This window comes from Mesoplodon densirostris, chromosome 4, assembly GCF_025265405.1.
Source record: "Mesoplodon densirostris isolate mMesDen1 chromosome 4, mMesDen1 primary haplotype, whole genome shotgun sequence".
Classification (NCBI taxonomy): Eukaryota; Metazoa; Chordata; class Mammalia; order Artiodactyla; family Ziphiidae; genus Mesoplodon; species Mesoplodon densirostris.
In genome coordinates this window covers 159349708-159493886 of record NC_082664.1, presented here as the reverse complement: position 1 = coordinate 159493886, position 144179 = coordinate 159349708, and the positions used below count along the sequence as shown (strand labels likewise).

Sequence of the window (144179 nt, the reverse complement as noted above, 5' to 3'; positions counted from 1 at the left end):
CTGCACACCTATCCATGCAGCCCATCAGCCGGCCAGCTGTTCTCACGGTGCTTCTTTTCTTCTTGTTTTTTATTTTCCAATCTGTTATTTATTTGAATGCAGCTGCAGGACCATGCAGGGGGCAGCTGGATAAGCAAGCACTGCCTGATGTTTTAGTCTGTCCTCTTATGTCAAAAGGGGTGAGGGAGCTCTCTGGGGTCTCTTTTATAAGAGCACTAATCCCATTTATTAGGGCTTCACCCTTATGCCCTCATCACCTCCCAAAAGCCCCACCTCCTAACACCATCACACTGGGAATTAGGATTCAACATATGCATTTTGGGAAGGACAAAGACATTCAGTCTCTAACACCTGGTATTTTGCACAGTATGTGAGAAGGAGCAAATCCTGTAGAAATCATTTGATAAAGACCTAGTGCTCAAAGGGAAACAGAGGATGGGAGTGATCTGCTGCTCAGGGCCTGGACATAAGGAAGTGAATCTTTCCACTCCACATCCTACAAGACGGGCACCAAGTGAGGATCCACCTCACCCAAGAGAAGCAGATTTCTACTGGGAAACAGACTATTCTCTTAGCCGCTCTGGTTAGGCAACACTACCAATCTCTTGACAAGCACTAAACGGGTGATTCAGAACCCTGGTCATGTAGGGCTTACAATTTGCTTATATTACTGGCATTTGACTTACAGTACCTCACCTTAATCCTCATGTAATACGGTGGAGACAAACATTCATCAGAAATTCCCCATAGAAGTTGTTTGAGAAAAAAAAGCAGTGAGACTGTCTCAGTCAGCCCAGGCTGCTATAACAAAATATCACAGACTGTGAGGCTTAAACAACGCACACTGATGTTCTCCCGGTTCTTGAGGCTGGAAGTCTAAGAGCGAAGTGCTGGTGGATTTGGTTCTTGGTGAGGGCAGCTTCCTGGCCTGTAGGCGGCCACCATCTCACCGTGCACTCACACGGTGGAGAGCGACAGCTCTGGTCTCTGTCTTCGTATAAGGACACTAACCCCATCTTGGGGACCCCATCCTCACAACCTCATCTGAACCTAATCACCTCCCAAAGACACCACCTTCCAATGCCATCACACTGGGGGTGACGGCTCCAACAGGTGAGTTCTCAGGGGACACAAACATGCACCCCATGAGAGAGAGAAAAGAGCCACATTTCTCAGGGGCTCTGGATGCTTCTGGATGCTTCCTTTTGAGGGGACTGAGCGGGGAGGAGGAAGCATGGGCTGCCTGGGCCCTTCTCTCTGTCCAAAGTCAGGTGGGGCCAGGATGTGGGCTCTGAGAGGCTTCCAGAAAGGGGACAGGGCCCAGCGCAGCACGGCAGTGACAGAAGAAAATATTTTAGCCTTTTCGCTTTCTGGAAACACTGAGGGAGGGGAGAGACGTCCATACTGGAGCCTGAGGAAACTTTCCATGTGAAAGAGTGTAAAATGCTGCACTGTGTCCTGAAAAGGAAGGTATGCTAATGACCTACTTTTTCTTTTTTTGGTCAAAGTTTCCAGAGTAGGGTCCTTTGGCCCTGTTACCTCACACAGAGACCGGGCAGGGGAGGAGGAGCCTTTATTTGGGTCACACTGAACAATTCTGCATGGTTGCAGTATTATCATCATTTTACAGATGACGCCTCGTGAGGTGAAATGACTTTCTCACGGGCGCAGCCAGGAGGTGAACACACACCTGAGCACCAAGGAGTACTCTGTCTCAGCTGAGGCCAGATAGGAAGGCGGCTCGGACTGAGCGTTCAGGCTGACTTAGGGGAAAAGGAGCGAGGAAGTCATTCTTGCAATAGGATGTGTCCCTCGAACATTTAAGAGATGAAATGAATTTGCCGAGTGCCTCCTCTCCACCAAGCTCTGCAGGAGAAAGGGCCCGGAGGGAGGACAGAAGGTGTCCAGCCTGGTTGTCCCCACTCCGTGATGGAGGCACACGGGGTGTGCAAAGTCCCCACTTCTGAGGCCCAGACCCTTCGGGGGGGACTCTCCAGGTGGAATCAATTGTCCCCTGAGGCCTCCCTCACCGTCTGGACATCTCCAATTTGAAAGCTGTTTACTACTCTCTCCACCTCCCTTTTCAGTTGGAGTTTTGTGCATTTCCAAATCACTGTCACACATTTTTTTAAATAAATTTATTTATTTTATTTATTTATCATTGGCTGTGTTGGGTCTTCGTTGCTGCACGCAGGCTTTCTCTAGTTGTGGCGAGCGGGGGCTACTTTTCGTTGCAGTGGGCGGGCTTCTCGCTGCGGTGGCTTCTCTTGTTGCAGAGTGCGCGTGGGCTCTAGGCACACAGGCTTCAGTAGTTGTGGCACGCAGGCTCAGAAGTTGTGGCTCGCAGGATCTAGAGCGCAGGCTCCATAGTTGTGGCGCACAGGCTTAGTTGCTCCGCGGCATGTGGGATCTTCCTGGACCAGGGCTCGAACGCATGTGCCCTGCATTGGCAGGCAGATTCTTAACCATTGTGCCACCAAGGAAGTCCAAGTCACACATTTATAGACAGCTTTTTGGTTTACAGACTGTAGATGCAGTCACCTCTGTTGGGAATTTTCTAGCTTAATCCTCAGGAGGAAATCTTTTTTTCTCCTCATCTCTGAGTTTATTAGAAACGTCATTCTTGAATCTACTTCCTGTCAGTTGTAACCAGTATTCCATTTATTTTACAAACTGAAAATCTGGGGCTTAATGAGATGGAGGTATATAACCCAGGCTTTGCAATTAGCAGGCAGGATAAGCCAGTTGTGGAGATTGGGGCCAGACAAGAGGCACGAGGGGGTGGGGGCCAGGGGTGAGGGAGGGCCGGTCCAGCAAGGAGAGAAAACTTACCTAGTGACACCTAGCGAAACAAGTTGTGGGATTTTTCTCCAGCAGTGCTCAGCAGCATGGAGGGAGGAGAGCAGAAATTAGATGGCAGAATTAATAAAGAAACTAGAAATTAGCAGGGCAGATGTTCTAGAAAGAGAGGAGGCTCGGGAGGTAGCATTTGGGATGTCAGAGCCTGGAGGGGGCCTGGAGGAGTGAAATAAAGGGACGGATGCACACAGAGGAAACGTTAGTTAAGGTGATAGTTGGACCAAAATTATAATTTGATCAAAAATTAATTCCCAGGGACCCCGTGTGTAGTGATACTTTTGATATTCCATGGAGGATGATTTTTTTTTAATGTATCTCTAAGCAGGTTTGTCCGTTTTTCAGAAAAAAAAATTTGGCTTTTTTCCCTTCAGGTTTTTCCTTTCTAAGTCATTCTCTACAGTTATCCTTGCCCTGTAATGTTGATAATAGAAAACGTTTAGAAACAAACTAAATAGTCAAATAATAAAGACTTAGGGAAACTCAGTTATGTGGAGTCACAATTTATATGGAAGGATCCCAGTTTTGTCTTAAAAATACGGAAATATATATGGAGACGGTATTTAATGGATATTTACCAATATGGTTTTCTCCAGATAAATGGGATTATAGCCGCTCTTTATTTATTTATTTTGTTTGTATTTTTTCCCAGTAAAAAAAAATGTTTTTAAGTGTGTTGAATTTTAAAAAAAAATTTTAATTCATTTTCTACCAATTGATGTCTGTTCTGCTTGTTTGACAAGGTTTTCCATAACTTTTAAATTGCTTTGGTTGAAAACTAATCCTTCCAATAAGAAATTTACCTTTTTAAAACCATGATTTTTGTGCATGTTTTATGATTTTAATGTGGATATTTTTTAGAAGTTGAGTTTACACATGCACACACCTAAATCGGCCAATGAGTTATAAAATGTCTTTATCTCTTTCCAGCAGTGAGGTTCCCACTCTTTGAGCAGTGAGACCAAGAGCTTGAGCTGTGAGCCATGACTCGTGGGGGTCTTATCTTTTCCATCGTGTCATTGGGTGCCATCCCCAGAGCGCGTGGGCAGAAGCAAGCCTTGCTCCAGAACTTTGATCTTGAGTACAGCTTTGAGTGGCAACCTTCATGTGGTCCTCACTGTGTGATCGGGTCATCAAAGCCAGATCGGTGGCTTACGTGGCAGGATCGGGAAATGAGTTTATCTGTGATCAGAGGGTTTCGAGGGATTAGTAACCCTTTCAAGTTATACTCTCTGCCTCTCTGGAGCAAAAGCATTGCAGAGAGTAGTGATGACAATTCAGTACAGAGGTTAAAACATTCATAGACGAGTAGAGGAGAACCAGTGCTGACCGTGTACTGGGAATTTTAACGTAAATCATCTCATTTATCCCTAAAAACCCAGTGAGACAGGTGTTATTATGAACAGGGACTGAGGCTCAGAGAGACCGAGTAATTTGCTGAAGTTACACAGTTAGTAAGTGGCTGAACCACGATGAGAACCCAGATCTGTTTGACTCTGTCTGAGGCTAGTGTGCTACTATAACAAAATACCAGAGACTGGGAGGGTCATAAACAACAGAAACTACTTCTCACAGTTCTGGAGGCTGGTAAGTCCAAGATCAAGCTGGTGGCTAATTCAGTGGCAGGCGAGGACCCTCCTCCTGGTTCGTGGACAGCCGTCTTCTCGCTGTGTCCTCACTTGGTGGAAGGGGCGAGTTTGCTCTCCGGGGTCTCTTATAAGGGGACAAATCCCATCAAGGGAGCTCCACTCTCATGACCTCATATCTCCCAAACGCTCCATCTCCTGACAACACCATGATTTTGGGGGTTAGGATTCTAACATACGAATGGGTGAGCACAAACATAGCAGATACACTGTAGCAGATGGCTATCACTAGGTTCCATGTTTTTTTGGGGGGGGGTTTTGCGGTACACAGGCCTCTCACTGTTGTGGCCTCTCCCGTTGTGGAGCAAAGGCTCCGGACGTGCAGGCTCAGCGGCCATGGCTCACAGGCCCAGCCACTCCGCGGCATGTGGGATCTTCCCAGACCAGGGCACGAACCCATGTACCCTGCATCGGCAGACGGACTCTCAACCACTGTGCCACCAGGGAAGCCCCGGTTCCATGTTTTGATGTCTTACAAAAAGGAAATGAAAAGCTGTGGGCGTTTAGCAAGCAACTGAAAGCCAAGTTTGAAAGCCAGAGGAATTCCCTAGATGCTTATAAAGGGCCTCTCATATCCTGAGTAAGCGGGAGGGTGGAGAACACTGAAAACCATGCCCAGTCAGCATCCCTCTTGTTTTAAGAAAATGCGAAGACCTCTTTTCCACAAGACAGAACCATCTCCCTACTTCCTCCTAGGCCACTAGACTCTAGCTAGCATTGAGAACCAGCATAACCCGGCCAGGGTTTTTGCCCCGAGGAATGCATATTCCAACATGCGTCTCCATAACTCTGCAGGTTGCCTGGCTGCCACTCCAACAACCCTGCTGTTCATTGTGGTCTTTGCATCCACCTCATTCCACTCCCTACCCTGTCTTCTGGTGATTAAGAGCTGGCACCTGGCCACTATTATAGGGATATCACCTCCATTCTTATCAGTGAGCCTAGCTGGGCAGCTAACCCGGGTACTACTCAGTTTGTACCCTCAGAAATGAAGGATGGTTGACCAGGAGGCTGAGAGAAGTCATCCCAATGAAAAGTCATGATCTCTTGCCCAGTTTCCTGATCTGAGCCAGTTATCAGACCCAGAATCCATTGACCAAAGAGGAGGCTGGTTCTTCCTGCAACACCGCTGCAAGTATACATACTAATAATTCCCCCAGGCCTTCCACTAGGGGACCTGAGGTCCTTTACTTGGGCAACCGTACTGGGGAGAGAGAAATAACAAAAAATTTTGAGGATTACTGTTTACACTGATACCTGGAGACCTGATGGTCAACCATGGCCCCCTTGTCCAAGCTGGGGTACAAGAGGACAGATAATAACTCAAGTCCTGGCCAAGGTCCACCTTACATGCACCTACCCAGTGGTGCATTTTCCCAGTTTCTCAATGTGTAATTGAGATGGACATACTTGGTTCCTTGGCCTATGGGTGAGGGCTGTTATAGTGGAAAAGGCCAGGAGGACATTTCTGAAGCTCCCTCCTCCTGAGTCAAGATAGAAAAATCAAAAACAATACCATGCCCCAATGAATGGGAAGAATGGCAGAGATTAGTGCCACCCTGAAGTATCTAAAGCAAAAATTGGCAAATCTTTTATTTTTTCTTTTTTTTTTTTTGACAGTTTTGCTTTATTTATTTATTTATGGCTGTGTTGGGTCTTCGTTTCTGTGCGAGGGCTTTCTCTAGTTGTGGCAAGCGGGGGCCACTCTTCATCGCAGTGCGCGGGCCTCTCACTGTCGCGGCCTGTCTTGTTGCGGAGCACAGGCTCCAGACGTGCAGGCTCAGTAGCCGTGGCTCACGGGCCCAGTTGCTCTGCGGCATGTGGGATCTTCCCGGACCAGGACTCAAACCCGTGTCCCCTGCATTGGCAGGCAGACTCTCAACCACTGCACCACCAGGGAAGCCCAAAAGTTGGCAAATCTTTTAGGCTTTGCAGGCCATGGTCTCAAGTACAACCATTTAGTTTTGCTATAGTCGCACTAAAGCAGCTATCAGCAATATGTAAATGAAGTAACATTGCTGAGTTTGAATAAAACATATGGATACTGAAATTTGAGTTTCACATAATTTCCATATATCACAAAATATTATTCTTTTGATTTTTCCCAACTGCTAGCTCACAGCTTGTACAAAAATAGGCAGTGGGTTGGATTTGGCCCATGGGCCATAGTTTGTGGACCCCTGAGAGATCTAAATGAGGTAGGGTGATAGTCCCCATCACACTTCCATTAAATGCACCAGTCTGACCTTGGAAAACATCAGACAGATCCTGAAAAATGACAGTAGACTACAATAAGTCAACCAAGTTGAAGCCTCAATTGCAGCTCCCATAGCAAATATGGGGGTTTTGCCAGAGCAGATGAATGCAGCCTCAGGCACAGAACATGTGGAATTATGGTTTGGCAATGAGTTCCCTTTTTTTTTTTTTTTTTTTTCGCGGTACGCAGGCCTCTCACTGCTGTGGCCTCTCCCGTTGCGGAGCACAGGCTCTGGATGCGCAGGCTCAGCGGCCATGGCTCACAGGCCCAGCCGCTCCGCGGCATGTGGGACCCTCCCAGACCGGGGCACGAACCCGTGTCCCCTACATTGGCAGGTGGACTCTCAACCACTGAGCCACCAGGGAAGCCCCAATGAGTTCCCTTTTATTTCAGTCATAACTAGTTGCAGGAGACAACAATCTACATTTACGGTTTTGCCCCAGGGCCATGTTGACTCTCCTACCCTCTGTCATATGCTTGAAGAGATCTGGAGGGTCCAGACATCCCACAGAGCAGCACATTGATACTGTGCAATCAGGCCGCTTGAGCAAGAAATGGCTGGCCCGCTGGAAGCCTTCGTAAGACATATGAGCCACAGAGAGTGGGAGATAAACCCTAAAAATATCCTGGAGCATTCTGTGGGTTTGGACAAATGTGTAATGACATGTATCCATCACTATAGTTCCATACAGAGTAGTTTCACTGCCCTAAAAATCCTCTGTGCTCCACCTATTCATCCCCCACCCCTGACAACCACTGGTCTTTTTATTGTCTTCATAGTTTTGCCTTTTCCAGAATGTCATATAGCTGGAATCGTAGAATCAAGATTGATTTTAGATGTTTCTTCTTTTCTAATGTATTCATGCAATGCTATAAACTTCCCTCCAAGCACTGCTTTTCCTACATACCACAAATTTTCATCCCACCAATTGTGTTTTCATTTAGCTCAAAATATTTTAAAAATTCTCTTGGGCTTCCCTGGTGGCACAGTGGTTGAGAGTCCACCTGCCGATTCAGGGGACACGGGTTCGTGCCCCAGTCCGGGAAGATCCCACATGCCGCGGAGCGGCTGGGCCCGTGAGCCATGGCCGCTGAGCCTGCGTGTCCAGAGCCTGTGCTCCACAACGGGAGAGGCCACAACAGTGAGAGGCCAACATACCGCAAAAAAAAAAAAAATTCTCTTGAGATTTTTTTGACTGGGTGCTATTTAAAAGTCTGTTGTTTAATCTCCACATATTTGGGGTATTTCTAATTATCTTTTTGTTATTAATTTCTAGTTTAATTCCATTGCAGTCTGAGAGCAGACATTGTATGATTTCTATTCTTTTAAATTTGTTAAGCTGTGTTTTATGGCCCAGAATGTAGTCTACTTTGGTGAATGTTTCATGTGAGCTTAATGTGTATTGTGCTGTTGTTGGATGAAGTGGTCTATGAATGTATTATATCCAGTTGATTGAAGGTGTTGTTAAGCTCAGCGATGTCCTTACTGGTTTTCTGTCCGCTGAATCTGTCCATTTCCAAGAGAGGGGTGTTAGGTCTCCAACTGCAATAGTGGGTTCATCTATTTCTCCTTGCAGTTCTATCAGTTTTTGATACTGTCGTTAGGTGCATACATGTTATATTTTCTTGAAGAACTGACCCCTTTATCATTATGTAATGTCTTTCTGTATCCCTGGTAACTTTCCTTGCTTTGAAGTCTGCTCTGTCTGAAATTAATACAGCTACTTCTGCTTTCTTTTGATTAGTGTTAGTATGGTGTGTTTTTCTTCATCCATTTACTTTTAACCTATATGTATCTTTATATTTAAAGTGGGTTTTTTATAGGCAACATAGAGTTGGAAGACTTTTGATTTAATTTTAAAAACTTGAAAGGTTGAGGTGTTGGAAATATTTAGGAACAAGTAGAAGAGAGCTGAGGACTCTCACCTTTGCGCTCTCCTGGTGGGCAGGTGGTGGTTCTTTAAATTGCTCCTGGTGCTATTAAAATGGTCTATACTGCTACAGCCATTTTATGACAAGGGTGTGCATATTCCAGCTTTCCAGGGTTTCATTATCATCAGTAGTAACTTATTTGCACTGTGCATATGACTCAGTTCTGGGCTGAGTACAGAGAAGAAATTACAAAGGGGTATGGGGTACACAAAGGGGCCTATGGGGTGGAGGAACCTCAAGTGCATCATTTGGGTCACTGAAATGGATATGTCACGACACACATGTAATACACCAAAATATACCCAGACACATTTTCAGGAATGGGTACCAGTTGCCATTTCACTCACTTTCTCTCGAGACTAGCCATACACAGGTCAGTCAGAAGGAAGTTCTGAGGTTATCTGTAGGCTAATTTATGAACCTGGTGAAGGCTGGGATTTTTTAACTAAGTACTGATACTTGTCGCATTCCTCACCACAGGTAAAGACCCACTAGTGTGTCAGGATACCACTATTTCAAATCATTGACTAGATGACCTTAAGACCTCTTCTACTTCTGAGGCTCTACATCTAATGTCCTTTTAAGGGACAGGAAATGAGAGGAGGGTCTAGAACAGAGACATCTGAAACCTAGGAGGATAAGGTAAGGCCAGTCATTGGCCAAGTTATCGCGAGCTGACTCCTACAATATCACCTGTGTCCACCCTCATCCACAAAGGAAGCATGCACGTTGCACGGATGGAGCACTCCCCTCTTGGACAACAAAGTCTTGCTCTTTGGGCTCTTTTCAGAAACTCTCGTTAAACAACCTTCCTCCTGTTAGCACATGCTTTCAATAGGCAACTAAAAATTTATCAGATTTAAGTTTTTAAAAATTACATTCATAACTAGGTATCACCTCACACCGGTCAGAATGGCCATCATCAAAAAGTCTACAGGGCTTCCCTGGTGGCGCAGTGGTTAAGAATCTGCCTGCCAATGCAGGGGACATGGGTTTGATCCCTGGTCCGAGAAGATCCCACAGGCCGCGGAGCAACTAAGCCCATGCGCCACAACTACTGAGCCTGCGCTCTAGAGCCCAAGAGCCACAACTACTGAGCCTGCGTGCCACAACTACTGAAGCCCATGCGCCTAGAGCCTGTGCTCTGCAACAAGAGAAGCCACTGCAATGAGAAGCCTGTGCACTGCAACGAAGAGTAGCCCCCGCTCGCTGCTCAATGCACAGCAATGAAGACCCAACACAGCCAATAAATAAATAATTTGCCATCTCTCAAACCACTAAAAAAAAAAAGTCTACAAATAATAAATGAGGGAGAGTGTGTGGAGAAAAGGGAACCCTCCTACACTGTTGGTGGGAATGCAAATTAGTGCAGCCACTATGGAGAACAGTATGGAGGTTCCTTAAAACACAGAACTACCACATGATCCTGCAATCCCACTCCTGGGCATACACCCAGACAAAACTCTGATTTGAAAAGATACATGCACCACAATGTTCATTGTAGCACTATTTACAATAGCCAGGACATGGAAACAACCTAAATGTCCATCGACAGATGAATGGATAAAGAAGATGTGGTACATATATAGAACGGAATATTACTCAGCCATAAAAAAGAATGAAATAATGTCATTTGCAGCAACATGGAAAGACCTAGAGATTATCATACTTAGTGAACTAAGTCAGAGAAAGACAAATATATGATATCGCTTATATGTGGAATCTAAAAAAAAATTGATGCAAATGGACTTATTTACAGAACAGAAATAGAACTCACAGACATAGAAAACAAACTTATGGTTACCAAAGGAGAGGGAGGGAGGGATAAATTAGAGGTCTGGGATTAAAATATATACACTACTATATATAACATAGACAATCAATAAGGACCTACTGCATAGCACAGGGAACTATACTCAATATCTTGTAATAACCTATAGTGGAAGAGAATATAAAAAAGAATATATATATTTATGTATATGTATAACTGAATCACTTTACTGTATACCTGAAACTAACACAACATTGTAAATCAACTATATTTCAATAAAAGTTAAATGAAAATAAAAATTACATTCCTATTCCAGCTCTGCCCACTTCTTACACACATTATCTTCAACGGACATGTGTTCCTAATTTTCCCAGACATTCATGGCAATAATTTCTGATTTTACTTCACAGGGGCTTACACTCCCTTGCTAACTTTTATTTCAGAAGGGAATTTATTTCCAAGCTCTAGGCTTTTGTGTACTGACCACATGCATACTATTTAGTACCTCATTTAAAAATGTCCTCTGTAATAAAAATTTTAAGAAAATATCTCTTACCATTTCTTTTTTTTTTAACATCTTTACTGGAGTATAATTGCTTTACAATGGTGTGTTCGTTTCTGCTTCATAACAAAGTGAATCAGCTATACATATACATATATCCCCATATCTCCTCCCTCTTGCGTCTCCCTCCCACCTTCCCTATCCCACACCTCTAGGTGGACACAAAGCACCAAGCTAATCTCCCTGTGCCATGCAGCTGCTTCCCACTAGCTATCTATTTTACATTTGGTAGTGTATATATGTCCACGCCACTCTCTCACTTCATCCCAGCTTACCCTTCCCTCTCCCTGTGTCCTCAAGTCCATTCTCTACATCTGCGTCTTTATTCCTGTCCTGGCCCTAGGTTCTTCAGAAACTTTTTTTTTTTTTAGATTCCATATATATGTGTTAGCATACGGTATTTGTTTTTCTCTTTCTGACTTATTTCACTCTGTATGACAGACTCTAGGTCCATCCATCTCACTACAAATAACTCAATTTCATTTCTTTTTATGGCTGAGTAATATTCCATTGTATATATGTGCCACATCTTCCTTATCCATTCATCTGTTGATGGACACTTAGGTTGCTTCCATGTCCTGGTTGTTGTAAATAGAGCCGCAGTGAACACTGTGGTACATGACTCTTTTTGAATTATGGTTTTCTCAGGGTATAGGCCCAGTAGTGGGATTGCTGGGTCATATGGTAGTTCTATTTTTAGTTGTTTACGGAACATCCATACTGTTCTCCATAGAGGCTGTATCAATTTACATTCCCACCAACAGTGCAAGAGGCTTCCCTTTTCTCCACACCCTCTCCAGCATTTATTGTTTGTAGATTTTTTGATGATGGCTATTCTGACTGGTTTGAGGTGATACCTCATTGTAGTTTTGATTTGCATTTCTCTAATGATTAGTGATGTTGACCACCCTTTCATGTGTTTGTTGGCAATCTGTATATCTTCTTTGGAGGAATGTCTTTTTAGGTCTTCTGCCCATTTTTGAATTGCGTTGTTTGTTTTTTTGAGACTGAGCTGCATGAGCTGCTTGTAAATTTTGGAGATAAATCCTTTGTCAGCTGCTTCATTTGCAAATATTTTCTCCCATTCTGAGGGTTGTCTTTTTGTCTTGTTTATGGTTTCCTTTGCTGTGCAAAAGCTTTTAAGTTTCTTTAGGTCCCATTTGTTTATTTTTGTTTTTATTTCCATTTCTCTAGGAGGTGGGTCAAACAGGATCTTGCTGTGATTTATGTCATAGAGTGTTCTGCCTAAGTTTTCCTCTAAGAGTTTTATAGTGTTCCGTCTTATATTTAGGTCTCTAATCCATTTTGAGTTTATTAATTTTTATTTTTTTATTTTTTTGCGGTACGTGGGCCTCTCACTGTTGTGGCCTCTCCCGTTGCGGAGCAACAGGCTCTGGACACGCAGGCTCAGTGGCCATGGCTCACGGGCCCAGCCACTCTGCGGCATATGGGATCTTCCTGGACTGGGGCACGAACCCGTATCCCCTGCATCGGCAAGCGGACTCTCAACCACTGCGCCACCAGGGAAGCCCTTGAGTTTATTTTTGTGTGTGGTGTTAGGGAGTGTTCTAATTTCATTCTTTTACATGTAGCTGTCCAGTTTTCCCAGCACCACTTATTGAAGAGGCTGTCTTTTCTCCATTGTATATTCTTGCCTCCTTTATCAAAAATAAGGTGACCATATGTGCGTGGGTTTATCTCTGGGCTTTCTATCCTGTTCCACTGATCTATCTTTCTGTTTTTGTGCCAGTACCATACTGTCTTGATTACTGTACCTTTGTAGTACAGTCTGAAGTCTGGGAGCCTGATTCCTCCAGCTCCATTGTTCTTTCTCAAGATTGCTTTGGCTATTTGGGGTCCTCTGTGTTTCCATACAAATTGTGCAATTTTTTGTTCTAGTTCTGTGAAAAATGCCATTGGTAGTTTGATAGGGATTGCACTGAATCTGTCGACTGCTTTGGGTAGTATAGTCATTTTCACAATGTTGATTCTTCCAATCCAAGAACATGGTATATCTCTCTATCTGATTTATCATCTTTAATTTCTTTCATCAGTGTCTTATAGTTTTCTGTATATAGGTCTTTTGTCTCCTTAGGTAGGTAGGTAGGTTTATTCCTAGGTATTTTATTCTTTTTGTTGCAGTGGTAAATGGGAGTGTTTCCTTAATTTCTCTTTCAGATTTTTCATCATTAGTGTATAGGAATGCAAGAGATTTCTGTGCATAAATTATCCTACTACTTTACCAGATTCATTGATTAGCTCTAGTAGTTTTCTGGTAGCATCCTTAGGATTCTGTATGTATAGCATCATGTCATCTGCAAACAATGACAGCTTTACTTCTTCTTTTCCGATTTGGATTCCTTTTATCTCTTTTTCTGCTCTGATTGCTGTGACTAAAACTTCCAAAACTATGTTGAATAATAGTGGTGAGAGTGGACAACCTTGTCTTGTTCCTGACCTTAGAGGAAATGGTTTCAGTTTTTCACCATTGAGAACGATGTTGGCTGTGGATTTGTCATATATGGCCTTTATTATGTTGAGGAAAGTTCCCTCTATGTCTACTTTCTGGAGGGTTTTTTTAATCATAAACGGGTGTTGAATTTTGTCGAAAGCTTTTTCTGCATCTATTGAGATGATCATATGTTTTTTCTCCTTCAATTTGTTAATATGGTGTATCACATTGATTGATTTGTGTATATTGAAGAATCCTTGCATTACTGGGATAAATTCCACTTGATCATGGTGTATGATCGTTTTAATGTGCTTTGGATTCTGTTTGCTAGTATTTTGTTGAGGAGTTTTGCATCTGTGTTCATCAGTGATATTGGCCTGTAGTTTTCTTTCTTTGTGACAGCTTTGTCTGGTTTTGGTATAAGAGTGATGGTGGCCTCATAGAATGAATTTGGGAGTGTTCCTTTCTCTGCAATCTTTTGGAAGAGTTTGAGAAGGATGGGTGTTAGCTCTTCTCTAAATGTTTGATAGAATTCACCTGTGAATCCATTTAGTCCTGGGCTTTTGTTTGTTGGAAGTTTTTAAATCACGGTCTCAATTTCAGGGCTTGTGATTGGTCTGTTCATATTTTCTATTTCTTCCTGATTCAGTCTCAGAAGGTTGTACTTTTCTAAGAACTTGCCCATTTCTTCCAGGTTGTCCATTTTATTGGCATAGAGTTGCTTGTAGTAATCTCTCATGATCCTTTGTATTTCTGCAGTGTCAGTTGTTACTTCTCCTTTTTCATTTCTAATTCTGTTGATTTGAGTCTTCTCCCTTTTTTTCTTGATGAGTCTGGCTAATGGTTTATCAATTTTGTTTATCTTCTCAAAGAACCAGCTTTTAGTTTGATTGATCTTTGCTATTGTTTCCTTCATTTCTTTTTCATTTATTTCTGATCTGATTTTTATGATTCTTTCCTTCTCACTTTGGGGTTTTTTGTTCTTCTTTCTCTAATTGCTTTAGGTGCAAGGTTAGGTTGTTTATTTGAGAGGTTTCTTGTTTCTTGATGTAGGATTGTATTGCTATAAACTTCCCTCTTAGAACTGCTTTTGCTGCATCCCATAGGTTTTGGGTTGTCGTGTTTACATTGTCATTTGTTTCTAGGTATTTTTTTAATTGCCCCTTTGATTTCTTCAGTGATCTCTTGGTTATTTAGTAGCGTCTTGTTTAGCCTCCATGTGTTTGTATTTTTTACAGTTTTTTTCCTTTAATTGATATCTAGTCTCATAGTGTTGTGGTCAGAAAAGATACTTGATATGATTTCAATTTTCTTAAATTTACCAAGGCTTGATTTGTGACCCAAGGTATGATCTATCCTGGAGAATGTTCCATGAGTACTTGAGAAGAAAGTGTATTCTGTTGTTCTTGAATGGAATGTCCTATAAATATTGATTAAGTCCATCTTGTTTAGTTTATCATTTAAACCTTGTGTTTCCTTATTTATTTTCATTTTGGATGATCTGTCCATTGGTGAATGTGGGGTGCTAAAGTCCCCTACTATGATTGTGTTACTGTCGATTTCCCCTTTTATAGCTGTTACCATTTGCCTTATGTATTGAGGTGCTCCTATGTTGGTTGCATACATATTTACAATTGTTATATCTTCTTCTTGGATTGATCCCTTGATCATTATGTAGTGTCCTTCTTTGACTCTTGTAAGTCTTTATTTTAATGCTTATTTTGTCTGATATGAGAATTGCTACTCCAGCTTTCTTTTGATTTCCATTTGCATGGAATATCTTTCTCCATCCCCTCACTTTCAGTCTGTATGTGTCTCTAGGTCTGAAGTGGGTCTCTTCTAGACAGCATATATACAGGTCTTGTTTTTGTATCCATTTAGCCAGTCTATGTCTTTTGATTGGAGCATTTAATCCATTTACATTTAAGGTAGTTATTGATATGTATGTTCCTATTACCATTTTCTTAATTGTTTGGGTTTGTTATTGTAGGTCTTTTCCTTCTCTTGTGTTTCCTGCCTAGAGAAGTTCTTTTAGCATTTGTTGTAAAGCTGGTTTGGTGGTGCTGAATTCTCTTAGCTTTTGCTTGTCTGCAAAGGTTTTAATTTCTCCATCAAATCTGAATGAGATTCTTGCTGGGTAGAGTAATCTTGGTTGTAGGTTCTTCCCTTTCATCACTTTAAATATGTCCTGCCACTTCCTTCTGGCTTACAGAGTTTCTGCTGAAAGATCAGCTGTTAACCTTATGGGGATTCCCTTGTATGTTATTCGTTGTTTTTCCCTTGCTGCTTTTAGGATTTTTTCTTTGTATTTAATTTTTGATAGTTTGATTAAGATGTGTCTTGGCATGTTTCTCTTTGGATTTATCCTGTATGGGACTCTCTGTGCTCCCTGGACTTGATTGACTATTTCCTTTCCCATATTAGGGAAGTTTTCAACTATAATCTCTTCAAATATTTTCTCAGTCCCTTTCTTTTTCTCTTCTTCTTCTGGAACCCCTATAATTCGAATGGTGGTGCATTTAATATTGTCCCAGAGGTCTCTGAGACTGTCCTCAATTCTTTTCATTCTTTTTTCTTTATTCTGCTCTGCAGTAGTTATTTCCACTATTTTATCTTCCAGGTCACTTATCCATTCTTCTGCCTCAGTTATTCTGCTATTGATTCCTTCTAGAGAATATTTAATTTCATTTATTGTGTTGTTCATCATTGTCTGTTTGCTCTTTAGTTCTTCTAGGTCCTTGTTAAATGTTTCTTGTATTTTCTCCATTCTATTTCCAAGATTTTGCATCATCTTTACTATCATTACTCTGAATTCTTTTTCAGGTAGACTGCCTATTTCCTCTTTATTTCTTTGGTCTGCTGGGTTTTACCTTGTTCCTTCATCTGCTGTGTGTTTCCTCTGTCTTCTCATTTTGCTTAACTTACTGTGTTTGGGGTCTCCTTTTCACAGGCTGCAGATTCATAGTTCCCATTGTTTTTGGTGTCTGCCCCCAGTGGCTAAGGTTGGTTCAGTGGCTTGTGTAGGCTTCCTGGTGGATGGGACTGGTGCCTGTGTTCTGGTGGATGAGGCTGGATCTTGTCTTTCTGGTAGGCAGGACTGCATCCGTGGTGTGTTTTGGGATGTCTGTGACCTTACTATGATTTTAGGTAGCCTCTCTGCTAATGGGTGGGGTTGTGTTCCTGTCTTGCTAGTTGTTTGGCATAGGGTGTCCAGCACTGTAGCTTGCTGGTCATTGAGTGGAGTTGGGTCTTAGCATTGAGATGGAGATGTCTGGGAGAGCTTTCGCCGTTTGATATTACATGGAGCCAGGAGGTCTCTGGTGGACCAGTGTACTGAACTTGGCTCTCCTACCTCAGTGACTCAGGCCTGACACCCAGCAGGAGCACCAAGACCCTGTCAGCCACATGGCTTGGAATGACTCTTCACACCAGCCAGTAAGAATCTGTTTATGTGAAGATCTCTTTCCTTTTTTTCCCCTTTGTTCTTCATCTGGTTTTACTGGCTCACAGGGTGCTGTGTGTGCAGGGGCCTCACCGCCGTCCCTTCAGACCAGAGCTCCTGGTACAAAATGGCTGCCCCTGCACCTCAGCTGGGGGGCTGTGTCTCTTACCATTTCTTGATTTAATTACAACTCAATGATGGATTGTTGATTTATTCAATGGTTTATTTATGATCCTACTTGAATGCAGGATGCATTTCAAATTCTTTTTCTAGTTTTATAATTCCAAATAATGATTCCCCACACATTCTCATATTCCACAACACACATTTTTAAACCAGAGGATTGTTTCCTAACAGGGAGTATGGGAATCAAAATGAAAGTGTGGAGTACACATATATGGTTAGAAAATGATAAAAATGACTTTGGAGAAAATGAAAAAAAAAACTTTTCTTCTGTTTTCCCCACCTCATCTCTTCTACCATATTTTAAGGTAAGGTGGCAGCTCTGTGACTAAAGAGTACCAACTGTATCTCCCCCATCAAGTGAAAAGCCCACAAGCATTAAAGAGGATGTCTTTATCAAAATACCTGTAATTGTGACCTTCAAAGAAACAGAACAAGAAGTGCTAGTGAATTGTTTTTTCACAAGTATCCTTCCTTCATTTCCTCTAAAGCTAAGACCTCTTCCTTAAGCAAAAACATAGTTTCTCTCTATTACAAAAAAGTTGAAAAACATAATTTGTTTACATCCATTTGTTTTCCTCTTCTATGATAGTTGGTTTTCACTGCTCTAAGAAGAGACATTTTGTTTGTCTGAACATCATCCCAGAAAAGAAAGCAAATCTGAAACACCTCTTGAAATCTGATTTGGGTCATCCTCTTGTCAAAGGCCATAAAGGGACTTGCCTGCATGCCTCTATGCTTTGAGTGAGAGAAGGGGATGGAATTGAACAATCATTATAGGATCATATAATCTTAGGGCTGAAAGGGACTATAGGCCCCATCACCTTATTCAATGCGTAAATCTTTTCTATTGATATTATACCCACAATGTTGGGATTTCAGGGTGCTAATTAATTTCACCTCTCTCCACTCTGAGTTCTGACTTCTTGAGGCCTGGTTGTTCAGCTTTCCTTGGATTCTGTGATATACCCCATATCTTTCCATAATTCTCTCTCTTCCTGTTCACTCTCCTCTTTCTGTTTACTTTGAGTGGATTTCTGTTAATTGCAATTAAATGTTCCTTAAGACACTCTGTCTTTGAAAAGGTTTATTTATTAGCCTCAACTGTTACTCTGAAAAAATCAAACTATATGCCTCCCCTACTCCCAAACTCTTAATCTCAAATCTTAGTAACCATTTAAGCCATGCTTCTCAACATAAGCCTACAACAGAAAGTTCCCAGGAAGTTTTCTCAAAACTGCCAAGGCCCCAGCCACATCCCACACTGATTGAGTCAAACTCAAACTCAAACTCAGGTGCAGAGACTTAACATCAAAATGATTTAAAGTCTCTCCAGATAATTCTAAGAATCAGCCAAGGCTGCAAACCATTGGAATGTGGCAAAAATCACACATTCTGCCAGCGTATCTAGCCTGTGGTGCAGTTCACATTCACCATAAGCTTTGTCTAACGATGATTTCTACTTTAAGAAAATCAGACATAGGAACATCCATTTTCTTTCAAAACAGAAAAATTAAAAAGTAATTTTTCCTCTTTAAAAGGAAATCTTTTCTTGCCTTCCAAAATGATTTTTTAAACTTTTCTTAAATAAACATTCCTTGTTGATTGAAAAATATGCTTTGATTGATTCAGCAGGCATTAAGAAAGTGAAAAGTCAAGCTACAGACTAGGAAAAATATTTGTGTTACCTACAGCAGACAAGGGATTCATTAATATAAAGGACTCAGAGTATACAAAGAATTCCTAATAATCAATTTATTAAAGAAGACAAACGCAATTTTTCAAAAATGGGTAAAAGACTTAAAGAGGCACCTGACAAAAGAAGATATCCAAATAGCCAATAAATATATGAAAATGCCCTCAACATTATTATTTCATTAGGAAAATGCAAATTAAAGCTACAGTGAGTTATCACTACACATCCAACAGAATATCTAAAATTAAAAAGATGGACAATACCAGGTGTGGTGAAAATGTAAAGCAACTACAATTAGAATCTATACATCGTTGTTGGTAGGAGTATAAAATAGTAAAACCACTTTGGAAAACTCTTTGGCAGTTTCTCATAAGGGCAACATACACCTACTCAATGACCCACTTTTCCCACTTGCATGTATATGCCCAAGAGAATTGACTGTCTGTATCCACAAAGATGCTCTCAGGAGCTTTATTCGTTGGCAGTATTCAACTGGTTGGCAGTTTTATAGTCAACACACCATATGACTCAGGAATTCCACTCCTACATATACCCAACAGACTTGAGAATGTTATGTCTACAAAAAAAGTTGTACAAGAATGTTCACAGGGGAACACTCCTACACTGTTGGTGGGAATGTCAGTTGGTGCAGCCACTATGGAAAACAGTGTGGATGTTCCTCAAAAAACTGAAAATAGAACTACCATATGATCCAGGGATCCCACTCCTGGACATATACCCAGACAAAACTATAATTCAAAAAGATATGTGTACCCCTATGTTCATAGCAGCAATATTCACAAGAGCCAAAACATGGAAACAACCTAAATGTTCATCGACAGATGAATGGATAAAGAAGATGTGGTACATATATACAATGGAATATTACTCAGCCATAAAAAAGAATGAAATAATGCCATTTGCAGCAACATGGATGCAAGTAGAGATTATCATACTAAGTGAAGTAAGTCAGAGAGAGAAAGACAAATATCAAATGATATCACTTATATGTGGAATCTAAAATATGGCACAAATGAACCTACCTATGAAACAGACTCACAAACATACAGAACAAACTTGTGGTTGCCAAGGGGAGGGGGATTGAGGGAGGGAAGGACAGGGAGTTTGGGATTAGCAGATGTAAACTATTATATATAGGATGGATAAAAAACAAGGTCCTACCATACAGCACAGGGAACTATATTCAATATCCTGTGATAAACCACGATGGGAAAGAATATAAAACAAGAATGTCTAGGGCTTCCCTGGTGGCGCAGTGGTAGAGAGTCCGCCTGCCAATGCAGGGGACACAGGTTCGTGCCCCGGTCTGGGAAGAACCCGCATGCCGTGGAGCAGCTGGGCCTGTGAGCCATAAAAAAAAAAAAAAAAAAAAAAGAATGTCTATATGTGTACAACTGAGTCACTTTGCTGTACAGCAGAGACTGGCACCACATTGTAAACTAACTATACTTCAATTAAAAAAAAATAAAGAATCTTCACAGGAGACATTCATAATAGTCAAAAACTGCAAATGTCCATCAATAGAAAAATGGATGAAAAATGGATGAACAAAAATGAACAATTATCCGGTGGAATACTATACAGTAATAGAAAAAAGAGAATAGCTTACTGATATATGGAATGACATGAATAAATCTCAAAAGCATTATGCTGAGTAAAAGTAACAAACCCCCTGAAAAAAAATACACACTGTATGGATTCCCATTATATGAAGCCAAAGAACAAGCAAAACTAGTCCATGGTGACAGAAATTAGAAAAGTGGTTATCTCCGGCAGGAAGGGGATATTGACTGGGGACACTTCCTAGGGGGTGGAAATGTTCTGTAATTTGGTTGGGATCGTGGTTACAAGGGTGCATATGTGAGTTAAAATTCATCAGCCTGTACATTTAAGATTTGTGCATTTTAGTGTCACAGATGCTAAAATTATACTTCAGTAAAAATGTATTTAATAAATATTTACAGAGTCACTGTGATGTGCCATGACCTGTGCCAGGCACTTTGGATTCAAAGATGAATAAGATCTCAAGGAAATTTCTGTCTACAAGGGAGCTGTTGAAGCTTTAGACAATCCATAAATAATAGATAATACCTTCTCTTTCCCTCCTTGGTTTACAATGAAAACTAATAACTTTTTAAAAAAGCAAAGGGACTTCCAGGTATCAGAATATCAGCATTATTTCTGAGTAAGGATTAGAGAACATGGCTTTAGATTTATCACCCAAAGGTAGGCGTGATTTGGCAGACCTTGGGCTCTCAAGAGTCCATCCGAGGAGGCTAGGTCTGCAGACAAGACCTACTTTCCAAGATTGGAAAGCTTCTCATCCTGACATTTGTGACAACAATGGGTGGACCTTGAGGGGATTATGCTAAGTGAAATAAGTCAGACAGAGAAAGACAAATACAATGTGATCTCACTTACACGTGGCCTCTAAAAAAACCGAACTCATAGAAACAGAGCAAAGTGGTGGTTACCAGGGGCTTCCCTGGTGGCGCAGTGGTTAAGAATCTGCCTGCCGATGCAGGGGACACGGGTTCGAGCCCTGGCCTGGGAAGACCCCACATGCCGTGGAGCAACTAAGCTCGTGCGCCACAACAACTGAGCCTGCGCTCTAGAGCCCGCGAGCCACAGCTACTGAAGGCCATGTGCCTAGAGACCGTGCTTTGCAACAAGAGAAGCCACCGCAATGAGAAGCCTGCACACCACAACGAAGACCCAACGCAGCCAAAAATAAAATAAATAAAATAAAATAATTTAAAACAAACAAACAAACATGAGGCCAAGGGAAGGGCTGGACCACCCACGCCCCAAAACAGGGAGACAGAAAAACAAACAAGTGCAAAATGTTTTGTCAGTGATCACAGCACATTTACAACAGGTACAAAAGAGAATGGTCTACTCTATTGTGGGTAAAGGTCAGAAAAATTCAGAAAAGGAGAAAGATGGGCTGACTTTGACAGGTGAGGGGTGAAGGGACTTCCCAGGCAGAGGGAGCTTGAGAAAAGCCAAGGAGGTATGAAGTGTGGCCTGACACACTTAGAGAACTTTGGGGAGTAGTAGTTGGCATAGTTAGTTGCTCAGAGGAGTGTGGAAAAAAAAGAGGCTAGATTACAAATGCCCTGTAGGCTCTGATAAGGATTTTGGAATTTACTTCCATGTAACATAGATCGTGATATAATCTGATTCCTAGTTTAGGTGGAGGTGCAGACGATGGAGGAGCTCGGGTCATGGAGAGGGATGCTGAGGACCTGAAATAAATCCACTGAGTGGGGAAAAGAGGTGATGAATGTAGAAGAGTTAAAACCCAAAGGACTTTGATCATCAACGGAATGTGGAGGAAGCAGAAGAGGAAATGGAAGAGTACTAGAGTCCCAGTTGCTAGGCCGGACGACCTTTGAAGGTGACAAAGGTCACGGAGTCTGAGAGAAAGACTTGGGGGAAAAGATAATAAGTTCAGTTTGGGAAATATTGAGTTTGAGAGATGATGGGCACCTGGGTAAATCTCTCAGAGGCAGCCTGATGTGTTGCACTGTAGCTGAGAGGGAAAATCTGGGCTGAATGTATAGATTTACAAGTGATCAAAATAATTAAAGCTGTGGCTAGACAGAGTGAGAATAGAAAAGTACCCCCCTTCTTGTTGGAGGATTCTGTGTCCCTGCCTGCTCTCTTTCTTGCGAGTTGCAATGCCTCTTGCCGAAGGAATTTAGCTCCCCACTCACTGGTGTCATGCCAGGGCCACGCAACTTGCTTTGGCCAGTGGTATGTGATGTACATTGCACCCCAAAAGCCCTAAGAGCTATAGCGTGTTCCTGCAAGCTCTCTTGTGTCACAAGGCTGGCACGTGCCAAACAGGGGCTGATTTTCTAGCTGAGATCTGAGCATGAAAAAATGATGACAGAGCAGAGTGTTAGTCTAACCTCGTCCTGGAGGAGAGCCACAGCCCATAGCAGGGCTGTAGATGACCCTCAGTTGACATGCAGCAAGAGTGAGAAACTTTTGTTAGCCATCGAAACATTGGGGTCATTCATTACCATAGCAAAACTAATACCCACTCCTACCTCTCACCCCTTCTCAAATCTACTAGAATATCAATTCCATGAAAAGCAGGGGCATGATTTTGTTCATGGCTCTTTCCCTGGGTCCAAAAATGATGACTGGCCCATAATAGTTGCTCAATAAAACTTGTTAAATGAGATGTCTTCTCTAATACCTCTGTCCTTCCCTCTCTCTTAGGTAAGGACATTGCTTCTCATTTCACTGAGAACAGAAAGCAACAGAAGAGATTCATCTTACCTCCCACCACCACATTTACCAGCAGACCTACCTCTGACCCATGATTTACTCTCTTCCCCCTGTTAACAGTGGAAGGACTGTCTATGCTGCTAGCTCAGGCTGGTCCCTTCATCTCTGCATCAGATCCTCTGACTTTTCTCTTACTCAAACTTTGTGCCTGCAATCTTCTCTTTCTCTCTCTCTTCCCCTCCCTTCAGCATTTTAATCAGCATACCACTATACTGTAATAACTCCTTCTTAGAAAACAAAATAATCTTTTGAAAAACCTCACTAATTGCCGGGGGTTAGTGGGGGAGGGATGAACAGGTGGAGCACAGAGGACTTTTATGGCAGTGAACCTACTCTGTGTGATACTATCATGGTGGATACAGGTCATTATCCATTTGTCCAAACCCATAGAATGTACAACCCCAAGAGTGAATCCTGATGTCAACTGTGGACTCTGGGTGATGATGATATATGCATGCAGCGTCATCAGTTGTAGCAAAAGTCCCACCTTGGTGGTGTGTTGCTAGTGCATGTGTGAGGGCAGGGGGTCAATGGGAAATCTCTGTACCTACCGCTCAAGTTTTCTGTGAACCTAAAACTGCTCTAACAACGTCTTTTCTCCCCCCAAAAGCCCCTCCTCAACAGCCCCACAACTCCCTCCAGCTACTGCCTTACATCCTCTGTTCCCCTTTAGGACACAGCCTCTCAAATGAGTTGTTCACGAACCAACTACACCACATCTCCCCTTGGATGCCAAATAGCATGGCCAAAACAGAACTCTGGATTCCAGTTCTCAGTCAGAACCCTAAGCCAACTCCTACTCGGCTTCCCGATCTCAGGCAATGGTGACCTCTTTCACAAGTACTCAAGCCAAAGGTCTGAGTCATTCTTGATTCTTCTATTTTCCTGACGTCTTCATCCAATCAATGAAGCAAGTCTTAAGGGCTCTACTTTTTTTTTTTTGCCAAAATGATAGAAATTTATTTCTGTCTCAAACAATCAAGAGCCTAGAGGCTGGAAGAGAGGTTTCTCAAAGTCGGCATCAATCATTCTTTCTTGCTGCTCAGCCGTCTTCTTCCAATGACTTCCACTTCATGGCCCAAGATGGCTGCTTGGTTCCAGCCCCCAGGAGGAGAAAGGGACAAAGAAGTGCATGTCCTCCCTTTACAGACACTCTCCAGAACTGCACACCATACTTGTGTTTACAGTGTTAGGGTCAGAATTTAGTCATCAGATGGGCAAGATGGCGGCAAGGGAGGTTGAGAAGAGAGTCTTGATTCCAGGAAGCCATGGGCCCAGCTAAAGATCAGAGGGAGGAGACAATGGATATTGGAGGATAACTAGCAGTCTATAGCTCAGACTCCTTAAATGTGTTCATGATTTCACTAACTACCCTGGGAGAGAGAACTTGTGTCTCCCATGTTACAGATGAGGAAGTTGAGGCAGAGAGAGACTGAAAGATTTGCCTAGCATGCTTTCTGTCCTCTTTCTTTCCTTCCTTTGCTAACTTCCTTTTTCCTGCCCTGGACCTGGAACATAGCTCTCAGTTCCCCTTGATTATTTTCAAGGAGCAGGGTCTTTTCTGATTGATCGTGGGTTTGGTCACTAGCAATCTGGGCCACCTGTGGATCTGTGGTACCTGTTCCCTATGGGCTCTACTTTTAAAATGTATCCCCAAAGTGGGCACTTCTCACCGCCTCCAGACCAAGCCACCATCATCTCGCTTGAACAATGGTGATAACCTGGTCACTTTACTCCTCTGCTTTCAACTTTCCTGTGGCTTCCCATCCACTCAGAATAAAATCCCAAACTCCTGACCTGGTCTACAGACCCTGAAACAAGCCACCCCTCTTAACACTTCCAAATGCATCTTACCTCTGTCTTCTGGCTCATCCACTCACACCATCCTGCTTTCTGTTCCTAGATGTTGAGCTCATTCCTGATTTTCCCCCAAAGAGTTACATGCCTTGTTCCCTCACTTCACCCAAGTCTCTGGCCAAGTGTCAGATCCTCCAAGGGGCTTTTTAAAAACAATTATTTTTAATTTTTTGGCTGTGCCACACAGCATGCAGGATCTTAGTTCCCCTATCAGAGATAGAACCCACACCCTCTGCAGTGGAAGCACAGAGTCTTAACCACTGGACCGCCAGAGAAGTCCTTGAGGGGCCTTTCTTTTTTTTTTTTTTTTTTTAGTTTTTTTATTAATTAATTAATTTCTTTTTGCTGTGTTGGGTCTTCGTTTCTGTGTGAGAGCTTTCTCTAGTTGTGGCAAGCGGGGGCCACTCTTCATCGCGGTGCGCGGGCCTCTCACTATCGCAGCCTCTCTTGTTGCAGAGCACAGGCTCCAGACGCGCAGGCTCAGTAATTGTGGCTCACGGGCCCAGTTGCTCCACGGCATGTGGGATCCTCCCAGACCAGCGCTCGAACCCCTGTCCCCTGCATCGGCAGGCAGACGCTCAACCACTGCGCCACCAGGGAAGCCCAAGAGGGGCCTTTCTTGATCTCTTCACCTAAAGAAGCATCCTCTCCATCCCCATCCCCGGCCTGCTTTACCTACCTGTATTGTTTTTCTTTGTAACGCTTATCACCATGGAACATTACACTGTAGGTTCATGTGTTTATTTGTTTATTGTCTGCTTCACCAGAACTTAAGCACCATAATGGCAAGGATTTTTGTCTGTTTTATTCTCACTATAATGCCAGTGAAATGTGCCTGGCAAACAGTAGGTATCAACAAATAGCAGTGGTAATGGCAAATGAGCTCAAAAATGAGTTCAGCAGAAAATGAAGAACTCCCTTCTTTGTATAAAACAGCCAAGTCGCCAAGGTAGGAAATACAGGTAACAATAGGCAAGATAGGGATTTTTCAGAAAAAGACTGGTGAGTAAATTAGAAATTAGTCCTGTCTCCAGCCAGGATGAAATTAACCTAGTCTCAACAGCTCTCAATCTTGTCATTTTGCAAACAAGAAACAGAATATGTCACAGTAGTTTGGGAAGGAAAAATATGAGGTTACTTAAAAAGTTTTGAACTTCTCAGAAAGAAATAATTTCATCAATTCGAGGTATTGTTAATACCCCATCTAGCCATGACTGATGAGACAGATATTTGGATTCTATGAATTTAACCACTTGCTAATGTCACTTCTAGATTCTTCAGGTGAGCTCCTTTGTTCTGTTTTCGTCCTCCAGATGTCATAAAAAAAATTTGCCCATTATGAAATAATCTTCTGGCTTCATTATTCCCAAAAGTCTCTGCTTTGCTTTTTTTTGTTTGTTTTTTTTTTTTTTTTTTTTTGCAGTACGCGGGCCTCTCACTGTTGTGGCCTCTCCCGTTGCGGAGCACAGGCTCCAGACGCCAGGCTCAGCGGCCATGGCTCACGGGCCTAGCCGCTCTGCGGCATGTGGGATCTTTCCGGACTGGGGCACGAACCCGTGTCCCCTGCATCGGCAGGCAGACTCTCAACCACTGCACCACCAGAGAAGCCCCCTGCTTTGTTTTTATTTTTGTTTTGTTTCATTTTGTTTTCTCAAGCTCTGAAACTAGAAGTTGCCAGAAAGAATTGTGGAAAAACTGCAAGTTTTTAAACAGAGGATCAAAGTTGCTCAGAACCTAAAGAAGCAAAATGTTATACCCCTCCCTCCATGCCCCTCCCCCTGCTTGGCCTGCCCAGCAGAGTTCCTGGAGGCCCATCTGCTCTTAAGAAGAGGTGAGTCCAGAGCTTAAGAGAACACACTCAGCTCCTTACATCAGCTGGTTGATTGCATCCAATTCTCTGGATGCTTGGTTGAAAACACTGACCACCCTCCCTCCTAAAACTGAAGGTGTGAGTATAAACCAAACTCTTGGTGTAAGTGTGGACTCAGATACGCCACAATCAAATGATTTCTCCCGAAACCCAATTTCATAAAGTAAAAGCCTGATGAAAAACAGTGAAGACTGATACCATATTACTCTTGTCTCTCAAAAGCAGAGCTCTGAATAGGTTCCCCTCGCAATCTTCATTCAACAGATTCTTAGTGAGTTTCTGTTCTGTGCCAGGTACTGCTCTGGGAATGAAAGGGCACGTGAAGGCATTTCCTGCCTCTAAGACATTTAGAGTCGAGTAGGAATGATCAGACGTGTCTCCAGAGACCCTGGACACAGTTGTAAATTGGGAAGTGCCCTGAGGGTGATGGGATGTGGCGGGAGACCTGGGGACCCAGACATGACACCACTCCCAGCTAATTGTAAGTTTGGGCATTTCACAACCACAAGGAGAGTCTGTCTTCACTTGTAAAATGGAAATCCTGATAGTACAGGGACCTCATCCAATTTCTGTGAGAAGTAGGTGAGATAATACGTATGAAAAGCTTAGCACAGTGCCTGCCCTGTAGCATGCACTTCATCAATGTCAGTGATTATTATTGGTATTACTGAGACATGGGGAAGAGAGGGCACGTCCAGACAGAGGGATTAGGTGAGATTCCCTTTAGGACAGATGTAGTGTTTGAGCTGGATCTCAAAGAGTGAGTTAGATTTGGACTTAAGGATTTGGCAGACAGAACCAAGAACAGAGGGGGCCATGCTAGGGGATTAGTGAGCAGTTGATGATTTTCATTTTGTTTGTTTTTTTCTGTAGCAGAGACAGCATGAAGGAGAATGGGGAGTAGAATTCATGTTGGAGAGATAGGCTAGGGCAGATGATGAAGGATCTTGAATGCCAGGCTAAGGAATCTGGGCTTAATTTCAAGGACATTAAGGACATTTCTAAGATTCTAAGTTTTCGATAAAAGAAGGGGGAAAATTACCGTGTTCTTCAGAAAGATTAAGCTGAACATAATGGGTAAGAATTATGGAGGAGTAAGAGGTATTAATACATTTGAGCCAGGGAAGCCACTTGGGAACCTAGGTAGAGGTCTAGACAAAAAATGATACAGGTATTCCTACATACCCCCTCCAAATACCCGCAGCCACTGAGCTCAGATGGAGCCCAGAATCTGCTCCAGGCAACTATTGGTAATTGATCAGCACTGGCTTGAGAGATACAATGCATTACTACCCATCCCTGAACTAGAGCCACAATGGAAGAGGTGAGGGGGTTTTGCTGATTTCCATCTAGCAAACATATCCTGCTCTCAAACAGAAAGGGAGAAAAGGAACCTCACTTTTTGACAACCTCTGTGGCATCCAATAGGAATAGTCTTCATAAGCTACAAAATGATAGCAAAGTCAATTTTTCCATTAGAGACAGAGGACTTGGTTTTTGAATCATACAAACCAACTGTTCGCTCCCAGGATTTTATGGGCAGGGCAATGCACAGCAATCAACCAGTTCCTTAGAAACTAGACACGTGAGTAGGGGAAGAGGAATTTGATTCAAAGTGGATTTTGATTTTCCACAGTACCCTTCAACTAGTAAAATTTGGTGGAAGTTACAAATTGTAGAAATTCAACTCAGCGTTTCAATAACAGGATGTACCTGTAGACTTCGTAGAATTTGCAGCAGCATTCTCTTGACACCAGTTTGAGAGAAATAAGACTGTTTTCACAGAACCAACTGGGGCCAAATCTGAAGCAGCATCACATCAATACTGCTCATCCTCTCAATGATGGCAGGCGTCAATCACAGCAGATACGGTCCACCATCTAACAAACACGGATTGAAGACCTCTGCGCTCAGGCCTCTCTTGCGTTGATTGATTCTCTACTTGAGGGGTTATCAATCTGACAGATATGGTTGCAGTTAGCTGGGAGCTTTTCTGATTCCCAACCCCCAAAATTAGATGGTGGGCTCTTTGAGAGCAGGAACACTTTCAAATTCCTTTGTGCATCTCCCAGTACTCATTGAATTGAATTATACTAAAGAATGCTCCCCCAGAGTGCATGAACTATGGAATAAAGTAAAGTGTGGGACCTCCAGTGGAGATTTCAGGTCCACAGCTAAGAGGTAAGGGGCAGAAACGCCTGGGACACCACAGGCTTGAGAAAACCACCTCTTATGGAACCGCATAAGGCATACCCACTATGTAAACACTTTTTGACAACCTCTGTGGCATCCAATAGGAATAGTCTTCATAAGCTACAAAATGAGAGCAAAGTCAATTTTTAACCATTAGAGACAGAGGACTTGGTTTTTGAATCATACAAACCAACTGTTCGCTCCCAGGATTTTATGGGCAGGGCAATGCATAGCAATCAAACAGTTCCTTAGAACTGCACCACTTGTGGTCACCACAATGCCACTATCCAAGAAAGCAAAGGCTCTCTTCTCTTGGATTCTGACTCTGAGACCACAGCTCAGCACATCGCTCTGCTAGAGAAAGGAGGGTGTGAGATGAGAGAGCCAGGCTGCTTTCATGTGGTGCAGCTGGGTGAGGCAGAGCAGGCCTGGGCGGCTAAGCATCCCTGCCAACCCATCAGTCATTTCCCTTGTTGAGGGCCCACGTCCTTTCCTCTTTGAGTAGATCGTGAGCACCCTCTGAGCAGGGATATGCCCTAATTTCTTGGATTCCCCAGGTCCTATCACAGCACCTGTTGAACTATAGGTGCTCAGTCAACATCTGTAGGTGGATGACTTGACAGAAGTGAAATCCTTTTATCCAAGTCTCACCTTCTCTCTTTCTTGGACTTCCCTTGAAGATGTTAGAAAAAAGGAAATGGTAAAAAGGGCAGAAGCAGGAAAGAAAGGGGAGAAATCATGTGATTCTGAGCTAAATAGGCTTCCCTCTTGTCCCAATCTCACAGAGAAAGCTGTGCTCAGCATTTGAACACATCCTCAAAGCGAATGCAACTCCAAAAGGCATGAACAAGAAATGGGCATTTGACTCAAGATTTTTGTGGAATGTTGGGGAAAAGGGTGAACACTGCAAAGCAAATCGCGAAGTGTTATCCTCCAGTGATTTTTAAAATCTCTTCTGAGCTATTATCCCCCCAAAGTTTCCTTTAATTTTTCACTCTATCCTAATCCCCTCTCTGACACTTTCTCTCAACCCTCCTTCCCCCTCATTCATCCACCATTTCTTTTTTCTGTGGAGCAATTTTTCTCGCCCTTGGCTTCTCTAATGTGCATACTCATACCCATCCTTGCAAGAACGCCTTGGAGAACTAGTGTTTTAATACCCGAAAACAGTAATACATGGATTCAGTAGACAGCTCACCCTAGCGAACTTTAGTCTCCAGGATGACCCCCTCCCACGATGATCAGGGGCTAGTATCACCAGGTGGGACTCACCATTGCTCACTGTGGTCACTTATCTCTTTCTTCCTTACCCCAGCCTTCTCTTATTTCATCCTTTTTAATTTCTGCATTCATTCTTTCATGACCCACTTTTTTTTGGTGGCGGGGGGGTACGTGGGCCTCTCACTGTTGTGGCCTCTCCCGTTGCGGAGCACAGGCTCCGGACGCGCAGGCTCAGCAGCCATGGCTCACGGGCCCAGCCGCTCCGTGGCACATGGGATCTTCCCGGGCCGGGGCACGAACCCATGTCCCCTGCATCGGCAGGCGGACTCTCAACCACTGCACCACCAGGGAAGCCCTCATGACCCACTTTTTTAATCTTTCTTTCATAGGAGAATCTGTGCCACTTGGGACTAGGGGCATTGTTGAGATGACCATTGACAAGCCATAACAGCAAGTGAAGGAAAAGTGAAAGAAGGTGATTGATTTCTCACCACCTCTTCCTCTTTCACCTGCTACTCCTTTACCCCCTCCTCCCCAAACTAGATTCTGATAAATAGAAACAGTTTGTTATAAGCTCTTCATTAGTGGGATGGAGGGAGAGACTGGAGAGCCAAGGCTTAGGATGCTCTGGGTGATAAATGACAAAGACAAAGTTCCTGTCTTCAAAGACCAAACAAGGGAGTGGGAATGAGAGAACAACCAAGAGTGAACAACTAACGTCTATCCATTAATCGAGCTTTTTGGAACTCACCTAACCTCAGCCTCACACACCTGGATTGAATCATCTGCCATCTTCTTCCACCTCCCCTCCCCACCCCCGCCCCACTCCCCACCCCGCCGCCCTCTTTATTTCACATTTACTAGCAACTTTGCCTGAGAGTGTTCAAGGGAAGGAAAAGATGAAACTCAAATCAATGAATTTCACTTCTGCCAAAGCTCACAACTTTCATCCTCTACCTCTTGCTTCCAAATGCCAGGTATTAAAAACTGCATTTTTCCTTTGCAAGATATTCTGACATCAATCCTTCTGCCATTCCAATTTGCATCATCACCTCATTCAGGTCCTCATTATTTCATGCCCGAAGAGCATCTCAGCATCTCTGTCCCTCTAATCTCCCCTGCAACTTAAATCTCTCCCGCACCAGCTCAGGCTGATTATGTCACTTGAATTATGTCCCACCTCTCTTTAGACATTATCAGTGGCTGAAGTCCAAACATCTCATTCTGTCCTTTGAGGTCCACTTCAGTCTAAATCCAACTGACATTTCTACCCTTGGCTCCCACCACCTGTCTACCTACCTCTGTTTCTATTTGGCCATAGACCACGCCTTCCCACCTCAGTATCCACCTACCAAGGTGACAGCCATGCTTCAAGGACAATTGTTAGCCGGTCCCAATCATATCAACCCAGTAGTTTTCCCTTTCTGAATTTCTATTGCTCTTATCATGTTCATTACTATTTGTCACCTTTTACTGCTACAAAATTGTCACAAACCTCAGATAAGGCAGTGTGTGTGGGTCAGAAATGTGTTGTCTGATGCAATGAACAGTCCCTCCTGGGAAGTACCAAGTGTTTCTGATAATAGAATTGAGCAATTTCCTGAAAATTTGAGATTCATCTTGCACAGTTAACCATCTCTCCTGGGAGGAACTTAGTTACTTTAACCAAATGTTCCTTTCTTGAACATAATCAATGTTAACTAGCCACCTTTTCTTCCATAAAGAATCTCTACCAGGAAAGAAAACTTTGACCTGGATTGATTGGAAATTACCTCCTTGCAGTAGGCCTGAAACAAACCTTTAACACGTGCTCACAAAGAATTTGTCTGAAGTTGCTTTAATAGATGCCAGTTATATTTTTATGGGTATGTATCTTTAAAAATAGCAGTTGGATACCCATGTGTGTTACACAGTGTGTTGGGTCACGTGAGTTCAGCTTCCTAGAGGCCCATAACTTGACATGAAGATCTTTAATCTGAGGTCCTCAAAGGGACTGAGAGTCTCCTGAAATGGCCTGCCAAATTCCTGGGGATGTGCTGATGTACATTTTTTCCAGGGGAAGAAATCAGAGATGCCATCAGATTCTCAAAAGCTTAATCACCCCTCCCCCCACCAAAGATTAACCACCAGACTAGAGGAAAAAAAGGCATAGGAATAGTGGATGATAGAGTCAGTCTGTTACGGAACCAGGTTCATCTTACCCAACACAGCAAGACAAAAACTCTGGGATGCTGAGGTTTGAAGCAGAGAGGGGTTATTCACAAGGCAGCCAGGCGAGGAGCCGGAAGAACAAGTCTCAAATCCGGCTCCCCTAAGGCAAGGGGCCGGGGCATTTATGGGGTGAAGACTAAAGAAGCAGGGTGATCTGAGGCCTAGGGAGCGTGGGGAAAGCTGATTGGGAAAAGGTGTGATGATGGTCGTTCTGCGCAGGCGTAACTAAGCTACCTGCCTCTGCATGTTCAAAAGGTCACCACGTGGACACGTGCACCCGCCCAGTTGAAGGGTCAGTGGTCCTGTCTAGTCATAACCAGCTCAGCTTGAAATAGACACAGCTGACTCCAAACTCCTAAAAGACAACTTGGGCAAATATCTTATTGTTTAGGCTACATGCCACTTCAAGGACATGCAAGTCTTAAAATGACCTTGATGAGTGAAGATGGGTGAAATGGATTTAACCCAGGGTTTCGAGGCTAAAGGATTAGAAAGTGACAGTCAAGTGTCTTTCCTTCTTAATCGTAAATCCACTAAGGGCAGCAGCTTTGCTCTATGGAGCCTCAGTACGAAATTATACATAATTCATGACAAAACAGATCTGCTTTCTCCTCCTCTCCTCCCGTCTCTGCCTCGACACTGTGCTGTCAAGGTCAGGAGACAAGACTGAAAGTTCAGCTCAGTGCAAACTGTAAAAGATAACCAAGTTATTTGTCTTACATGAGTCCATCTTAGCGCTGAGAGAGACCTAGTCTTCTTATTTTGTTAGAAAAATTCAGGGGACTCTGTGATATATTTTTAAAGTTTTTCATTAATATGAATGTAAGTATTTTGTCATTGCAATCCATTAAATACTTAAAGATATTTTTTCTGCTGCTGTCCTAGTGGACTAGGTGTTGCTTAGCTACTTGAACTTCAGCAACATCTTGGTTCAGAGGTCAAGACGTTTCTGTGAAACTTTAAAATAATATTAAGAAGAAACCTGGATTGAATAACATGTCAAACAATTGAATCATTTAGCTAGATTTAGTGTTTAGAGCCCTACATTTTGAAAAGGTAAGGTAAAACATTTTTGGTTAGAAGCTCACAAAATGCTGGGGGGTTTTTCCATTTATGATGAGTGAGACTGAGGCTATTATGATGGTTGTTCTTATGGGATTTGAGAATGGATGAGTCCTTCCTAAGCAAGCCTGCTGCCCCAAGGAAATCACCCATACAGGAGCACGTGATGTTTGATTGGTCTACTGGGACCAATTATCGATATTAGTCAGGGTAAGCTCAGCTGCTGTAACAAAAGACCCAATAAGAATGTGACTTGAGGTACAAAAAAATCTACCACTTTCCTATAGAGCAATTTGAGGTACATGTTCTGGGTCATAGGTAGCTGTGCTCCAGGCATTCAGAAACCCAGGTGGAGCACCCAACTTCCACGATTACTCTGGTCACAGCATTCCAGCCAGCTGGAAAGAAGGGAAGCCAGGCAGAGGTGCTAAACATCACTTCCGCTAACACTTCCTGGCAAGAACATCACCACAGAACCACACAGCTCCAGGAGGCTAGGGAATGTGTTCTAATCATTCGCCCAAGATGAAGGGAAGGAGAACTTGGGGGACCTGCTGGCCGTCTCCATCCCACCAACTGTCACGGTGTGGTTGTCAACTCATTGGTCTCTAGTCTCTGTTCTGTAACTGGGGTTTTAATTTCATCATGTGTTTATGATATTATTCAGTTTAACGAATCCCCACATTTATATCATGTTGACTTGGCTCTGTGACTAAAAGAGTTTATTTATTTTTTATTTATTATTTTTTTTTGCGGTACGCAGGCCTCTCACTGTTGTGGCCTCTCCCGTTGCGGAGCACAGGCTCCGGACGCACAGGCTCAGCGGCCATGGCTCATGGGCCCAGCCGCTCCACGGCATGGGGGATCTTCCCGGACAGGGGCACAAACCCGTGTCCCCTGCATCGGCAGGCGGACTCCCAACCACTGCGCCACCAGGGAAGCCCTAAAAGAGTTTTAACATGGTTCTCCCAACGGGACTGACTTAAACAACACGTCCTAACATTTCAAAGTGAAAATGAAAAATTCCAACCTGAAATTTCTTAAAAATGGAGACGTGAGCTTCCCAAGATAAAACAACTGATCATTTTTTTAAGCAGTGTGCAATTTCTACATTCCTCCTTTTTGCTCAGCATTCCAGTGCAGGATAAGATGTCAAATGCGAGCCTCTGATACGAGGCTCTAATTCAGCAACACCACTCATAAAAATTATAGTTATTTGACTAAAAAGACCCCCCAGACAACTACAGGAAGAAAACCTCCAGTTGAACTAATATGAAACCCATCTGCTAACTGGCGGTGGGGGTGGGAATAATGTTTCTAAATTATAAAAAAGACCTCCTAAATCACTATTTTTGTTTTCAGAGTTTGTATATTATTTTTAATAATAAAAATGTAAAATAAAAGATGTTTAATCTATTTTGCTATTATTTTGTTACTAATAAAATAAAATGGATTTAACTCTTCTAATTATTGTGAGGAGGGGTTGAGGGAGGTTCTGTTGTAAAGCAAAAAAATTACAATTCAAGTTTTGATGACTTTACATAGCAGTGAATTAATCTGTGAGATTAATGTTTGCTACTTACTTCAGTCCAAATGTACCTTATAAGTCCTGGTTAATATTTCTTTGATCCTCAAAAATTTGTAAATATATAGCGTTAAATTTAATTTGACTTTAACTTCATAGAAGAAAAAGAAACTGATATAAAACTGAAGGTTTTGAGGACTTCCCTGCTGGCACAGTGGTTAAGAATCCGCCTGCCAATGCAGGGGACACGGGTTCGAGCCCTGATCCGGGAAGATGCCACATGCTGCGGAGCAACTAAGCCCGTGCGCCACAACTACTGAGCCTGTGCTCTAGAGCCCACAAACCACAACTACTGAAGCCTGCGCACCTAGAGCCCGTGCTCCGCAACAAGAGAAGCCACCTCAATGAGAAGCCCGCGCACCGCAACAAGGAGTAGCCCCCGCTCACCACAACTAGAGAAAGCCGGCACGCAGCAATAAAGACCCAACACAGCCAAAAATAAATAAACTAAAAAAACATAATAAAAAAATAAAAATAAAACTGAAGGTTTTAGTAAACTTTAGGTAACTGTTACTTTCCAAGAAGAAATATTAATTCCTAAGACTCTCTAGAGTTTAAAAACATATGAAGCACCTTAAAAGCTTGGAGGTCATTATGATTTGTTTGCTTCTTCATTTCATATGTGCTCATTCTCTGAGCTTGGCTGGATTGCACATTTTGCCCCCATTTTCCTTTTACTGCTTTACTCTTGAAGGGTGGGCACTAACCGTCCTCTTCTCCTTCCCTTTCTGAATAATTCAGCTAAAGCTTTCTGGTGGAGCAAAGGAGGGGAGACAACTGTGTGTCCGGTGGGAGGTGACACAGTAGCCCAGAGTTGGGGGCAGTCACAGCCCAAAGGGGGTGAGGAGGGTGTCTTTATGGGGAGACCATCCAAGATGAGGAGTCAGGGTCCAAGCAGAGTGGAGCAGGGGTCCCCACAGGGAGCAACCCAGTGGGGGGAGTCAGAACCTGATCGGGGGGGTTCACAAAGACAGGCAGATACACTAGTGTTATCGGAGCCCACGTGGGGGTGGGGGCTGACACCTAGTGCTGGTGGCAAGGGTGTCAAAGCTCACACAAGGGGAGGAGGTCATCCCCAAGGGGAATGACTTGGGATGGAGGTGCAGCACCCAAGCAGGGTCAGAAGGACATCCATGGGGGCGGGGGGTGGGGTGAGCTGGTAAGAGCTGTCAGAGCCTGATCAGGTGAGGGGGCCATTCCCTCAGAGTCTGGGGGTGGGCTCAGAACAGGGATTCAGAGCCTGAGAAGGGAGGATAGGGTACCTGTGTGGGGAAGGGGATGGCGGCAGAGATGAGAGACTGGTAACATACAGTCAGACTGATCAAATGTAAACAGACAAGGGCTAATGAAGCCAATTTCCCACCATCAGGGAAGAGAGTTACCAACACATACAGAAAAGGAAAAAAACTAGAATTCAATCCTGTGGTGCTCAGGTGGAAATGGGATGTTGGGATGTCTCAGTGTGAACTCATGGTTTCCAATATGTATAGATGGATACAGAAATAAATATAGATGTAAAGGGTGTGTGTGTGTGTGTGTGTGTGTGTGTACATGCATGTATTCCTTACCTCTGTCCCTAGCTCTGTTCATTGGGGGAGCCTAGGGGTAGTGCCAGCCCAATAGCAATGAGCATATCTTGGCATCAAAACACTATTTCCCTCTGAAGGAACCCGGACTCTTTGGATTAATGGCTGATTCCAGGGCTGGAGAAAGTACAAGAGAGAAAGTACAAGATGAGCCTGGAAAAATCTCCTTATGCTCCCAAAGCCAAGAAGTACAGAAGGAATGATGGGGATGTGTCAAAAGGACACAGAAGCCACCATGAATGGACTCACAGTGGACAAACAGGAGACAGTTTGAGCATTGAAATAAATGACAGCGATAGATTATAAACCCAGTGAAAACAATAGAAAATCCTGAGTCTGTACACATAAATAAATGAATAAATTGAAAGTTTGATGTGTAACACGATATTTACATCTTATCACCAAGTCCTTATTTATTACAAAGAGGGTTAGGATTATAGTGATTGCAAAGTGGGGGCCCCTGGGAGACACAACCTGGATCAAGGGATCAAAGTGAACATCGTCAATTCTGTATTTGGAACATCACAGTGGCAGCTACTCTTCCATGGTTTGTGGGCGGGAGTTATTTATATTATACTTCCAATTTTTCTGTACGTTTATTTCAAAACTATACGATGATAACTGTAGCCAGGCAAAATCTCCAGCTTAGTAACAGGGACAGCCCGGCAGATAACAGGAATTGCCGCGCTCATCCACATGGTTGAAATGTTTCCAGCAATGAGCGTAAGCCTGCTCTGGAATCGTAAAAGATAATCCTGTGACATTTCGATAAAGTATTTCACTCCCAGAAAGAGATCAGTTCATGCTTTTCTCTGCAAACTCTGGTACTTAACCTGGAAACCACTCTTAGTCCATGTGCAGCCTTTCAAGGCCCTTTTCAGAGATCATAATTACCTTTCTTAGAGAATATCAGAATGTTCTTAGAGAATTATCAACAACACATATTGGAACCATGAACTGCTTTGGCTTGCCTGGATGGTTCTTCCTTTTGTCAATATTTTCACTTGCTTTCTAATATTTTTAAAATTGTATTTTACTATAACTACATGATTACATGAATTTCCACTAAGCAAAACATAGTCAACCATTTCATGAAAATCAGAAGATAGCTCTGATCTCTAACAGGGAAGGGACTTCCCTGGCAGTCCAGTGGCTAAGACTCTGCGCTCTCAATTCAGGGGGCCCAGGTTCGATCCCTGGTCGGGGAACTACATCCCACATGCCACAACTAAGAGTTTGAATGCTGCAACTAAAGATCCCACACACGGCAGCAAAAGTCCTGAGTACTCCAACATCGAAAACCGAAGTCCACATTTTAGTAATGATCCTTGTTTTGGGTTTTTTTTCCCACAAATTTATTTATTTATTTATTTTTGGCTGCATTGGGTCCTCATTGATGCACGCGGGCTTTCTCTAGCTGTGGCGAGTGGGGGCTACTCTTCGTTGAGGTGTGCGGGCTTCTCATTGTGGTGGCTTCTCTTGTTGCAGAGCACGGGCTCTAGGCACATGGGCTTCAGTAGTTGTGGCGCACAGGCTTAGTTGCTCTGCGGCATGTGGGATCTTCCCGGACCAGGGCTCGAACACGTTGTCCCCTGCATTGGCAGGTGGATTCTTAACCACTGCACCACCAGGGAAGTCCCCAGTAATGATCCTTTTTTTTTTTTTTTTTTTTTTTGCGGTACGCGGGCCTCTCACTGTTGTGGCCTCCCCCGTTGCGGAGCACAGGCTCCGGACGCACAGGCTCCGGACGCACAGGCTCAGCGGCCATGGCCCACGGGCCCAGCCGCTCCGCGGCATATGGGATCCTCCCAGACCGGGGCACGAACCCGTATCCCCTGCATCAGCAGGCGGACTCTCAACCACTTGCGCCACCAGGGAGGCCCCCCAGTAATGATCTTTTAAGAGAAAGACACATCTGGTGGCAAAACATCTTATAAAATGACAAGTCACATGCAGGGACCCAGAGCATCGTGGTGAAATAATTATGGCTAGTACTGATTATAAATCTTGGGAGAGTATTCATGAGTTCTGAGTATGGAGACCCAACCCGGATGCCCCCTGGACTTTTTAAAGGGACCTGTGGTCAGACAGCTTTAGGAAATTCCTGTCCAGGACCAAGACTGCTCTCCCGCACTCCTGGCATGACTTTGCCCCCCATCTTGTGTGGCCCCTGCCCACTGCTCCGGGAGCTGCATCTTGTGTGGCCCCTGCCCACTGCTCCGGGAGCTGCAAGTCTGGGGAAGGACCTCAGTTTCACAGTGACATCAGTTTATGAAACTCTAGCTGAGACCACTGCCAAGAAGTGCTTGCTCACCCTCCTTCAACAGCAGGGGGAATCTCCCTCCCCTTTGCAGGAGGACGCTGAAGAAAGGATTCATATACGAACCCCAATCCTTCTCATCAACCCCGGCCCACACCTCCCAGCAACTGAACTTGAAAAAAAAAAAAAAAAAAACCTGGTTAAAACCACTTCCTATATTTGAGACTAGAGAAGAGAGTGGTAGGCACGATTTCCTGACTGAACAAACCAGGCTAATACTTATATAGAGCAAGTGCTGACTGTCCTAGAGACGGATGGACCAGCGAGGATGACGATCTGGGCGGATTGATCCTTCCCCAGCCTCCCAGCGTGATGCCAGCAAGAGGCTGAAAGGAAACCCAGCACTCTGCAGAGAAGTACCTTTTCTTCCTGGCCCCCACATCGGCAGCTGATCCCAGGGGCCCGGAGGATGGAGCCAGGCTTGCTGATGTGGGGATTCTTCGTATTCATCGTTGTACCTGGCTGCGTGACAGGTAAGGGGTCACTGGTCTCCTCGGAGTCCTGGGAAGGCTAAGGATGTCGACTCCTCCCAGCCACAGAATCCGAGAGGCACCTAAGTAGAAAGTACGGGGAAGGGGGTTGAATCCTGGGTTCTACCCCTATGTCCACAGCCCACCGGGGGCCCGTTTTATGCCTCAATTATCCCCGACCTATAAAGAGAACTTGGAACGGTGGACTCTCTGTTGCTCAAAGTCTTTGACGTCTGATTCTGGGAAGAATAGGGTGATGTGATATTTGAATGTTATCAGATACTAATGAGCAGAGTCCTCAAGAACTTGGATTTTCCACTGAATTCAGTTTTCCACTGCACCCACCAAGCTGTAAGATAATACTAAAAATCTACTAGGAGTCTAAGACCAGGTGAATGTCTGGCAGATATCACTAACTCATATATGAAACATTGGGATCATTTAAGATCTCAGAAAAGTTAAGCCTCAGGGATGTATACTTTGTTTTTTACTGCCTCGGGAAATAATACCTAGGAAGTTTCTTATATGTGTAACTTTATAGAAGTTTAAAAAAAATAAGCATATCACTTTCAGAACATTAATTCTTCTTATGTTCTTATGTGTATATATGCATGTATGTATGTATGTGGAGATATATATATATATAGATAGATAGATAGATAGATAGATAGATGAAAGTTTTGAATTCCTTTCATCCTTTCAAAAGGGTTTGTCAGGGTTTTTTTTAAGCAATAAGAAACCACCAACTTCTACCTCAAACCTCCTTCCTAATTGAGTGTGAACTTTCCAATAACGTCTTCCCTTGCTTATGCAGGAAAACAGGTAAGATATCAGAGTCTATGATTTTATATCCTTCGTTTCTAGATATATAATGTTGCTAACTGGCCACAGAAAGATATGTTAAGAAGTGAAACAGGATGATGCATAAGGAGTCTTTCTTGCTTGTTTAGGGGAAATGACCAAGTCACTGGGCTATGAACTGACCCAGGTGTAGGATCTTCTTTACTTTAAAGTGAAAAGTGGGCGTGATTTTAGGAAGGCTTATAATGAGATTTCTACCTCTACAGGGTCTTTGCAAAGTGGAAGGTCAAGCTAAGCCAGAACAGAAAAGTCTTTACAGTTAATCATGCCCCATCTCTGGGAAACACATTTCAAGTAAACGCGTGTTATTGCCAGCCGATGATGACTTATCTGAAGATGTGAATGGTCTTGTAGCAGTGAGGACTCCTTCATACACTCACATCTTCAAAAATCTATCTAATACGTATTGTTCCCCTTTTCAACACTGTAGGAAATACTAAAACGAACAAGACATAGCCTCACTCCTTAAGAGAGATATAACCTAGTAAGCGGAATAAAGGCATAGATATAATAACAGCAGTATGGGTGGAATGGGATAAGATCTAGGGGAGCAGGGGTGTATCAGGGAAAGCTTCGTGAAAGCAGCAGCAAAAAGTGCCCTGAGGGGGAAGTGAATTTCCCTGAGTGGAGATTCCAGATAGAGAGGCCCACAGGAGCAAAGACACAGCAGAGCATCAGGGAACAGCCCCCAGCCTTGGACGGGGATGTGGGGTTGCTGGGGACTAAGACTGGAAAGGTAGGATGGCATCAAATGAATGACCCAAGGCCTTTGTAGCAAGTTTAAAAAATTAAACTTCATTTGGGAGTCAATAAAAGACTACTAGAAAGTTAAAATGACCATTTATAGAGTACCTTCTATGTGCCAGACGTATAAGTCTTCTTTTACTCTTCATAGCCCCTTTGCAAGGTGGATGTCACCAACCCATGAGATGAAGAAGACCTCAAAACTCAGAGGTCAGGGCTTCCCTGGTGGCGCAGTGGCTGAGAGTCCGCCTGCCGATGCAGGGGACGCAGGTTCGTGCCCCGGTCTGGGAAGATCACACATGCCGCGAAGCGGCTGGGCCCGTGAGCCATGGCTGCTGAGCCTGCGCTTCCAGAGCCTGTGCTCTGCAACGGGAGAGGCCACAACAGTGAGAGGGCTGCGTACCGGAAAAAAAAAAACAAAACTCAGAGGTCACATAGGCAGTGACAGAGCCAGGATTCAAACCCAGTTTTCTCAGCCATGTGCTCTTCCTGTTCCCTGCAGACAGGGTCCGAGCTCTACAGAGATGATTCCGTAAAGAGAGTAGGTGCACAGACAGGGCGTGAAATGGTCCCATCCAGAGGCAAGTGAGGACTTGGTAGCTAAAGAGAATGATACGGGCTGAGTTTCTGGGATCCACATATGGCTTAGGAACCACTCCAGGGTAAGAAATAATCTCATCTCAGACTTTTTCCTCCCAGGGGAACCCAGTCTTCAAATAAACAAGTCTTTTTATTCCTCAGAAGGAAGAGGTTGCTAACGAAATCAATCAGACTGTCAACAGATGCAATTTCTAGCTGATTCATAAGGCAGATTTTCAGTCTGAAAATTTCCAAAGCCACCATTTAAAATTGTGATGGGTGACAGGGGATGTATTAGTCAACGTGAGTGTTTTGAGTCTCTGTATTACTGGGTCCTGGGATGTGGTTGAAAAGAGAATTCTCCTGATGTTGCCAACAGACACGTTATTGAAGGTGCCTTTCTCAGCATTGTGGAAATTCTGAGAATTTATCTATGCCTTGATCATCTTTCTTTCATTCTAGGAATTCTGTGATCAAATCTTCATGCCCTAGACTCAAAAAAAAAAAAAAACAACACAATGCGGAAACCCATTAAGATGATATTTTTGTCTAATTATCCCTTCTTGTAAAGATGACTGCCCACACTGGAATTTCCATCTTCACATTTATCATTAAAACACAAAATGTTTAACTCTTCATATTTAATCATTCAATTTCTCTAGATCCCAAGGTGTTATTGCCACTGTTTCCTTGCTCATCTTTAAGATGTACTTTGGAAAAGATATATATATATATGGGGCTTTGGTAAACTTAGGAAGTACCTCAAGAAACAGTTGCTACTTTCTTTAAAAACAGCATGTCTTAAATAGGCAGTGCTGTTTATCACCCATACATCTGCTCCTTTTGAGATCTGAGAGAATTAAGGCACCAAAAAGAGTTGACTTCACTGATGGACAGTCAGCTAGAGATGCTATAGAGGACGGCTCATGAGCTCTACAGCTCCTGCCCTCAACTTCACTCATCCAAAGAGAAGACTTCTTAGCTTCTTTGGCTAAAGCCCTGAGTAGTCTGGAGGCTTCTGTGTTGTTTCTTGTTGAAGTCATTCCCATCATAGCGACAGTCACCCTTAAGTCAGGCTGGCCCTCAACGTGGTAGTCATTCAAGTTCACTTCCCGCTCCCTTCATTTCCAATAATCAGTAGAAACCGTAAAAATAAACAGAGTTCCTTTGGGAAGGCGAGCCATGTCACCTGATGTCAGTGGATAGAAGAGTCAGGGATACTGAACTTTGCAGGGAACAGAAAGTGGTCCAAGGCACCTCCAAACGACCATCGTTGGAGAAGGTGAAGGGCATGATTTTTGGCAAATTTCTATACCTCCCTGGGCCTCAGTTTCTCTGCAAAATGAAAAGGTTGATGGAGCTGATCCTGAGACTGACTTCTAGCTCTATCGCTCTACGTCAAGAATTCTGAACAGGAAATAAAATAAGCTCTGTCGAAAGGCCTTTTCAAGCTGGCGTACTTTTGGATGAAAAAGTTTCCAAACCGAAGACGTACACAGCAGGGTCTGGGTTAAGAGACCTTTGCGGGCCCAAGTGCCGAGGCTGACGTATCATTGTAGGTTATTTCCAACTCCTGAAAGGTACTGCGCAGCACTCAGGCGAGGTTGTAAACGTCAAGGCAAAAATACTTATTACTGCTGGGTGAGGCTTCTGCTATTTGCTTTTTGGGCATTTTTGCCCTCAAATGGTTTCCTTGCTTCTCACAGGGGAGGTCTTACATGAGTGGGAACCTCCTTCTCTTCTCTTTATCCGAGGCCATTCCCTATGAGAAAAGGAAAGAGGACCTTAATTCAATGGATTGTTTCAAAAAGCTATAAGCCCTGCATCCTTGAAAGTGGTCAAGGCTTTCCAGCCATGTCAGGGGAGCCACAGAGGGGCACATATGCTGGCTGGGAAGATGGATGGGGTGGAATTCCAGTTGTTCTCTGCTGCCCTCCAATCTCTATGTTTTAACTTCCCCTCCTAGAAAGTGAAATTAGGGATATGTGTCTTTCATACTTTTCAAATGTAAGAGCACCCAGATGGCAAACCAGTAGATTCTTGGCTTTAGGAGAGGATCTTGGCTTTTGTTCACCATCTGCTCCCCTGCCCCAGACTTTAGGTGGCAGTGAGAATCAGAAAAGGAAGGAGACTTGAGTGGAAAGGTGACAGAGGTTGGGTGGGGGATGCCGCTGAAAAGGTAAAACTTTGGGAACTTCCCTGGTGGTCCAGTGGTTAAGACTCTGCACTTCCAATGCAGGGGCCGCAGCTTCGATCCCTGGTCAGGGAACTAAGATCCCACATGCTGCGTGGCAATGCCAAAAAAAAAGGTAAAACTTTGAACTGTGGGTTTATTCGTGTCTGGTGAATGTCCAACAGCCAAACAGAGTAAAGAGTTCCTCTATCCTTTTCCTCTCCATTAACTCCTGGGCTCCCTTTCTCTGCAAATGTTTAAGCAGAGCCTAAATGAAAATTTGTCAAAAGTGGTGTAGAGATTTCTCAAGCCGGGCAGGAGGCTGAAGGAATGGCCTCTGATCCCTTTGGACTTAGAACCTAGGATTCCTTCTCTCCAGGCTAACAATGTGTGTCACCTTGGTACCAGTCATGGCCCACCCGGGGGCCCTCTGAAGCCACTAGGGGTCTCTAAACTTCCAGACACTCTCCTCTCTTGTTCTTCATCCAGGCAGGTATCAGGGGAAGAGAGATTGGAGACCCTTAATGAGCTCCCTCATCCCCTCTTTGGCCACCCTTTCTAGTAATTTCTTCAGGAAGTTCTGCTTAGGTGGAGTCAGCCGCTGCCCCAAGTATTATCAAGGGGGCAAAAAAATGGTCCATAGAACCTCACCACATAAAGACAGACCTCATTTATCACTCCTATACATACATCCTGAATCTCCCAACAGGAAGAACAAAGTGATAGCAAGACTCCAGCTGGCTTAATCTTTCTTGAGTGGTGAGTCCTTGAGCAAATTTGATGAGTGCTGTTAACTGTCTCCTTAGAGAACTGTACATATGCACAAAATTTTGAGGATAATATTTGGGGTTGTAGCCTTCCTATCAACCAGGGTCTCCAGGAAGGACCTCCAATGAGGTTCTTTAATATCTGAACAGCTATAGTTGTGAGCACAGAGGATGAGACACAGGAAGTTATGCTCCCTGTTAAGGGAGCTATAGTTGGCTTGGCAAAAGCAACCTAAAAGGCCTGGGTGCCTAGACAAGATAGTAAGAAAAAGGTACCAAGGACACAAGGCAAGCAAGAAAAGTGGAGAGCCAGGACTAGAGTCCAGGCTTCCAGATTCCAGTCCAATATTCCCCTTAGGTCTTCACGTCGACTCTCAGTGACATCCATCCATCCGTCTTTCCATCCATTGATCCATCCATCTTTCCATCCATCCATCCATGCGTTAGGATTACCAAGATGGAAAAGGTCTTTGCTCTCAAACTGCTTCTGGCCTAAGACTGGAGATAAAACATCTGCTGAGCAACCCCCACCTTGAAGACTTGCCAATGGAGGCAGCCAGTGAGTCAACCGCCATCACTGAATCCCTCCCCGTCTCAGGCTTTCAAATAAGTCACCCATTTAGGGGAAAACAATAATAGAATCATCTCTAGGTATTTTAGGTATTTTCCACTCTAAGATTACTCAGGAAGTTTTTGGCTGTTTGACTTGTTTGGAGGTTACTCTGGGATTTGCTTCCATCAGGGAGAAAACACAAGTCCAGCTGGGAAATGTATTTAGAGCAGTGGTTTCTAGCACGAACTGCACATTAAGTGTGCGTCTGGGAAACTTTAACAAATGATGCCCAAGCCTCACCCAAGACCAATTAAGACCAATTAGGTCAGACTCTCTGGGGATGAGAATTGGACATAAGGGTAACATTATGTTTAAGCTCCTCAAATGATTCAAGATGTGGTTAGGATTGAAATCCACAGAATGATTCCGTGGTTGGTCCAATTCCATTGTTTTATTTCTATTCACTAAGAATAGGTGCCCTAGCACAGTATTTCCCAAAGTTTAACCTATTACAGATCACCTAGGGGCTTGTTGTGAGGCAGATTCTGACTCAGGATGTCAGGGATGGGGGCTGAGATTCTGGTTTCAGGCTCCCTGTGAGGCCCATGTTGCTAATGCCCGAACCCCATTTTGAGTAGCAAGGCTGTCACAGGAGAGAAGAAATATGTGTTGTGTCCACTCCACACAGAACTTGCAAGTAAAATGGGAAAACCAGTCTGGGAAAGACACAAGATCAAATATTACAAAGTGGTATGTAGCAAAGTTGACACATGCCACAGCGACCAAAGCAGGGTAAGGTGCTTTGCGGAGCGTTCAGAAAGGCTTCTTGGAGAAGGTGGCTCTAAGCTTGTGCTTGTGAATCTCAGAAGAGGCTGGAGGGTGGTGTTTCCTAATGATGTTGCTACAGTTGTATACGTGGGTCATGCTCCTTGAGTAACAACTGAAAATTGAGGTGTTAATGAGATCAACGAAACAAATGACCCATATTTCAAATATTGGGTTGGCCAAAAAGTTTGTTGGGGTTTTCCGTAAGATGGTAAGGAAAAACCCAAACGAACTTTTTCATATTTCATGTTGGCTGTGTGCTGAGCAAGATGAGGCTCAAATGGCTAGTGATGATCTGATAAAAACTAGTACTTTTGCTCTGACAAGAAGCACCTGTGTTCTCCTCCTCTCATTTTGATCCTCTAGTGTCTACACACCTTGTTGGGGTCTGGTAGACTTCATTCCCACAATGGGTCACTGAATCAGCATCACCAGGACCACATGACACCTCTGGGTAACAGTCAAGAAGTCCAGGGTCTTATTCCCCTACATCCAAATTATGCCCCGACCTAGCCCTGGCCAAGGGCACACCACAAGGCCAGAGCTCTAGGACCTCCATCCTGACCGCCCACGTGACACTTTGCCCCCACCCACCCTGGCCACGCAGCTTTCCATCAGCCATGGTGCCTGCACTCTGAACCCAGTGTCAGGTACCCAGGAGGATTTCAAGCAGCAGAAACACTAAGGCACCAAAGTGTGGATGCCATGGGTGGGGGATGACCAGAAGCTCACAAGGGACCAAGTAAGCTGAATAGCCTGGGTCAGACTAGTCAGACCTGCTTCCTGGGCTGCTTTCCCCCCTTTTCCAATCATTCTGGATGCAGTGAAAGGCCAGGCTGGCTTCAGGAGGCTAGGAACAGTTAAATACTTTTTTTCCCAAAAGAAGAAGAAAGAGAAGCAGGTTTCTAAAGAATAAAAAGTAAGTGCTAAGGAGGCGATTGGTTCCTTTAAAAGAAAGAGCGTGGAAAGCCCGCTGGTCTTCAGGAGGCCCTCTTGAGAGAGAAAGCTGAGTGGTGGGCGAAGCTGTGAACTGGAGAACAGACGGCTAGCTGGGGTAGGCCTGGCATAAACCCTGATCCCAGTACCCACTTTTTCCTTTGAGGCTTATTTGTCTTCAGCCTTGTTGCAGGAAACTTTTTTTTTTTTTTGGCTATGCCGCGTGGCTTGTGGAATCTTCGTTCCCCGACCAGGGACTGAGCCCAGGGCCACGGCAGTGAAAGCACTGAGTCCTAACCACTGGACCACCAGGGAACTCCCCAAGAAACATTTTAAACACGAATGATAATAACAAGAGCTAATATTCACAGCCTACATGCTCTCTTACAGGCATTATGTGAAAACGTAGTGTTCCTTCGAATAATCCTCAAAATCAGGTCGGCCTTGTTCTCACCCCCATTTGGCACCTGGCAAACTGAGGCTCACAGGAGTAAGTTAGTCCATGGAACACAACCGGGATGGGGAGCGAGGATGTGAACCAGGCTGGAGTGATGCAGAGCCCACATTCTTGATGATTCTCCTGAACCGACGTTAGTAAACAAGTTTGCTTTCACTTTTTTAAAAGTGGAAGAGAGTCCGCTCTGAGGAGGCCCCGCTGCTGCTGTGGTTGTGCGTAAATGAACGAGCCTGTTCCTACAGACTCCGACCCTAGATGCCCAGCAGCGATCCCTCCATCTCCCCTAGGAGCTGACCTCTTCAGGCACACAGAGCCCCTGCAGACTTAAATTCTCTGAATCCCGCTCTCCCCCTCCTTCTACGTCCCAAACAGCAGCTCGAGGTGTCTTTCCTGCATTTGACGGGGCTTGAAAGAAAGCACTCGAGTCGAGCCACGTCTGCCCCAGACGCCCACGAAACAGAGGAAATTCTGAGCACCTCCGGGCATGAGTCAACCCCACCACGTTCAGGAATCTCTGCCCACAGAATCACCCACTCTTTTCTGTTTGGGCCCAAAATAGATACCTCCTTCAGAAGTTTTGCTGCTTTTTGTATCCTCAGCAATAAGAAAACAAAGGCGAGGATAGGTGTGCCTCTGAGGCATGATGGTGGGAGTCTTCTCTGCTGTGAAGTTTTTCAGAGTGAAAACACTGCTGCCAAGGTAGACAGACAGGATGGGTGTGACAGGTGGAGGAGGGACGCAGGAGTGTGGATGGCGACAGTCTTGCCTGTGGCATCACCTTCAGGCACTGCTTCATTCCTTTGTTGATTCATTCATTCGGCAAATGTTTATTGAGCAACTACTATGTGTCAGAGACAGGGTTAGGAGATGAATGTAACCCAGTCCTTGGCCTCCAGGAACACATCATCCAGCAGGAGAGAAATATGTCGCACAGATAATGCCAACACAAGCTGAGATTTAAAATGCAAATACAAAGAAAGAGTGGATGGAACACACAGACAAATGTTTGTTCTTATATGAGTCCCCGTACCTCTTTTTTTTTTTTTTTTTCCAGCTGTGTTGGGTCTTCGTTTCTGTGCGAGGGCTTCCTCTAGTTGCGGCGAGCGGGGGCCACTCTTCATCGCGGGGGCCACTCTTCATTGCGGTGCGTGGGCCTCTCACTGTCGTGGCCTTCTCTTATTGCAGAGCACAGGCTCCAGACGCGCAGGCTCAGTAGCTGTGGTGCACGGGCTTAGTTGCTCCGTGGCATGTGGGATCTTCCCAGACCAGGGCTCAAACTCGTGTCCCCTGCATTGGCAGGCGGATTCTCAACCACTGCGCCACCAGGGAAGCCCTCCCCGTACCTCTTGAATCAAGAACTGCCTCACATTTACACTAACATTTGGGACAGAAAGGAGGGCTGAGAGCATTACTTGGTCATTATCAACTACTGAAGTTATTAAAATCAAACACCGCAGATTTTGAATTTATAACAACATAGAGAATGTGCAGAAGCTTTCTTTTGCTCAAGAAAGTCCCTGACTGAGAAAGTCCCTGACCGAGAAAGTCAGAACATTTCAGGTGGGAGTAGTTACATTCCTTGAAGAAGAAACTGACGGCTCCCACAGCCCCCAGGTATTATAGAAGTACCATTTATACACAGTGCTGACCGATGGCACGTCCTCAGCAGAGTGTGAACCACTGCCCAATTCTAAACGCCCAGGAAGGACCTTCCTTTCCAAGGAAGGGATGAAGGGAACCTAGTCAGTCCGGTTACCTTATATACTTAAAAGCAAAGCAACAGTGTTTCTTTAAAACATATATATATATATGGTATGTGTTTATATGTATACATGTTTGTGTATGTACACACATACATATATATACTATGTATATATACATATGTGTATATATGTACATATATGTGTGTTTATATATACACACACGTGTATATAATATATGTATATATATGTGCGTGTGTGTATAACTACATATACATAGTTTCATGAAATGAGGTCCTTGGAGCAAATTGGCCCATCTCCTCAGAGAAAGATCATGATACCAAATAAAGGGCAGAGGAGTCATTTCTAAGAGTTTTGCTTGAAATCCCCGAAGGCGAAGTTGACGTCAGCTTCTTCCTGCCTCGGGGCTCTGTGAGTTTCCCGGGAGTTTCGGGGGAGGCTGCGCATCTGGCATCTTTCCTGGTTGCGGCCGGGGCTGTCACGGCGTCCCCGACTGATGAAACCCGCCAGAGCCTGCACACCCAGCTGAGTGTGGTATCCGTTTCCGGTCCCTGTGGTAGCGACACCTCTGTTCAGAGCCTGATTTAGAATAAAAGGATCTTTGTGAAGAGAAAACTCCTTATTTTAAGTGGAAAGCAAAACAAACAACTACAAAAAAAATTACAAACCCCAAAACCTTTTCAAAATAAAAGGGCAGTTTCCGCTGACACCCTGCTGACACCCAGGAGAGCACGGGGACCGCAAAGGGTGAGCATTTTGGCTCTGATGTGCAAACGGGTCATTGTTTATCTCACTTTTGGCTTTCAACGCCTTTCACCGGCCATCAAGTTTCACTTTCTCTCTTCCCAGGGCTTCGTTAATCTCACTCCTCTAGCCTGAGTTTGCAGTGGGCTTGTGCAGAGGGTCTGCTCGCAGAGCTGTCAGGACACCTCAGCCTCCCACCCTCCTCCTCCTCCTGGGAGAGTAAGTGTGTGCGCTGCACCTGTTACCTCACAGAAGACTCACAACGACCCTGTGAGTCAGGTACCACCATGATCATTCCCATTTTACAGATGAGGAGACTGAAGTCGTGAAACAGTCATTCCCACGCCCAAGAAAGTGATGGAGGCGGGCCACCGGCTCCATCCCTGTACAAAGGAAGCACACAGTCGACAGGTCTCATTAACTCCCCTGGGCTTCTTAGGTAAGCCTTCCAGGTCTCATTTTAAGTCACTCTTTGATCCATCTCCAGATTAATTCTTCTGAAAACAACTTTCGTGATGCCTTTCCCCTGATCAAAGAGCTCAAATCGTTCCCCGCTGCCTGTGGGGCACACTTCCTCTGCCTGGCAATCCCATATTCTTTCTGACCTGGACCATCTGCATGTCTTCTGCACATCAGGCCCCCAGCTCCAGGCACCCCAGCCCGCAGGTCTCCTATTCTGCAACCGTAGCTTCCTCACCTATGATTTCAAAGCCTAGGGGCATCCTCCCCTCTTATAATCTTCCGCGTCTCATCGGCCTATTTGGAATTCTTCCCAACTGGAAAGTATCTTGGGAGAGCAGAAAGGGCTCATGAACTTGGGATTCTGCAGGCTTGGATTCAGATCCTGGTTTGGACTTGTGTGACTCTACTTTCCTTTAAAACAATCACTGGGTACCGTTCTCTGCAGGCTCCAGCAGGGTGGGGGCATCTGATGAACACGGTGTGGCAAGCACTGTGTAAAGAAATGGCGGGTAGTTCGGGAGTGCAGCGGAATGCCCAAAACCAAAGAGACGGGTCCAGGAGGCTTCCCAGAGAAATGTGACAACGAGGGAGGACAAGCTGAAGTCGAGAAGGTGGAAGCGAAGTCGTGAGCAAGGTTAATGACCAAAGACAGGGCATAGTCCACCAGGCCAGAGAGCTCAGGCGGGGGGCAGAGGTGGAGGTTGTTGAGGCTGGGCTGTGAGCTATGTCATGGAGCCTTGCCAAGTACAGGGGCTTCGACTGTATCCTGGGAGGAATGGGTACCACAGAGCGGCGTGGGCAAGGGAAGGATGCAGTCTGGGCTTTAGAGCGTTGGCTCTGGCATCCATGCGTATGACGGCAGGCAGGACAGGGGGAGGGGGTGCAGCCCCGGAGGGCGCTGAGTGACCTAGTGGGGAGCTGGTCATGGGCAGCTTCTTCTAACCTCCATGGGCTTCAGTTGCTGTGGGTATAAAGTGGGACGTGCTGGCCTGCCTACAGTAACCAGGATATAGTAGGTGCTCAGTAAACATGGCTTGCTGGGTTTCCAATCTGCACAGCCAAGGCCCAGAGCACCTCTCCACAGAGCTGTCTCACAGACTTCTCAAACTCAGTACAGCCAGAGCTGTGGCCCCAGGCTTGCTCTTCCTCCTCTATTCCCCTTTTTAGTGAAAGACACTACTATCCACCCAGCTGCCCAGGAACCCTGGGCAAAATCCTTATTCCTTTCCCTTAGCTGGCACTCCCTACGAAGCCCCAGTCCCTGCAGAGTCCAGCCCGAGTGATCTCTGCACGTTAGCACCCAGCATCTGCTCTTCAAGCGCCAGCACCCACCCCACCCCAAGATGCCCTCAATGGCCTTCCCACCATGTGGGACACATGTGGGATGGGGCGGGGGGCGGTCAGAGGCCACAGTGGCCACACGAACAGGATGCAGCCGAGACACAGGAAGGAAACTGTGGGCGAATGGGGTCACGAGCACCTCCACCTGTGAGGCTGCGGATCCAAACGCTGGCCTCACACCAACCGGCTGTGCGACTCCGCGAAGGTCACTGACCCTGTCGGGGCCTCACTGCCATCGTGTATGACACAGAGCCAGTAAGAATGACTATCTAATAATTAATCATATTTAAATGTTTCTTATTTATAACCATATTAATCATACTGTAGTACTTTGTATATCAATTTATTATACATTTAATATTTTAATTATAATAATGTACTATATAATAATCATTGTATTAATTGTCATGAATATTCCTAACAGCCTACTTCATAGGGGGCTGTGAGGACCAGAGAGCTCCATATATGTACCCCGATCAGTGCCCGGTGTGCAATGTCTCACACACCTTGGACAGAGCAGGCACTGTCTAAGCATGCGAGGAGATGGATAGAGAGGGTCTCTAAGCCCCTTTCTGTCCCGACATTCTATGGCTTAATAAACACCCTACAGCGGAGTGAAAAGTCATCCCTTCAGCCCTGTGCTGACCGAGCCATTCAGCCCCCCAGCGGCCGGCAAGCTCCCCTACCTGCATCCGGTCCGTTTGTAAGCAGGACTGAAGGTATCAGTTCACACTGCGGAAGGAAGTCTATCTAGTTCACGCTACAATTACCACATCCTTGGCGAGTCCCATCTGTCCTTTTCAGCTCAAAGCAATTCCCAGTGAACCATGGTAACAGGTCTTAAATTCCCATGTCCTTGGAAAGTGCTGCCGCCTTGGGTTTAAATTCTATAAGAAGCCCGACACAAATGCCCCTTGCAGGACCATCACCTGTGGTCGTAAAGCCTGAGGTGTCTGTTGAAAGGAACAGCACCCACCTACGGCACTGAGCAGAGTGCCGGATTTTGGTGCTACCTAAGAATTTAGGGAAGGCAGGAATGGAGAAGAGCGGGCGCCTTAAAGGGCACTCTGGGGAACAAGGAGGCTGTTTCCTTCAGTGCTGGCTGAGGGAGGACAGCCCAGGCTGAGTCCACAGACTGAATGCATCAAAAGCCTTTCAGTTGAGGCTGCTTTCCTGAGGCCAGTCCCTGGAGTACCGGGGAGGGCTTTGGGTCTCATTTAATCGACGATCTTATAACCTCCTCCCGACCCTGTGTCACCCACCCCATCATCCGCCCACTCTGACACATCCTCATCCTTCTTCTATTTATGGGGCAGCGCCTGCCGACATGCAGATTTGGGAAATACGTTCAGGCTGCTGTTTGTCTACCCTGAACCCGACTTAAGCGAGTCACAGTGGACAAGCAGATCAAGGCTGCCCCCAAAGCACCAAGAACCCCAGAACCTAAATCAGCACCTTCCCCTCCGGGGAGTCTGTGGCCTCCATTTCCATGTCTGGATTGACATTCTCCATGCAAGGGTCTGATCCCCATCCAAAACGCATGGTGATGTCTTAGTCCGTGCAGGCTGCTCTAACAGAATACTAAAGCCTGGGGGGCTCAGAACAACAGAACTTCATTCCTGACTTTATCCTGGAGGCTGGGATCTGAGATCAGGGGGCCGGCGTGGTGGGGTTTGGGGGAGGGCCGTTGTGTCCCCACATGTCTGGAAGCAGAGAGGATGCCGGCTCTCTCATGACTCCTACAGGGGCACAAACTCACCCCTGAGGCTCCACCCTCATGGCCTCATCTCCCCTCAAGGCCCCACCTTCTAACACCATCATGCTGGGCAGTAAGGATTCGGCATACGAAGTTGGGGGACGGGGGGCCTCAAACATTGAATCCAAACAGCACATACGTGTGTCTTGTTTAAAAGTGAGTGTGATCCTTTTTTTTTTTTTAAGAAGATGTTCGGGGTAGGAGTTTATTAATTTATTTTATTTATTTTTGCTGTGTTGGGTCTTCATTTCTGTGCAAGGGCTTTCTCTAGTTGTGGCAAGCGGGGGCCACTCTTCATCGCGGTGCGCGGGCCTCTCACTGTCACGGCCTCTCTTGTTGCAGAGCACAGGCTCCAGACGTGCAGGCTCAGTAGTTGTGGCTCACGGGCCTAGTTGCTCCGTGGTATGTGGGATCCTCCCAGACCAGGGCTCGAACCCGTGTCCCCTGCATTAGCAGGCAGATTCTCAACCACTGTGCCACCAGGGAAGCCCTGAGTGTGATTCTTGAGAGCAGGCGCGAAGAAGAGTGTCCCAGAGTTAGGGGGATGGCGGGCACCCCCGGGAGGTGGAGTGGAGGCGGCAGGTGTGGGTTCCTGCTGGCAACACCTGACCTGGGTCCTCCCAGGCTCTGTACACGTGGATTTGGGGTGCCTGCCACACTTAGGGTCCGTGTCAGCATGGCCAGCTGCTGTTTGACACCCGAATGGGGCGACGGCTCTGACGAGTAACTCTTCATCTAGACAGCTCCATCATGTCATGTGACCTTTTCCTTTTTCCTTCTTTCCCATGTTTCCCTTCGGGTCTTGAGTTTCTACCCGGTATCACACTTACCCATCTGGCATTCTTTAGAATTCCAGTGGAAATTCCATGGCTATCCAGTTGAAAAATCTCCTCGACTCCATGGTCTAATTTCTCAGAAGACTCCCCTTGGGGAAGACAGTGGGTGGGATTCACCAACGTAGCGCATTTCTACTAAAAACATTATTTCGTCCCAAGAAATGGGTTTCAAAGATTTGAAGGAAAACTGCTTTTCGATTTCAGAGAAAAAACACGGGTCTGTTTCTATCCCCCTTGTTTTTCTTATCTGACAACCCTTTAATTTTCATCAGGTTGACATTATGCGGTAAACTGGTGGTTAACCCTTTCATGTACAGAAGTTTGTTATCAGCTAAGGCTCCCAGGGGCAAAACACAACCACCCCAAAAATTTCATTCACAGAAGCATTTGAGACCCCGAAACACGAGAGCTTTGATTCAGGGACAGCTTCTGGGAGGAATATTGTTGGTTCTCAGTCTCCCTTTTTCCCTTCCAAGGGAAAGAGAAAATAACTGGATTCCCACCCATCTCCCCCACCTTCTTTTTTCTTGGTAATAAGTGTTGATTAAGGAAGAAGATGTTCTCCAGAAGGATCTTACCCCGTGAGTCACTCATTCTTGGGTCGTGGAAATTCTGACTCTGGCCTGGGAGGCCCAGCCGGGTCTCAGAAACTGTGGGTCAGACACACACAGGACTCACAGATGAAGGATGCTAATTACTGCAGAACGAGCCCAGGTGCACTGAGATCTTCCCCTTCAGAGTACACAGCCTCCCCTCTTATTCTTACCCAGGGAATCAGACACCTTTTCTTTGATGCCATTAAATTGCCTTAACCCGTCCCCCCAGCCCTGAGCACAAACAAACTTGGCTCTGCTACATTCCCCTCAGCATTTATGCTGAAGGAAGGTGGATATGTGTCTGAATTAATTGATTAATAGACCATAATATCGACGCAATTGCCAATACACTCAAGCATTCATTCAGTGCCTACGGCTGCCCACGTTGAAGAAACAGTTTAAATAAATAGTAGGTGACATGGACAGCCAACAACAACCAGAAATGACCGGAAGTTTTCAAACTAAACCATGGTGAGCTAGTTGGCAGTGATCAGGAAGTTGACCATGTTTTATTAGGTGTGAAGCCATTGTGAATATAAGTGAGAGGAAGGAAATGAATGCAGAATTCTCATAAATAGTCCTTAGAAGATGAAGTCAAAAGAAACTCCATTTCCTTGCTCTGACACAATCAAACTTTAAGTAATTAACATTTTAGATAATTTTTTTTCCAGCTCACAAAGGAACCTTACATATTTTATCATTTGGTCCTAAAAACAACACTGCTCGAGAAATAATAATAGCAACAATCGAGACTTGTGGGACATTTTACAGATATCAAGGTCCTTTCACTTACATTATTTCCACAGATACATCTCTGTCATTCACACCCTTGCCATTCACACTCCAGCAAACATTCCACTTATAGTCCCCTGAACCCGGCATTCCCCCTGCCAGGGTGACCTATTCTGCCGAACCTGCCAGGTGAACCCCGCTCACCCTTCAAACGAGGTACAGCCAAGAGCAGCCTTCCTCCTTACCTGGCTCACAGGCCAGGAAGGATTCCACCCCCCACCCCACCGCATCAGGGGCACCACGCCAGGAGGCCCAGAAAACCAATCAGCATGGCAAAGGCAGTGACCTGGAGTATCTAAGAAGCTCCTATGGTCACAAGCTCCTTAATGGCTCTGAGGAATCTGCCATCTGCTATTTGATTGGCAGACTCAGTCCCCAAAGCAAAGCAAGGAAATGCTGTCAATCCCTCCCGACAGGAGGGAGTCCAGTGTTTGACAAACCCACTTCCCAGATTAAAGGAAAAAGAAGGAGGGCAGTTGTGGCGCCCAGAGGTGGATCACGGAGGCAGAGAATACCTCACCCGCAGGCATTTACTGCGGCACTAGCACATCAGCTCTGTGCTCTGGGACCCTAGGATGCTTGGCTTGACGATATTTTTAAAGACATATCGGAAGCGGGGAGACACGGGAGGTGGAGGGAAATGATAAGATGCTACGGCTCTGGCGGGTCTGCAGTTGGGAGGGCTGCAGGAGAGTGGTGAACGTCACAGAAGAGAGGGGGCGTGCGCGAGGCTCCCGCAGAGGTCCAAGCAAGGACTCTTGAGAAGGGTTTGGACCTGACGGCAAAGGAAAGTGGAATTTAAGGGAGATGCTGAAGTGTCACATCACAGGAATGCCAGGGTCACCAAGAGAAAACAGGGACGAGAAGAGGAACAGAGGATTGTTTGTGTGTGTGTTTGTTTTTAACTTTTTTTATGTATAAAGTTTTTATTTTGTGATTTTCTCAGGATACATTTCCAGATATAGGATGCATGGGTAAAAGGTTATGAAGATTTTGATAACTATGTATTGAAGCTCTGTATTGTAATGGTTAAGACGTTGGGCTTTGGAGTTTAGAATGAGCTGGGTTCAAATTCTAGTTCTGCTTGATCTTGGACCAGCTACTGTAAATCTATGTTTTTAACTTTTTATTTTGAGATAATTATAGACTCACATGCAGTTGTAAATAATAATATCGAGAGATCCAATATAGCCTTCATTCAGTTTCCCTCCAAATTATAGCATGATATCACAACCAGGAAATGGACCTTGCTACAATCCATCAGTCTTACTCAGATCTCACCAATTTTATATGCTCTCATCCGTGCATGTGTGTCTTTGGCTCTACACAACTGTCCCACATGTGTAGATTCATGGGACCATCACCAGAGCCAAGATACACAGCAGTTCTCATCACAAGGATCCTTCCCGCTGCCCTATCATGGCCACAGCCACAGGCCTCCTTCCTCCCTAATCCCTGGCAGACACTAAGCTGCTCTCCATCTCTATAATTTTGTCATTTTTAAGACTGCAAAATAAATGGAATCACACAATATGTAACCTTTGAAACTGGCTTTTTTCACTCAACCTAATTCCCTTTCTGCACATAATTCTCTTACGATCCATCTTTCTGCACATAATTCCCTTGTGATCCATCTTTCTGCATTCCTTAGCTGGCATTATCCTGTAAAAAAAAGTGTTTCTTCCCTACCCACCCCATGCCACACTTCTTTAGTATCACTCTTGATTGCTATCTTTTAAAATTATTTCATTATTTTATTACTTCCACCATTGATTCTCTTGGGTCTACTAGACACACTACCGTATAATCTGCAAGCAGAGATAGCTTTATTTCTTTTCTTTCCAGTTTTTATGCCCCTACATTCTTTCATCTGATTGAATTGACTAAAACCCTAATGGCAATGTTAAGTAGAAGAAGAAATAGTATCTTTACCTAGAAGTTTTTTTTTTTTTTAAGAAGATGTTGGGGGTAGGAGTTTATTAATTTATTTTATTTTATTTTTGCTGTGTTGGGTCTTCGTTTCTGTGCGAGGGCTTTCTCTAGTTGTGGCAAGCGGGGGCCACTCTTCATCACGGTGCATGGGCCTCTCACTATCGCGGCCTCTCCCGTTGCAGAGCACAGGCTCCAGACGCGCAGCTCAGCAGTTGTGGCTCACGGGCCTAGTCGCTCCGCGGTATGTGGGATCCTCCCAGACTAGGGCTCAAACCCGTGTCCCCTGCATTAGCAGGCAGATTCTCAACCACTGTGCCACCAGGGAAGCCTTACCTAGAACTTTTGAACAGAGTTGAAGTACCAGAGGATGGCCAGATGGAAAGGCAGAAGGCATTCCGTCTAGACTAGAGCTCAGGGCTAGAGGTAGGAATTTAGAAGAGGCAGCACAGCATCCTGTCAAGACCACGGCTCGGAAGCCTAGATGAGCCTCCAGCTCCATCACTGTGGGTCCTCTAGCTGGGCGACCTCGCTGGGTGACCTCAGGCAATTCTTCAAACCTCGCTGTGCCTTGATGTCTCCTTTGTAAAATGGCAGTAATCATGATAATGTCTACTTCATAGTATAGTTGTCAGGATCAGATTAGTTCATATGTGTGAGGGCTTGTTACTGCTACTTAAAAATGAATTAATAAACATGTACTCAAACTTTCTCAGTTTTAATTTCTAATATGGCAAACAATGAGGGATATAACCCACAAAAACAAAAGCTTTGGCGGGTGGCGTCCTCAGCAATTTTTGAGAGTATAAAGGGGTCCTGATACCAAAAAGTTTGAGAATCACTGCCTTCGTCATACCGGTTGTTAAACATTGAAATACTTCTAAGCTTGTTGGTAAACACCTGCTGCTTTGAACCTGTCAGATGACCCTCTCTACTCATTCCCCTGGCTCCTCCCACATATCAGCACTGAAGGGTTACTGTGTGGCAGACAGGGCTCCAGGACCCTCGGCTTCATCCTCATTGGCATCCTTGGTTCCTGACCCTGCTACCCTGCTTGTTCAACATTTTGAATCTCACTCCTACAGAGAAACCAACTGCATCGCCCCCTGAGCTTTTACGGTGACCTGAGGTCCACGCAGACCTTTTCTCCACATTCTGCCCTCTTCTTCCTTGCTTCTTCCTGAGACATTTACGTTTGCTATTTGAAAGAATTTCCTGGAAGTAAAAGTGAGATTTTTTTTTAAAGGTAGACATGAGGGCAGCAGTAGTGGGCTTTCTTGTGATTCTGATCCCATTACCTTGAGCTGTGTGACTTGGGCGATGGACTGAATCTCTCTGAAACTCAATCTCCTGCTGTACAAAGTGGGGTGACAATATGTCCCTTTGAGGGCTGTAGTGAGCATGGAAGGTGACCTCTACAAGTGAGCAGCACACAGGCAGGACTCAGATGTGAGTTATTATTATATAAATAGCCCCAAATGGAGGACCTGAGCTCTCTGACTTCAAAGATAATGATCTGAATTAAACCACAACATCTCACAAACACTTCCCAGTAACCCAGATACTTTAGACATAGCTCTAACTCCTAGCTAGAGAGAACCTTCCATAGCAGGGTGAGAAGCACACTCGTTCCTGAAGATAGTGATGAGAAAGCACTGAACTGGGAGTCAGAGCTCCGTTCTACTCCCAGGTTTGCCACAATTGGAGGAACGGCACTCAGCCTCAGTTTCCTTATCAACAAAAGGGGAGATTAACCTAAATCATCTTTGGGGTTTCTCCCAGCTCTCAGATCCTGGGATCCTATTGAGAGGAATAGTCAACATGTCCAATAATATTTTATTTTGAACCCAAAACACCTGCTTTCTATAAGGCTCAGACTGCTGGGTGGATTTCCCAAGGAATTTGGAGACTGTCTTTGACATTAGGTATATCTTGGGGTTCTTCTCAGATCTGACACAGAAGATGAATGTCTTTAGGTCAAGAACTACACAATTTCTTTATCCAGTGCCCCAAACTCTTGATGGACTCCTATGTCCCTTGCATAAAGCTTAGTAAATCATCATCTAGAAGTTTCTGTGCTTAGTGAGTTATTCTAAGGTTCATCCCCGATCCCTATTGTATAGACGGCCAAGCAGAAGGACACAAAGATGAAGCCATGCACTCAGTGCTGGCTGGGCTGTACGGGTAAACAGAACTTGACCTTGATTCATCCACAGAGCAAAGAATCTTATCTCAGACCCTGTCCACATCCTTTTGAAGCCCCTTCCTTTTCCTTTTCTTTCACGTTACACAGGACACAAGGGCCAGATGAGTGCTCTCTCATTTTGAACAACATCAGAAAAGAATTTTTTTTTAAAAATCACCTTGCCCACAGCCATTTCTACCCACCCACCTTTCCTCCAGCCAGGGGAGTTCTCACTGCACTGTTAGATGCTTTGCCTTGGGAACGAAGTGTTCTGTAAGCAGATTCAGCCCCGCCTGAGGGCGCCGCTCTCGATCCCCTTGGGGAGGCGGGCCCTCCAGAGCGGGCAGAAGAGGGGGAAAGACGGGGCAGCCACTGCCGGGTGCTGAGTGCAGCTACAGCCCCGGCAGCACTGGGGCGCTTGAGAGAAATAGTTTCAGCCTCCACACTCACCCCACTGTGCCCAAATGTGCATTTAACAAGCCCCCCAAGCCACGTGTACACACATGAAAGTTTGAGAAGCTCTGCTGTGAACAAGTGAAGCAGAGTCCTACCAGCTGTAGGAAACCAACTTCCCAGCTCAAAGGACCGACTGCCTTCCAGGTGTTGATATTTCTGGTTAACTCGAGGAACACAAAAATATATCGGCACAAAATTTACCTTAGTTCTGTTCCCTTCTAAAAACAAAACAGCAAGACACCAAGGGGTAGCTTTATTTAGGGGAGTGGAGTTGAGGTCATATGCTAAATGAGAGAAAGGGTGTCAGGATTCCAGATCCAATCAGGAAGCCCTGGTCTGCAGCTCTTGTCTCTCTTAGTGAGTGACAGGCCACTTAGAGGAAGAGAAGGGAGTGCCTCGTTTCACCAAGTTTCTCATCTTTTATTGGAAACCCAAGCAGTAGAAACTGTACGACTGTCCTTCTGGGAACAGTGGCGGAAAGGAGAGAGCAGATGCCTGGGAGACAGAAAAGCTGGTCTGAATCCCTAAATCTGTTGCTGTGTAACCTACAAATGCCTAATCTTTCCCTCCCTAGCATGGGCGTGGTGAGATAGAGGAGATGAGCCTCTAGCAATCCAGTGGAGGGAAAACAAAAGGCAAAACAACACAGAAAAAAAGGCGAAGCGTGTCCCAGGGTCCCTCACCCTCAGCCACCTTCCTCCCAGACCTGTGCGGTGACACAGCCCAGAGCAAGTTGGCTCTCAATTACTGTCGCTAAGGTCAGCTGAAGAAGCCAAAAGCAGCCATGAATTCCTGCATTTCAGTTGAGCAGGAAATTCCTGGAGGCAACAAGCCTACAAATATCTCAAGGGAGGATGCACCTGGGACAGTGTTTCAGGGACAGGGATGGAGGCTGGGTGGGCGCAGGGGGTGGGACATATGGGGTCCTGCCTGTGTCTTTCCAGTTACCATTCTTAGCAAAAATTTGAAATAAGATGTGAAACACTTTCAACATCGGAAGAGCTCAGTTTAACTCTCAATGCAAGTCCCTTGGGAAAATCCCTTGGGATTTTTCAGGCTGAATGATAATTACTGGCTCTCTTTCCCCTCTGCCTACATAAAAGGTAGGAGGCAAGACCACATCAATGTTCCTCCGAGCCCATGGTAGGACCCCTCTAGGGGCCCCAGTGTCCCAGCTCTGAGCATTCACCCCAAGTCCCATCACGAGGCTAGTAGTCTAAACTTTTCCCTCCAATCTGCACGCAGCACACACTTTCAAAACTCTCAGAAGAGAAAATGACGTCCAATCCAGAAACGCACCAATACTTAAAAATGACAGAGAGAAAAACATTTCCCTTCCCACCTTTCAAAAAAAAACTCTGCATTTGCCTCCTGAGCTGGGAGAATGAGCCAGAGCTGAGAGCAGAGAATAATTTCTATTAGAAAGTCACAGCCTCTGGTGGAAGCAAGAAATAGATCTGGAAAGGTGGGTGCGAGAATAAAGGCAGAGACAGTCCCTGTTTGCTGAATTTCGAGAAATTTTAGAGCTTTTGGAGTAAAACTAGAGAAAGAGGGCAGCTGCCATGCTGTGTGAAAATTTTTAAGTGATAATATGGGGAAGGAGGCTGTACAGACATTTTGCTGAGTCACATAAACAGAACTGTCCTTCAATGTTCCTCTGCAAGATTTCAGGAGAGACAAAGTGTTTTCATCCTTTTTGTAAAGATGTTGTATTGCTGTTTCTTTTACGACACCACCCTGAGAAGGGCTTTAAAAAATCCCAGATTTATTCCTGTTAAAAGAAACACCGCCCGCACCCCAGGTCTACCTTTCCTGCACACTCCCCTGCCCCCAACACACACACTTTCTTCAGGTGATACTTGGAACACTCTTCACATGGTTCCAGGGAAAAGGGTTAGAGTCAAGTTCTTTACTAGTTCTTAGCTATAGACCAGGGAAGTTTCAGTGCTTCTAGATTCCAGGAAGGATGCTTTTCTAAAAGGCAAGTCTGTGGGAGTAAGAAGTTCTGGAAATTTCTCTTGTCCCCGCATGACCTCCTCAGATGCTCGGGCTAATTTATGATGATCCTGGAACTTTCCACGGCCTAATTTAGAAAAGCATATCATCATGTAAATAGTTTTTAAGGACACAAAGTTGCCCCGAAGGCAATCTGTCTGCCTTCTTTTCAAATTTCTGTGTTTAGAAACTCTCTTGGTTTGTGGTTGAGTCATCAGATTCCAAATGCGGCTGAGGTCAATCCTTGATTATTTGTGCTAGTGGATAATCATGAGAATTCTCAATCTACTTCTTAATGATTTTTTTGAAGTAAAATTACATGTAGTGAAATGCACAGATCTGAAGTGTACAATTTGACAAGTCTGGGCTGTTAACCAAAATTTCAGAAACGGAGACCTGATTGAAATAAAAAGGGATTATTTGGGGTTTGTTAGGAATGCCCCAGTGACACAGATTCAAGAAGACCTTGAATTGTTTCCCCACCCCCTCCCCACAACTACAAAATAGGGGACACTTATAAAGGCAAAACCCCACAAGGTTACAGTTAGTGACATGAGTCATCTATCAAGAATTATAATTGGAGCTGGCAAGCAGTAAGGGTGCCAATTGAGTAAGAATTGGTTGGGGTCTGAAATGGTTGCATAATTTCAAGGGGAGACCTCGAGACCATAAGGTTGCAGCTGCTGGCAGATACTGTTTTGAAAATGGCTGGTGGTGTCCTTAAGTTTGATGCAGTTCAGAGAAAATTCAAGTTCTCAGTGGTGCAGGGACAGGTCTGAGACCGGGTCCTCAGTGGCCCCCTGACTTGAACTGTGACAAGTCCATGATAATTTCAATTTGTCATCAGGGCAAAGATGTACACTCATGTTTCCATCCTCCTACAGTCTCCTTCCAGTCAATCCCCACCCACCACAAGCAACCACTACTTTGACTTCTTTCTGCATACTAGTTTTGTCTTTTCGTAAACTTCATATAAATGGAATCAAACAGTGTGTGTATTTTGTGTCTGTCTTCTTTTGTTCAACATAATGTTTTTGAGATTATTCAAAGCTACTATAAATGTTTTGCTTAAGTCTTTTTGTAGACATGTGCTTTCACTCCTTCTAGATAAATACCAAGGAGTGGAACGGCTGGATAATAGGGCAGGTATATATTTAACTTCATTTTTAAAACTTTGAGTTTTGACATTATTTTACACTCCCAACAGTAATGGAAGTGAGTTCCAGTAGCTCCTTGGCAACATTTGGTGTTGTCAGTCTTTTATCCATTTTACCCATTCTAATGGACTATTTCATGGTGGTTTCCAATTTGCTTTTTCTTGATATCTAATGATGTCTTCAGCACATTTTCAAGTGCTTATTGATAATCAGATATCTTCTTTGGAGAAGTGACCATTCAAGTCTTTGCCCATTTACTTATTGGGTTGTTTGACTTTTAGTATTGATTTGTAGTTCTTTGTATAATGTGGACACAAGTCTTTCTGTCAGATATATGTGTTGCAAAGATTTTTCTCCCAGTCTACCTGTAGCATTCATTTTTTCATTTTCTTAATGCCTTAGGAAGAGCAGAAGTTTTAAATTTACTATTATTTTATGGTTAGTGCTTTTTGTGTCTTCCCTAGGAAATCTTTGCCTATCCCTAGCTTGCAAAGTTATTTGCCTTTATGTTCTTTTAGAAACGTAATAGTTTTATCTTTTATGTTTACATCTATAATGTATGGATTTGGTGTGTGGATGGATCTTTTATGTTTAAATATACAATAAAATTAATTTTTGTATGTGGAGTAAAGTTCTTTTTTCCCTATACAATTATCATTTGTTCCAGAAGCATTTGTTGAGATTTTCCCTTCCCTCATTGAATTGCCATGGTGTGTTTGCAAAAAATCACCTGAATATACCTATGTCAGTCTACTTCTGGATTTTCTATTCTGTTCCATTATTCTATTTGTCTATCTTTTATCAGTATGTACTGTCTTGGTCACTGAAGCTCTATAGAAAGTCTTGATATCAGATGATGTGAATCCTCCAAATTTGTACATCATTTTAAGATTGTCTTAAAATTCTAGGTCTTTGTGTCTTGCCAAATTTCTACCAAAAAGTGTGTTGGATTTTTTAAATTGTAATTGCATTGAGTTTATTGATCAATTTAAGATAAGTTGACATCTTAAAAAAAAAAAAGAATCTCCCAATCTATAAACATTGTGCATTTCTCCATTTATATAATTCTTTATGTTAGCAGTGTTTCAGAACTTTCAGTTTAAAGGCCTTGCGAGTTTTCAGTAAATTTATTCCTGAGTGTGTTATGTCTTTTCATACCATTGTAAATGGGATTGTTTTAAAAATTTTAATTTTCTAATTGGTTGCTCACAGTATAACCATAAGTGATTTCTGTATATTGAGATTGCTAAATTTGCTAAGTTCTCATAGTTATTTTGGAGATTTCTCAGTAATTTCATGTAACCAACCAAGTCATCTGTGACTAATGTTTCTTACTTTGAAATCTACTCTCTGATATAAATATAGCCACACCTGGCAACAGGCAACAGATGCCTGTTTTTGTAAATAAAATTTGGTATAACTATTCTTCTCTCAGTCTCCACAGCAGGGAGTTGGTTCTAAGTCACAGGGTCCTGCCCTGTTCATATTCAGCCCAGCGGCTGGATTAAAAACCCGAAGAGTATCCTCACACACACTTCTGCCCCCCTCCTCTCTAGAGCCCCATCCCACAAATTCCACCCGTGCCAGCAGACTAGGGCTCTGATTTTTTCCCTCTTCAGGTCAGTGAGGCCACCACTCTGCTGGCTCCACTTTGGTGCTACCTGGCAGGAAAGTGCCCCAGGAGGAAAGCCATGGCAATGGTGGGCTCACTTCATGTGCTTCCTTCCTCTCAAATAATGCTGTGCTGCACTGCCCATTGCTAAATGCCTGCAAACTCTTGTTCACATACTTTGTCTGGTTTTAAAGTTGCTTTCAGCAGGAAGATAAATTTTGTCATGGTCGGAAGCAGAAGTCCTCATGGGCTGTTTTTCTTTTTCCCTTCAATTATTTTATCTAGCTCAGGAAATGTCCGTTGTGTGCTTGTAAGCTGTTCTTTTCTAATAGGCTTTACATTTTAGAACAGTTTTAGGTTCACAGTAAACTTGAGCAGAAGGTACAGAGATTTCCCATATACTCCTGACATCACACACGCACAGCCTCCCCCATTGTCACATTATCAACATCCCCCACCAGATTGTACGTTTGTCACCATTGATAAACCTACACTGATGCATCATCATTGCCCAAAGTCCATAGTTTACATTAGGGTTCACTCTTGGTGTTGTATATTCTATGGGTTTGGACTAATAGGTATCCATCATTATGGTGTCCTACAGAGTAATTTCACTGCCCTAAAAATCCTCTGTGCTCCACATATTCATCCCTTCCTCCTCCCTACCCCCTGGCAACCTACCAATTCTTTTTACGACCTTCATAGTTTTTCCTTTTCTAGAATGTCATATAGTTGGACTCATATAGTGTATAGCCTTTTAAGATTGTCTTCTTTCACTTAGTAATATGCATTACAGTTTCCTCTATGTTTTTTCATGGCTTGAGAATTCATTTCTTTTTAGCACTGAGTAATATCCCATTGTCTGAATGTACCACAGTTTATTTATCCACTCATTTATTGAGGGACATCTAAGATTGTTCCCAAATTTTGACAATTATTAATAAAGCTGCTAGAAACATCTGTGTGCAGGTTTTTTTGTGGACTCAGCTTTTCAACTCCTTTGGGTAAATACCAAGAAGCATGATGGCGGGATGGTACATTAAGAGTATGTTTAGTTTTGTAAGAAACTGCCAAAACTGTCTTCCAAAGTGTCTGTACCATTTTGCTTTCCCATCAGCAATGTATGAGGGATTCTGTTGCACCACATCCTCACCAGCATTAGGTGTTCTGAATTTTGTTCATTCTAAAGGTGTGCAGTGGCATCTTATTGTTATTTTAATTTGCATTTCCCTGATGACATGATGTGGAACATCTTTTCATATACTTATTTGCCATCTGTATATCTTCTTTGGTGAGGTGTCTGTTCAGGACTTTGGCCCATTTTTTTCAATCAAGGTTCTTATTGTTGAGTTTTAAGAGTTCTTTGTATATTTTGGATAATAGCCCTTTATCATATAAATATTTTCTCCCAGTCTGTGGCTTGTCTTTCCATTCTTGTGACAGTGTCTCTTAAGAGCAGAAATATTTTTTTCTGTTAAATCAGAATTTATTTTTTTAAAGCATATGGTAACAAGAAAATAATACAAAAACAAACACCCTACTCCTTTTTGTTTGTTTGTTTTGTTTTACTTTTTTTTTTTTTTTTTTCGGTATGCGGGCCCCTCACTGTTGTGGCCTCCCCCGCTGCGGAGCACAGGCTCCGGACGCGCAGGCTCCGGACGCGCAGGCTCAGCGGCCATGGCTCACGGGCCCAGCCGCTCCGCGGCATATGGGATCCTCCCAGACCGGGGCACGAACCCGTATCCCCTGCATCGGCAGGCGGACTCTCAACCACTTGCGCCACCAGGGAGACCCTACTTTTTTTTTTTACTGAAGTATAGTTTACTTACAATGTTGTGCCAATCTCTGGAAATTTTTTTTATTTTAATGAGGTCCAGATTCTCAATTCTTTTCTTCATGGACCGTGCCTTTGGTGTTGCATCTAAAAAGTTGTCACCAAACCCAAGGTCATCTAGATTTTCTCCTATATTATCTTCAAGGAGTTTTGTGTTTTACTTTTAGGTCTGTGATCCATTTAGAGCTAATTTTTGTGAGGGACATAAGATGCGTGTTTAGATTTTTTTTTTTTTTTTTTTTGCATGTGGATGTCCAGTTGTTCTAGCACCATTTGTTGAAAGGACTATCTTTGCTCCATTGTATTGCCTTTGCCTCTTTGTCAAAGATCAGTTGGTCTATTTCTGGACTCCCTATTCTGTTCCATTGATCTATCTGTCTATCCTTTCACCAATACCACACTGTCTTGATTAATGTAACTTTATAGTAAGTCTTGAAGTCAGGTAGTATATCCTCCAACTTTGCTCCTTTCAGTCAATATTGTGTTAGCTATTCTGTCTTTTGTCTCTTCATATAAACTTAGATTCCGTTTGTTGACATCCACCAAATAAGTGGCTGGGCGTTTTATTGGGATTGCCTTGAATCTACAGATCAAGTTGGGAAGAACTAACATACTGACAATATTGAATCTTCCTATCCATGAACATGGAATATCTCTCCATTTATTTAGCTCTTCATTGATTTATTTCATCAGGGTTTTATAGTTTTTCCTCATGTAGATCTTGTACATAATTTTTTTTTTTTACTTATACCCAAGTACTTCATTTTTTGGGTGCTAATGTAAGTGGTATGTGCTTCTAATTTCAATTTCCTCTTGGTCATTGCTGGTATTTAGCAAAGTGGTTGACTTTTGTATATTAGCTTTGTATCTTGTAACCCTGCTGTAATCACTTATTAGTACGAGGAGGTTTTATTTTTGGTCTATTCTTTCATATTTTCTACATAGATAACATGTCTTCTGCAAACAAAGACAGTTTTGTTTCTTCCATCCCAATCTGGATACTTTTATTTCCTTTTCTTTTCTAACTTCATTAGCTAGGACTTCCAATATGATGTTGAAAAGCAGTGGTAAGAGGGAACATCCTTGCCTTGTTCCTTCATTTGGCTTTTCTGATTATTACACACATCTTGTTTTAGCAACAGATTTACCTTCCGATACTTAAATTGTTGGTTGGTATTGACGTATGATAAGTGCCAGCGAATGGTACTGATGATATGGGCTGTAGGGAGAGATGAACTTTTGCAGGAGCTAAGGGTTAAGGTAAAACTCAGCCCATTCTCTATCTGGACATTTTCTTTTTCTGGACAGGAAAAAAAGGGAGGGGAACTAGTACCTATTCTTTTTTTTTTTTCTTTTTAAATTAATTTTATTGAAGTACAGTTGACTTACAGTGTTGTGATCATTTCTGCTGTACAGCAAAGTGGTTCAGTTATACATACATATATACATTCTTTTTCATGTTCTTTTCCATTATGGTTTATCACAGGATATTGAATGTAGTTCCCTGTATCATACAGTAGGACCTTGTTGTTTATCCATTCTATATATGACAGTTTGCAACTGACTAGCATCTATTCTATGCCTATTATGTGCCAGGTGCTCTGCAAGTTACCTTAATATGTTATTTCATGTAATATTTAAAAGAAATCAGTAAAATAATTATTATACACATTTTACAAAAGAGGAAGCCAAGTCTTAGATAAGTAAAAACAATAAAGCTGTATAGCTAGTAAGCTGGTAGAACTACAATTTAGAAACCTATCCTTCTCCCCTTTCCACCATGCTGTGTTTCTTGCCTTATTATGATTATTATAATTCCTGGAATTTACATTATTTTACATGTTCCTCTACAACTGCTGGCCCAGTGAGCCATTCAAACTGCTTTTGTTTAGTCCCTTCTTGGTTAGAGGTGGGACAAGCTGTCCAGGTTCACCTCACCTTCTTAAGGGTGTCAGGAGGGTCCCGCATCTTGGATGGGGGTGGTCTCCAGGATGACAAGATGCTGGGCGGACTGTGAGGGCTCAGAGAAGCTCCACTCCACCCTGAGTGATTAACAGACGATCGGCAGATGGTCCTCTGCCAGCAGCGAGTGCAGCAACCTGCCTGGACCCTGTGCCCGTTTGCTGGGTGGCGAGGCCAGCTGTGGGAGCCCTGGCTGCCTCCCTTTTTTCTGTTTCCTGTGGTCCTTCCTGTCCGCTTCCTTTACCCAGCCTGTGACTTTTTCCTGAAAAATCTCATCTCTTGAAGCAGGAGAATTTGTCGCGAGATATACAATGGAATCATTGCTCTGATGAGACCAGCACCTTTTCCTCCCATAATAGTTGGGTGTTCAACTATTCGAGTGTCTTTAGTGGGAAGCCAGTGACTATTTTTGGGGGCGAGGGAGGGTCAGGTCTTCGTGGTGTGAGAAGGAATTTGGTAAACTTAGAGGTGGGTAGGTGGATGAGAAACACACATTTCCTACTCACCAGACATTGAGTTAAGCACTTTACAAATATTTCTTCAAAAAAAAACCAACCTTACAGAACCATTAATTACAGAAAGTCAGACAATCTTTATTTCCTTCAAAGTATTTCTCACAGACATATTTCATCCCTCGATTAAATCGATGTGGTTCGTCCCTCCCTTTCCTCATACCCCTTGTGCCCCCTCATTCTATGCTTGCTCAGCAGGAGGCATATTCAGAATAAAACTTCATTCCTTTCTATTCATTTAGTTTAAAAGACACTGTAGTTTGGAGATGAACTTGGCTGAAGTTAAATTTTGAATCATCTCTGATATGAAGGCTTCTAAAGAAACTTCAACAGCCTTAGTTTCTCTCCAGGAAACAGTGGGGTACATACAAACCCCTTAAATCGAGCGAAGGAACGTGTGATTCGATCATATGCCCATGTTTGGAAGCTCCTGGACTCCTAAGGTGCCTTTTTGTCTTGGCAGATGTTTGTCCTGAAGACCCACCGAGTCTCAGAGACGCCACGTTCAAGGTCCTCAGGTATGAGGTGGGCACCATCATAAACTGTGACTGCAAGAAAGGCTTCCGCAGAAGGTCGCCCTTCATGCGCTGCACAAGAAACTCCAGCCACTCTGCCTGGGAAAACAGATGCCACTGCGACAGCACCTGTAAGTGTTTCCATTTGTAACTCCGGAGGGAAGGAGAAAAACTGTAGCAAAGAGGGAGACACGGCTTCAACTATTATTCACACGGCCCTACAGACAAAAACTGGCCGCCCCATCTACGTGAAAACTAATGTTGGTGGTTCCCAGAATAGTCATTCACTGAACAGATATTGAATGACTGTCTCCTAGTTCCAAGGCCTGTTCCAGATACTTGGGGATATGACAGACCCGGCCCTCAATGAACCTATACTTCGGGGGGAAGGAGGGAGGACAGACATTACACTAATGATTACTAAACAACTAAAAATAATTCTAGTTCACAATGATGTGAAGGTAGCTCGTGCCACTGAACTGTACACTTAAAAAAATAGTTACTATGGTAAATTTTATGCTATGCATATTTTATCACAATTTTTTAATTGAAGTATAGTTGATTTACAATGTTGTGTTAGTTTCAGGTGTACAGCAAAGTGATTCAGTTTTGTGTATACACCCACACTTTTTCAGATGCTTTCCCGTTATAGGTTATTACAAGATATTGAATATAGTTCCCTGTGCTTTACAGTAAATCCTTGTTATTCATCTATTTTATATATAGTAGTGTGTATCTGTTAATCCCATACTCCTAATATATCCCTCCCTCACTTTTTCCCTTTGGTAACCATAAGTTTGTTTTCTATGTCTGTGAGTCTGTTTCTGTCTTATAAAGAAGTTTATTAGCACTATTGATTAGATTCCACACATAAAAGATATCATATGGTATTTGTCTTTCTCTGACTGACTTATTTCACTTAGTATGATAATCTGTAGATCCATCCATGTTGCTGCAAATGGCATTATTTCATTCTTTTTTATGGCTGAGTAGTATTCCACCATACACACACACACACACACACACACACACACACACACACATATTACATCTTCTTTATCCATTCATCTATTAGTGACATGTTGCTTCCATGTCTTGGCTATTGTAAATAGTGCTGCTATGAACATTGGGGTGCATGTATCTTTTTGAATTAGAGTTTTCGTCTTTTCTGGATATATACCCAGGAGTGGGATTGCTGCATCATATGGTAGTTCTATTTTTAGTTTTTTAAGGACATCCATACTGTTCTCCATAGTGGCTGCACCATTGTCATTGCTTTAGGAGGGCCTCTCTCTAGCTTTTAAATGAACTGCCTTGGGAAAAAGAGGAGTGGGCGGGCTGTTGAACTAATAGCTCTTCTCGCTGCCACCCCCACCCCCACGTACAGTGTTGATGGGGTTGATGGCCAGAATGGAGTCCCTTTTGGAGAGACACACAGACACAAACAATTCCACCAGAAAAATCTCAGCTCCTTCAGAAACACGTTGTAGGCCACTGACATCATGTACAGGAAACCTGACTGACAGGCCAGTGCTGCACTGGCCGTGAACAGGCCCCCTGAGAGCCCCCCAAGGGCAGGGTGTGTGGGGATCATCTTTATAACCCCAGTATCCCCTGATATTGCCTGGCACATCACAGGCCCTAGAAAGACTCTCTTCTTGAGCAAATGAATACATGAAGAGCGTGTTCTCTTTTAAACTTTTGTGAAGCTATCTTCTTCATTCCATCCATACTCTCTAGCCTCCCCTAAGACCCCAGGAAAACAAGTTACTCCTGGACTCAAAGAACAGAATGAAGAAAAAACCACAGAAATGCAGAGCCAAATGCAGCCCACAGACCAAGCTAACCTTCCAGGTAAGAGGGGACCCATTCTCTTGCAGGTACAGGATGTGTGCCCCAAAGGAGGAGGATCTGTCCTGCTGTCCTCTTTCCTAGGGATGTCATGTGGACAAGAACTATTGTGTAGTGTTTGCAGGCTGTTTGCTCAGCATTTCAAGCCACTCCTACAGCAGCCAACCTGGGCTCAGGGTTGCCTCCGGGTTTGGGAACTGGCCAAATAGAACTCAATTCAACTCACTTCATTTCAATTCAATTCAAAAAGCATGTTTGGGGACAAACTGTGCCAGGCACTGCGGCCAGACAATACAAACCTGAGTAGATGGTCATCCCTGCCCTCAAAGAGATGCTGTGTTTTCCCCTTAAGTACAAGGCAGTGAACTCCAAGCAAAGCAATTTACTTCCAGACATTTCTTACAGGACAGGGTTGTGAAGTGGGCGGTGACACACTGGTGCCTCTGGAAGCTGTGGACAAACACCTCCTAGCTAATAGGTTGTGGCCCAGCAAGTTGCTGCCCCAACTTCCCAAAATTAATAATGTTGAAGTCAAGCCATAACATCAGGAAGAAAGAGAGTCCATTAGGAAAACCTGAGCCTTGTGGGGGACCAGCTGACCTTACAAGACCCCATGGTCCTACGCCAATTTTATAACCTTACAAAGAACTTTACAACATTGTATATAATCTCATTTGAACCTCAGAAGCCAGTGAGTCAGGGAGCAGGAAATATTACTTCAATTCACTGAATAAACTGAGACACAGAGACATTTAAAGACTTGGCTAAACTCACATAACAGGACTGAAATAAGGCCTTGGGTCTCCTGAATTAGAACAGGGATCTTGCTACTGATTATTTAAACTAGTCTGAATTTATTTTCAGCTTCTATTAATTAAAAAAATTAAAACCCAATGACTAATCCAAGGACTACTCTGCAACATGCTGTTTCCAGCCCTTTTCACTCTGTGCTGGAACAAGGTTTCCGAACACATTTAATTATTTGTTTCTCTCTGTTTCTCCCGCATCACCTTCCACAATTACTGAAAGTTTTCTCAAGAGGTCAAAGTTTACTGTCCTTACTCAAGAGATAACCAGCTGGCTCTGGCTAAGGGATACTTCACGGATTGTCTTAATGTGGCGGTTTTCACTTGAAAGAAGCAAACCCAATTCAAATGGGTTCAGACGGTTATGAGTTTTACTGACTGTAAAGGCAATTTGATTCTGAGACTGAAACACACATTCAGTCATGATTTGCAAGGTGCTGCACTGAGCAGACCACCTGGGATGGAACCACTCGGCCTCCTGCTGCAGAGGGTTACAGAGAGTGCGGGGAAAGGTTATATGGGTCCTTGGGGTTGTGGAAGGTCAGAGCATATATACAGTTTCACACTTCTGGGCTTAGAGGGACCTGTGGCCCATATGTCCAGATTTGGCGGGGGCAGGGGTTGGATTCTGGGATTAAATCAGAGCAGGACATGATCTCTGAGGTTAAAGGTCAGCCAGGCTTGGATTTTAGTTCGGCAAGTGGAAAGTTACTGGGCATGGAAGTTTTCAGAGTCCTTAAAAGGGCCCACCTGGGTCAAGCTTCAGGCATGGCTTGATCAGGGATCAGGCTCCATTCCTCCAAGATCATCTCAGCGCTTCCCTCCTCCTGGCTTTGGATTTGTCCCCAGTCCTTCCGCCGTGGCCCCAAGATGACCACCAGCTGCAACTCACTTAGCAGTGGGGATCCAGACGGTCTCCACATTTCATTGGCCCAGATTGGCTTGAGCCTGCCTTTAGACCTAAACTGAGACCACCGTTCGCATGCCTGTCTACTTATCAAATCTCTCACCATCAGCAGAAGTAATTGCTTATTTCTCTGCATTCCGAGAGCAAGCGTCTGTCTCTTGGCTGTCATCCTCACCACATTCTGCCTGTATGTACTTCCTTACCAGGAGCAGGCGGACTGGGTCTTCATGCCTTTTCACGTGTCTAGCAAAGGTCCTAACACATAGATGTTATCACTACTTACTGGAAGGGAGGGAGGAAGGGGACAAGGAAAAGAGTAAGAACCATGGTCCAGTCTCTAGGAAGAGGCAACCTGGACTCACAATGTCTCCCCAGCTTGCCTTTGGAATTTCCTTTCCCTCTTCCAGGTCACTGCAAGGAGCCTCCACCATGGGAACATGAACATGAACCTTTGAAGAGAATTTACCATTTCATGGCGGGGCAGATAGTTTACTACCAGTGCACTCAGGGATTCAGGGCCCTACAGCGAGGCCCTACCAAGAGCACCTGCAAGATGATCTATGGGAACATGAGGTGGACCCGGCCCAAGCTTGAGTGCATAAGTGAAAGGGAGAACAGTCAGTTTCCAGGTATGGAGATGCCCCCCGCCAGGTCCACCACCTTGCTGCTTCTGTCGGGCGAACCAGGCTGGAATCCCTGACCCACCCGCTACGTGACCTTGGGCAAGTCTCTTCCTCTCTGGGGCCTCTGTTTTCTCTCCTTCTAGAAAACAGACTAGATAAGCTCCAAGGTCTTCATCACCTAAGGTCCCCGTACCCTGATGGGGATAAATAGCAGGAGATGGAAGAGGAAGAAAGGTCTTCCGAAGCCCCCTGGGTGCTACATCACTGGCGATCCTGCTGCCCCCTTTTCTAGATGATCCTGAAATTTTCCTTCTGACTCTAAGCTACCAAAACTTCCTCATTCAAAAAGGAAAGTCCAGGGGCTTCCCTGGTGGCGCAGTGGTTGAGAGTCCGCCTGCCGATGCAGGGGACGCAGGTTCGTGCCCCGGTCCGGGAAGATCCCACATGCTACGGAGCGGCTGGGCCCATGAGCCATGGCCACTGGGCCTGCATGTCTGGAGCCTGTGCTCCGCAACGGGAGAGGCCACAGTGGTGAGAGGCCCGCGTACCGCAAAACAAAACAAAACAAAACAAAAAAAAGGAAAGTCCACATGCCATGCACACATTTCCAACTTGCTGATACATAATGTAAATCCATTATTTGTGACATGCCACGCCATTAGCATGCCCCCTCCTCTTGTGTGAGTCCCACCTGAGCTTTGCCAAAGTGCAAATGTGCAGGGAAGGGACTTTTCAAGCACAAACACATATGCACACGCATGCACGCTCATTCACACACGCAGACAAGCCACCTATGTTGAGGTCTTCTATTTTCATTCTGAAATCGTCTTACTATTTCTACAATCAAAAGTCACTTCCATTTGACCCTAAGTGTTAGTGGCTTCTTTGCTCACCCCCACTTCCCAGACCCCACGTCTCCCTCTTGGATCTTCTAGGGACGCTGCTGTGTTTCTTTCCCATAGCCTGACCCCCATGAGCCACACTGCACGCCAGGCGTGTCCACAAGCAATGGGAAACCTGTCACAGAGAAAAGCTCTCCTTTTGTGCATTTCTACTTCGTTTAATGGTTTGATGGTATTTGTATTATGATGACCCGTTTCTAAGCCACAGAAGGAAACCAGAGCTGAGTAGGCAGCGTGGGGAGAAAGTTGCTCAGAGTTCTGTAGAAAGCCAGGGTCAGGGTCACAAAATTCCCTCCCTCCTGCTCTGCTGCGGCCACTGAGCCACTTCGCTGTGACCCTAATGGGGAACGGAGAACTGAGACTCACACCTCAGCTAGTGCATCTGGGGTCAGCTGAGGAGGCCAGGGAGGGGGTGCACATGAGACCTCCACTTCCCACCTTCTGTTCCACAAGCATCCTTACTCTCTCCTCCAGGTGAAGAAGAGCCTCAGGAGAGCACGGATGCTCCCCCTGGCAGTGAAACTCCTTTTCCCTTAACAACGAGGATGGCAGGTACCACAGGTACGGCTAGAGTTTCTTGGAAGATAAAAGGTTGGCTATTAAACCGTGATGTAGGATAAGGGGAGGAGTTGGCCTGGAGCTGCCCGTAGGTGCTAGAGATGATCGCACACCTGAGTGCAACCTCCCAGTCCTCAAACACCGCCAGTGTCAGAGGAGAAACAAGATGAAGGTGGCACCTCGAGGCAGAAGAACGAAATGTTCAAATGTTGGCCCCAGACTCCCCTGGTCTCTCCTAGCTATCCAGTGGACTCCAAGCCCCCAGACCCGAGAAACCTGGACTCTCCCAGCCCTGTGCAGCCCCACAACCAGCAGTGACTAGCACCCTTCTCTCTCTTTTGCACAGATTTCCAAACACCCACAGAAGTGGCTGCGACCATGGATATGTTCATATTTACAACCAAGTATCAGATCGCAGGTGGGTAGCAACAAACGTGCACCAGACAGAGACCAGGGGACGTTTGCTTGGTGGGTTGGTGAGCTGCTTGGTTAGTTACTATAAACTAGCTCTTTACACTATATAATGTTCATAAAAGTCAAAGACGAATCCAGATAGTAACATGACTCGGAATCACAGGAACCGGTTGTAGTGAGTTAGGAGTGAGGTCTCAAACCAGCCTCAACCAGTGCCTCCCGACCAGATTCTAGAGGACGAAATACCCAGCACCTGCGTGTGAGAGGAGGCCAGGGTGCGGGGATGTGGTGGAACCAGCGGAAGAGAGAAGAAGCATGCCATCAACACTCCAGGTGTTTCCTGGTGGGAGGCAAAAATGGGCTTTGAGAAAAAAACAAAACAAAGACCAAAACCAAGCTCTTAGAAACAGAGCAGAATGCTGGTGACCAGGGGCCGGAGGTGGGGTAAATGGGGAGGCGGGTGTCAGAGGGCACAAACTTCCAGTGAGAAGAAGAGCACGTCTGGGGATCGAACGTAGAGCGTGGTGATCACAGCTAACAACGCTGTACTGCAGACGTGAAAGTTGCTAAGGGTAAATCTGAAATGTTCTTGGCCCAAAAAAGAAATGGTAATTACATTTTGCAATGTATAAGTGTATCAAAGCAACACATTGCATACCTTAAACTTAGACAATGTTACATGTCAATTATATCTCATAAGGGGAGGGGGGTGAGTGGAGAAAAACAGGCTTTGAGGCACGTCTAAGACACATAGACAGATGGACGTACGGATAACTTGACAGCTTCAGGACCACAGGAAAGCAGCATCTGGGAAACAGAACACTTTCAGGAGATGCTAAGTGTTTATCATGTATCTTTACATTTCTTTTACCCATCGCAGGCCTCACTCACGGCTTCTTTAACTGAGGCCGGGGAGAGGGTGCCTATCAGCTGCTCCCCACAGAAAGAGTGGAGCCCCCTGAGGAAAGGCTTGTGCCCTTCCAGTCCACACCCCCAGGCCCTGGTCCTGGAGCCTCCAGGGAAACTCTGCCGGGAGGGAGCCGCGTTCTGAAAAGGGGCGGCACAAACCGCAGCGCTCACCTCTCGGCGAGCCCTTTGCTGGGGGTGGGGACGGATACAAGGGGACGGGCTCTCTCAGCCCCCGGGCCCCCTTCCCTGACCTGCCTCTCCGTCCACAGTGGCCAGCTGCATCCTGCTGCTCATCAGCATCCTCCTCCTGAGCGGCCTCACCTGGCAGCAGAGATGGTGAGTCCCGGGTGATCAAGGAAGCCCCGCCCACGCTGGGGGGAGGGGGAGGGCCGCGCAGGAAAGCACCGGGTCAGGGACCCCTTCCCCCCCAGCCCACCCCCTTCCTCCCTGACCACCAGGGGTTTGGGGAGCAGCAGAGGGCGGACTGGCCACTGCACGCCTTCCCAGAGTCGACCCACAGAATTACAGCCGCAGGGAAATGGGAAAGCCAAGGAAGCGAACATCCACTGAGCGCCTACTGTATGCCAGGGTCCATGCTTATCTTGCGAACAGTATGGCAACCTGAAACCTTTGCTACAGCTCTGGCAGGTTAAGCAATGTGGACAAGGTTGCACAGCAGAGGCCCAAACTGCAACCTCTGTCTAGTGCCCAGGACCTCTTTGCCCCTGTCACCTGGCAGCGGAGAACCAAGGGCAGCGTCAGCCCTGGTTCTCTCCTGTGCTCCCCACCCCCCAACGCAGACGCTCACACCAGAGCCCCCTAGGCCGGGAACCTGACCCACGCGACCCCACGTGTGGACTCATTTGCATTAACTCTCCGGCTGCAGAGGAGAACAACCCAGTGAGATTTTTAAAATACCAATGCTTAGGTGGGCCCCAGACATCAGTACTTTTTTTTTTAATTGGGATAAAATTCTTCATTTTAACCATTTTAAAGTGTGTAATTCAGTGGTTTTCAGCACTGTTGTGTATACACCACCAGTATCTAATTCCAGAGCATTCCATCACCCCAAAAAGAAACCACACATATCCCAATTCCCCATCCCCCCCCATTCCCTGGCCACCACTGATCTACGTTCCATCTCTATGGATTTGCCCGTTCTGGACATTTCATGTAAATGGGACCATGTACATACTGTATGCCCTGTTGTTACTGGGACGTTAGTACTTTTTTTTGGTGGTATGCGGGCCTCTCACTGTTGTGTCCTCTCCCGTTGTGGAGCACAGGCTCCAGACGCTCAGGCTCAGCAGCCATGGCTCACGGGCCCAGCCGCTCCGCGGCATGTGGGATCCTCCTGGACCGGGGCACGAACCCACGTCCCCTGCGTCAGCAGGCAGACTCTCAACCACTGCGCCACCAGGGAAGCCCGACGTTAGTACTTTTTAAAAGCTCCTCAGTCGCATCTAATACATACACATCCAGTTTAGATAACCCCGAGCTGGACCTGTGGTTCTGAAACGTGAGTGCATCAGAATCTCCCAGGTGGGCTTGTTTTTTTTTAATTGAAGTACAGTTAATTTACGGTGTTTCGGGTTTACAGCAAAGTGATTCAGATATATATAAATACACATATATATATACTTTTCAGATTCTTTTCCATTATAAGTTATCACAAGATACTGAATATAGTTCTCTGTGCTATACAGTAGGTTTTGTTTATCTATTCTATATATAGTATCTGTTAATCCCAAATTCCTAATTGCCTGTGGGCTTCTTAAAGCAGAGCCTGCCAAGCCTACCCCCAAAGTCCCTGATTCAGCAGGTCTGGGGTAGGGCCTGAAAATTTATGTCTAACAAATGCCCAGGTGATGCCAATGCTGCTGGTCCAGGGACCAAACTTTGAGACCCACTGCACTAACAGTGTTAAGAATCAAGAGAGTGAAATCATTTCTCTCTCTCTCTCTCTCTCTCTCTCTCTCTCACACACACACACACACACACACACAGAGTCAGTCTCTCCCTCCCTTTAGACAGAGACTATGGAGACCTAGCTTGTCACTCTCCCCACCTCCCAGGGCATCCCCTACCCCCTCCGCACCAAGTGCACTCTGCCAACCCTGATATAAACCCCCCAGAAGACCCTGAGAAGAAAGAGAGTCACCCCCCCGACCCCCGGCCAAGAACCAAAGCCCTCTGACCCCCCAGCCTGCCTAGCCAGAGAGAAATCATCAGATTCCTTCCATTCTTATCTTGATCGTCAGGCCCACGATAAACTCCTGGTTTTCCTTCTGTCAATTAAAAAGCACAAATGATTGCAATGCAAAGGAGAAGCCCGAGAAGCCCTCTAGGGTTGCCGTGTTAGGAATTATTCACATACCCAGCAACCTACCAATCTCTCTACGTGTTAGCCAATTCCTGAGGCGTTTTTATAGGATTCTGTGTGATGATGCATGTAAATTGCCCAAAACGTTATCTTTACTGCACACACAGATCCTCTCCTTCCCTCACTGACAGGACCTAATATCCATCAAGGATCTTTGTATTTGGTAGCTTAAAGACCCAAACCTTCGTACACAAAGGGATGAAGCTATTTGGGAGTGGGAAAGGTTTGGACTTGATGTTGTGAAACCAAGAACTGCCTGAAACTGTATGAGTTTCCAAGATCTCCCAGAATTGCAGTCTTCCAGGAGACCTAAACAGACACCTCAAACTGACCCAGAGAGCTGGTCCAAAAGCCTTCCTAGAATTGAATTTCATCTGATGGTGCCCTCTTGTGGCCAAACAGAAATACTACATTTGATTTAAAAAAATTTTTAAAGCAATTACTAGGAGCTGACTTACCCCAGCTCCTGAGAGCCAAAAGCTAGATGTTCTGGAATTTTGAGAACTGCTTTTAAGCATAACCATTATTAAAAATTAAATTATATAAACTTACAGTTAAATAAATTATATTAAAAACAAAGTCAGGGACTTCTCTGGTGGCGCAGTGGCTAAGAATCCGCCTGCCAATGCAGGGGACACCGGTTTGATCCCTGGTCCGGGAAGATCCCACATGCCACAGAGCAACTAAGCCCGTGCGCCACAACTACTGAGCCTGCGCTCTAGAGCCCACGAGCCACAGCTGCTGAAGCCCGCATGCCACAACTACTGAAGCCCACAAGCCACAGCTACTGAACCCGCGAGCCTAGAGCCTGTGCTCCACAACAAGAGAAGCCACCGCAATGAGAAGCCCGCACACAGCAACGCAGACCCAATGCAGCCAAAAATGAATAAATAAATAAGTTTATTAAAAGAGAAAACAAAGTTAATAAGTACTCAAAATTAATCACTTTCTAATTGTTTTACTGCATTTTACTACTTTATTCTCAGGGTTATTTGCACCTGTGTATCTGTATCGAGGAAATACTATCTATATGATGGTTTTATACTGCACGTCTCTCCCCAACTCTGTATTCAAGGTAGCTTGAAACTGGGAGTGGTGGGAGTTTTTACACCATGGAAACAGGCAGCCTTTTTCAGACAGCTGGTTGTTAAACATTTGCCAACACACCAGTTCTTGGAGCCTTGCCCCATGGGAGCTCTGAGCAAGTTAGGAAGTAACCAGATGTTCCCATGGGCTGAGGAAGGGCTGGGGGAGTCTAGGATTGTACTGTCTGATAGGGTCGCCACTAACCACGTGTGGATATTTAAGTTTAAACTTAAATACAATTAAAAATTCGGTCTACGCGTTGCACCAGCCACATTTCAGGAGTTTGATAGCCACACGTGGCCATGTTATTGGACAACATAGATACAAAACATTCCCATCACCATAGAAAGTTCTTATGGTACGGTGCCAGCTGGAAAACTAGGAGTTTTCAATTCATGAAAACCCCTTAGCACAGCTAGTTGGTTTTATTATTCCTTTTATGAAGCTATTGTCTTCCGTATACTTCCAAAAAAATTTGATAGGATATCTCCTACGTAGGTGCTGGTCAAAGGGTACAAACTTGCAGGTAGAAGATGAATAAGTTCTGGGGAATCTAATGCACAGCAGAGGTGATTATAATCAACAATATTGTATTATATACTTAAAAGTTGCTAAGAGACTAGATCTTAAATGTTCTCACCACCAAGAAGAAATGACAGTTACGTGATATGATGGAAGTGTCAGCTTTAACACCAGGGTGTTCATTACATCTCAATATATAAATGTATCAAATCAACACACGGTACACCTTAAACTTCCACGATGTTCTATGTCAATTATATCTCAATTTTAAAATGACTACGAGAATATCTCCTATGTACCAGGCACTTGCCAGGGGCCTAAGGATGAATACGAATGGCCCCTGCTCTCAGGAGCTTACGGATCAGTGGAGGAGAAGGGGGAAAAAGTTGAGATTTTAAATGTAATGTGTTAAAGCCTAAGATTGAGGTGTTACAGGAATGAAGAGAAAGGACACCTAATCTTATATGGGGACACCCAGAAGGCTTTCAGAGCTGATACCAGCGGCCAGATAAAGAACGGCAGGAGAAGCTGCAAGGCAGAGGGGCAGGAGGGGAAGTAAGGCAGCCTGAAGGGCATGAGGACGTCTGGGAGGATCTAGCAGTTCTGAACACTGGGGTGTAAAGTGCACGGGGCAGTGGTGACAGTGGTGCTGTGGGAACGGCCAGGGACCGAGTCCTGGAAGATCAGGCCAGACCGAGGAGCTCAGGCCCGACCCTGAGGACGACAGCGAGCCACAGAAGCTCAATTATGCGATAAGTGGTAGCACTGGCCCTCTGAACAGTCCGGCTACAATAGAGGCTGGAGTTAAGGTGGGTAATGGTGGTGGCAGTTTGATTATGTGACGATGGAATAAATCCACACAGGGGACGAGGAGAGCATGAACTAGGTCAGTGGACATAAGTTAAAAAGGAGGAAAAGGACTTCCCTGGTGGTGCAGTGGTTAAGAATCCTGCCAATGCAGGGGAAATGGGTTCGAGCCCTGGTCTGGGAAGATCCCACATGCTGCGGAGCAACTAAGCCCGTGCATCACAACTACTGAGCCTGCGCTCTAGAGCCTGCGAGCCATAACTACTGAAGCCCACGCGCCTAGAGCCCGTGCTCCGCAACAAGAGAAGCCACCGCAGTGAGAAGCCCCCGCACCGCAACAAAGAGTAGCCCCCGCTCACCACAACTAGAGAAAGCCCACGCACAGCAACAAAGACCCAACACAGCCAAAAATAAATAAATAATAATTTTTTTTTAAAAGGAGGAAAAAATCGAGAAATACGTGAGTCAAGTTAGCAGGATTTGGTGGCTGATCAGAAGTGAGGGTTAAGGAAGAGGGTTGACTTGGGGGTGACACCAGATGTTAGAGTGTTACGGGGGACTGTTGTCAGACACACTAGGATGACATGTAACGTGAGGGTCATGTACCCCGTGGGGAGCAGCCCTGGAGCAGACCCCCTCCTGTAGCCCCTTCCCTAAGACCCACCCAGTCTCCATACCTGTAATGGTCTGGGTCTCAGGCTCTTTCTCAGCCCCACTCACCAATGATTGGATCACCATGCTGTGAGGACCACGGCGCTGCCCGTCTTGACCTCTAAAGGGGTGGTCAGCATGTGGGAAGGTCAGAGTATCCCGGGGTGGGATTTAAAGTTAGCAGGTCAATGGGGGCTTCTGTTGAATGCTCCACCCACATTAATTTAGGGTGCAGATGACATTCTTCTTGGTGCAGTATTACACCCATGACTATGACTTGTTATATCACTACAGGAAGAAGAATAGAAGGACAATCTAGAAAACCAAGGGCAGGAAGAAACCAAGAAGAACCCGCAGATGTCATGGATCACAATCAAAATCAAGGCAGCTAAACACTCATCCAAGAGGCGTCTCCTGATCCCATGGGTTCTGGAAAGCTCTGAAGTCACATCACAGGACACCAGGCACCTGCAACCCCATCGTGAAGCCAGCTCTGTAGTATCAATGAGTGAGCTTGACCTGCACGTAGGCAGCAAGTCCAAGGTCACTGGAGGAACGGGGAGGAAAAACCAGAACTCTTGGTCCCATTTTCATGTTGTGTATGTGTTCATTAAAGCATGACCGGCATGGAACTCTCTCCATACCATGTATAATACAAAGAAGAGTAGCTTCATGCTAAGTTCATCCCAACTTCCCAGTTTAGAGATCCCAAGGAAAACCCTAGCACTAATAAAAATAGACACACATGCTCTCTACCCTATGTAACTGGACCTTGTTCCTCAGTCCACGTAGGTCCTTTCCCAGCCTCTGGTTGACTAGCCCATTCTCCTGATCACATCCTTTAATGAATGCCCCCTAAGAACTCTGGACTGGTAACTAGGAATGCTTTTGACCTTAGGTCAGTGCTCTAAACTAGCCCCCCTCCATTGAACCTTCAATTATGAGTTTCTAAAGAACAGAGTCCATGGGGGAATAGTCTTTGGGTAATACCAAAAGAGGACAACCAAGCCCTTGGAACTGTGGAGCTTCAATATTTGAAAAGATTTCACTGGAGTTAATGTCGGGAGAAGGGGGATAAGCTAGGTCCTAGGTAATGGATTATCCCAGTCAAAAAGCTTCAGCTGTACATGACTGATGGGCACTTGAAGAGTTAGTTTCTCTCGGATTGCTATAAATGATACTCTGTATTTGGCCAGCATGAATTTGATGTTTACAGACAGACACACAATGTGCAGATGTGTACATTTTCAAAGAAGTGTCATAAAAACACTGATAAGGGAGCAATACATTCAATGTTTATGGAAGGAAAGAAAGAAGGAAGTCGGGGTGGGGGGAGGGAGAGCATGTAATGATGGACAAGGCCACACCAGTGATCCTCAAACTGGTAGCACAACGTTGAGCAAATCAAAATCACCTGGAGGCCTTGTTAAACCATAGAAGGGGGGACTTCCCTGTGTGCAGTGGTTAAGAATCCGCCTGCCAATGTAGGGGACACAGGTTTGATCCCTGGTCCAGGATGATCCCACATGCCATGGATCAACTAAGCCCGTGCACCACAACTACCAAGCCTGCGCTCTAGAGCTCGCAAGTCACAACTACGGAGGCAGCGTGCCACAACTACTGAAGCCCACGCACCTAGAGTCCATGCTCCACAACAAGAGAAGCCACCACAATGAGAAGCCCATGCACCGCAAGGAAGAGTAGCCCCGCTCTCTGAAACTAGAGAAAGCCCGCGTGTAGCAACGAAGACCCAATGAAGCCAAAAATAAAAAACAAAACAAAACAAAACAAATCAAAACAAAAAAACACAGAAGGCTGGGCCCACCTCCAGAGTTTCTGAGTTAGCAGGTCTGGGGTGGGGCCTGAGAATTTACATTTCTAACAGGTTACAGGTGATGCTGATGATGCTGGTCCGGGGCCACACTTTGAGAACCACGGGGTTTATGCCTCCCACCCTCAACTCTCACTGGAAAAATCAGCCTCAGGGGCTGAGATTTCAGTGCAGATTCAGACTCTTGCCAAAAATCTCAATTCTCAATCAGTTGACTTAGATGTCCAGGTTAAACAAAATCACATAATGAAGATTAATGGAAATTTTAAATCAGAAGACAGTTTTCATTTCTGAAAGGGCAGGAAAATGTTATGAAAAAAATGGACAGGAGTCAGCAGGTCCATATCTAGATTAAAGAACCATTTTCTGTCCTTTCTGTGACCAACCAAGTACCATCACCTTCCATCGTCAACATCCCCCAAGTATATATTTTCTGGGGAAACTAATGTTAAGAGGAATATAAGACCAGAAAAAAATTGTTTTAATCTTATTTATCTTACTTGAATAAAACTGGATTATCATTACTCATTTTGGGGGAGGGAGGTCTATGAGATCAAAAGTTTTTTCATAATACAGTTGACCCTTGAACAACATGGGTTTGAACTGCACAAGTCCACTTACATGTGGATTTTTTTTTTTTTTTTTTGCAGTACGCGGGCCTCTCATTGTTGTGGCCTCTCCTGTTGAGGAGCACAGGCTCTGGACGCGCAGGCTCAGCGGCCATGGCTCACAGGCCCAGCCGCTCCACGGCATGTGGGATCTTCCCGGACCGGGGCACGAACCTGTGTCCCCTGCATCAGCAGGCGGACTCTCAACCACTGTGCCACCAGGGAAGCCCTATGTGGATTTCTTTTAAAAGTAAATTCTACAGTGCTACACAATCCATGGTTGGTTGAATCCGCAGATGAAGAATCAGGGATTCAGAGGAACCACAGATACATAGGAACCAGGGATACAGAAGGCCGACTATAACTTACACGTGGATTTTTTACTGCACAGCGGGTCATTGCTCCCAACTCCAGTGTTGTTCAAGGGTCAGCTGTGATTAAGATGTTATTTACCTTTTTCACTCTCATTCTCTTACAAATGTATGGTGGAGTTTTCCAGAAGCTACATGATATGTGATGATGTCATCGCTCTGGTGTTAACACATAATGAGTTTATTACTGCTGTTTGTAGAAGAATTAATAAATAATATTTTTAAAATTTCCTGGTTTTAGTGTCTAAGTATGATAAGTATCACTAGATGTAACTACATAACAAAAAGTTTTGAGGAGCCTCAATACTTTTAATAATATAAAGAGGTCCTGACAGATGGCTAACAAGCACATCATCATTGGTCATTTCAGAAATGCAAATCAGATATATAGATATAGATATAGATATAGATATGTATAATGGAATATCACTCAGCCATAAAATAATATAAATAATGCCCTTTGCAGCAACATGGATGAACCTAGAGATTATAATACTGAGTGAAGTAAGCCAGATAGAGAAAGACAAATATCATATGATATCTCTTATATGTGGAATCTAAAAAAAAAAATATGATGCAAATGAATTTATTTACAAAACAGAAACAGACTCACAGACATAAAAAACAAACTGATGGTTACCAAAACTGGGGGGGGGAGGAATAAATTAGGAGCTTGGGATTAAAATATACACACTACTATATATAAAATAGGTAACCAACAAGGACCTACTGTATAGAACAGGAAACTATAGTCAATATCTTGTAATAACCTATAATGGAAGAGAATGTAAAAAAAGAATATATATATATATATACATATATAACTGAATCACTTTGCTGTACACCTGAAACTCACACAACACTGTAAATCAACTATATTTCAATAAAAATTTTTAAAAAAAGAAATGCAAATCAAAACCATGGTGAGACACCACTTCATAACCGTTAAGATGACTTTAAGGGAAAAAAAAAAAAAAAGAGGAGATAACAAATGTTGACAAGGATGTGGAGGAATAGGAACCTTCATACATTGCTGGAGGGAATGTAAAATGGTGCAGCCATTGTGGTGGTTGTTCCTCAAAAAGTTAAAGAATTACCAGATGGCCCTGCACTTCCACTCCTGGGCACGTTCCGCAGGAAGGAAGAAAACCCGTGTCCGCACAGAAGCTTGTATACGACTGCTTATAACAGCATCACAGCCAAACAGTCAAGAGATGGAAACAACCCAAAAGGCCTACCAATGGAGGAATGGATAAGCAAACCATGGTCTCTCCACACACTGCAATATGACTCTGCCATAGAAAGGAATCAAGTCCTGATAAAGGCTACAGCATAGGTGGGCCTAAAGAACATTATACCAAGTGAAAGAAGCCAGACACAAAAGGTCACATGTTGTATGATTCCTTTTATGTGAAATGTCCAGAATAGGCAGCTCCAAAGAGACAGAAAGCAAATTAGCAGCTTCCAGGGGCTGGAGTAAGAAGAAAACCCTGAACAAACTGAACACCAGTGACTCTTCTCAGATCCCTCAGTCACAGGGCAAAGCTCTGCCCCCAAAGTGAAGTGACAGACAGGTGGATGCAAAGAATCAACAGCCTCCTGGAGCAGAAGGCCAGGAGCAGACACTGGGGCAGGGAAACCTAAACCCATGACTGCGGGAGGCTCGGTGTGGACAAGTCTGGGAGGTATAAACTCCAGGGGTCCAGTCATAGGAGGCCCTATGTCTCCATGGGTTTTACCTCCCGGGGGTGAACCAGGTCCTCATGGTGACAGTCAGAGAAAACCCCCTCATGCTTGCAGCAGGGGGAGGGGGCAAAGGAACCAATTTTGAAATATACCAGACACTCTGCTCTCCTTAAGGAGGGCTGTCCCTGGGAGAAACTACTTCCCTAACTATCTTGGGTTTTATCTAAGCCTAACGCACCAGAGGGAAGGGAAATGCCCAACTCTGACCTGCTCTACCTTCCACACAGGAGAAGGGAAATATCGACTCCAGACTTCTGGATTCCTATCCAGGCTTTCTATCCCACCTGAGGGGTTGGGGGAGAAGCACACCCCCAGGCTCACTAAGGAGACTTAACCCCTAACTGTAAGACAATTGTAAGATAATTGTAAAACAATCCCTCCCCCACACCTCACCATCCCATCAGTATGGCTCCTGTATGATAACAGGGAAACACGGCCCAAAGACCCACACATCTTAGACATTATTTAAGAAAAAGTCTCTAGGGAAAACGCAGAGAAAACCCAGGGAAAGCCAGGGAGATAAAATCAATGACACCATAGGCAATTTCAGCCTCCACAGGTATAGTAAACGCTAAACACAGCCTAATTCCTAGGCAGACAAACACAAAGCCTCACACCATAAGGCCTACTTACCTCAATTCCTTTTACCTAGTACATCACGTCCAGCTTTCAACAAAAAATTACAAGGCAATTTCATTGCCAAGGGTCTGGGCTCAATCCCTGGTCGGGGAACTAAGATACCGCAAGCCGCACAGCCCCGCCAAAAAAAAAACAAAAGAAAGAAAGAAATTACAAGCCATGCTAAAAGGCATAAACTGCAGTCTGAAGAGACGGAGCCAGAATCAGAACCAAACTCAGACATGGCAGAGATGTCAAACTGGGAATTTAAAACAACTATGGAAAATAAATTTTTCTGACAGAGATTGCTATGACCCCTAAATCCAGTCTTCCTTTGGTCATGAAAGCCCAGGTTTTAGTGGAACACAGCCCTCCCCCAGCTGAGGATTACATTTGCCAGCCTCCCCGGCAGCTAAATGGGCCACGTGACTAAGTTCTGACTCGTGAGACAGGAGTGCGGTAAAGTGAGCAGTTCTAAGGTGCCCTTGAAGAGAACAGGTGTGCCTTGCCCTTCCTCCCCTCTTCCACTGGCTGGCAGGTGGTCTTGGTAGTGGGAGCTAGAACAAGCAGTGGAATTAAAAACTACACACTAAGTTTAACAGGGAAATAAAACCAAAGGAGCCTGGATGTCTGACGTGGAGGGGCCACGCCAGAGCTGTTTACTCTTGCACTGGACATGAGACAGAAATACCCTCACCTAGGGATAGATTGGGAGTTTGGGATTGACATGTACACACACTACTATATGAAAATAGATAACCTACAAGGACCTGCTGCACAGCACAGGGAACTCTGCTCAATATTCTGTAACAACCCAAATGGGAAAAGAATTTGAAAAAGAATAGATATATGTGTATGTATAACTGATTCACTTTGCTATACACCTGAAACTAACACAACACTGTTAATCAACTATACTCCAATATAAAATAAAAAGTTATTTTAAAAAAATAAAATGCAGTTGTGATATTTATAACAGTTATAACTACCAAAAAAAAAAAAGAAATACCCTCGCCTTTAGGCCACTGTGACCTTTGCCCTCATTAGAGCAGCTGTATCAACATCCCATAACAATCATCCACCCTACATGCACCTCCCCCAAATTTGGCTTATACAGTCATATCGGTATCAAAATATTTTCAGTGGAAAATGGGACAAGAATTAGCATAGGACATTTTTTTTAATATTCTCCTTTTATTTTTTTAACATATTTATTGGAGTATAATTGCTTTACAATGGTGTGTTGGTTTCTGTTGTTATCACAAACTGAATCAGCTATACGTATACATAAGCATATGACATTTAAGCAAACTTTCAAGTAAGTACATGTTTTCTGTTCCACAAACGTTATCTAAAAAAATTCTCCCTCCAGGAGGTGAACAAGTATATCAGAGAAAATGACATCAATTTTCTGCACTAATTTGACTACTCCCTTACTCATCTTCAGAGAATGACTGTAGTTAATTTAAGGTGTCCCTGAAGGCTTTCCAAAAATATGGGCTCACATGGGGATGTTCCTAGCAGATGGTGCTTTCCAGCTAGTCAGGAATCAGAAAGAGAGAGCTGCTGAGATTTTCAAAGCCAATCCCTTTGTTATTCCATTCCTCCTCTGAAGGAGTGCCATGCAAAACCCATGACCTGTCCTTCTACAATAAGTTATCCTAGTTATATGATGTTATCCTACTGATACAAGGGTAGGTTAAGAGAATATTCCATCTGGAAAAAAAAAAAAAGGCTAATAACTACCTTCAAGCAGTCAGGCAAGGTGGGTGGCTAGGTGTTTTCCATTAGCAGACTCGGAAGAGAAAATCTGGCTTAAGCTCTTCAGATTACCTTGACAGAATAGACCCTAATAAGAGAAGGTATAAAGTGTTTGAAATCTTCAGTGGAGTAAATGCTATAGAGCAAAGTGATTAATTGTGCAGGTAAATACCATTAATCAGCAAAGAAGTAAAAGATGCAGCAGCAGATATGTGATGACTTCCTGTCCTTCCACGCCCTGTTCCCGACTGTCAGGGGCTGGGTCTTAGCAAATTACACCTCCCAGATGCTCCTGCCCCAGCCATGGGCTAGGTGGCCAGTGGGAAGTCCTAAGAAGAGTTTGGAAGGCAGATGAAAAAAGAGAAGCCATTAACCTTCCTTTCTGCTTTTAGCAGCATCTACATCAGCGAGAGATGGCTGTAGGCTCCAGCAGCCTTTGGCAGCCTTGGTAAAGAGAACAGTGGTTGACTGCCACTATAGGCTCCAAAAATTTTTGCAGTTACAACAGCATTGATTTCTATAGCAGCAATAGTTTCCTCCAGAATCAGCCATAAGTATATTCCCGGATATTCAACATCCCTTATCTTAGGGAAATGCAAATTAACACTACAATGGGATGTCACCTCACACCCATCAGGATGGCTATTACCAAAAAAAACCAGAAAAATGGGACTTCCCTGGTGGTGCAGTGGTTAAGAAACCACCTGCCACTGCAAGGGACATGGGTTCATGGGTTCCCTTGTCTGGGAAGATCCCACATGCCGCAGAGCAACGAAGCCGGTGCGCCACAACTATGGAACCTGTGCTCTAGAACCTGTGAGCCACAACTACCGAGCATGCACGCCACAACTACTGAAGCCCGTGTGCACCCTAGAGCCCATGCTCCACAACAAGAGAAGCCATGGCAATGAGAGGCCCACGCACCGCAACGAAGAGTAGTCCCGGCTCGCCACAACTAGAGAAAGCCCGCGTGCAGCGACAAAGACCCAATGCAGGCAAAAAAAATTTTTAATAAAAAAAAAAAAGAACAAGTGGTGGCAAAAATGTGGAGAAATTGTGCACTGTTGGTGGGAATGTGAAATGGTGCAGCCACTACAGAAAACAGTATGGAGTTTCAAAAAACTAAAAAATAGAACTACATATGATCCAGTAATCCCACTTCTGGGTATATACCCCAAAGAACTGAAAGCAGGGTCTCAAGAAGATATTTGTACACCCGCGTTCATGGCAGCGTTATTCATAATAGCTAAAACATGGAAGCAACAACCTAAGTGTCCATCAACAGATGAATGGATAAATAAGGTGTGGTCTATATACACTATGGAATATTATGCAGCCTTAAAAAATGAAGAAAATTTTGCAATATGCAACAACATGGATGAATCTTGAGGGCACTGTGCTAATGAAATAAGCCAATCACAAAACACAAATACTGTCTGATTCCACTCATATGAGGTACTTAGAGTAGTCAGAATCAGAGACATGAAGTAGAATGGGGGTTGTCAGGGCTGCAGGGAGTAGGGAACGGTGAGTTATTGTTCAACAGGTACAAAATTTCAATTTTGCAAGATGAAAAGAGTTCTGAAGATGGATGGTGGTGATGGTCGCAGAACATTCTGAAGGTACTTAATTCTACGAACTGTACACTTAAAAATGGGTAAAGCGGTGCATTTTGTGTTATATGTTTTTAACCACAATTTTTAAAGAGTATTTACTGCTTGATTCCATTTATTTTATATAAATTTCTGTAAAATGCAAACTAATATACAGTGACGGAAAGCAGATTGTCAGGGGAGAGGCAGGGAGGGCAGAGTGAGGGTTATGAAGGGGCATTTGTGTGACTGTGGTTTTACAGGTGCAGACATGTCAAAACATATCAAACTGTATGCTTCATGTATGTGCAGTTTCAATTAACCCCCCGATAAAACGATTTCTAAAGAATTCGCCTCTGTCTGAAATTCCTGGCAGAGTTCTAGGTTTTTGAGGTGTTGGGGTAGGGGACTGGTCTCTGACTGAAATGTCTTCTGGCCTCACGAGCCAGTAGGTTCAGACCAAGCCAGGCTGTTGGTGATAACCCATAATTCCTTGCTCTTGCTCTACCTGCTAGTGTAGGACTTTAGCCCTGCACACACCCACGGGCACACGCACAACACTCACAGTCTCATACACACACACACACACACACACACACACACACCGTCTCACTCAGACACCTTTGGGATCTGGTTGTCAGGACTGTATTTGCTCTAAAACAAGTTCCACGTGCCCTGGAGTCTCACCAAGTCCTCCGTGAATCCTGTAGCCTCAGCTCACGCCTATAGCTTTTCCTGCCATCAGGTTCTCACTCACGGCCAAGGGGCCAGACCAACGGGACAGTCTCAGACAGACACAAGGATGTCCTCCCTTCCTCGCTATGCTTGTCCCCTGGGCTCACTTCTTCAAAACTGCAAATAGATTCCTGAATCCTGTCCCTATAGGTTCACCAGACACACCCAGAGACATGTGAATTTCAGTGAGCAGGACATCCAGTCCACGTAGATCAAAACGACAGTGCTGAAACCTCTGTTAGGGCCCCTGGATTTTGAGTTTCACATATATTCGTTTTACAAATACGTAGCACCACTCTCTAGGGAAAACCTGCAGACAGACGGCTCCATAGACGGTGTGATAGGGTGATATGTAAAGTATGATGTTTTGGCAGAGCTAGAAATTAAGGCACCAAGCTCTCCTCTGTGCCCCTGCAACCACCTACACTCGTACTCATGAAAACAAAGTCACCAGATGTTAATCTGCTGTTCAAAGAACAGTCCACCAGGCGTGGGACAAAACAGGTGGGGGATTGCAGGACAACCGGGAGAACTGGTTTCCTTCCCTACGCCCACTCTCCCGGGCCCTCCTCCTCGAGGTGAAGGAAGAGAAGGGGTGCAGTCTTGCTCAGCACCTCTACCTTCCCTTGCTCCGCGCTCTGCGGAGAGGGGTAGGTTCTGATACAGGCACCCCATTAAATTGGGACACCCACAAACCTAGGAGCAACCGTAGAGTGTCAGAGACGTTTATTAGCGTGATCCTGGTGATATTTTCATAATATATACATGTATCAAACATCAAGTTGTACATCTTAAGTGTATATAATTTTTATATGTCAAAGATATCTCAATAAAGCTGTTTAAAAAAAAAAAAAGAGCCTAGGGAAGTCTGGCTGTTTTGAGAGTAGGGAGGAACACAAATCCTGCACCCCTAGAAGTGGGAAAAGCCAGAGAGAGCTTCCAGAGGTGGTCTAAGCTCTGAGCTCCCCTCGGGGAGAATGTGGCTTGAACAGAATCCAAATGTCTCCAGGTGCCCATGTGGGGACCAGAAGGGACTGCGGGCAAGGACCGCATACTCTCCAGGACTCAGCGAGGAAGGAGTCTGGGTGCAGGAAGGGAGTTGAGGCCAAGAATGTCAGCGGATCTCCTGCCAGGACTTGATGGCACCCAACGACCTGCAGGATGTCACCCTCAGGACCTGGAATAGGACACCCTCACTTACCACTTGGAGACATCGGGGCAGAAATGGAAGAGAGACGTCCCCACTCCATAGAAGCGGGTAATGGAATCCTGGGATAGAATTTTAAACAAAACTATGAGTTAATAATTGACCTGAGAGCCTACGGAAGTGGACAGAGGGAAAGCATGGAGTGGGCGAGACAGGATGGAATGCACCTGGCAGGTCAGAGGTTTAGAATCAGAAATTATTGTCTCTACTCTAAAATGCTTTTGCCACCCGGGTCCTGTGAGGGCAGCTGTCTGCTCACTCTACCTGGAGGAATCAGATGGCATCTTTGCTCCCCAAAAGTACATCTGTGGGGTTTGTGGGCTTTTCCTTTCCTCTTCTCCCATAGTTCCCTCCCTAGAGATGTCTCAGTCATTTTAAATGGACAAACCATGTGCTGGACCCTTAGAGACAAAAATATTAGAAAATAAATAAACTGCAAGTAGAGTGGGACACACTGTGCCTCTAATGGGTACAAGTGCTCACAAATATTCAGCGCTCCATCATGCAGGAGGTTCCCTCGACCACTCTTTTTTTTGAGGTATGTGGGCCTCTCAGTGCTGTGGCCTCTCCCGCTGCGGAGCACAGGCTCCGGACGCGCAGGCCCAGCGTCCATGGCTCATGGGCCCAGCCACTTGGTGGCACTTGGGATCCTCCCAGACTGGGGCAGGTACCCACGCCCCCTGCATCAGCAGGCGGACCCCCAACCACTGCACCACCAGGGAAGCCCTCCACCACCCTCTTAAACTCAGGCACGGCTCTATGACTTGCTTTGGCCAATAAATAAGAGAGGAGTTGTGGACTGAAGTTTTAAGAGACAGCTGTGTTATCTGAAGACTATTCAAAAATATGTAATTTGTTGTGTTTTATTTTCTCGTTATTTTATTTTTATACTGGAAAAAAGAGATAAAGGCTATGGCCCAATCTGCTCTCAATGACTCTTAAAACCAAATCTCCCCATGAAGTCATGTAGGATCTGATGCAAGTACAAACCCAAGCATGCTTTCTTTCATAAACTCAGGAGTCCCATAATAACTAGCATGAAATTACCTTAAAATAAGTAAACTTTCACTGGAAAGTATACCTGCAAAACCACATCAGAGCTGTTGGCTTTTGCCTTGTTTCAATTTCTTAAAATTACCCATGAGCTAAAAATTCCTGTTTGAAAACAAGATGTTTAATGTCATCATGAGACTTTTTAAATTTCATTTTTAGAATAAATAATATGGGTCTTCCCTGGTGGTCCAGTAGTCAAGAATTTGCCTTCCAATGCAGGGGACGCAGGTTCCACCCCTGGTCAGGGAACTAAGATCCCACATGTCGCAGGGCAACTAAGCCCGTGCACCACAACTACTGAGCTCGCTCACCTCAACGAGAGAGCCCACGTGCCACAAAATACAGAGCCCACGCGCTCTGCAGCCCACGCACCACAACTAGAGAGGAGCCTGTGCGCCGCAATGACAGATTCTGCATGCCCCAAAGAAGATCCCGCGTGCCGCAGCTAAGACCCGACGCAGCCAATAAATAAATTAATAAATATTTTAAAAGAATAAATAATGTTTCAAAAATATGGAAAAAAGGGTAAAACTAAACGTATACATTGAAGCATCCCCCCTTCATCCCATGTCCCATTTATTCAGTTACCACCTCCATAGGAATGCACATTTATTGCTTTCTCGTGTGCTTTTCCAGGGTGTTATCAAATATGTGTGCTAATACAAGCAAATATAAATATATTCTTATTTTCTCCCTTCTGACATAAAAGGCAGCATACTATACATAGCTTTGCATATTGTTTGGTTATTTGTCTTCTAAACAATATATCTTGGAGATCTTTCCACATTCGTAGAAAGAGAACTAACTTTTTTACAACTGTACTATACTCTCTTGTATGCATGTTACATATTTTATCCAATCACTTTCCTATTGATGGACATTTGGGTTATTTCCAATCTTCGCAACTATTAAGATGTTTCTTAACACATTTTTTATAACATATCTGGAGAAATCATTTTGCAAAAAAAAAAGAAAGAGAGAAAGAAATGACACTAACAATAACTCTAACCCCAAAGAAATCAGTAAGACTTTTAGGTTCATAAATACCTTCTCTTTCAACTCAGAATCTATAAGTTCTTACATTAAAAAAATTACAATGTCTATAAAATATTATAACTTGTAGATATTTTATTCTTAATATTTTAGGTCAAGGACCCTTTTGAAACAAACACTGATGAAAGTTATGGGTCTTTTCTGCAGAAAAGAGCATGCTCAAAAAAACTTTTGCAAAATGTTCCAAGAGGTCATGGGTCACCTACTGTGATTGGTCATAGATCTAAGATTCTAAAATTCGTGAACCAAACTCATTCCAATAAATTAATATTTCTGATTTCTAGCATAGTGGAGGAATCGAAACACTTTGAGTAGTTGTCTGCATAAAAAGATTACTACATATTAGATGTTGCAAAGCGTACGAATGGGCTTTCTTGGGCTTGCATGGTGGTTTGATTTTTTTCCAAAGCAACAGTCACTATTTGCAAACCAGAAGATATCACACATGGACTTATATTTCCAATGTTTCTTCAAAAATTAAAACTCTAGGGGCTTCCCTGGTGGCGCAGTGGTTAGGAATCCGCCTGTCAGTGCAGGGGACACAGGTTTGAGCCCTGGCCTGGGAAGATCCCACATGCCGCGGAGCAACTAAGCCCGTACACCACAACTACTGAGCCTGCGCTCTAGAGCCCGTGCTCCGTAACAAGAGAGGCCGCCTCAGTGAGAAGCCTGCGCACCACAACGAAGAGTTCTTCCCACTCGCCGCAACTAGAGAAAGCCCACGCAGCAACGAAGACCAACGCAGCCAAAAATAAATAAATAAAGCAATGCAAAAAATACATTTAAAAAAAAAAAAAAAAAAAAAAAAACTCTAGTGGCACTGGACACACACTACTCCCGTAGTCTGCAAGAGCTTTCAGCTCACTTCCTCTTATGTCCACCAACCCACCGTCGGGTCCTTAAGGGTATTTGGGTTTGAGATTCCAAGATAAATCATGGGTTTGCATTTTTAAAACCCTAAGGTTCTGTCACTTTCTTCCTTGGATTTACCCTGAGTTATTTATGGATGAACTAAAGAACAAAGGAGAAAGCAGGAGGCTCATGAAAGCTGTTCCTCTTCTTCAAGCCCTCTTCACTGGAGATGAGATAAGGGAGGAGGAGATGAGATAAGGGAGGAAGAAGAGGCCGGGCTGGGGGCAGGAGAGGAGGGGCAGATTTAAGGAAGAACTCCCAGGGTGACAGGCCAAATTGGGCTCTTGGGTGAAGGAGGGTCAGTAGGGGATTCTCATGGTGTAATTGAAAGTGGAACACAAAGCTGATTCAGCTCAGGGAGGTTTGCTTTACAAGTTTATCATCTTAGTTGGCTGTTGTCTTGCTGTAGGAAGTGAGAGCAGAAGTGGGAATATTGGTCCCAGCTGTTGGAACTTCCACCCAGGATGGAGTTTCTATCCTCACCATCTGTTCATGGGGCCTCCCTGTCTATCTTCTTGGTGCTTTGGTGTGATGAGAAAAAAAAAAAAAAAATTGAGAAAAACAACTTTGTCTTCTGAGTTGCTGCTGAGCTATTTTACACTGTGATAACCTTACTCACACCCAGAGTCTGGACATTTAGATAAAGACTTGAATTGAGGATGCCGCCATAAGTTCCCCCTTTGCCCCTTCTCGGGCGGCATACACCCGAGAGAACTGAAAACATATTTTCACACAAAAGCTTGTACATGAATGTTCATAGCAGTATTATTCCTAACAGCTAAAAGTTGGAAACAGCTCAAATATCCATGAACTGGTGAGTGAATAAACAAAATGTGAAATATCTATTTAATGGAATATTATCCAGTCATAAAAAGTAATAAAGTACTGATACACCCTACAACATGGATGAACCTTGAAAAACATTACACTGAGTGAAAGAAACCAGACACAGAAGGACATATCGTCTGATTCCATTCCTGTGAAATATTGAGAATAGTCAAATCCATGGGGAAAGAAAGTAGATTTGACGTTACCAGGGACTAAGAAGGGGGGAAATTGGGAGGAACTCCTAACAGGCCCTGAGTTTCTCTTTGGGGTGATGGAATTATTCTGGAATTCGATAGTGGTGATAGTTATACAATGTCATGAATAAAAACCACTGAATTATACTCTATAAAGTGGTGAATTTACTGTTATAGGAATTATATCTTACTTTAAATAGTTAAGATTCTAAAGAAGGAGGAAGAGGAGAAGGGGTTGGGGAATAATCCATTAGCCTTGATCCATAGCCTCCCCTTCTTGGTGGCCCAGTGTGACATGTTACCCTCCCATCATGAGGGTTCACTGTCTGCCCCCCTCTAGAGGACAGCCGATGGCTGAAGACCCAGCTCCCAGGTACCATCTCTCCTGACCCCACAGCCCTGTCCTCAACTCCAGCTCTGCTCTGAGTGGTGGCTGCTGACCAAGCTCCCCAGCCCTGTAAGGGACCTTCTTATTTGAAGGCCCCAAACAAGCTCCCACCTGAGTCACCCTTGAGGTGTGGACACTGTACCGCAGGGATCCAACTGTTCTGCAGCCAGGTCAGTTCCTTTGGCCTGAGAAAACAGGTCTTGGACTTTGTTCTCAGAAATAAAGATACCATATTGTTATAGGTGGAAGTGTGTCACCCCAAAAAGATATGTTGAAGTCCTAACCCCCACTAACTCAGAATGTCACCTTATTGGAAATAGGGTCTCTAAGAGGTCACCATGTGAAAATGAGGTCATTAGGATTAGGGTGGGTCCTAATCCAATTTGACTGGTGTCCATATAAAAAGGAGAAATTTGGACACAGAGGGAGGACGCGGTGAAGACACAGGGAGAAGCCAGCCACGTAACTGCAGTGACACACCTACACACCCAGGAACACCAAGAATTGCCGGCAAACACCAGAAGCTACAAGAAGCAAGGAAGGATCTTCCCCTGGTGCCGTCCAAGAGAGCATGGCCCTGAAGACACCTGGATCTTGGACTCCTGGCCTCCAGAAGATCAGAGGACCAATTCCTGCTGTCATTAAGCCACCTAGTTCTTGGTACTTTGTTAAGGCAGCCCTAGCAAAATAATACACATACAAAAGCACAGGGCTGTTTGGGTGTGGATGGCAGAGATTCACATGTTTTTAAAAGAAGAAACCATCAGTATTGCTCATAAAAAGGAACAAACGACTGACACACAGCAACTTGAATGGATCTCGAGGGAATTATACTGAGTGAACAAAGCTGACCTCTACAGGTTACAAACTGTATGATTCCATTTACATAACATTATTCAAATGACAAGATTATAGAGATGGAGAAAAGATCAGTGGTTGCTAGGGCTTAGGGAGAAGGTGAGAGTGGAAGGTGGCTGTGACTAAAAGAGTCGTAGTGGGAGGGATGCTTTTGATAACTGTTCCCCGTATTGACAGTGGTGGTCACAGACACCTACATATGTGACGTGTAGTGCCCAGAACTGAATACACACGCTCCACTGAGTGCATGGAAAACGGACTAAATCTGAGTAAGGTCTGGGGGTTGCATCAATGACATTCCCTTCTTGTGCTGTTGTACTGGAGTTATTCAGGATTTTACCACTGGGAGAACAGATGGAGACCCGAGCCCAGAGACGACCCATCCTGCCTAATTTCACTCCCAGAACTGGGGATTTCTGATTCTGCGTCCCGAGCTTTCTCACTGCACACCCGCTTCTCAATAATGTCAGGCTTAACTGGAGATCCCAAGAAAGAAAAAAAGCCACCTGCAAAGCAGCAGGATGGTAGGCTAGCCGAATCGTCTAAGGCACAGAGGTGAATAACTGTCGGTCCTCCCTCCCACGCCCGCTTCAAATAGTTTAAATGTTCTTGGGGAAGAAAGATGCAGCAGGAGTAAGAAAAGTGGCGGTGCCGGGAGCCAGTCAAGATTCGGGCAGGCGGCCTGGGCTTCGCTCCCGGTCTGGGCCTGGGCGCACCGGGCAGGTGACCGGGCCAGCCGCATATCCCCGCTGTCACTCAGCGTCACCGGCCCGGAACAGCGGGACGCGCGGCCACTCGTTCGCCAGCTCCTGGTCTAGGACCTTCGAAGTCGGAGCAACAAGCGGAGACAAGAGAGGCGAGGTGACCGAGTGGAGCCGAAGCCAGGTGTGACGTCCACCGGCCGTGTTTACGGGAACTAGTCTGCTTCCCGAAAGCTTCTCCCGCTCGTCGCGGAGACACACGACGGAATGGACTGCTGGGGTCACCAGGGGCGAGAAGGGCAAAGCCGGGGAGGACCCCGGGCCTCCTCAGGGCACAGTCCAGGTCCCCGTCCCGCGCTGCCGGTGGCGCTGCGGGGACCGGGCGGCGGCGCGGGGGTCATAGGGTCTTTTTCCAGGGGAGGCGGGTGGGGATGCTGAGTCACGGGTCTGTCACCGCTTCTCACCTCTCCAGCCCTCGGGGGCTAAAGCAAAAGCGAAAGCGAATGCGGCTCGCGGGGCGGCCGGTCTCGGAGCTGCGCCCGCCGCCTGCTCCCGGGCAGTGGGCATCTGAGCGCGCGAGCGGCGGGGCGTCGCGGCCGGGGCGAGCCCGGGAGGAGGACGGCGGGGGCGCGGCCAAGGTCGGGCCATGTCGGGGCGGCTCCGGGGCTGCGGGGTCGGCGCTCTACCCGCGCTGCTGCTGCTGCTGCTGCTCGGACCGCCGGCGACGCCGGGTAGGGAGCGCGCGGGGAGCGGGAAGCCGGGCTGGGGGAGGCCCCCATCACAAGGGTGTGCGCCCGCGCGCCGGGGACACATGGAGGGACGCGGGGACCGTCGGCTCAGGGCCCCGCGCCCCGGATCGCCTGGCCTCTCAAGGCAGGGAGCGAGTGGCCGGGCTTTTCATTCTACGTTTTCCCCAATTTCCGAGGCAAAGGTTAGAAGCCGGGGTTTGCAATGCGGGCTCGGAGTTGGGAGTTTTACAGCGATTTCGAGAAACGCATCAGCCCCGTGAGGAAAGCTGTGCGCGCGTTCATCCGCCGGCAGTCCCCCCGGGGGGCGGGGCCGTCCGGGGAAAACGACTGGTCTCTACTCTCCGACCAAAGCAGGTTATATGCGGGGGTGGGGGTAGGACGGGGTACGGACTGCGTGCGTCCCGGAGGAGTGAAAACATGTCGGGCAGGTTGCACACCTGGGGGACCTGGCAACAGCTCCAAATTCTTCAGCATTAGGAAACCGAGAGAGTGCGCGGGGTGGGGGGCGCGCCCCGGAGAACGCGGTCCCAAGCAAACGGGGAAGAACGAAGTTGAGGATGGCTGGGTGTGTTCGGGAAGAACTTTAGGTCGCACAGATGTCATTTCTTAGGGTTAGACTCGAACGAGTGTCCTATAGATTGTAGATGTTCGTCCCGAGAGCTAGACAAGAGGGAGGAGAAAGGAGAGATGGGTCTGGCTTTATCCACGTTGGTGCGCCTTAATCTTGTTACAGTCACGGAGCTCTTTGAGGTCTGATGAAAAGCTACGAACCCTCTCCTCTGAAAAATACATGAATGCACATACTTCCAAAACTTGCATATAATTTTGGGGTTTGGGGCCCCAAAGACCAACCATGGACTCTCCAGGAGATAGTAATCCCATGATCTGTATGTGTGTATGTGTGTGTGTTTAAGGCAACACTCCTAATAACTTACCTCCAGTCGGGCCAGTCTACCCATTACTCCATCAGAGGCTTCCATCCACAGTTGTGGCTGGCTGGCCTGCTGTGAACCCATAGCTCTGAAGGCTTTCCTAAAGTTTAATTTTCCTGAGACTACGTTTGCATTTCCCCCAACTTCTGAGAATCTGAGTTATGCTGGTGACGGAGTCAGTTGGCTAGCCAGTGTCCCACATGACCCCTGGGGAGATGTGGGTGACAGCCAGAGCACTGGGGCAACTCTACTGGACAATATGAAAGTGAAATTCAGCTTAAGTCAGAACCCAGCAAAGATGAGCCATCTGCTTACAAATGCAGAGGACACTGCAGGCAAGTTCTCTAAAGCTCATCAACCAGCATAGCTCTTTGACCCCACAAAGGCATTGCTGCCATCTTTTAGCTCCTGGTGTTTCTTAGTTTTTCTTAAACAGTTCTCTTGGGGGTACAACTGACAGATAATAAACAGTATACATTTAAAGGCATAATTTGACAAGTTTAGAGGTAAATGTATAGTCACGAAACCATCACCATGGTCAAGAGAGTAAACATGACCATCACTATCAAAAGCTTCCTTACATCTTGCATTTATCCTGACCTCCCAGCCCTGTCCCCCAGGCAGCAAAGATCTGCTTTCTGTCACTGTTGATTTGTTGCATTTTCTAGAATTTTATATAAACGGAATCATGCAGTTTGTACTCTTTCTTGTTTGGCTCCTTTCACTCATAGTAATTATTCTGAGAATTCCCCAGCCTTGTAACTTGTATCAACAGCCCATTCTTTTTTATTACTAGCACTGTTCTACTGCATGGATATTGCAGTTTTTTTTTAATCCATTCACTTGTTAGTGGACATTTTGGGGGTTGTCTCCGGTTTTTGACTATTACATATCAAGCTGTTATGAACATTCACATATAGGTTTTTATGTGGACAGAGGTTTTTGTTTCTCTTGGGTAGAGAAAATGGCTAGGAATGGAATGGCTGGATCACGTGACATGTGTATGTTTAATTTTTAAAGAAACGGCCAAATTATTTTCCAAAGTAATTGTACTCATTTACACTCCCACCAGCGGTGGGTGAGAGTTCCACTTCCTCCACATCCTTGTCAGCACTTGGTATGGACAGTCTTTTTTTGTTGTTTAACTTTTAGAATTAATTTTTTTACAGCTTTATTGAGATATATGTAATTGGTATATAATATTGTGTAAGTTTAAGGTGTACGACATGATGATTTGATATATGTGCATATTGTGAAATGACCACTACAATAAGATTAGTTAACACATTCATCATCATCTCACAGTTACCAAAAAAACCCTCTGTGTGTGTGTGTGTGTGTGTGTGTGTGTGTGTGTGTATGGCCAGTCTGTCTTTTTTTTTTTTTTTTTTTTTTGTGGTACACGGGCCTCTCACTGCTGTGGCCTCTCCCGTTGCGGTGCACAGGCTCTGGACGCGCAGGCCTAGCGGCCATGGCTCAAGGGCCTATCCGCTCCGCGGCATGTGGGATCTTCCCGGACCGGGGCACGAACCCATGTCCCCTGCATCGGCAGGCGGATTCTCAACCACTGTGCCACCAGGGAAGCCCCAGTCTGTCTTTTTAATTGTTCCATTCTAATAGATGTGTAGTGGTCTCTCATAGTTTTAATTTGCATTTTCCAAATAATGAATGATGTTGAGCGTCTCCCGTCTCTTCCTGTGCTTATTTTCCATCAATATATCTTCTTTTGGTAAAGTGTCTAGTTAAATATTCTGCCCTTTAAAAAAAAATGAGTTATTGAATTGAGTTGTGAGAGTTCTTTCTATATTCTGGATACAAGTCTTTTATCAGATATATGATTTGCAAATATTTTTTCAGGGTGTGTGGCTTGTCTTTTCATTCTCATAAGCATCTAACAAAGAGCAGAAATTTTTTTATATAAATTTATTTTATTTATTTATTTATTTATTTATTTATTTATTTATTTTTGGGGGGGTTCATGTGTCTTTTTATTTTTAATTTTTATTTTTTTTATTTTACAAATTTAATCAGTTATACATATACATATGTTCCCATATCCCCTCCCTTTTGCGTCTCCCTCCCACCCTCCCTATCCCACCCCTCCAGGCGGTCACAAAGAACCGAGCTGATCTCCCTGTGCTATGCGGCTGCTTCCCACTAGCCATCTACCTTACGTTTGGTAGTGTATATATGTCCATGCCACTCTTTCACTTTGTCACAGCTTACCCTTCCCCCTCCCCATATCCTCAAGTCCATGCTCTAGTAGGTCTGTGTCTTTATTCCTGTCTTACCCCTATGTTCTTGATGACATTTTTTTCTTAAATTCCATATATATGTGTCAGCATACAGTATTTGTCTTTCTCTTTCTGACTTACTTCACTCTGTATGACAGACTCTAGGTCCATCCACCTCATTACAAATAGCTCAATTTCATTTCTTTTTATGGCTGAGTAATATTCCATTGTATATATGTGCCACATCTTCTTTATCCATTCATCCAATGATGGACACTTAGGTTGTTTCCATCTCCGGGCTATTGTAAATAGGGCTGCTATGAACATTTTGGTACATGTCTCTTTTTGAATTATGGTTTTCTCAGGGTATATGCCCAGTAGTGGGATTGCTGGGTCATATGGTAGTTCTATTTGTAGTTTTTTAAGGAACCTCCATACCGTTCTCCATAGTGGCTGTACCAATTCACATTCCCACCAGCAGTGCAAGAGTGTTCCCTTTTTTCCACACCCTCTCCAGCATTTATTGTTTCTAGATTTTTTGATGATGGCCATTCTGACTGGTGTGAGATGATATCTCATTGTAGTTTTGATTTGCATTTCTCTAATGAGTAAAGATGTTGAGCATCCTTTCATGTGTTTGTTGGCTGTCTGTATATCTTCTGTGGAGAAATGTCTATTTAGGTCTTCTGCCCATTTTTGGATTGGGTTGTTTGTTTTTTTGCTAGTGAGCTGCATGAGCTGCTTATAAATTTTGGAGATTAATCCTTTGTCAGTTGCTTCATTTGCAAATATTTTCTCCCATTCTGAGGGTTGTCTTTTCGTCTTGTTTATGGTTTCCTTTGCTGTGCAAAAGCTTTGAAGTTTCATTAGGTCCCATGTGTTTATTTTTGTCTTTATTTCCATTTCTCTAGGAGGTGGGTCAAAAAGGATCTTGCTGTGATTTATGTCATAGAGTGTTCTGCCTATGTTTTCCTCTAGGAGTTTGATAGTGTCTGGCCTTACATTTAGGTCTTTAATCCATTTTGAGCTAATTTTTGTGTATGGTGTTAGGGAGTGATCTAATCTCATACTTTTACATGTCCCTGTCCAGCTTTCCCAGCACCACTTATTGAAGAGGCTGTCCTTTCTCCACTGTACATTCCTGCCTCCTTTATCAAAGATAAGGTGACCATATGTCCGTGGGTTTATCTCTGGGCTTTCTATCCTGTCCCATTGATCTATCTTTCTGTTTTTGTGCCAGTACCATACTGTCTTGATTACTGTAGCTTTGTAGTATAGTCTGAAGTCAGGGAGCCTGATTCCTCCAGCTCCGTTTTTCGTTCTCAAGATTGCTTTGGCTATTCGGGGTCTTTTGTGTTTCCATACAAATTGTGAAATTTTTTGTTCTAGTTCTGTGAAAAATGCCATTGGTAGTTTGATAGGTATTGCATTGAATCTGTAGATTGCTTTGGGTAGTAGAGTCATTTTCACAATGTTGATTCTTCCAATCCAAGAACATGGTACATCTCTCCATCTATTTGTATCATCTTTAATTTCTTTCATCAGTGTCTTATAATTTTCTGCATACAGGTCTTTTGTCTCCTTAGGTAGGTTTATTCCTAGATATTTTATTCTTTTTGTTGCAGTGGTAAATGGGAGTGTTTCCTTGATTTCACTTTCAGATTTTTCATCATTAGTATATAGGAATGCCAGAGATTTCTGTGCATTAATTTTGTATCCTGCAACTTTACCAAATTCATTGATTAGCTCTAGTAGTTTTCTGGTGGCATCTTTAGGATTCTCTATGTATAGTATCATGTCATCTGCAAACAGTGACAGCTTTACTTCTTCTTTTCCCATTTGGATTCCTTTTATTTCCTTTTCTTCTCTGATTGCTGTGGCTAAAACTTCCAAAACTATGTTGAATAAGAGTGGTGAGAGTGGGCAACCTTGTCTTGTTCCTGATCTTAGTGGAAATGGTTTCAGTTTTTCACCATTGAGGACGATGCTGGCTGTGGGTTTGTCATATATGGCCTTTATTATGTTGAGGAAAGTTCCCTCTATGCCTACTTTCTGCAGGGTTTTTATCATAAATGGGTGTTGAATTTTGTCAAAAGCTTTCTCTGCATCTATTGAGATGATCATATGGTTTTTCTCCTTCAGTTTGTTAATATGGTGTATCACATTGATTGATTTGCGTATATTGAAGAATCCTTGCATTCCTGGAATAAACCCCACTTGATCATGGTGTATGATCCTTTTAATGTGCTGTTGGATTCTGTTTGCTAGTATTTTGTTGAGGATTTTTGCATCTATGTTCATCAGTGATATTGGCCTGTAGTTTTCTTTCTTTGTGACATCCTTGTCTGGTTTTGGTATCAAGGTGATGGTGGCCTCATAGAATGAGTTTGGGAGTGTTCCTCCCTCTGCTATATTGTGGAAGAGTTTGAGAAGGATAGGTGTTAGCTCTTCTCTGAATGCTTGATAGAATTCGCCTGTGAAGCCATCTGGTCCTGGGCTTTTGTTGGAAGATTTTTAATCACAGTTTCAATTTCAGTGCTTGTGATTGGTCTGTTCATATTTTCTATTTCTTCCTGATTCAGTCTTGGCAGGTTGTGCATTTCTAAGAATTTGTCCATTTCTTCCAGGTTGTCCATTTTATTGGCATAGAGTTGCTTATAGTAATCTCTCATGATCTTTTGTATTTCTGCAGTGTCAGTTGTTACTTCTCCTTTTTCATTTCTAATTCTATTGATTTGAGTCTTCTCCCTTGTTTTCTTGATGAGTCTGGCTAATGGTTTATCAATTTTGTTTATCTTCTCAAAGAACCAGCTTTTAGTTTTATTGATCTTTGCTATCGTTTCCTTCATTTCTTTTTCATTTATTTCTGATCTGATTTTTATGATTTCTTTCCTTCTGCTAACTTTGGGATGATTTTGTTCTTCTTTCTCTAATTGCTTTAGGTGCAAGGTTAGGTTGTTTATTCGAGATATTTCCTGTTTCTTAAGGTGGGATTGTATTGCCATAAACTTCCCTCTTAGAACTGCTTTTGCTGCATCCCATAGGTTTTGGGTCGTCGTGTCTCCATTGTCATTTGTTTCTAGGTATTTTTTAATTTCCTCTTTGATTTCTTCAGTGATCACTTCGTTATTAAGTAGTGTATTGTTTAGCCTCCATGTGTTTGTATGTTTTACAGCTCTTTTCCTGTAATTGATATCTAGTCTCATAGCATTGTGGTCGGAAAAGATACTTGATACAATTTCAATTTTCTTAAATTTACCAAGGCTTGATTTGTGACCCAAGATATGATCTATCCTGGAGAATGTTCCATGAGCACTTGAGAAAAATGTGTATTCTGTTGTTTTTGGATGGAATGTCCTATAGATATCAATTAAGTCCATCTTGTTTAATGTATCATTTAAAGCTTGTGTTTCCTTATTTATTTTCATTTTGGATGACCTGTCCATTGGTGAAAGTGGGGTGTTAAAGTCCCCTACTATGATTGTGTTACTGTCGATTTCTCCTTTTATGGCTGTTAATATTTCCCTTATGTATTGAGGTGCTCCTATGTTTGGTGCATAAATATTTACAATTGTTATATCTTCTTCTTGGATTGATCCCTTGATCATTATGTAGTGTCCTTCTTTGTCTCTTCTAGTAGTCTTTATTTTAAAGTCTATTTTGTCTGATATGAGAATTGCTACTCCAGCTTTCTTTTGGTTTCCATTTGCATGGAATATCTTTTTCCATCCTCTTACTTTCAGTCTGTATGTGTCTCTAGGTCTGAAGTGGGTCTCTTGTAGACAGCATATATATGGGTCTTGTTTTTGTATCCATTCAGCCAGTCTGTGTCTTTTGGTGGGAGCATTTAGTCCATTTACATTTAAGGTAATTATTGATATGTATGTTCCTATTCCCATTTTCTTAATTGTTTTGGGTTCATTATTGTAGTTCTTTTCCTTCTGTTGTGTTTCTTGCCTAGAGAAGTTCCTTTAGCATTTGTTGTAAAGCTGGTTTGGTGGTGCTGAACTCTCTCAGCTTTTGCTTGTCTGTAAACGTTTTAATTTCTCCATCAAATCTGAATGAGATCCTTGCTGGGTAGAGTAATCTTGGTTGCAGGTTTTTCTCCTTCATCACTTTAAGTATGTCCTGCCACTCCCTTCTGGCTTGTAGAGTTTCTGCTGAGAGATCAGCTGTTATCCTGATGGGGATTCCCTTGTGTGTTATTTGTTGTTTTTGCCTTGCTGCTTTTAATATGATTTCTTTGTGTTTAATTTTTGACAGTTTGATTAATATGTGTCTTGGTGTATTTCTCCTTGGATTTATTCTGTATGGGACTCTCTGTGCCTCCTGGACTTGATTAACTATTTCCTTTCCCATATTAGGGAAGTTTTCAACTATAATCTCTTCAAATATTTTCTCAGTCCCTTTCTTTTTCTCTTCTTCTTCTGGAACCCCTATAATTCGAATGTTGGTGCGTTTAATGTTGTCCCAGAGGTCTCTGAGACTGTCCTCTGTTCTTTTCATTCTTTTTTCTTTATTTTGCTGTGCAGCAGTTATTTCCACTATTTTATCTTCCACCTCACTTATCCGTTCTTCTGCCTCAGTTATTCTGCTATTGATCCCATCTAGAGTATTTTTTATTTCATTTATTGTGTTTTTAATCGATGCTTGATTCGTCTTTAGTTCTTCTAGGTCCTTGTTAACTGTTTCTTGCATTTTGTCTATTCTATTTCCAAGATTTTGGATATCTTTACCATCATTATTCTGAATTCTTTTTCAGATAGACTGCCTATTACCTCTTCATTTGTTAGGTCTGGTGGGTTTTTATCTTGCTCCTTCTCCTGCTGTGTGTTTTTCTGTCTTCTCATTTTGCTTATGTTACTGTGTTTGGGGTCTCCTCTTTGCAGGCTGCAGGTTCATAGTTCCCGTTGTTTTTGGTGTCTGTCCCCAGTGGCTAAGGTTGGTTTAGTGGGTTGTGTAGGCTTCTTGGTGGAGGGGACTACTGCCTGTGTTCTGGTGGATGAGGCTGGATCTTGTCTTTCTGGTGGGCAGGTCCACGTCTGGTGGTGTGTTTTGGGGTGTTTGCGGACTTTTTATGATTTGAGGCAGCCTCTCTGCTAATGGGTGGCGCTGTGTTCCTGTCTTGCTAGTTGTTTGGCATAGGGTGTCCAGCACTGTAGCTTGCTGGTCGTTGAGTGAAGCTGGGTGCTGGTGTTGAGATGGAGATCTCTGGAAGATTTTCGCCGTTTGATATTATGTGGAGCTGGGAGGTCTCTTGTGGACCAGTGTCCTGAAGTTCGCTCTCCCACCTCAGAGGCACAGCACTGACTCCTGGCTCCTCAATTTGGGATGACTTGTTGTCTATTCATGTATTCCACAGATGCAGGGTACATGAAGTTGATTGTGGAGCTTTAATCCGCTGCTTCTGAGGCTGCTGGGAGAGGTTTCCCTTTCTCTTCTTTGTTCTCACAGCTCCTGGGTCTCAACTTTGGATTTGGCCCCGCCTCTGCGTGTAGGTCGCCGGAGGGCGTCTGTTCTTCGCTCAGACAGGACAGGGTTAAAGGAGCAGGCTCTTCGGGGACTCTGGCTCACTCAGGCTGGGCGGGAGGGAGGGGCACGGAGTGCGGGGCGAGCCTGCAGCGGCAGAGGTCGGCGTGACGTTGCACCAGCCCGAGGCGCGCCGTGCGTTCTCCCAGGGAAGCCGCCCCTGGATCCCGGGACCCCGGCAGTGGCTGGCTGCACAGGTCCCGGAAGGGCGGTGTGGACAGTGACCTGCGCTCGCACACAGGCTTCTTGGCGGCGGCAGCAGCAGCCCCAGCGTCCCATGCCCGTCTCTGGGCTCCGCGCTTTCAGCCGCGACTCGCGCCCTTCTCTGGAGCTCCTTTACGCGGCGCTCTTAATCCCCTCTCCTCGCGCACCAGGAAACCAAGAGGGAAGAAAAAGTCTCCTGCCTCTTTGTCAGCTCCAGAGTTTTCCCGGACTCCCTCCCGGCTAGCTGTGGCACATCAGCCCCCTTCAGGCTGAGTTCTCGCCGCCAGCCCCAGTCCTCTCCCTGCGCTCTGACCGAAGCCCGAGCCTCAGCTCCAGCACCGCCCGCCCCGGCGGGGGAGCAGACAAGCCTCCCGGGCTGGTGAGTGCCTCTCGGCACTGCTCCTCTGTGCGGGAATCTCTCTGCTTTGCCCTACCCAGGTATGTGGGGAGTTTCTTGCCTTTGGGAGGTCTGGGGTCTTCTGCCAGCGTTCAGTAGGTGTTCTGTAGGAGTTGTTCCACGTGTAGCTGTATTTCTGGTGTATCTGTGGGGCTATTTTATTTATTTATTTTTGGCTGTGTTGGGTCTTCATTGCTGTGCATGGGTTTTCTCTAGTTGTGGCTCACGGGCTCTACCCTTCCTTGCAGTGCTCGGGCTTCTCACTGCGGTGGCTTCTCGTTGCAGAGCACAGGCTCTAGGCACGTGGGCTTCAGTAGTTGTGGCACGTGGGCTCAGTAGCTGTGGCTCTTGGGCTCTAGAGCACAGACTCAGTAGTTGTGGTACACAGGCTTCATTGCTTCGTGGCACGTGGGATCTTCCCAGTCCAGGGATTGAACCCATGTCCCCTGCATTGGCAGGCGGATTCTTAACCACTGCACCATCAGGGAAGCCCAGAAATTTTTAATTTGGATGAAGTTCAACTTATTAATTGTTTCTTTTATATACTGTGCTTTCAGTGTCATATTTAAGAAATCTTTGCTTAAGTCAAGGTTACAAAGGTTTTCTTCTATGTTTACTTCTAGAAGTTTCATAGCTTAGGTTTTACATTGATGTCTGTGATTCATTTTGAATTAATTTTTCATATAATGTGAAGTATGGCTTGCAGGTTTTGTATTGATTTGGTTTTGGGTTTTATTGCATGTGGATATCCAATCACTCTGGCACCATTTGTTGGAAAGATATCTCTGCTGAATTGCTCTTACACCTATTTTGAGCATCAGCTGTTTATATATGTGTTGGCTGCTGTAGACAAAACATCAGTACATGAAAATCAATTATATTGCTATACATTAGCACTGACCAATTGGATACTGAAATTATCTTAAAAAGCAATATCACTGGCAATAGCTTCAAAAAGTATGAAATACTTTGGGATAAATCTGACAAAAATGAGAAAGACCTGTACACTGAAAACCACAAACCACTGCTGAGAGAAATTAAAGAAGATATAAATAAATGGAGGTATATCATGTTCATGCATTGGACAGATCAATATTGTTAAGCTGTCAATTCTCCCCAAATCAAAATTCCAGCAGGCTTTCTTATAGAAATTGACAAACTGGTTCCAAAATCCACACGGAGATGTAAAAGACTTAGTATAGCCAAAACAACTTAGAAACACAACTGAGTTGGAAGATCAGCACTTCTGATATTGAGAGTTAGAAGGTTACAGTAATCAGGACAGTGTGGTATTGGTGTAAAGATGGACAAAAAGCTAACAGAACAGAGGGTGCCTGATGTTTTTAAGTGAGCTTAGAAGGGAAGTGGATACAGATGATTAGATTTGCTACTTGGCAGTATGATCCTGGTCAGGAATTATACAGGGCAGCTCATTCCTTACAACTAGCTGGGTAAATAATAGTCTCAGATCTGTTCCTGCTAGTTTTCAGCGCTAACAGACACAGCAAGTTGTTGTCATGTTCTTATTCAAAAGGCCTGATTTGGAGAGGAAACCCATCATCTCAGCTAGGAGGTCATTTGCTTCTTAAAGATCCTCGTAACCTGAAAGGCTGCAGATGATTTGCCCAAAGCAGCTGGAAATGACAATGATTTGTTTGAAGATGAATAGCCCTGCTCATCAGTTTGGATTTTGTTGTGCAGGGTGCTAGTGTGCTTGGGGGTGGTTGTAAAACTTATGTCTTTAAACATTTTTTAAACCGTTTTTCAGAATCTGGGAAGTTTTGCTAAAAACATTTTTTTTCCAAATCGTTTTTATCTCATGATTGCTTTGTGCTGCTACTGACAGCAAAAAAAGTGATAAAAACTTAAATGTACAAAATATGGGATTTGTTGAAATCAACCTAAATGTCCAACAGTGGAGGATTGCATAAGTAAAATAGGGTTGCTTTCAAATAGTATGCATCATATGATTCAGTTTTTACTAGAAGATCTAGTAGTTGTCACGGAGTAGAAAAATTATAGGTTATGTCTGTGTGTATGTGTCTGTGTGTGTGTAGTTGTCTGTCTTTTCTTATTTTTCTGTCATAATTTGAATTGCTTTTGTAATGAAAGGAAATAAATAAAACTACAAAAGAAATAATGCAAAAAAGATCTAGAATTTTGGAATTTTTTTCTAATTCATCTTTAATTAATTATAGCCGATCTTGTTTGCCAATGTTTTTGTGGCTTTATAAATTTTTCAAATTGCTCAAAATCAGGTTCTATAAAGTCACTGCATATAACATTTGTGCATTATATACATACATTTATAATCCTTTACAACTTGTTTAAACAATTCCTTATTGTTAGAGCTATTTGTAGGCTTCTGTTACCTCCCAATGGTTGGATATTTAGGTTGTTTCAAAATGTCTGATATTCTAAAAAGCACAGAGTAGGAATAATTGGATGAAAATTAGCTATAAAGAACAAAAAAGGCAAGGGGAAAGCCCTCAAAGTCTTTTTTAAATGGCAGAAATGTTTGAGGATATTCTTTTTCAATCAAATCATCACTTCAACTAACTTGTATTGGGCTAAGTCACTTCTGCCAAATTGATTTTACCGAATAGTATGTAACTAAGTAAATTCATGTATAAAATCCCCTAGTATATACTCTTGGAGTCATATCCATGTTACTCATTACACATGATTGATGTTGTTTGAATGTTTCCACTTGGAAAGACTTACTTTTCTTCTGTGCACAAGGGACCTAATTAAAGGCCCTGGTGGGGGGATATTATTGGAGCTGCATGGTGGAAGGGGTTACTCTTATCAAGAGTGTGAATAACAAACTGTAGTTAAGAGGGTCTGGAGGCAGGAAGCTAAGTTGGAGGCTTTTGCAATAGTTCCAGTAAGTGATGATGAAACCCTGAAGCAAGGCAGTGTCAGTAAGGGAGAGGGGAGGGGGCAGATTTCCTTTCGAGTTCTACAAGTATAGAATGTATTTCCTTCTTTCCCTTTTTTGTTTGCCCTTCAACCTATAGCCACTCAAGTCTTCCAAGCCTTCAAAAGTCATAATTTAAGGACCTGAACTGTGATGAACCCACCTACTACACAAAAGGTAGATTAAGAAGCTCGGTGAATGAGCCTGAGAGAGAAGAGAATTGATGAGTTAAGGGCATGACCTGGCTGTGGTTGGTACTTACACTGAGTGCCAATAGGAAAAAAATGTGTTGGCTTGGCTGGCGTTTCAGCCAGAAAAATAATGAGGAAAAATGGATTACTGCAAACACAGAGAGGCTTTTATGCTTTTGAGACATTAGCGTCACAAAGAGCTTGAGAGCAGAAACCATATCCTATATATCTTTGTATCCTACAGCAGTCAGCATTCTATAGGCATTTAAATGGTAGAATAAGAGAAAGAAAATACTGGAATGGATTCTGACTTTTCTTGAAGAATGGGAGGGGCCTGCTACCCTTGAACTCTGGATGCAAGACTAGGCCAGGGCTACTTACTCATACTAGACTGTGTAAACTGACTTGATAAAAAAGTCTGATTCACAGGTTCTGAAAAGTGAAAGAGGTATGGCCCTACACAACTATTTTGGTGACTTCATTTAAATGATTGTTAGGACTTGTTATGTATATTTTTTGCTACTTAAGAGCTTTGAAAATGCCAGAATCTTACATTTTCTCCCATTTCCATTACTTCATCCATTCCACTCTATAGATTCATAAGCTAGTAACTAACTTGAGAAAACAGTCATCACATACTGGGCTTAGTTAGAGCTGTAAGAGTACCAGAGGAATATATTCCCCACCTTCAGGAGCTTACAATATTGTAAACAAGGTGAGACTTGCTTACACTGAATATCTAGGGAACAATGTTATGAGAGAATATATAGAGAAATTATAATTGAAGTATCAAAAGATGTGTTTAAGGCCTCTGAAATGAAAGGTTATTGATGCAATCAAATGTGTTATCTCCAATGCACTTCTGAAAGAGTCTAGCTTTGTAAAGTTAGTTACTGGCCAGTATGTGGCTGATTGGGTTGGCTGCAGTATACTAATACCCTTGTGGATTCATGTATCAATTATTCATGGATTTATCTATCTTTGAGGACTGTTCACAACAGAAAGTAGACTCCCTTTTTTAGCAAAATGACAGAGTAGGTATTCTGAAAAACTCTCCTGCTGAAAAAAACACCCAGAAATAATAAATAATACAGAGCAAACATCTATTAAAATCCATAGCCAAAAAAATAGGTAATCAACTGTTTAAAGCAAAAATAATAATAATGTATTGTGGTGCTTATAAAACATGTAGAAGCAAAATGTATGACAAAATAGCACAAAGGCTGGGCAGAGAGAAATGAAAGTATATTGTTTAAGGCTCTTATACTATATATGTGAAGTAGTATAATTTCACCTGAGGGTAAGCTGTGATGAGGTAAAGACACATACTATAAACCCGAAAGCAACCACTAAAATAATACAACCAAGAATCATGAAATTTCTATGGGACCATCTCCATAGAAAATCCTATGGAATCTACAAAAATGCTACTAGAATGTGTTTAGCAAAGTTGCAGAGTACACAATTAATTTACAAATATCAGTATACAAAATGCTAGCAACAAACAATTAGAAATTGAAATAAAAATAATGCCATTTGTGTTGAATAAAAATATGAAATACTTAGGAATACATCTGACAAAAGTTATACAAGATTAGTACACTGAAAACTAAAAATAATTTCTGATAAACTACTGAAGACGTAAATAAATCAAGAAAGATACTGTGTTTATGGATATTGAGAAGACTCAATATTACTAAGATGTCAGTTCTTCACCAGCTTGATCTATAAATTTAATGCAATTCCAATCAAACTTTCAGCAGGCTGTTTTTTTCCAGTTAGAAATTGATATACTGAGAAATTGTTATATTGACTCTATAACCCAGTAAAGAACGAAACTCACCTTTGAAAATAATTAACAAAGTTAGAGGATTTACACTACCTGACTTTAAGACTTATTATAAAGCTATAGTCATCAAGACAGCATGGTACTGGTGTCAAGATTAACAAATAGACAAATATATCAATGGAACAGAATATCAAGTCCATAAATAACCCCACATATACTTGGTCCTGTGTCAAGATCCTACAATAAATACCACTGGAGGTCCACTACTGCTGCTGCCAGATGAGAGGAAGGAAGTTTTTTAATGCACAAAACCTGTCAAAGATACAAGGGAGAGGTTGGCTGCCATGAAAGGAAAAAGCAATATAACTGAAAACTCCAACCCTGAGAGCCAAGCACACAGGGCCAGCCTAAGAGTGAGGGTGGACGAAGACCACAGAGAACTTCCCCTGATGCCATCACATCCAGGCAAGCAAGCACCAAGTAAAAAACACAGCAGTCAACTGCTCAAGGTGGGGTGGGCAAGAATGTGGAGAGATAACCCCTGTGGTTTAGATAAATAGAAAAGGACAAAAGATGAGGGTGGAGCAGGAGCACTGAGAAAAATCTTCTGCCACTCTAGCCCCCACCCTAAGCACAAGATAAGACTAGAGGAATTTGAAGCCAGTGGTGTTCTGAAGGTAACCATAGCAACAACAAAATCCAAATCCAATTCAACAGCGCACTAGATGGACTCAATCCTCCCCACATCATCAGTTTAGCAGAAGTGTTCACATTTTCAGGCATAAATACTATTTATCTCAGCTCTACACACATAGTTCAGCATTCAGTCAAAAATTATGAGACACACAAAAAAGCGACACTAGCACAGTCCCACTATGAAGAGACAGAGCAATAAACAAGACTCAGAGTTGACCGAGATATCGGAACTATCAGCCTGGAAGTTAAACTGACCATCATTAATATGTTAAAGGCTCAAGTGAAAAACATGGACAGGATTCACGAGTAAATGGGGAATTTCAGCCGAGAGATGGAAATCATAAGAAAGTATTAAATGGAAATGTTAGAAAATTTTTAAAAAACAAAGTGAAGCAAGGCTTGGACAGGCTTATCAGAACACTTCACACAGCCAAGAAAAGAATCAGTAAACTTGCAGATAGGTCAGTACAAATTACTCTAACAGAAACATAAAGAGAAAAAATGAAAGAAAAAAAAACCCATAGAAGAGTATCCAAGAGCTGTGGTACAATAGAAAGTAGTCTAATATATGTGTAATCAGAATTCCAGAAACAGAAGAGGATGGAGCAGAAGAAATATTTGAAGAGATAATAGTTGAGAATTTCCCCAAATTTATAAAAGATATTCAGTCACATATCCAGGAAACTCAGAGAACACCAAGAAGGATAAATGGCCCCTTGCCAAAAAAACCCCCCCAAAAACCTCATGCTAGACACATCATATTCAAACTGCTGAAAAGTAAAGAGAAAATCATGATAAAAAGGATAAAGATACATTATACACAAGGAACAAAGATAAGAATTACAGTAGACCTCATCAGAAACTATGCAAGCCGTAAGAAAATGGAGTGACATCTTTACAGTGCCAAAACAAAACAAAACTGTCAAGCCAGAATTCTAATAATCAGGAAAAGTATCTTTCAAAAATGAAACCAAGGGCTTCCCTGGTGGCGCAGTGGTTGAGAGTCCGCCTGCCGATGCAAGGGACATGGGTTCGTGCCCCGATCCGGGAAGATCCCACATGCCACAGAGCGGCTGGGCCCGTGAGCCGTGGCCGCTGAGCCTGTGCGTCCGGAGCCTGTGCTCCGCAATGGGAGAGGCCACAACAGTGAGAGGCCCACATACCACAAAAAAAAAAAAAAAAAAGATAATGTGCTATGTCCCAGCAATGCCATTGTTAAGAAAATACCCTAAAGAAACTTTCCCATGTGCATCCCTTGTACCTACACAAGAATATTCATAGCATTATTATTTGTAATAGCAAAAAGACTAGAAACAATCCAAATGTCTAACAACAGTAAAATGGATAAATTGTGGCATAGCCATACAACAGAATAATTTAATACCAGAAGTGGATAAACTACAGCTACATGCATCAACATAAATAAAAAACATAACATTGTGTGATGGAAGCATATGTAGAAGAATATATGTAGTATGATTCAACTTATAAAAAATTCAAAAATATAAGAACTATATATTATATGGAAATATTTATATGGTATAAAACCATAAATAAGAACAAGGGAATAATTATTACAAACATCACTACTGTATGGTGTTCATCTCTTCGAGAGATAAAGGGGGCTACAGCTAGGGAGGGTACTCAGTGGCCCCTAAGTTACTGAGAATATTCTACTTCTTAAGCTGATTGATATGTACATGAGTCTTTTTTTTTTTATTGGAGTAAAATTGCTTTACAATGTTGTGTTAGTTTCTGCTGTACAATGAAATGAATCAGCTATATGTATACTTATATCCCCTCTCTCTTGGACCTCTCTCCCATCCCCCCCCCATCCCACCCATCTAGGTCATCACAGAGCACCGAGCTAAGCTCCCTGTGCTACACAGCAGGTTCCCACTATCTATTTTACACATGGTAGTGTATTTATGTCAAACCTAATCTCCCAATTCGTCCCACTCTCTGCTTCCCCCACTGTGTCCACATGTCTGTTCTCTACATCTTTGTCTCTATTTCTGCCCTACAAATAGGTTCATCTGTACCATTTTTCTAGATTCCACATATATGTTTTAATTTATGATATTTGTTTTTCTCTTTCTGGCTTACTTCACTCTGTATGACAGAATCTAGGTCCATCCACATCTCTACAAATGACCCAATTTTGTTCCTTTTTATGTCTGAGTAATATTCCATTGTATATATGTACCACATCTTCTTAATCCATTCATCTCCTGTTGGACATTTAGGTTGTTTCCATGTCTTAGCTATTGTAAATAGTGCTGCAGTGAACATTGGTGTACACGTGTCCCTTTTTTTTTTTTTTTTTTTTTTTGTGGTACGCGGGCCTCTCACTGTCGTGGCCTCTCCCTGTTGCAGAGCACAGGCACCGGATGCACAGGCTCAGTGGCCATGGCTCACGGGCCCAGCTGCTCCGTGGCATGTGGGATCTTCCCGGACCGGGGCACGAACCTGTGTCCCCTGCATCGGCAGGCGGACTCTCAACCACTGTGCCACCAGGGAAGCCCCATGTGTCCTTTTGAATGATGGTTTTCTCAGGGTATATGCCCAGTAGTGGGATTGCTGGGTCATATGGTAATTCTATTTTTAGTTTTTTAAGGAACCTCCATACTGTTCTCCATGAGTCTTCTTTTCACGGTTATTCCTTAAATTGCACATAAACATTTTATATACTTTTATATATAAACACACAGTAAAAAGTGTTTTAGGAATGTACAGAAGAGGAAGAGGATGCTGAGGAGGAGAGTACTATCCTGCCTCAAATACAACTTCTGGGACTAAATGATTATTGATCTACTCTAATCAATACTTGTCAACAATAAACTGATATAATCAACTGCAAAAAATCAACATTCAAATCCTTACTCAAAAAAAAATCAAAACAGAAATTAAACATCAAATTACAGCCAGCCAAAGAGAAATCAGTGAACTAGAAGACAGATCTGAAGAAGTTACTCAGATGGTGAATAGGAGAGTTTAAAAGATATGAAGGCTAGAGCTAAGGACTGAGTGTTTGTGTCCCCCAAGATTCATGTGCTGAAAGTCTAATCCCAGATGTGATGATATTTGGAGGTGGGGCCTTTGGGAGGTAATTTGGTTTAGATGAGGTCATGAGGGTGGAACCCTGATGGAATTAGTGCCCTGATAATAGGAAAGAGACCAGAGCGTGCTCACTCTCGTGCTCTCTCTCGCTCGCTCGCTCTCTCTCTCTCTCCCCCCACCATGTGAGGACACAGCAAGAAGACAGCAGTCTGTAAACCAGGAGGAGGGCTCTCACCAGAACCTGACCATGCTGGCATCCCATTCTTGGACTTCCAGTTTACAGAACTGTGAGAAATAAACATGTGTTGTCTCCCAGTCTATGGTACTTTGTTATAGCAGCCTTAACTAAGACAGACAGAATGAGAATCACATGATCAGAGTTCCAGAAGAAGAAAATATGAACAAAGTAGAAGAAATGACATTAAAGAAGATAACAGCTGAGTATTTTCCAGAACTGATCAAAGCCACCAAAGACACGAAAGATCAAATTTGGGAAACACAACCAAACAAGATAAACAAAAAAGAAACCCATACCAAGAACCATTGCAATGAATCTGCAGCACACCAAAGACAAAGAGAAGATCTTAAGTATCCAGAAAGAAAGGACAATTACTGTTAAAGAAACAATAAATAGGCACACAGGTGGGCTTTTCAGTAGCAACAGCAACAGTAAAAGCCAGAAAGCTTCAAGTGCTGGGAAGAAAAGCCATCTGCCTAGAATTGTATATCCAGGGTAACATTCAAAACAACAGGGTAAAATGGAGAGGATTCTGGGAAGATGGCAGAGTAGGGAGTATCTGGAATCTATTTCCCCACTTAGACAATAATTGCACTGGCAGAATTTGTCTGATGTAACTATTTGGAACTCTGGAGTCTATTGAAGGCTTGCAAGGTTCAGAGGAAGAACTGGATGGTAAATTGCACTCACCTGTGGTCAACTTCAGCTCTTAGCACAGTAGCAGCTACCCACCCCCAACCATGTGGCAGGAAGCTGTGCAGGTGTTCCTAGAGCAGCTTGCATACAACTTGCTGGAGCCAGGATGGGCAACAAGGACCCTGTCCTAAAAATATCAGGGATCTGTGCTGTGATGGATGATTGCTGCTTCTGATCACAGAGGTGCCACCAAAGGGCTGGGCAACCATTGCTATAGTACCTCCCCCCATTGTTGCAGCCCCTCCCAGACCAGCTGAAGTGACTCCCAGGGGTTTTAAAGGGGTAGCACTCTTCTTTATCCACCCCCACTCCATTTTTCTTTGTTTTCCCTTTTGTGGCCCAGACATGAAAGACTAGGACATTCAAAAACAACTGTATATACAAGGAAAATTAGAAAGTGACTGTGTAATCCAGGGAGAAGTTCAGAAAACACCCAAGAAGACCTTAGGTTTACACCTCAGGCTGACCCTTGGCACAAAGACAGCCCACAATTTTTTTTTAATTACGAAAAAAGTAAACCCTGGAGTAGGAGGGACCACATTATTAGATTCAAATGTCCAGTTTCAACCAAAGGTCACAAGTCATAGAAAGAAACAGGAAAGTAAAACCCATTCAAAAGAAAAAATAAATAACAGAAATTGTCCCTGAAAAAGACCTGATGGGAGATATACTAGACAAACACCTTAAAACAACTGTCTTAAAGATGCTCAAAAAACTAAAGGAAAGGGGCTTCCCTGGTGGCGCAGTGGTTGAGAATCTGCCTGCCAATGACACGGGTTCAATCCCGTGCCTAGAGCCCATGCTCCACAACAAGAGAAGCCACCACAATGAGAAGCCTGCGCACTGCAATGAAGAGTAGCTCCTGTTCACCGCAACTAGAGAAAGCCCGTGATCAGCAACAAAGACCCAATGCAGCCAAAAATAAATAAAATAAATAAATTTATATAAATAAATAAATAAATAACTTTTAAAACTTAAAAAAAAACTAAAGGAAGAAGTGGAGAAAGTCAAAGAAAATGATGTATGAACAAAATGGAAATATCAATATACAGAAAATCTAAAAAAGAACCAAAAAGAAATTCTGAAGCTGAAAAATACAATAACTCAAATGAAAAATTCATTAGATTCAAAGGCAGAGTTGAACAGGCAGAAGAAAGAATTAGCAAACTTGAATACAGGACCACAGAAATTATCAAGTCTGAGAAACAGAAAGAAGAAAGATTGAAGAAAAGTGATCAGAGCCTAAAGGACCTGTGGAAACCATCAGCATATGCATTGTGGGAGTCTCAGAAGAGGAAGTAAGAAAGAAGCAGAGAGAAACACACCAAGACTTATGGGACACAGTGAAAGTGAAAGTGGTGCTATGGGGGAAATTTATAGCTATAAACACTTACATTAAAAAATAAGAAAAAAATAAGAAGGATCTCAACTCAACAACCTAACTTTATACCTCAAGGAACTAGAAAAGAACAAAGTAATCCCAAAGCTGGCAGAAAGAGATAGTAAAGATCAGAGCAGAGATAAGCAAAATAGAGAATAGAAAAATAGAGAAAATCAATGAAATCAAAAGCTGGTTCCTTGAAAAGATCAACAAAATTGACTAATCTTTAGCTAGATGGGCTAAGAAAAAAACAGCAAAGACTCAAATTCTAAAATCAGAAATGAAAGTGGGGACATTACTACCAATTTTACAGAAATACAAAGGATTGTGAGAGTATAATGAACAATTACACACCAACAAATTAGATAACCTATATGAAACTGACAAATTCCTAGAAACACAAAACCTACCAAGACTAAATCATAAAGAAATAGAACATTTGAATAAATCTATAACTAGTAAGGATCAGTAATCAAAAATCTCCTGACAAAGAAAAACCCTGGACCCAATAGCTTCACTAGTGAATTCTATTAAACATTTAAAAAAGACCTAATATTAATCCTTCTCAAACTTTTCCAAAAAGTTAAAAAGGAAGGAACACTTCCTAACTCATTCTGTGAGTCCAGCATTTCCCTTATACCAAAGCCAGACAAAGACAGAATAAGAAAAGAAAACTACAGGGAATTCCCTGGCAGTCCAGTGGTTAGGACTCTGCAATTTCACTGCAGGGCGCCCGGGTTCAATCTCTGGTTGGGAAACGAGGATCCCACAAGTCACGTAGTGCAGCCAAAAAAAAAAGAAAACTACATACAAATATCCCTTATGAACACTGATGTGAAATCCTTAACAAAATACTAGCAAACTGAATTCAGCAGCATGTTAAAAGGATTATAAACCATGACCAAGTGGGATTTATTCGTGGAATGCAAGGATGATTCAACATACGAAACTTGATAAATATAATATACCACACTAACAGAATGAAAGGAAAACACCACATAATCATCTCAATTAATGCAGAAAAAGCATTTGACAAAATTCAATACCCTTTCATAATAAAAACACTCAAAATACTAGGAATAGAAGAAAACTACTTCAATATAATAAAAGCCATATATGAAAACCCACAGTGAACATCGTACTCAATGGTGAAAGACTGAAAGCTTTTCCTCTAAGATCAGAAGCAAGGAAAGGATGCTTACTTTCACCACATCTATTCAACATAGTACTGGAAGTTCTAGCCAGAGCAATTAGGTGAGGAAAAGAAATAAAAGGCATCTACACTGTAAAGGAAGAAGTAAAATTATCTCAGTCTGCAAATGGTATGATCTTATATGTAGAAAACTCTAAAGATTACACACACACACACACAAATATTTGAATAGATCAATTCAGCAAAGGAGCAGAATACAAAGTAAACACAAAAATCAGTTTCATTTCTATATATTAACAATTTGAAAAGGAAATTACAAAAACAATTCCATTTTCAATAGCATCAAAAAGAATAAAAATACTTAGGAATAAGCTTAGTCAAGGAAGTGAGAGAATTATACAATGAAAACTACAAAATATGCTGAAAGAAATTAAAGAAGACATAAATAGATGGATTGGAAGACTCATACTTCCTGACTTCAAAACTTACTACAAAGCTACAGTAATCAAAACAGTGTGGTATTGGCATAAAGACATATGGGCCAATGGAATAGAATAGACAGCCCAGAAATAAACCATTGCATTTATGGCCAAGTGATTTTTGACAAGGGTGCCAAGACCATTCAACTGGAAAAGGACAGTCTTTTCACCAAATAGTGCTGGGAAAACTGGCTATCTATATGCAAAAGAATGAAAGTAGGATCTTACCTAATATAACATACAAAAATTAACTCAAAATGGATCAGTAAGACCTAAAACAATTAAACTCTTAGAAGAAAACATAAGACAAAAGCTTCCTGATGTTAGATTTGGCAATGATTTCTTGCATGTGATACCAAAGGCAAAGGTAACCAAAGAAAAAATAGACAAATTGGACTTTATGAAAATATCAAAATTTTTTGCATTAAAGACCCTATCAAGAAAGTAAAAATCAACCCACAGAATGGGAGAAAATATTTGCAATTCATATATATGATAAGGGATTAATATCCAGAATATGTAGATTCCTAAAACTCAACAACAACAACAAAACAAATAACCTGATTCAAAAATGGGTAAAGGACTTGAATATACATTTCTCCAAAGAAGATATAAAAATGGCCAATGGGCACATGAAAAGATTCTCAACATCACTAATCTTTAGGGAAGTGCAAACCAAAGCTTCAGTGAGATATACCTCATACCCATTAGGATGACTGTTAATAAAAAAAAAAATGTGTTGACAAGGATTTAGAAAATTGGAACCCTTGTGCACTGTTGGTGGGAATGTAAATTAGTACAGTCACTGTTGGAAAATGGTATGGCAGCTCCTAAAAAAATTAAAAAATAGACTTACCATATGATCTAGCAATTCCACTTCTGGTGTATACCCAAATTAATTGAAAGTAGGGTCTTAAAGAGATATCTGTATACCCATGTTCATAGTAGCATTATTCACAATAACTAAATTGTGGAGGCAATCCAAGTGTCCATCAACAGACGAATGGATAATCAAAATGTGGTATACACATACAGTGCAATATTATTTAGCTTTAAAAAGGAAGGAGATTTTGCAATATGCTACAATATGGATTATGCTAAGAACATTATGCTAACTGAGATAAGCCAATCACAAAAAGACAAACACAGCTTTGAGCAAGTTGTCTTTGCAATCCCAAGGAAATGGCCTGGTCTTGTGAATCACCGTGTGTATGGTGTTTGGGGTGAGGTAGGGGTTCTCAGGCTCTCTCTCCCTTCCGAGGCTTCAGAATAACCCATGGCAGAGGTCATCAGTCCCCCAGAGACTCAGCACTTGACTCTGTGATATCACAGGCTCTTCCAGGCCCAGTACAACAATGCTGTCAGCTCCAAAGAGCAGAACTGGCATAAGGAAGGAAAGGGGCAGGTGAGGAAAAACCAGTTAAATACACTCCTGCCAACTAAATCCAGTCTTTGCCTAACCTCCTCCGCTGGGGACCTCACATCTCTTGTATTCTCTAGTTACTAGTCTGTGGCTGGATGGAGGCCATCCAGTCACCAGTGATATAACCTGAGGTGTCCAAAGATCCAAGGTCGATTCAGGCTCCCTCAGAAGGAAGGAACATTTCATAGAGCGAAGTCTAGTATCTTTATGACACTATCCATTCTGGTCCATTGTCAAATGTTTTCAGAGTTGAGTTTTATGGTTATTCCTCTCCACTCACCCCACCCCTCCATCTCTAAGTATTTCCCCAGCTCTGTTAACATACGGCAAAGCCCCCCAGATGCAGATTTAAGATTTTGGTAGCAAAAATTTGAGATTTAATTTAAGATTTTATAGTGTGGTACTGCCAAGGTAAACACACACGCACACACACAATTTTTTTTTTTTTTGCGGTACGCGGGCCTCTCACTGTTGTGGCCTCTCCCGTTGCGGAGCACAGGCTCTGGACACGCAGGCTCAGTGGCCATGGCTCACGGGCCCAGCCGCTCCACGGCATGTGGGATCTTCCCGGACCGGGGCTCGAACCCATGTCCCCGGCATCGGCAGGCAGACTCACAACCACTGCACCACCAGGGAAGCCCCACACAACATTTTTGAGATGGAGGTGGGGGAATTAGATCCAATTAAAAAGTATCAGAACACGGTCCAGAGGTTAAGACTCTGTGCTTCCAATGCAGGGGGTGTGGGTTCAATCCCTGCTTGGGGAACTAAGATCCCACGTGCCGTGTGGTGCCGTCAAAAAATTTAAAAAAATTTTAAAAAAAATTAAAAAAAAAATTTTTAATTAAAATAAAGTATTAGGGTTTCCCTGGTGGCACAGTGGTTGAGAGTCCGCCTGCCGATGCAGGGGACATGGGTTCATGTCCCGGTCTGGGAAGATCCCACATGCCGCGGAGCAGCTGGGCCCGCGAGCCATGGCCGCTGAGCCTGTGCATCCAGAGCCTGTGTTCCGCAATGGAAGAGGCCACAACAGTGAGAGGCCCACGTTCTGCAAAAAAAAAAAAAAAAAAGAATAAAATAAAGTATTAGAACAGAAATTCAGAAAAGCACATCAGAAAGAACCTGTAAAAGAAATCCTCATTGATAGAATCAATACCATGACCTGGAAAAGTATGAACAAAAAGTGTTAATGTGTGTGCTGAAAAGTATTGTAACTTGCTGTGATGCCAAGAGACTCATGCACCTGTAAATACCAGAGAGCATGGTCCCTGGACCAGGAGCATCACCATCACCTGGAGCTTGTTAGAAGGTGAGATGCTCGGGGCTTCCCTGGTGGCACAGTGGTTGAGAATCCGCCTGCCAATGCAGGGGACATGGGTTCGAGCCCTGGCCCAGGAAGATCCTACATGCCGCGGAGCAACTAAGCCCGTGCGCCATGACTACTGAGGCTGTGCTCTAGAGCCCGTGAGCCACAACTACGGAGCCCACATGCCACAACTACTGAAGCCCGCACGCCTAGAGCCCATGCTCTGGAACAAGAGAAGCCACCGCAATGAGAAGCCTGTGCACCTCAACGAGGAGTAGCCCCCGCTCGCGGCAACTAGAGAAAAGCCCACACACAGCCACGCAGACTCAATGCAGCCAAAAATAAATAAAATAAATTTTAAAACATACAGACGAAAAAAAAAAAAAAGAAAGAAAGTCAGGTGCTTGGCCCCTGCCCTGGACCTACTGACTCAGGAGCTCCGGGAAGAGGGCCCAGCACCCTGTGTTTTAACAGGCCCTCCAGGGGGTTCTGGTGACGAAGGCAGTAAGGAGCAGAGTTGATGTAGCAGAGCAAGGCCTCCAATGTGGCCATGATGGAAACTAACGCTACAATCATGACCAACGTAGAAAGAGCGGAAGCACCACTACTGGCCCCAGGAAATGAGGAAGAAACTCTAAAAGGTGTGGAGAGAGGACAGGAAAAGAGGGGAGGTCGGCACCATGAAAACCACAATTAGGGAAATAATTAAAATTTTCCTGACCAAAAGGTAATCTTGGTCTGAGTTCTCAAGGGCTCATAGAGTTTCCTTCAAGAGGAAATCTCAAAGAAAGGGCCCCAAGTGCCACTCATCAGGTGGTTTTTCTTTGGATACTTATTTTTTAACTTATTTATTCCGATACAACCTCAAACTTACCATGAAGTTGAAAAGATAGTACAAAGACCTTTGGAACATCCTTTACCCAGATTCGCCAGCTGTTTACATTTTTCCCCATTTGCTTTACCATTCCCCCTCTCTCTAAATAAATCTACATTTATTATACACGTGCACGTTCTTCTGAAGCATTTAAAACTAAGTTGGCGACACTATGCTTCTTTATGCTTATATGTATCAGTATGTTTCCTAAGAACACATTCTCTTACATACCTTCCTAAAAAACAGCACTCTCACATAATCATAGTACAACTATCAAAATTAGGAAATTTAATCTTGACATAATATTATTATCTAATGCTCAGTCCATCTTCAAATTTTGTCAATTGTCCCATTAATGTCCTTTTTAGCTGTTTTCTTCCTAATTCTGGATCTAATCCAGGACCATGTATCACATTTAGTTGTCACATTTTAGCCTCTTTCAGTCTGGAACATTCCCTCTGCCTTTCTCTTTTTTTTTTTTTGGCTGCGTTGGGTCTTTGTTGCTGCATGCGGGCTTTCTCTAGTTCCTGCGAGCGGGGGCTACTCTTCATTGCAGTGCACAGGCTTCTCATTGCAGTGGATTCTCTTGTTGCAGAGCACGGGCTCTAGGCATGAGGGCCTCAGTAGTTGTGGCACTCGAGCTTAGTTGCTTCACGGCATGTGGGATCTTCCCGTACCAGGGATCGAACCCATGTCCCCTGCATTGGCAGGAGGATTCTTAACCACCATGCCACCACGGAAGTCCCTCTTGATCTTTCTTGATCGTGAATACAGGCCAACTACTTTTCAGAATGTCCCTCAGTTTAGGTTCATCTGGTGTTTCCTCGTGGTTAGATTCCAGTTATGTATTTGGGGGAGAGAGACCACAGATGTGATGCTTGTGTCCTTGTCAGTGAATCGGATCAGGAGGGATATGACAGCTATTTGTCCAAGTGTTGGTGATGTTACTTGTGATTACTTGGTTCAGGTGGTGTTTGTCAGCTTTCTCCAATATAGTTACCATTTTCCCCATTGTAACTAGTAACTAATTGTGGGAAGATTCTTTAGGACTCTATGTACCAGTCAGGATTGTGGTCCTAAGAATCTAAGAAGAGCAGAACCACGTTGTGCAGCTGTGGGAGCCGGTTACCATCTAGGTGAGCTGTTCCTTCTATGTCTGGAGCCAGAGCCTCCAGGCCACGGTCTGAGTGGGAAGATGGTCATAAAGTGGGGGAAGCAAGAGCCACCTGGGAGCCGTGAGGCCAAGCTGGATCCCATGTTGGTCTTTCACCTTCCCTCCGAGACTCCAGCTTCCACGAGGAGCGTGTCCAGCAGAAGCTGGTGCTCCTCATCATGGCAGTAGATACACACCTGGCCCAAAGGTGGGAGAAGCTGCAGCAAAGAGTCACGGGGCTGGAGGAGCTGTTTGGTCACCCAAGGGAACCTGCAGATAAGTGACAGTGCGTGAGCGGCAGCGGCCCCCGTCTCCCAAATGCAAAGGAACGTGGATGCTCCTGCCCTCCTTCCAGGTTGAACATAAAACCTTTGTTTTGTCACAGGCTAACTGGACACCGTGCAGGGAGGGGAATTTAGGGTGTGTGTGTCCAGCTCAGCTAAACTGACGCAGGGCAAATCTGCCACACTATGTAAATACTATGTCCCTCATTTTTGCATCCATTGTCCCTTTTTCTTATTCCATCATCCTGTCTATATTTATTAGTTAGCATTATACTGAAGGCTTTCTCTTCTCCCCTATTTAGTTATTAGTCCTTTATTTATTTATATTAGCACAGATGAGTTTTGTTTTATTTTATTCCTTAATCTGTTAGTATATTTGTTTTGACACTCAGATGGTCCCAGATTGGACAGCAATAGCCAGTTCAACCTGGCCACCAAATCCTTTTGACATGTTGCCATCATTCTCTAAGCCCTTCCCTACTTTCTGGTACCAGATATTCCACGCTCACCTTGTGCCTTCCCTCTCCCGGCCCTGGGCCAGCCTCTTCTCCAAGAAGCTGAGTTTCCTTTTAGCGGAGACCAAGATCTTGGTACTAAATATGTTTTCTGCTTATATGTCATTGCTTCCAGGCACTGTCAGAGGACACAGGTAGCGTGTGCGCACACACTCACGTGTACACACAGAATCACGTATACAAAGATGTGTACACACACACTATGATTACATCCTGACACCTCCAACCCCAATTCTATCCCAGCAACACAGGGTGCATTCCAGTCGTCCCCTCCCCATTTCCATAGTTGTAACTTCTTCCTCCAACAGTGAGGACCCTGGGTTGAGTTTGTCTTACTCACTGATGACTGGTTCCAGTAGAGAATCAGGAAGAAAAGGAGGGATGACAGTGACTTCAGACCTTTGCCCTCAGGTTTAACAGCAGAGATGGGCTTGGGAGGCAAATCTACGGATGCTACAAGAAGTCACTACTCATTCACTCAGGATCTGGCCCAGCATGCTTTGCCTTGTAAAACAGAGGTCCTCAACTGTGTTCACAGCACATTTCCTGATCAGTGTGTAAAATTCACTGTTGCTCAAGTGAATATACCGGCAATGACAATGTTTGGCAGAAGGGGTGTCGAGCAGGGAGGGGTACTACCTGCTATGAATCTAAGGTGAAGCCAAACCACCACAGAGAAGACTGCATATTTACTGAAGGCTGTAAGAACTCTGAATTATTACATACACCATAAACTTAGGTACTTTTATATGCAATAAACTATCCCACCCACATAGCAGCCAGCCCTGAAGGATGACCAAGTGAGTTACACATTAGCATGGATACCCTTATGCTGTGGCAGTGGCTCTTTATAACTTGCTAACACGGTCGCCATTGCCTCAATGTTTTAAATCCCCTTGAGTGGGAGGGCGCAAATGTTTTATTTCAGAGAGTGCCACAGACACTCAAAGTTGAAAGCTGCTGCCCTAAATGGAGGGGAGTATTTTAAGACTTAGAAGATGTAGAACAATTTGCTGGCAAAAATCCCAAATCTGAAAACAACACAGAAAACAGTGAAGACTGAAAAAAGGTGGCCAAGGAAAGATCAATAGATTCAGAACGTCATTTGAGGGACTTCCCTGGTGGCGCAGTGGATAAGACTCCACGCTCCCAATGCAGGGGGCCTGGGTTCGATCCCTGGTCAGGGAACTAGATCCCACGTGTATGCTGCAACTAAGAGTTTGCATGCTGCAACTAAGGAGACCACGTGCTGCAACTAAGAAGCTGGTGAGCCACAACTAAAGGAGCCCTGGAGCTGCAACTATGGAGCCCTCCTGACGCACCTAAGACCTGATGCAACCAAATAAATAAATAAATATTTTTTTAAGAAGAACATCATTTGAAATTAGAATCAGTGGATTAAGCTGAACTTGAGGACTACACAGCGAATAAAAACGTTTGGGAAGGGATTCAGGCGAAAGAGGTACAACTCAAAGACCAGATGGGAGAGAGAGGAAGATGAAGGAAGTAAACCTAAACAGCCAGATTTCTTCTCTTCACTATGAACTTTGTTCATACAAATTAGTAGGAAAAATTTTTTTTAGAAAACTGGTACATTGAAATAACGATTATCTTATGATCTCATTGAAAGGAAAATGAAAATGTTTGAGTCCACTATAGAAGCCCCGTAAGCGAAAAGAGAACGTTGTCACCATCAGGATGGAGTGATAAAGGACGGCAAGCTGTATGTTATAGTTTTAAAAATCTAGTATTAGACGTCAATGGGGCTTTAAAAGAAGAGTCGGGTTGGATTAAGAACAAAAAGCGAACAATCCATTTTCCCTCTTGAGACTAGGGAGACCAAAGTAAAGTGACTGACCCACCGAGCTCAGGTGGGCTCCGGTATGAGGATGCTGACACCTCAGTGACAGAGCCTGAAGCAGGAGGGGAGGGTCTGACAGCTGCCCCAGCAGTGGGCTGGCCTGTCTGCAGGCTGCCGGGCACTTGACCGTGGATGGTTCCAACCACACTCTGAATCTGGAGATGGCTCCTTCTTTTTTTTGGTTTAAGATTTTTTTTTTTTTGATGTGGACCATTTTTAAAGTCTTTACTGAATTTGTTACAATATTGCTTCTGTTTTATGTTTTGGTTTTTTGGCTGCGAGGCACGTGGGATCTTAGCTCCCCGACCAGGGATCGAACCCACACCCCCTGCATTGGAAGGCGAAGTCTTAACCACTGGACCACCAGGGAAGTCCCTGGAGATGGCTCCTTGTGATTTTGATATCTAAAGAGGCCCACCTGGCCAGCAGGATGTGGCATAAGGGGTCCAGGTGGTGGTGACGCTGAGAGTCAGGTGAGTAAGTGTCCTGGTGATTCTGGCAGTCATTCTCTGACATCCAAACCTAGGCCAGCAGCTGGGGAGTGTGGAAATCCAGGGGATGCCCTCTGGAGGAGAAGATGGACAAGACCAGCAGAGGGGCAGTCCCTAGTCCAGAAAGCTAGGGTTCTGGACAGAGGCGGCCCAGTCCACAGGGAGGAGGTGAGAAAGAAGGTGAAAGCTGCTATTTGGGGGGCCCGTGGCTAGTCAAAGCTGACCCCAGATCCTGCCCGACCAGAGGAAGGTTCGGATTTCTAGGAAGCAGGCACAGGTTCTGTTGGGGTAAATCAAACAAGACTGGCTTGCTTATTCGAAGGCTGTAGAAGGAACTCAGCACCACCAGGACACACGGGTGAAGACAGAGACATTTTCCAAGGCAGATGAAGATTCATGTTCTGGAATCCAGCATCCTCAGCACGTCATGCAAAACTGTGGAAGATGGTCACATTTTCCAGACTCTGTCCCCCTCCGGGCGTAGCACAGGCTCTAATCTGGATAGGACACCATCTCATCCGGATAGGTGACTGAGCCCACCTCATCCATTTGGGAGCTGGGCTGTTCCCAGTACGCTCAGGTGGCTAAATCAGCAGACTTTCAGACTAGCACTGTCTGATCCTAGCCTGTTCCCAAACTCAGATATGAGAACAAAGGACTTCACTAGGTGTCATGCTAACAGCACTAGACCAGCTATGGAGCTGATTGCTGATCTATTCAGCATCTATCTACAGAGAGGTGCCTCGGAAATGAAATGAAGGTCCAGGATGGGGCAAACCCCAGGACACTGGTTTTAGCCATCAAGTTTCATACAAAGAAAATCTTAGGGTCTAAATCTTGCTCAAATCTTTCAACTTCCAACTAATTAGAAGGGGGCAGTTATTAAGAAAACTTTAATTGTTTTAGTTCTGGCTCTTACCTTCTTTTGGTAACATTCTTCTGATAAAACGTATCTTATTTTTCACTCCACGTGCACTTTGTCACATGCACAGTCTGCTGGGAGTGACTTGTGTCTTGTCTCCCAAAAGCCTGTCCAGAATCCTCCCAAATGGCCTCACAAGTCTTCTCGGCTTCAATTTTACCCTAAGCTGCCCTAACTTGCCCAGAGAAAGGAGAAAATTCCTAATTCTAGGATCTCCTACATTTTTCACATTCATTTAGCAGCCAAAGCACTGAATACCCACCCTTGGCATGGTTTAGCCCTCTCTTGCCCTGTGGTCAGCCAAGGTTTCTCACTTCCTGTGGCAGGGTATTTTAAAATCCCCTCCCCCACTTTTTTATTATGAAGTATTTCACATATTTAAAACAGTATATAATATATACACGACTAATATTCTTCCAGTCCTCATCGGTGTAGCCTTTCATCTATGGCCAGTGGTTACCCCACGGGGTCCTGGTTAATGCCAACAGCTATTCTGATTGTGGGGCTGAGGGAGGGCTTTCCTGAGGAAGTGATGTTGAACTAAGCTAAGAAGGGTGGCAGGAGATGGCCAGCCAAGAGTAGGCGGGGGAGGTGCATGGTGAGAGGCATGGGGGGACCAGAGGCCAGTGTGGCCAGAGGGAAGAGTAGCTGGAGAGGCAGACAGGGCCGGGTCCAGCAGAGCCTTGATTTTAGTTTTTATTCTAAGAGCAGTGGGCAACCGAGAAAGAGTGAAGTCATCAAACTTGAAGTCATCTGAAGATGATGCCGGCTGCCTTGTGGAAATGGATTAAAGGCTTGTAGGGATAGCAATCCAGAGGCTAAGAGATACTGAGGCTGGAGACTGATGGGAGTGGAGGGCAAGAGAGAGGGGTCTCTATTGATGACCCCTGGTATCTAGCTATGCTGAATGGCTGGTACTTGAGGCAAGATTCTGGACAGCTTCTAGATAGTGGGGGCCCTTCCTCAACATCTTCCACATGCTTGGAATCTGAGGTGTATCCCCAGGGGCCCCTACGATAATCCAGACCCCGACTATAAAGTTATTGACTACCACCCAAGTGTTCCCTCGGAGCAAGCTGAAATCTCTTCACCTCTCCCCTCTCATCTGCACTTCTGCAGGCATCACGTGCCCAGCTCCCACATCTGTGAAACATGCAGACATCTGGGTCAGGAGTTACAACCTCAACTCCAGGGAGCGGTATGTTTGTAACTCTGGCTTCAAGCGTAAAGCCGGGACCTCCAGCCTGACCGAGTGCGTGTTTAACAAGACTCTGAACATCGCCCACTGGACCACTCCCAATCTCAAGTGCATCAGTAAGTGCACTGTCCCTCCACCCCTTTTGCCAAGGCCACGCAGAGAGCAGACTGCAGTGTGGGCAGCAGAATGAGGTGGCCTTGACATCTGGGTTGAGGACTGAGACTAAATAAACCAATGGGCTTCTAAACACACCTCCGGGAGGTGGAAATACATGGGCTTTGGGGTCACACAGTTCTGGGTTCAAGTCCTGGCTCTGCCACTAAACCATCCGTGAGACCTGGGGTGAGGGCCTTAATGTCTTGGATCTCTTTGTTCCTAATCTAGAAAATGGAGCTGATATCAACATTGTGGCTTGTAGGAGGATTAAGAGAAATCTGGTAAATATTAACTATTTTTACCTCAGTGCTTTAAGATCATAGAAGCAAGAATTTGGCTACAGACAAAGGTGTGTGCTCACAGCATGCTTGTTTCCCAGAGAGCATTTCCGATTCCTCCCTGGGAGACAGCCTGCAAGGAAATCACTCCCCGTTCTCCTCCCCGGAGAGCAGTGTGGAGACCCATAGAGCAGAGACCTCCTTAGCCCAGTTATCATGTCTGGGGTCCCGCCAGAGCTCAAGACTGAGTGTGAGGAAAGATCTCCAGAATCCCTTTTTTTTTAACCATCCACAGCTGGATAACCACACCAGAAGTCAAACAATCTTGGAGTGGAAGGCAATAGTGCTATTTTCAGGAATACTCAGCCCCGTACTCTAGAAAAGGAAAGGTTAATCTGTGGTCTTCCAAGAGAATGATGATTTAACAAACATTTATTGCACACGTGGTGCATGTCCAGCCGTGATACTTTCTCACGTAGTATTTGTGAAAATTCGCCACTCCTCTCTGGGAAAAGCAGACAAGCGGGGCTGTTCAACAGCAAACTCACAGCTGGGGGACTCCTTGAAAAGCCAGACTCCCTCTGGCTTTTTGAATGTGTACTGAATCTGTAGCGCTGAGATCGCCCTGTACCCCTTCTCCTCCCCCTGCGTGGCCACCATGCAGGCATCAGAGGCCGGGCAAGGAAGGAGCCTTCTGCTTGTTGCAGAGGAATAGCTGGGCTGGGAACATGGCGCCCACGGCATCCTGGGGCCATTGGAGGGATGAGCTGGGTGAGGACAGGTCTGAACAGTAACTTCAGGGAGAACACAGGTGTCTTCCTCGGTCTAGTCTGGGGACCCACTGGAACCATAGTCCAGGGGCAAAAATAAGGGCTTTCCACTGTAGGGAAAGTGACTGTTTCTTCAAAGTTCCAATGCCTCTGGGTGAATGAATCGAGGATGGCGAACTGAACAGGGCGGGGTGCAGGCGGAAGGGGAGAGGAAAGAAGGGGGTGAGGCCTGGAATCGTAGACTTCTAGAACCCAAAGACTGGAGGAACCTTTAGGTCTCATCTCCAAAGCCCCCACCTTTTACCACTAACAGCTGCCTCCATTATTTTCCCCAACCTCTTGTGCCAAAAACAATCCCTTGAGTAATCATTTATTTTCCCACGCAAAAGCCAGCGTTATAAAGCTGAGTTGATATCGCTGCTATCATCCCAGCCAAAAATAAAACACGTGTGATACTTAACTTACGCAATCTTTTTGAAAGGCTAGAAAAAAATAGTGTGCAGTCTGTTTGCAATAGGAACTGCAGACTGATGCTTGTTTATCTCTTGTGCTTCTGGCCTAGCCTAGGGAGCCAGACGTGTCCACTTTAAATGTATATATTTATTTTTTATTTACATCCAGTTCTGAAGCCACACCAGGTTCCATCCTCAGGGTCATAAACGCCATGTGGTTATCCTCTCTCTAGGAGACCCCTCCCTGAGTCACCAAAGGCCACCCTCTACAGCAGCACCGACAGGGGTGACCCCAGAGCCAGACAGCCCCAACCCTTCTGGGAAAGGTAGGAATGTCACAGACTCTCTCCGGACTCTCATCCCCTGATGCTATCCGGTCCACAGAGAACCCTCAGATTCGTGGACCACTGCCAGGGTCCCACTACAAACACCTCTTATTCACGTCAAGAATGAGGATTGACATTAGTTTCATTTTCCCTTTTAAACCAAAGTAGCTTGATAGCCAGGCTTCACAGGTACATAATTAATAACGGTTTAAAATCCACTCTTAATAGGCCAGATCACACTTTGTGGTAGAAACGTAGCCTCAAGAACAGGGGAGGGTCTGAGGTTCTGAATGCCTTGCACGTCAGCCTTCCCAGGTCTCATGGGCGCTGGCAGAAAACCTGACCCTCCTGGGTCAGAGATGGAGGACTTTCCTACCCAACACCACAGGCAGCAGGACCGGCAGCAGGTTTCATCAAGTCCCTCCTCCCCACATGCCTTAAGCAGGCCTAAACAGATGCCCGTACGGGCAGCCTACGTCACTGGAGGGGAAACCTGAGCAGGAACCTGAGTGTTTCACTGCTGGCATGAACATGTCTGCCCTGTGTTCCAGGGGGAGGCACCGTCTCCACCTTCCAAGGCCATCTAAGCATCCTTGAAAAGATGGTGCCAAGAAAGGGCCGTCAGTGCCCTGCTGGCAAGATGTGCAGAACCGGGAGAGACCCACGCAGAGCCCTCTCTCAATAACCTGTGATTGCTTTAGTCAGACGCTTGCACGAAGCTGCCAGGGTTCTGCATTTCCACCGAGTCTTAGGTAAACTCTACCCCAATTTCCTCAGCACCGTCCTGATGTTAAGAAAATCCGAGCTCTTGGAGGCTGAACATCCTGGGACAATGTGCACTGTATCCTCTAATACCCTCTCTTGACTCCTGGTTTTCTGTGGCCCATTACCCACTGTGAGGCTTTTCCTGGTCCCCGTCTCCTCCTTTCCCTCCAGGCACAGCCATCCCACTGTGGTTGACGGTGCTGCTCGGGCCGCCTCCCTGGAAAGCCGGTTCTTAACCGTGGATGCTTGTTGAAATCTCCTTGGATCTCTGGGTGGTCTGGGGAGCATCTGGGAATTAGGGTTCTAGAAGCTCTCCTGGGGACCCTTACTTAGGTGCGCAAGGCTGAGAACCACTGCTGAAGGGAGGATGGAGAGGCGGGAGCAAGGTTTCCTCCCAGTTACTTAGCCGATCAGAAACAGAAGGAAGGGGCTGGAGTACCCAGAATCCCTTTGGTCCAAGTCACACCTGGTTCGGGTGGCCTCCCCCAGCCTTGCCTTCATGCCCCAAACACTTGGCAGACGCAGCTGCACAGTGAAACCTCAGACATGAGATTGATCTCCCAGGTGGGCGCCATGGCCACGGGTGCCCACCCATGCTCTGCCCAGGTGGCTGGGAGAGCTTGGGGAAGTGGCCCGACTCTATGGCCCAACAGCCCGGGATGTGGGGCTCACAGCCACCCTTGCGCACCCTCTGCTCCAGGGCTGGGCTCCTAAGCACTGTACTGTCACAGTGGAAGACCCATTTTTCACAAAAAGAGAACAGCAGAGTTGTGCCACCACACTTTACACTTTGGGGCAGCTGTTGGCCAGTGAGGGATGGGGAGGTAAAGGACCTAAACACAAGGCAGGTGGCCCACCCTCCCCGAGATGGGGGCCAAGCCAGGACACGTCCCTCAGGGCAAATCTCAGGTTTCCCTGATTTCAAATGTTTTGTGCAAACATGTAAAAAGTAAACTAAAATCAGCATCCCAATGTCTTTTGGCCCGTACAGTTCCACTGTTTATCTGAGCTGGGTCTCCTAGTAAACACTTCTCTAGTGCCTGGTTCTACTCAGATCTTTGGGATGGTTAGTTTATGTGCCCCATGATAAATAACCATAAATCCTCTAGCATCCTCAAAAGCCCCTTGGCCATTCCAGATGGATGAAGATGTTACCCACTCAAGGGGTTTTCCCCCAGAGCTGTGGAGGAGTTTGCTGGGGGCGGGCTGGCCGGGGCAGGCTCACAAGAGCCGGTGTTAGTACACTCTCTTCCAAAGCCGAGAAAAGACACCGTTCTCAATATTTTCATTGTCCATGTCTTGCACTTCCCTGCAGAGCCAGCTTTTACTTCCAAGTCAGACACCACAGTGGCCACAAGGCTGGCTACTGGACCAGGCTCCAGGCTGATGCCATCCAAAGCTCCTTCTGCAGGGACGACAGGGGTAGTCAATAATGAGCCCTCCCAAGTGCCAGCTCAGACAACAGCCAAGGCTCCAGAACACACCACCTCGGCCTCGCAGGACCCGCCCGGTTAGTGCTGGCTTTGCGCGCTGGAGGAGAGGGCAGCTCCCACAGGCCGCTTCTGGGTCGCAGATCCTGAGTGAGCCGATTGCATCACACCATCCAAACCAAAGTCAGGACGACTGAGCAGCCCTCTGCCTCCTGCTCTCTGCCACAGCCTTGGTTCTCTGTGCTCCACCCTGGCTCAGCTCAGCAGGGAGAGAAAGCCCGTCTTCTACATGTGACAAGCCTCCCCATATTAATTCACATGGCAGAGCCTTTGCCAAGAATCAGAATAAGATCTTCCTCCTCCCGACATGGGAGGCCAGAGGAAGCTTTCCTTGATCTGGAATCACAATGTGTGGGATGGGGGAGCGCTCGGTAATCAGCATCTTCTCTAAGAGCATATCTGATTCTTAAGCATGGCCCAGCATCAATCAAATCAATGACCCTGGTTCTGTGCTAAAGTGAGGCTGGTTTTGCTAGCCGTGACTCTCTCAAGGCTTTAAGATGGGAGCCAAATTGTCCAGGATTTCTCTTGCTTAGTGAGAAATTAGTGCCTTTAGGACCATGGCAATAACTGAGCTGCAATCTCTTCTCTGCAGGTGCATATCAGTACAATCCCAGAGCTGTGACCGGTAAGTATTTTCCTTTGTCCTGGTGGTGTTTATGCTCAGGGGATCTCAGTGCCAGGGTGCTGGGTGGACCTGGCTTATGCCTGCTGTCCCAGCATGGTCACCAACAGCTGCCTCTTTCACTCTCAGAAGTGCCTCTGTTTAGGTAAGTTACATGATCCTCCTGTTTATGGAATTCTAGCTTGGCTATTTATCTTTTTTTTTTTTTTTTTTTTTTTTTTTTTGCGGTACGCGGGCGTCTCACTGCTGTGGCCTTTCCCGTTGCGGAGCACAGGCTCCGGACACACAGGCCCAGCGGCCATGGCCCACGGGTCCAGCCACCCCACGGCATGTGGTCTCCTCCCGGACCAGGGCACGAACCCGTGTCCCCTGCATCGGCAGGCGGACTCTCAACCACTGCACCACCAGGGAAGCCCTTGACTATTTATCTTAATGTTGGTAGTTTCTCACTGTCAGGCTACTGGCGTAGGAGACAGAGTTGGTGCATCACATTACGCTGCCATATTCATTTAGTGCACCAGGAGTAAAGGGTTTATCTTTCAGACTGTATTATACCTCTCATCTTTCATAGCTGAAATACATTTGCTGCAGTTTATATGCTCAGCCTTTAACAGGAGCTACCCCTATATTATGTCATTCATCTATTCAAACAATATAAATTGAGTTCCTATCCTGTGCCAGATATGGTCCTAAGCTGCAACGAAATGCAGATTTCTCATTAAAAAGCAAATGGCACTTTACATGTCCTTCAGCTTATGGAAGGTTAACGGTTTAATTTGATCAATTAAGTATTTATTGATTACCCACTCTGAACCCAGCAGAGTGCTCAGTACCGGAAGAAACGGAAAAGAAACCACTGCCCAGGAATAAGGAATTGACATTCTCACTTCAAAACTACCTTCAGCAGATGCAGGCACAAGGCACATCAAATACACTACCCCGCGGCTGAACTAGTTTGCAGGGACCGCCGAGAAATGACGATTCCCTGCATGTTCACAGAGGACACATTTAAAATTGAAGTAGTTGACTTACAACATCACATTAGCTTCAGGTGTACAGCATAGTGATTCAGTAATTTTGCAGATTATACTCTATTTACGTTATTATAAGATAATGGTTATAATTCCCTGTGCTGTGCAGTATATCCTTATTGTTTATCTATCTTACGTATAATGTTTTGTATCTGTTAATCCCTTACCCCTAATTTGCCCCTCCCTCTTCCCTCTCTCTTTTGGTAACCACAAGTTTGTTTTCTCTGTGAGGCTGTTCCTGTTTTACAAATACATTCATTTGTATTATTTTTTTAGATTCCACATATGTGATATCATACAGTATTTTCTCTTTCTCTGTCTGACTTATTTCACTAAGCATAATATTCTCTAGGCCCATCCACACTGCTGCAAATGGTAGAATTTCATTTTGTTTTTTTATGGCTGAGCAATATTCCATTGTATATATATGTACCACCTCTTTATCCATTCATTTGTGGATGGACACTTGGGTTGCTTCCATGTCTTGGCTTGGAAAATAGTGCTGCTATGAATTTTGGGCTGCACGTATATTTTCAAATTAGTATTTTCATTTTTTCCAGACATATAGGCAGGAGTGGGATTGCTGGATCATATGGTAGTTCTGTTTTTAGTTTTTTGAGGAACCGCCAGACTGTTTTCCATAGTGGCTGCACCAATTTACGTTCCCACCAATAGTGTAGGAGGGTTCCCTTTTCCCTGCACCCTCTCCAGCACTTGCTATTTGTAGACTTGTTGATGACGGCGTGAGGTGATACCTCATTGTGGGTACAGAGGACCCTTTCATCACCCACACTGAACAGTGGCCACTGGCCACCTCGGCCGCCTTCCCCACTGTAGACCCAACATCACTGTAGGTTGAAGTCAAGGTGGGGGCTCCTGGCCCTTCTGGGCTCCTGTGCAATCATCCACCTTTTCTCCCCTCTTTCCTCTGTCTTGCCAAATCTCTTTTCCTTTTTCTCCAATCCATGCGCCCCCTAGGAAACACAAAAGGGTGGAGAACGTGGCAGTTGATATATTAATCCATTGTTTTGTTGATTCTGGTTTCTTTACTAAATTTGCCTGGAAATAACTGAGGAAGAGGCCAAGGGTCTGAGTTCAAATGGCTGAATTCAAATTGCTGTGTTATATCATTGGCTCAGGGGCGCTCTTCTCACTTGAGTTTGAGTCTGCAGTTTTTATTCTCAATAAGAAGAAACAGAAAGCAGCATTGTGAAAGTGGAACTATAGTTAACATCAGCTTGCCTTTTCCAATAAATCTCTCCATGAACAGTAAATGCATGCCAACCTGATTAGTCAACATGAAGGAATAGTTTAACAGAGTCACATAAAAAAATGTCTTTTAGTCATAATGATGATTAATGTTAAGTCTAAAAACTCAAAACAACTTCCACTAATTTCCCATGTTTTCCATTACTTTTTTTGGAACAACTTTTCTATGCTTATTTTTATTTACTTAGGTGCAACTAGTTATGTTTCTGTAACTTTAGTGTCTCTTTTGATTACAATATCATTGCAAAAATATCAGAAAAAAACTTTTTAAAAAAGAAAATAAGGTTATCTACAATCCTAAAGTGTTACCTAATACTTTGGTATATAGTTTTCAAGACTTTTCTGTGCGTATGGATACACACATGGCTTACTGGAAATTTTTTTTTGTTTTTATGTCAACCAGTTTTTTTTTCTTTCTTTTTTTTTTGCGGTATGCGGGCCTCTCACTGTTGTGGCCTCTCCCGTTGCGGAGCACAGGCTCCGGATGCGCAGGCTCAGCGGCCATGGCTCACGGGCCCAGCCGCTCCGCAGCATATGGGATCCTCCCGGACCGGGGCATGAACCCACGTCCCCTGCATCGGCAGGCGGACTCTCAACCACTGCGCCACCAGGGAAGCCCCAACCAGCTTTTTTTACTTAAGACATTGTAGACATCTTTCCACATTAACAAATGTAGATTTCATAGTTTTAAAAAGCTGAATAATATTCCATTGTGTGGGTATGCCACATTTTATTTAACTAATTTTCTACTGATAAGAGATTTAGATTAGCATTTTAAAAATTATTTTAAACAATACTTTAGTGAATACTGTATATGTATTTCCTATTTCCTTAGAATAAATTTCTAGTAGTGGACTTAGAGAGTCAAAGGAAACGGTCTTCTCCAAAGCTTCTGTTACACGTGCTAAGTGCCCTTGAGAAAAACTTCACCCATTTCCTCTTCTACCCTGCAGAGAATCTGGGTATTTCCCCTCATCCTTATATTTAGATGTTTTTCAGGAAAGTTCTATTTTTAAGGCCATGTCATGGGTGATTCATCCTTGTACACACGGCTGTGTGCTGTCCGTATAGGTGCAGGTCTGAAAAGCTCAACAGTTCAGGAGATGAATGTGCCTCCTGGTCCACAGTGAGATTCCTGGGTCCCCAGATGTTCGGGGCTGTCATCTTACACACAGGGCACATAGGCGATTTTTTTGCAGGGAGATTTCACAATAGTAAGGCAAACTGGCCAAATCTGCTTGGCGCTTATGGTTGATACAAATGTTTTAAAGATAGTTCTGTTCAGCTTGCCCTCAGGCTCAGTCCTCTCGCTTCCACGTGAAGATCCCACCCTCCCTAACAATCTCAAGCCATCGTGCCTGGGGCCCTCCACCCTCAAGTCCCCCTCCCAATGCTGGTCCTTTCACCCCCGACGAAACATGTGTTCCCCTTTTCCTAAGCTGTTACCTTATTCTCTTCTAATCTGTAACACCTGCCTCATGACACCCTTCTTAACACCACCGTAAATAGCTGCAAATAAAAAAACATAGTAAAGATGAAATTGGAAGAAAAATGGCACTGCCTGCTATTGTTTCTAAATCAGGATTCTGTGAAGGTGGAGAAAAGGGGGACGTTGTGGTGGGGACAACCGAGGAGGATTCCTGCCCTATTTCCCCACCTTCAGGTTTAGCAGCAGCTTCCTCTCCTCCTGGGGTGCTGGTGCCCTCACCCTGATGCTCACGCCCAGCTTCTGATCGTTGAGGCCCTTCTGATCGTGAGGCCCGGCCTCACTCCCGTCCCTGCCCAGTCACCCATGCCACGTTGATCGGGAAGGATGAGGATGCAGATAATGCGAATGGGGATGGTTTGAACTGGCAGTGTTGGTGGGAAAGGAGTGTCCTTTGTGCCCAGACGTAGAATAGGCTGAACAGCTGGACCTCAGGGAACTGTTAGTAATGGTAAGCTGGCTAGGAAGGCATCTGGATCTCGCTGCAGGAATGTAAAGAATTTTCAGTCTCAGAAACAAATCTGCTGCCGGGCCTTCGAGCTCAATGCCAACTCAATTCTGCTCTCTTTCCAGCGGCCATCTCCACGTCAGTGGTCGTGCTCTGTGGAGTGTGCGTGGCATGTCTTCTGGTACTTTACGTACGTTACATACGGTCAAGGTGAGTAGACAGAAGACTCGCACTGCACAAGATGCTGCCTCCCCCCAGAAAAGGGCTGCATCTGGATGACCCCGGGCCTGCCCTGTCCAAGGAAGACCCCCTTTCCTGGCTGTAGACGCAGGCACTTCCATGCATCCTGTGTTCGCCAAAAGGAGTGTCGGGGCTGAGCGGTCACTGAGTCGGGTCTGTGCCCTTCACTTTCCAAAGCAGCCCGCAGGCCACTAGTCAGAACCGGGCAACCAGAAGCCAACAGATGACACGGGGCCAATTCACCAAAAGCCAATTCAGAAGGAAAGAAGGTTCCAAATAACCAATCTGACGGATCTGCAATTCTGATGATATAGTCACGAATGTATTCTTCTTGAATGTACTCGTTAAATACAGATATGCTTCCCCATAAATATGCTCATTCATGTTGGCCTTGGAATTTCTAATACTTGAAATTCTATATTTCAGCAGTAGTGGCAAGACTGTTTCTGCCACTTGCTGAAATTTCAGTTTTTATTATTTTTCTAATCTTTACGCATTTTCACTATTCCTTCGTAAAAGCCTCAAGTGGCATATTAGCCTTGACTTTGTACTTCCATCAGTTAGTAGCCAGTATTTTAGAATTCCATAGTGATATGGCTGTTCCAGACATATCAGGTGTGTTGAAACTGAACTTTTAGTCACTAGTTAATAAAATATTTTTTTCTAAATATTATATCAATACAAAGATTATATCACCCTTCGAGCCTAACTTTGACAAAATGAACATTCCATGAAATGCTACTGTAAAGCCAAAATGAAAAACAGCCATCAAAAAATTCACACAAATCTTCAAAAGCTGTTAATACCATCCCAAGCAAAAGAAATGCCACAAACCTCATAGTTTAGAAATCAACCAAATAAGGTTGATATTTTACCTAAAAATTCATCAAAAAATCCCCCCAAATGCTAAAATATTAGCAAAATAGAAATGACTTTTAAAAGGATTTTAAGAATACCATTACAACTAAATAATTTCCACATAAAATGTTGTATTTGGAATTACATTCTTAGGAGATTATAATGAATATATATATTTTTAATTTCCTTCCATTACTTTATTTATTTTAGTCTTTGGGTGCACCCCACAGCATGTGGGATCTTAGCTCCCCGACCAGGGATCAAACCCATGCCTCCTGCATTGGAAGGCAGAGTCTTAACCACTGGACCACTGGGGAAGTCCCAATAATGAATATATTCATTGACTATATTAGAAAAGAATATATACACAATCTTTTTTAAGAATACATTAAAATATATTTTTAAAAAGGATTTGTAAATTTGATATATATGGCCAATAAATATGCTCATAAAAGGAAAACATCAATATTCACTGATTATTTTATGGAAAATCATAAATATATCTATAAGAAGAATTGGTAAACCTGATAAGTGTGACTACTTGGGCATTTGGTGAGTCAATTCTTGCCATAAACTGATAATTTGCAAATAGGTTATTAGGTAGATTTGTCATTCAACAAGTTGGCTTTTAGAAAATTGTTTTTGGTAAATTGGCCTAGAGTCCTAATTTACAGTTTAGCCTTCACTCCAAGGAGCTCAAAGTGCTTACTCTAAAATGTCCTAAAAGTTGCTTATCCTCAGGAGGTAGACTGTATAATCCACAGACCCACATACTCAGGGCCTAAAACACATGTCCAACGAGACAGGGAACTGTGGAATTAAGATGCTCTGCATCCCCTACTCTTGGCTTCTTAAGGACTGATTAATATTTGTTTTTTTTCTGTTTTTTTTTTAAATTAACTAATCTATTTCTTTATATTTGGCTGCGTTGGGTCTTCATTACTGTGCGCGGGCTTTCTCTAGTTGAGGTGAGCAGGGGCTACTCTTTGTTGCAGTGCACGGGGTTCTCATTACGGTGGCTTCTCTTGTTGCGAAGCACGGGCTCTAGGCGTGCGGGTTTCAGCAGTTGCGGTGCGCGGGCTTCAGTAATTGTGACTCATGGGCTCTAGAGTGCAGGCTCAGTAGTGTGGTGCACAGGCCTAGTTGCTCCGCGGCATGTGGGAGCTTCCTGGACCAGTGCTCGAACCCGTGTCCCCTGCATTGGCAGGCAGATTCTTAACCACTGCGCCACCAGGCAAGTCCAATATTTGTTTATTTATTTAACACTTACTAAGCAAATGTCAGGAGCTGTTTTAAAAGCTTTGTAACCATTACACCATTTTTATTAAGATTGTCACACCTGGCTTAGCCAGGATCCTGGTGACTCACTCCTTCCACGGTGCCTGGCATTTGAACCACCACCTTTAGCAGAGGGAGAATTGGCAAGGTGCGGGAGGCCACTCCAACAGCATTGGTAAACCTTGGTGGACAAAGGGCTTAAAATACCAAAATAAGATTTAAATACCACCTGTGAGTGGAGGCAATCTAGGTGTTCTCCATCAGAGTGCCCAAATGAACTACCTTTTGACCTAATCTCTCCTCTTTTCAAAACCTGTGAATTACCTGCTTTACAGGCAAGCTTACCAGATACCCAGTGTTGAAATGGAAGGCATGGAGGTCGTGCCAATGACTGGGGGAACCGACGCCAGAGGGGAGGGCACAGAAAATGAACCACAGGACCTAGGAGGCTCCAGGGGACGCCGAGGACAGCAAAGGCCACAGTGAAGGCCCAGCTCTGCTCCAGCCAAAGAGGACCTAGAGAAGCCCTGGGGCGGTGGCCTCGGGGAAAAGCCCGCCAGGGTGAGAAAACATCCTGGTACCATTTTGCCGACTGCCCAGCTCAGGTACCGCCCGTATGAGTGGGTTCTCCGGGTTCAGGACGGACACTCGCTCCCTGCCCTGGGGCACAAGGCCCAGTCCCCAATGTCCCAGCGGTCGACACTTTCCCAGGAGAGAGTGAAGGCCTCAGGTCTTCCTATCAGAGCTTTTATTTCATCATGACATTTATTCAGGACAGCTTAGCCACTCGACTCACCCGGACCTGCAGTTTACAAAGAAAAGAAATACGCTCGAGGCTCCAAGTGAATTTCGAGGCTCCTCCTGGCTTGGGAGATGTTTACAAGGATGACACCAGCATTTCAGCTCCTAAAACCTCTCTCTCAGCTACGTGCTCTGTACACACTGAAAGGGAGCAGAGAGGTTGTGCCCAATGGATGCTCTTGATTTAAAGGTTCAGAAGGAAAACTGAACTTGGTGACATTTTCTATAGATGTGCATTTATATTTATATCCTTGTCTTTTATAGCTACATATTATAAGATGTGTATTTTGAAATTGTGTCTTGTATAAACAAAATAAAATGTCTATTTTTTCAATACAAAAAAAAATGCACTGAAAGAATCACGAGAAATGTACCACAAATAAAAAAAGGAGATCAGGAATGCAGAGTCCCAAATGGTTGAGTTCAGCTTTTCTTTCTCAAAGGAGAAAAAAAAGTCTTGTCTGAATCCGAGTCAGATCACAGTTTTGGAGAATTTTTAATAGCATTTCCATGTCAGAAGCAACGGGTGGCAGGTTGTGGCCCAGGCATGCCTGGTGCACA

The 144179-nt window shown here is 44.2% G+C and overlaps 2 protein-coding genes across 3 annotated transcripts; both read left to right on the top strand.

Annotated features, from left to right (window-relative positions):
- The first annotated feature begins 39308 nt into the window (after positions 1 to 39308).
- IL2RA (interleukin 2 receptor subunit alpha) lies at positions 39309 to 82555 on the top strand. The gene is made up of 8 exons (XM_060095405.1): positions 39309 to 39498; positions 69744 to 69926; positions 71536 to 71649; positions 73767 to 73988; positions 75359 to 75445; positions 75789 to 75860; positions 77035 to 77101; positions 82509 to 82555. The coding sequence occupies exons 1-8, from the start codon at positions 39435 to 39437 to the stop codon at positions 82531 to 82533; spliced, it is 834 nt and encodes a 277-aa protein (XP_059951388.1). The 5' UTR covers positions 39309 to 39434; the 3' UTR covers positions 82534 to 82555.
- A 16758-nt stretch (positions 82556 to 99313) lies between these two features.
- On the top strand, positions 99314 to 143873 carry IL15RA (interleukin 15 receptor subunit alpha). 2 transcript variants are annotated; one of them, XM_060097578.1, is made up of 7 exons: positions 99314 to 99401; positions 131267 to 131461; positions 133235 to 133327; positions 135408 to 135602; positions 136178 to 136210; positions 140567 to 140651; positions 143153 to 143873. In XM_060097578.1, exons 1-7 carry the CDS (start codon positions 99317 to 99319, stop codon positions 143301 to 143303), a joined length of 837 nt encoding a protein of 278 aa, XP_059953561.1. In that variant the 5' UTR covers positions 99314 to 99316; the 3' UTR covers positions 143304 to 143873. The 2 variants fall into 2 exon arrangements, with proteins under 2 accessions (XP_059953561.1, XP_059953562.1); XM_060097579.1 differs by lacking the exon at positions 133235 to 133327.
- The last annotated feature ends 306 nt before the right edge of the window (positions 143874 to 144179 follow it).

Coding starts and splice junctions, on each gene's coding strand:
- IL15RA (XM_060097578.1), top strand. CDS start 99,317: ATGTCGGGGCGGCTCCGGGGCTGCGGGGTCGGCGCTCTACCCGCGCTG. Junction 99,402..131,266: donor CGGACCGCCGGCGACGCCGG/GTAGGGAGCGCG, acceptor GCACTTCTGCAG/GCATCACGTGCCCAGCTCCC. Junction 133,328..135,407: donor CCCCAACCCTTCTGGGAAAG/GTAGGAATGTCA, acceptor ACTTCCCTGCAG/AGCCAGCTTTTACTTCCAAG.
- IL2RA (XM_060095405.1), top strand. CDS start 39,435: ATGGAGCCAGGCTTGCTGATGTGGGGATTCTTCGTATTCATCGTTGTA. Junction 39,499..69,743: donor TGTACCTGGCTGCGTGACAG/GTAAGGGGTCAC, acceptor TTGTCTTGGCAG/ATGTTTGTCCTGAAGACCCA. Junction 77,102..82,508: donor CTCACCTGGCAGCAGAGATG/GTGAGTCCCGGG, acceptor ATATCACTACAG/GAAGAAGAATAGAAGGACAA.